Source organism: Lygodium microphyllum, chromosome 17, assembly GCF_053477565.2.
Source record: "Lygodium microphyllum isolate KBCC chromosome 17, Lygodium_microphyllum_v1.1.10, whole genome shotgun sequence".
NCBI classification, from domain to species: Eukaryota; Viridiplantae; Streptophyta; class Polypodiopsida; order Schizaeales; family Lygodiaceae; genus Lygodium; species Lygodium microphyllum.
Window position 1 is genome coordinate 163,975 of NC_141151.1, and position 144,179 is coordinate 308,153.

Consider the following 144,179-nt stretch of genomic DNA (forward strand, 5'->3'; position numbering starts at 1 on the left):
CTCTGCAGTAGAAAGGGTATAGATGCTATAATCCTTCTACTCGTAAGTTTACAGTGAGCAGAGATGTTGTTTTTGATGAGATGAGTAGCTAGTATAAACCAGTAAATGTGATTGATGATGTAGATGCACAAAATGGTAATGCTGCACAGAATTCACAGCAGGCTGTCACAAAATATTAGTGGACCTAGAGGGTCCTCTAGCAGTGGTTCACATTCTTCGCCATGGATAGGCAGATTGAGATCAGGAGAATCTTCTCAAAGTAATGCAGATAGTGGTATGCAGTTTTCACAAAAAGGAAAAGAGAAGGCAAATCAGCCCATATTTGATGTGAATGCAGGTCACTCTTATGTGGATGGTGAATCCAGTGGCTCAGAACAGAGCATTGATGATGAGTTGGGTATCCCCTCTATTGTTACACCTGGAGTAAGGAAGACCAGGGATGTTTTGAGAGCAACTGGGAGTGAACCTATTTTGCGGAGGTCTACGAGAGCTAGGTATCCTGTGGATAGGCTGAAATATGATGAATTTACAGCCATTCACTATGCATATATGGTCAAAGTGATACAGGAACCAGAACCCACTTCTTTTGAGCAAGCCATGGGAAAAGAAAAATGGGAGAAAGCCATGGATGAAGAAATGGATGCCTTGGAAGCAAATGCTACATGGGAATTGGTACCTTTGCCTAAAGGTAAGAATGCAATTGGCTATAAGTGGGTTTATAAGGTGAAGCACAATTCAGATGGTTCTGTGAACAGATACAAGGCAAGATTAGTAGTCAAGGGGTATGCACAAACATATGGCATTGACTATGAAGAAACATTCAGTCCGGTTGCAAGGATGGCAACCGTAAGAGCAGTCATTGCTATGGCTGCATCAAAGGGATGGTCTTTACATCAAATGGATGTAAAGAATGCCTTCTTACATGGTGATTTGCAAGAAGAGGTATATATGGAGCAGCCACCAGGTTATGTGCATGCTGTTCATCCTGAGTTTGTTTGCAGGTTGAAGAAAGCATTGTATGGCTTGAAGCAAGCACCTAGAGCATGGTCTGACAAGATAGGACTGTATCTTGTCACTATTGGCTTTCAGATTTCCAAGGCAGATTTCTCACTTTATGTGAGAAAAACAGAGAAATGTATTATGCTACTTGTCATTTATATTGATGATTTGATTATGACAGGTGACAGTGATGAAGATATCCTTCATGTGAAAATGCTATTAAAGCAAAAGTTTGAAATGAAGGATTTGGGAGAGCTACGTTATTTCCTAGGCATTGAGGTGATTAGATCACCAAGTGGGATACAGCTCTTGCAGAGGCAGTATGGATTGGACATGCTGTCCAAATATGGGATGACAGGCTGTAAGCCTATTTCAGTTCCTTTGGAGCAGAATGTGAAGCTGAGCGCAGATGCAGGTGAGCTTCTGAAAGACCCTACTATGTATAGACGCATAGTAGGAAGCTTGATTTATATGACTATTACCAGGCCAGATTTGAGCTATGCTGTTGGATTGGTAAGTCAGTTTATGCAGGCTCCAAGGAAACCGCATTTGGATGCGGCTAGACGCATACTCGGGTATGTGAAGTCCACATTGCAGTATGGACTATTTTATGAGATTGGGGTTCAGATACAGTTGCATGGATACACTAATGTTGATTGGGCTGGTAGCATTTCTGATAGACGATCTACCAGTGGATATGTGTTCTCTTTTGGGAGTGCTGCAGTCACTTGGAGCAGCAAGAAACAACCTACAGTTGCCTTGTCCAGCACAGAGGCTAAGTACAGGGGTGCAGCAATGGGTGCATGTGAGGTAGCTTGGTTGCATAAGCTACTTTATGATATGCATCAGTCTACAGATGGGCTAGTTGTCATTTATTGTGACAGCATGAGTAGTATACACTTGGCAAATAACCCAGTCTATCATGCTAGAACAAAGCACATTGAGGTGCATTATCACTATGTGCGGGAGAGGGTTTTACTAGGTCTTATTGATCTAGTTTATGTCAGCACAGAGGATCAGATAGCTGACATATTCACGAAGGCATTGGGCACAGAGAAGCTGCGCAAGTTCAGAGACCTGCTTGGTATGCAGGAATTGGGATTGAGCTCGAGGGGGAGTGTTGAGATATTGAGCTCCACTCGTGATATGCCAGGGTGACCGTTGTGCATTTATGTCACCGACGTGTCAGTTGTGCAGATGCGGTTGGTACACCGCTCATGAATAATAGCTAGATGACAGCTATCCTTATCTACTCTAGTTCGTGGCTCAGTTAGTATGCCACCTTAGTTAGTTGAGTTTGGTTTGAGACCCATATATAGGGTTATTCTATTTCTTTGTACTTGAGTTCTTTTGGCTTACACAACTAAGAAGAGGAAAACTATTTTCAGCCTCCACCTCTGTGTGTATTCCCCCATTGTGCAAGCAAGAAAGCTACAAGTGAGACTCCTTCATTCTCTCCCAAAATCTTGACACCTTCAGCACAACGACAAAGCATTGGACACCTGCGATTTAATTTTCCAATCCTTTAATACTCCAAAAGGTCTTATCTTTGTTCCATTGGGTAGCATGATAATGAAATGTGATAATTCTACAGGTGGATTGCTCCACACTTGCTAAAATACATGGGTAAGGACAATAACCCATACCTCTATATCCACAATCCCTTGTTTGGTGTGTCACCCAAGGCAATTAAAAGGAGAATGGCACGTGTCTTTGTTCCCTCCCAAAATGCATTTACTTGTAGAGTTCCCACCCCATAATTTAGACAAAGGTTGGGAATGTGTGTTAATGTCACAACCTTGTGTGACCCCTATTTCTCATTGCATAGATTCTTCTACCCTTTTCCTTAAAGCCTTCTAGAGAGTAGGGTTTTGTTTTAGTAATTATCCAAGTGGTAGAGTCACTAGAGTATAGATTATGGTAGTTAACAGGCTTGCACTTGGCCCTTTCTACTCGTTCTGTTCTACATTCTACTCTCAGTGCTTGTGATGACCAAGCTAGTCTCAAGTAGTGTGGCTTTGTTCATGAGGTGGTGTAAGTGGTGTTTCATGGTCACTTGAACTTCCAATTTCAAGGGAAATAGGCGGGCTTACACGAGAGATCCTATGGCTCTTCTTCTACGATTAGTTCATTAGCATCTTGAAGGTGTTTATGTGCCTTCTTTACCCACTTTTTGACCTTATCCACAAGCTCCAACTGCAGATACGAGATGTAGATACTCACCCACTTTGGCACTTCCCTTCTCCTTCATTCTTGAGGTAGATGCTTCAACCTCTGCATCAAGTGCCTGCCTACCTCATATCAACGTTGTGGCACTACTAATTTTGAGTATGAGTTTTGCTTCAATCCATTTCTTCCTTTTTTCCTATTTTTCTTGCCTAATGATGAGGTGTCTAGATTACTAGACCTTGGCACTGATATGCTAGCTTGCTTTGCTTGGGCTCTGGTCATCATATTAAGTGGAATAGGTGTGGCCTTGTCACACATCTCAACATCAAAAATTCCTAGAGGTATAGATGGCACAATTACTAAACTAGTGGGAGGCTTGCACCTTAGGCAATAGGTGTACATGTGTGTAACACCACACTTTAGACATCCCAAGTCCGCCTTATCCTTGTTCACCAGATCCTTCTCTAGACATTTGGATGAAATATGCCCTGCGTGGTTGCATGTCCAACAAGTGAGATGCTCTTGAGATTGGTTGCTTCCCATACTACGAGCTTGCCCTCTACCCAAGGCCATGACAAGAACTAGCCTAAAGTTCATCAAGACAGGATACCCCTCTTCATCATATGTGACATAGGGGTTCATGTACAATTCTTATTCGATTGGTTCCTCAACGAAGTGTGCTTGTGCGTCACTTGGTGCGAGCATGACTATGGGTCCAAGTGGCCTTGGTATCCTTGTGAGGTTGATGTTAGAGCCCTAGCGGCTATGGGCCATTGTTCATTAGGTGTAGGAAGTGCAAGTGGTTCCCCTCTTCCATTGTCAAACTACCTATTTGATGGGTAATATGGTAATGGATAAGGTTAAGGATACAGAAACCTTTGTGGTAGGTGACAATGCATGGCCTTGTGGCCCATTCTTCCACTATTTATGCAGGTGTGTGGTCAAGGACCCATACACTCTAATGGAAGATCATGGCTGCCACAGTGGATGCATTATACATACAGTCTCATGGGTTGCAAGGCATCCTAAGAATTGCCTTTGTTTGAGATATCTATACTCTTCCCTTGGAAAACCCTAGCCAACATGTTTCATTGCAAACCTAAGTTGGTTGCTAGTGTCTTGTAGAGTATTTCATCCTTTATCTCATTAATGAATATAGTGGAGACTGTCTTCTAAGTGGATCGTTCCACTATTAGAAATCTTTTATAGAGATTCGCACATGAGTGATGTAGTCACGAATTTCTTCTTTGTGTTTTTTTCTAACATTCATCAACTTGATAGTTAAATTATCCGTGTATCCTGCTCTAGAGAATCTCTTAATGAAGAGGTCATTTAGATATCAAAATCATTGCATTCAGCACCATCAAAATTGGTAAACCAAGTACACCCTTTGTTTCCCAGGCACATCCCAAAGGCTTGTGTGCAGTAAGTTGCATCCTGGAGGTTGTTGGCCTCACAGACCTTCTCGAATTGTTCCACAAAACTATATGGATCATCTCTTGCCTTGTATTTCTCAACTTGTTTTGTGACTATTAAGATTTTAATCTGGCTTCTAGTATTGGAAACAATTCCTAATCTAGTTAGGATTGAGGCAGCTTGTGCAGTGCTATTCCACTCATTGATTGAATCGTCTAGTGGTTGCTTGTTGGTTAGGAATTGGGATGGAGTGAGGTCTGCTTCGAGCACTCATTTTATGTTAGTATCAACTCACGATCCCATGCACCTTGTGAATGCCAAGATGCATTACATTTAGTTAAGCTTGACCTCTTTCCTTTGCCTATTGACTCGTTGTGCATGTATGAATCTCACAACCTGCTGCAACATGTCCTTCCCTAGCCTTCTTTCCTTTTCTATCTCAGTGATGATTTCATGTGCTAGTCTACCCACATGCACTACCAATGCCTTGTGCTCATAGAATGCCAGAAGCTATTGGATTTTAGCTGGAAACTCTCAAGGGTCAATCTCTGGGTTGCCAGTGTTTGATGTTGATGCTAATGTGGTTACTTTTTGTTATTGTGCAACTAAGGTTTTGATGATACTAATGAGATTCGGTAGAACAATGGATTCTCCCATGAAAGGCACTTCACCTAGATGCTTGTCCCGCAAGGATTCACTCAAGTTATGTACTTCACGGGTTTGTTTTGGTGCCCATCCCCTTTGGGTTAGTATTGTTGTGGTTCAATTCTCCTATGATCTTTGAGTTTTGTTTTCTCATTTGGTTTCTGGTGATTGGTTGATTCTTTTGCCATTTTTGGATGACTTAACACATATACATGCTTCTTATCACAACAATGCCTTTCTTGTCAAATGTAATTAATCATGGATAATGCAAACATGCTTTCAATTCTTTTACCAAACAAAGTGAATGAATTCAATGTGGTTTTTTATCCACTCATGGATGCTTAATCAAACTTTTCAATAAATTTTTGTGCAATTGCATCTTTATTCAAAACTTAGCAACACAAGAACTACAACACAACACTTCAAATCTAATGTTGACTTTCCAATTTAAACTCCTTGAGTCTTTCATCTATTGTGAGGTTATGGTTTCTTGGGGTTTGGATGCTAGTTTCATGTCCTCGATGATTGTCCTTGTGATTTGTTTCCCTTGGCTATTAGTCCTAATTCTCACAATTGCTTAACAATGATTGAGTATCTTTTTGGCTAAGTGGAGTTTCAAGAATTTCCAATTGGAGCATGATCTACTCTCCTAGCTTACAATTGTGGGTTTCAACCAAACTCTACAACCCCTCTTGTCTTGGAAGTTTCAATTGGAAAACAACTCCCATAATGTCCCAAAAGCAACTAGTTAAAGTGTGGCGATATGGTTGAAGATAGTTTCATGATGTAGATGTTACTAGGGTCTTGTGATGTATGGCGACTCACAAGCCTTTAAATGGTGTTATCTGTGGTGCTCTAGTTAGCTATGATTCAAGAGTTCTTCTAGGTGTTTAGTGGTCCAATGTGAGGTAACTTTCTATGACTTAGGCTAGTGCCATGTATGGAGTGCGTGCGAGAAGTGAGCTTTTGGAGTAAGCTTTCAAGCGAGTTTTTTTTGGCAACCTCCTATCTTATTCCACACAGTCCACTTGGTCCTCTTTTTCTTTTGGGCATATATCAAGCGCCATTGCTGCTCCTCCATTTCCACCACCACCACTAGTACTACCACCACCACAACTTACTCTCGCCCTCCCCATAAGAACCACAATCAATTCTCCTCTCTCTCTCTCTCTCTCTCTCTCTCTCTCTCTCTCTCTCTCTCTCTCTTGGAGACCCACAACATGCATCTCCCTCTTCTCCTCCCCCTCAATAACACCCTCTCTCTCTTTCTCCTTTTTACCCCCAACTCTCTCATCTCTCTCTCTCTCTCTCAACACATTAGTAGTTCTCTCTCCATAATTGCTTTGCATCACTACATTAAGCTTATGTGATTATTTTTATAATATTACCACAATGTTAGTGGTTGAATTACACGTACACAAGCAATATCACACTCACGTATACATTACATTCCCCCTCTCTCAATTATTTGCATATATGTTACAATTACATCATTATATATTCGTACTTCAATTGTACACACATGAGCAAAACCAAGTACACTTACACTTACCCCTCTCTCTCTCTCTCTCTCTCTCTCTCTCTCTCTCTCTCTCTCTCTTTCTCTCTCTCTCTCTCTCTCTCTCTCTCTCTCTTATTTGATTAGGCTTACATATGGATTGAAGTTATGTATCCATTTACAATAGATCCTTGCAAGGAATTGCTTCACAATCTTTGTAAAATATAGCTATGTATTGCTTCATTACTTGTAGTTGTTATTTATTCCAATAATTTTTCATTTTAAACTCTAAACTTCAATAATTAAACATTTTATATATTGATCTATTTCACATTATACTGCATGAACTTACTACAAGAACTACAAAAAATATACTAAATTCGAAAATCCATTTGTAAGTTAGTGAACTATTGTGCGCAAATGAACATATTTATTGCAAATATTAAATATCAAACTAACTCCATTGCTGGAGGGTGAAATGGGTGTTCTCTAACAAACTCCTAGACTCCCTCATGAAAACCTGCTAGCTTAGTTAAACATGGAAGTATGTATATCCAAGAAGATGGTATCCATAGGACTTTCCTAAGTCAAATAGGGAAGCATGTGTTTGAAGATGATGGTATCCATGGGATTTTCTTGAGATGTAAATGAACATATAAAGGAGGTAAGTAGGTTACATTGCATCTTCTTCTACTATCATCCACAAATAGTATCATTACTAGGCTAAAGTGCGGCCAATCAATATCATCAAAACATTAGAAATTGTGGTTGTACCTTGACTCATTTTCTAAGAATGAGTTGCGTGAAAAAATACATTGGTGGTATCACTTTCCTACAATTAGCCATAGTCTCTTTAGAAGAAGACATAAAAGTGTGACATATTCTAAAGAATACATATGGAATTACTTATAAGGAATCTTGATCCTTATGTCTCTTGCAATTTTTTTTCCTCAAGTATTTTTGATATAATGCCTTCTCATTAGAGGGGATTTCACCTTTAGGTAGTTATGGAAGATAGGATATCTCCGATGCACCTCCTCATTCATCTCCTGCTCAATATGGTGATCCTTATATATGAGATACTCCTTCGTTAAGTCTAATTAATCCCTACATTTCCCATGGCAAAGTTTGCAATACCCCCTTCTCCAAAATCCCATACATGAACTTGCCATTCACAGTTCTATTACATATAGAGACATCGATAAGATACCATTGCAAATATACTTCTATAGAAGGATACCGAGTTCTGTCTATAGAAAAGTCTTCACACTGCTAACTTGCAAGACTTCTCCTATGTGAACTAGAAGAACAAATCTTAAACAATTGAATGTTGCAGTAGTTTCCTCATTAAAAACGAGAGAGAGAGAGAGAGAGAGAGAGAGAGAGAGAGAGAGAGAGAGAGAGAGAGAGGTTATGACTTTATTCTCATCTCTCTAAGGGGACGTGAAATTTTTTTTCACTAGATAGGGGTTGCAAGCAACCCTTTCTCAGTGACACACTACACACACACACACACACACAAATAGAGCTTTGAACCACAACTCCCCTCCATCATCTCTCTAGGAGGACGTGAAATTTTTTATCGCCAAATAGGGGTTGTCAATAACTTCTTCTCGGTGAAAAAAATTCACAAGTTGCCTTCATCTCTCTAAAAGGACTTATGAAATCTTTTTTTGGCTAGGAAGGGGTTGTTGACAACTCCTTGTTCACTGAAATTTTTCTAGAGAAGGCTTGTGGAAAACCTTATTTCGGCAAAGGGTTGCTGGCAACCCCTTGTTTGGTGAAAAATTTTCAAAAGTCACCTCAAAGAAATGATGGAGGAGACTTGTGAATTTTTTTTTCATCTCAACAAGGGGTTGCTAGCAACCCTCTTCTTGATGAGTTGCTAGCAACCCCCTAGAAAAACATTCAAATTAAGTCATAATCTCTCTCTCTCTCTCTCTCTCTCTCTCTCTCTCTCTCTCTACCTCTCGATATATTTTTATTTAATAATTAATTATAAATTTATTAATAATTAAGTTATTAACAAAGCAATAAATTAAGCAGGGGATATGGATGTGTGTGTGTACGTGTTTGTGCATATCCCGTATCTTTATTTCTCACTATGTGTATCTCTAGCAACATTGTGTGTGTATCTCTCTCTCTCTCTCTCTCTCTCTCTCTCTCTCTCTCTCTCTCTCTCTCTCTCTCTCTCTCTCTCTCTCTCTCGTCATTAGGACTCAAAGAGTCAAGAGAGATGATGATGTGTGTGTGTGTGTGTGTGTGTGTGTAATTTTTTTATGAGAAAGAAGAGGAGAGGAAAGTTTTAAAATAATGTTTGATGAGAGAGAACATATAAAAAATAGTTAATAGCTAAAAATATCTTGCTATATTATATTATATGTATATTTATAATATGTTTTAATGTGAGACATAATAGATTGAGACTTTGTGAATGAACTATATTGAAGTGTTTGGACCTTATGAACAAAAAGACATCATCTCTTTTGGAAAAAAATAAAATCCTAACATAGAAACTAACAATTAACATAACATATAATGGCTATTATCTTTTGCATTGGGAAAAATAAAGACCTTATCAAAGATTTAAAAAAGTTCTATACTATTGAAGTTATAATCAAAATGTGACTTTTTTGTCTAATTCTGGTTAGACCAAAAACTTTTAAATAGAGGAAATCCATCTCAAATTGGAGAGAGAGAGAGAGAGAGAGAGAGAGAGAGAGTGTGTGTGTGTGTGTGTGTGTGTGCGTGTGTGTGTGTGTGTGTTCATGTAATTTGACAAAGGTCCAAAGTTATTAATGTAAGAGAAGCCCAAAGGTAGTATTTTATTATTTTTTGAGAGAGTCGCTAGAATTGCTTTAAGACGCACACACAGTGTGTATGTATCTATGTGTTGATAAAGATCCAAAGCTATTATTGTGTAGGAAAGGCCCAAATGTAGTAATATAAGAGATAGTTGCTAGAATTTTTTAAAGCCACACTCACACACACATAAGCACACATATACGCATACAAATAAATATATATAGACGACGTGTATGCCTATGTTTTGATAAAGATTCAAAGCTATTGATATAGGAGAAGTCCAAATGAAGTATTTTGGTATTATAGGAGAGAGTTGTAAAGCTACTATATGTAAGAAAGGCCCAAAGATAGATGGTAGTATTGAGACACACACACGTGTGTGTGTGTGTGTGTGTGTGTAAAGATCCAAGGCTATCAATGTAGAAGAGGATCAAGGCCCCCCTCTTTGGCTTCAAAATTTTCTAGCACTCTCTCCTATAATACTACAATACTACTTTTGGGCCTCTTCTACATTGATTTGAAAAAGATACCTCTCCATCCAAACTACTTTTTGCAAGTGGGCGGGGAGAGTTCACCTATTTAGCAAGTAAACAACTAGTGAGTAAAGGAATGCGAACGCCTAACCCTTAAATAACTGTTTTGATTGGTTAAACCTTACAAAGTGGACATCTGTCATTTGGTGTGTAACCACCCTTAGTGTTCCTAGAGTTAAGCTCATGTATATCAAGAGCCAATTACTTCCTTAGGTTGTCATTCTTGTAGGTATTGGTTGTGGATTCACTTTAGGAAGTCAATGATTTTTAAAAAGACACCTCTCTCTTGTCTCTCATCAATAACTCATTTTATCTCCTCTCTCTCTCTCTCTCTCTCTCTCTCTCTCATCCGAAAGTTATTTTTATCTCTCTCTTCTTCCTCTCTTCTCTATTGAGTCCTAATTCCCTTCCGATTGAAATTCCTTACATTCAAAGTATCTAGAATATAATTTTGATTTTAAAGACTAGGCAAATCATTGATGAATTGCTTAGTGAAGTGGATTAGAGTTTGTATGAGCAATAATATTTAAAGCTATGTCTTTAGTTTTGTAATATACACTAGACAAACTTGCCTTGATTGTTATCTCTGGTGTATGTGTGTGTGAATGTGTGCACACGTGAGTGAGTGTGTGTCTCTCATTATTAAAAACTTATATATATATATATATATATATATATTACAACAATATGATGTCAAGTTAGCAAAGACATGCACAAAGAGAGATCAAAATGATGGTCTCATAAACACACATTAAGCATATTGATTGAGCATTGATTTTATACTTGTTTTTACCAATCAATATCCCTTCAAGCCACCACAATAAATAATCCAAATATATGCAAGCTTTAATAACGAGTTTTTATTTTTTAACCAAAATTTAATGAGGTTGCTAGAGCTATGTATAAAGAAAAATGTTTAGTAAGTGTTTGGAATGGATGTAAATGTAGACATGTTTATACACCAACCCATGCTTACCAATGAGAATTTACATCTCATATTTGGAAAAAGAACAACTTTCCCAATGTTGCCCATAGTGTGACCAACAAAGCAAAGACTTTGCTAATTCTTAGAGCAAATGCATTTTATTTTGTTGAGAAAATATATACATATCTTGCTTGGTTAGTTATGATAAAATTTATGATAATCTTTTACTATCATTGTCTATTAGTTTGTGGAAAGTAGTACACTTGAGGTCAATTAATACAAAATCTAGATTTGGATTGCTTACATAAATTATTTTGGAGAGAGAGAGAGAGAATTACTTACAAGTAAAAAGTGAACTATTTATTGCAACACACGTCATAATCCAATATAACACAAGTTCTATAAAACCTAGAGTACTCACACAATTTTTTTTGTATTGCAAATGAGAGAGAGAGAGAGAGAGAGAGAGAGAGAGAGAGAGAGAGAGAGAGAGAGAGAGAGAGAGAGAGAGAACTATTTGTTGAAACACCTTTTATAATACAATATAATACAAATTCTATCAATCTAGAGTGCTAGCATGAATTATTTCTAGGTTGGAGAGAGAGAGAGAGAGAGAGAGAGAGAGAGAGAGAGAGAGAGTGTGTGTGTGTGTGTGTGTGTGTGAAGGTAGTGATGGTGGTGGTAGTGGTTGTGGTAGAGCTAGCAACAGTAGTGGCGGCAATGAAGGTGGTGGTGGTGAAAGTGGAAGTGGAGGTGGTACATCTAAGGGTGGAATAAGTGAACTATGTGGAACAAGAATAGAGGGGTTGCTAAAAAAAAAAGCTCACTCAAAAAATTCTCTACTTACCATTCCCCCATGTACCTAATGATACCATGCATTCTGAGTGTCAAACGTAAGTATTGTTCTAAGAATTAGTTGGCTATGTTGCGGTTCTCCTAGTTGAATGTCTATAGGGGTGTTTTTGGCCTTTATGGCCTCATGTGAAGATCCAAGCCTTATTGATAGCAAAAGACAAGGATAGGAGACAAACATGGAAAGAAAGCACATTTAAGAACTCTCAACACAAGGAATCAAGTACACACTCTTTGTACTTGTGTACCGATTGAAGAGCAAAGGCTAATCCATGTAGGGGAGCAAAGGCCAATCCACATTCCTACGCCTTTCTCACTCTCCCTTATGATGCGAGACTTCGACTATGAGCTCTTTCTCTTTTTCACCCTTGCAATTCTTGTGAATACCCCATGTGCCCAAAACACAATAGCAAAAGCCAAACACTAAAGCAAAGAGTGAAAAGTGGAGATACTAGAAAAGTGAGAACAAAAAATCACCCATACAAAAAAAAGGAAATTGCATCACGTGTCTAAAAATTGTCCTTAAGTCTCCTACTTTAAATTTTTTGTCAAGAACCAGAGTATTATGAATTTTTATATATTTTAAAAATTATATAAGATCTGCTTCTACCTTCTTAGAAATTTCATGAAAAATCCAACACACAATCACAAATAAGATACCAACACTCGCAAGCGAATCAATTGCCTCTCAATTTGTTCCATCTATGCTAATTGATGCAGTGTTTAGGAGTGTGAGCTTCTATTCCATCATACGACATAGAGAGTATGCACCTCATTGCTCGATTTCGTCGGTCTTGGCAACATAACCAAAATGTCATCGCTCTCACAAGCTAGACTGTTGGGCTTGCAGACCGCTTATTGTTCCAAGCATTTCGAGCAATGTGGCTATGCCTATCTCTCACGTATCCATTGCAACTCTCCAAACAAGTGTAGTGAACTCACTAATTTACCTTCACATTGTAGTTTATCTATGAAAGGCTTGATGGTTCCATGATCCTTGCAATGCACCACAAGTGAGATCCACCTCCTTTGGCTTGATTGCCACACAAACTTTGCAAGGAAGAAGAAGTAGGAGAAGAAGAAGATGAAGAAGGAGAGGAAGCAAGAGCTTCTCTGTAAATGGTCCCTCACTCTATCTCACACTCTCCCTCTTCACCACAAGAATGAGTTTATCCATTCACTTTCTAGTTTTTGTACATGGCCTCAAAAATTGGGCACCCTCCTTTTGTATTTGCCTAGACCGGCCTTCTCTCACTAACATAGACCATTTACACTCTTTTACCAATTTACCGACTAGTTTGGCAAAGAGTAATTGATACAATTTGCATGGGAGCAAACTTGATGCTCTTGTGCATTGCTTTTCTTGCACCTCTTGTAATTCTCCAACTCTTTTTTTTCTTTTGCCTTCTCCTACACATTCCTTGGTTGCATCTTCACAGAAGATGGGGTTAACATAGACTATACTAAGGCAATGAATCATGAAAATAGAGGTTAGTGGTAGGTTTGATAATATATTTGGGATGTACAAAATATGCATGTTATGCATTGGTGGCAAACCATCTATCAGCAAGATAAGTGTTATTTGATGTCCAAGTTGTCATAAGCACTTGGGATGCTCATGGGCACATGATTAGAGAATTTGCATGCCATATCCATGATAAAATCTCTAGACACATTGAGAATGAAGTTAAGGGAGTTAACATTAGATTTCCAAACTTGGCACATTGTGCAATACATAAACAATGTCTTAAACTTTGAATGGTGATATGTTGCAGTCTTTAATATCATATTTTGTACTATCATAAACATTGTACGTCGACAAGTTTAGCAAGGGTGCATGGTGTGTGAGCATTGCATAAAACTTGCAATCTCATTGGCTACATGCATCCAAAAGACAAAAAAGAGGAATATCATGTCCATTTGGTCTTTTCATCTCCAACTAAGAAAAGTGGTTTTGGGGAAAAAATAGAAAGCAAGGAAAAAGTAGAAGAGAACCACCACACGTACTAGGTCACAATGAGCTTTATGAAATTGCTTTACCCTTTTAGACTATACAAATAGAAAGGAAATCTAAAGGTTACAAAGGATAGTAGACGATGTAACAACATAAATGAAAGGTAGGTGGTTCCCATTGCTTATTGCATGCGTGCACACACACACACACACACGGGAGAGAGAGAGAGAGAGAGAGAGAGAGAGAGAGAGAGAGAGAGAGAGAGAGAGAGAGAGAGAGAGAGAGAGAGAGAGAGAGAGGTGGCCTAGTTAGTGGGTGGTTGGTGGTTCAACCTTTCTCTAGATTGTTGGTTAGCCTAGAGGGTCACAAAAAAAAAGCACCCACTTTTGGCCTAAAGCATAGTCTTATACATCTTTAGATGATTATTTGCATGATAGTTCACCCATAGTTCTAGGGTTTGGCCATGTAAAGGGATTGTGGGGCCACTCCATTGATGTGGCCACTTGCTTGATCGATCATTTGGCTCACATGGATGTCACATAGTGCACGTGGACTTTTTGACCACTAGAGTGTGGCTCTTCCAATGTTGCTCCCCTTGTAGGTGCCTGGTCCATCCATCATAGCAATGCACAGCTTTGCTCCTTCCACACCTCCTCCTTTATCCCCTTTCTACTACCGTTGCAGGTCATAACTCTTCATGACTTACATTGCAAGATCACTTTCAAGGATTCAAGCCATAGTATGTTCATTGAGTCTTTTTGACTTTCATTGCAGGGTGGTCCTATTACCATTCAAGCCAGTGGACGTAAGTGTTGTTTACATGGTTGCTGCCTTAGGAGACCAAGCCCTTAAAGTTAACTCATGGCAGAGAGAGAGAGAGAGAGAGAGAGAGAGCGCAATGTTCATCAATAAGGGCTGGCCCTGCCCTATAGACTAGGTACCTACAAGAAGTGGGAAAGTATACTCCAAGCAGAGCCCTCCACCCAAGTTTGGGGCTTTCGTTCTTCTCTCTGCAACAAATTTTATTTATGGATTTATTAAGAAGAAGAAAAGAACCTTCTCTGTTCTTCCGTCGGAGCCTCATTCAGGGTCGATGATTCTACAGGATTTCTCATCAGAAACCACTAGGGGGAAGCTTCTCAATTCTCCTGTTCGAAGAGCAGCCGTTGAGACGAAGAGAGATTGGTCACGGAGACCAGCAGCAGACGGGAACGCAGGCGCAGAGGAAGGAACCTGAAGAAGTGCTGCAGGCTCTCCACAATCTCCATTTTCTATGGTATGTTTCCTTCTCCTGTTACATAAGCAAAGTCGCACTTATTGGGCTTTTCCCCTTTCGATTTCCGCATTACGAAGATGTCCTACCGTTCTTTTGGTTGTGAACCATGCCATTTCCATAAGCCAAATCTCTGGTCATTCTAGTACCCCTCTGAGCTCAAAATCGAGTCTTTGATCGCTTTGATGTCTCTGCTTTTGGCTGCCGTTTCCGTGTGCTACATTTACCATTCTCTGTGCATTGTTGTTGAGTTCCATGTATATGTGCTCTGCCTCTGCGGAACTGAATATGATTTCATGTAGCTTTCATCTGTTTCAGCAAACTCGGCTTTTTCATATCAAATTTTGCCAACACAGTTCTAGCCAGTGACTTATATACGTGCCCGCTGCTGCTTTGTTGTTCATCTTTATTTCGATTGTTTGGCTCTTCAACAAGTTTTCTTATCAGTAGCTAACGCAGTCATGTCTAGCTCTATCAAGTATGCATCTATATTTAAGTGCTTATGACCATATAAAAAAACAAGTCTTTTTCATATGATATGTGCTGTTTGTCCGCCTTTCATTTGCTTTTTGCATTTGTCCAATGTAAGGGCTTCAAAATGTTTCTCTTTTTATCTGTTGTTCTGGCACTATGTTGCCTGTCATAGTGTCCTAGTGGTAATTTAAGAGGGGCTAATGTGACAAACTTTGCTGTCTATCGACATTTAAAGCTTCTTTAATTTGGTAATAATGCACATTGATGCTGACTTCTCTACCAGATTCAAATTTCTTAAGCACAATTTTTTTCTTCTCATGCATGAAAGTCAGGGCTGTGGTTGGTTGTGCGGTTCAAGTTTGTTCAACAGTCAAGAGGCAGAAAGACACTCTAGTCCAAACACAGCAAATATATGTGAAAGAGTGATATATTTTGGAAACATAGTTAAAAATTTCATGAATTAGTGTGTAAGAGCAACTTTGAGGTGCTGAAATATCCATTTATCTCAATCCACACAGGTTGTCCTACAATGCTGTCGACAAGCTCCTGTCTCAGAAGCTGTAACCACGTCAAACTCTACCCATGCCAGGCTCACAAGCTTCAGGACAATTTACTGCTTACGATGGAGATGATCCAAGAACCTTAGGAGACAACAGAAGTGTTACTAGTAGCTGCAGCAAAGCTGTTCGTTATGTTTCAAGGGATGAGATCAAAGCAATGTCTCCATCACGAAGAGATGGGATCGACTCAGCAACAGAGAACGACCTTCGTAGATCATTTTGCAGGTTCTTGAGGGAGCTTGGAATTAAGCTGAGAATGTAAGATACATGAGTTCCTACAGTGGTCTTTGATATCTCTTTTTCTGAATGCTATTTTTTGAAGAGCAGATCACCTGAACTGTCTGCTAGGAGCCATGTGATGTATCGAGGTATTACTAAATTGCTGTCTGGCCCTTGAAAGTATAAAGTTTCTAAGTGAACTGTATCTGTAGCTCATGTGATATTGATTTCTTGGTGAGATGAGTCAAAGTTATACAGCCCTGCTTTTTTGGGATGGCGGCACATGTGCATTTTGAAGCTATAGAGTTGCCCAATATATAAAGAAAGTCAAAAGGGGCGTGGTCAAGCCCAGTCAGTTTGTATTGCTAGGACTAGCTTATCTGGGTTCTTGGCAAAATGCATGGGCAAGTTGAAGGAGATCATGCAAAGAGATGGAAATATAGTACATCGTCTGCAATAAAGGAGACATGAAAATGTTAGCAGTGTACACCTTATGCATGTTGTGCACTTTCAGTAGGGCTTATGCACGCAGCAAGGTTGGCACATTTTGGTATTGGGCAGCTTCATTCATTGGCTGACCTGCCCATTGTAGAGTGTTTGTTGAACGTGGTCGTAGATTGTGGTACTAGAACGTGGCAGTAGAAAGTCGTAGTAGAACGCGGCAATAAAACGCAGCAGTATGACACCAAGTGGAGATGGTGGATGGTAATCATGAATTGCAATGTTCTTTGAAAGGGGTACGATCAGCAGGGGCGAGGAGAGAGAAGGGTGTTGGATTGACAAAGAGAGTGGTGAATGAATGAAAGAGGGGTGAGAGTGTGGAATGAATGAAGAGGCAGCCTATTTATAGTCCTTAGTTGTCTAGGGTATTGCACCACTAAGTGGGCGTCCACTGTAAAAGTGACTTGAATGAGGATACCAGCCCTTTCTGGGGTTGTGAGTGTGAAAGCCTAATTGAAGTGTGAAAACTGAAGAAGTGGTTTCTCAACACCCCCTCTTAGGCCCAAAAATGGATAAAGAAAGAGGAGCAAAGAGAGATACAAAGAAGATGTAGGGGATCTCAGAGATCCAAAATTTCCACTTGAAAGGTAACATGTAGTAAGGAATTGTAGATTGGATGAATTGTAGAACTTGACTCCACCTCGGGAGAGAAGCCACTAGCTTCATAACTCCATGCTGGAAAGAATTTGAAGGCCTTGTCACCAAGTCGTGGTTGAACCCCCAAGGCCCCGATCTAGGTGATACTTGAAGATCTTGATTCTTGGGTATCAATAGGAGAAATGGCTATGCGAAGACGGCCATCCCCAAAGAGCAAATGGTGTGGAAGAACTTCATGATGAGTAGATGTCCCCTCCGAGGGTAGAGATTCATGGGCTCCATCTAAAGCCGAAAGTAGAAGCCTACTTTGAGAGCAAAGAGAGTACATCCCCCTATGTGATAGAGAGAATCTAAAAACTTGTGGATCACGAACTCTGAATCATTTGATGACGAAGGAAGTGCTATTGATTGTGCCAAAGAAGGTATTTGGGGTGGTGAAGATGTCGAAGAACTCCTAGAGGTGGCCTTTCAAACTTGAGTAGTTGAGGGTGGGAAAAAGTGAGACCTATGCTGAGCCAAGGGTGGGCAACAGTTTGTATCTCTCAATGGAGTGGACAGCAGAACCAAAGTTATGGAAGGAGTTAAATAGCCATTGTCTCTTAAAGGAGTGGACTGTGGAGGGGATGTTATTCAACAATCACTGTCTCTTGGTGGAGTGGACTGCAGAACTATGGGTTATCGAGGTGGCATTCTTGAAATCCTAGAAGTAGAAACAACCTCCATAGCACATTGCAGCGGCTGTGAGGATGCTATGGCGCTTGACGATCCTCCTTTTGCTTGATAGGACTGTGTATCAGATGCGTCTTATTACCATGAGCATAAAAATATGAAAGTGGTGTTGTGCCCTGGAGCGAGAATCAAGACACTACTTTCTTGTAGAGCAATATATATGTGTGTGTGTGTGTGTGTACATACAGATATATACGTATGTATGTATGTATGTATATGTATATGTGTGTGTGTGTGTGTGTGTGTATATATGTATGTATGTATGTATGTATGTATGTATGTATGTATGTATGTGTGTGTGTGTGTGTATACACATATATACATACATATATATATATGTATATATACATATATGTACATATATACATATATGTAGATACATGTATATATATGTATATATGTATATATGTAGATACATGTATATATATGTATATATGTATATATGTATGTATATACATATATATATGTATATACATGTATATATATGTATATATGTATGTATATACATATATATACATATATACAATATGTATACATACATACATACATACATACATATATATATGTATGTATAAAGCTGAAATACATACACCTATCCAACTCCCATCATCTATCGGCAATGAGCAAACCGCTTTGCGAGAAGACCCTTCGTGAGAAGATTTGTAGGATTATCATTTGTATACACTTTGACAAGCTCAATGCTCTTGCTGTCAAGTGCATCTCTAATGAAGTGATACTTTACCTATATGTGCTTTGTCTTTGCATAAAAGACGGGATTCCGTGCTAGCATGATAGCACACTGACTATTACAATGGAGAACAGGTAACCTTCTAGTGCCAAGCTCTCTCACCAGACGTGAAAGCCATAAAGCCTCCTTGTATGCTTCAGTGGCAGCTACATACTCTGCCTTTGTAGTAGACAATGCAACACACTTTTGTATTCTGGAGATCCAACAGATTGCTCCTCCTGTGAAGGTAAACACATGTCAGAGTGCAGCGATGCGGAAGCGTAGGACAAAGAGAGAGAGAGAGAGAGAGAGAGAGAGAGAGAGAGAGAGAGAGAGAGTGTGTAAACGTAGAAAATCTGCGGTGTAGTATGCTGTATAAGAGTGTAGAAATACATAGGGGCAGAGGAAATATCTGTATGTCTCTGACTTGATGACCTCGATCTGTGTTAGCGCGAGCACAGTTTGTCTTAGCCAACAAATCTCAAGAGCAGAATCTGAAATGAATGACTGTTGGAGTGTGCCACAAATTGGCTATAAATAGCCAAAAGGAAAAGACATAAAAATGACCAGGTCGACTGTATTAAATGCAGCCGACTGTAATAAAATAATGCCCTAATAATTGTCCGACTGCACTGCTCGACTGCAGGTTGACGTGGCACCCTATGTTGATCTGCTGTCCACCTTCTGTCCAAGAAATGACTGTCTAACACCCCCTCTCAAATCTTGGACGGGTCAAAAGACTGAGGGATTGGAAATGCTGACGAAGAAGAGCCCGGGGAAGTGCCTTCATAAACAAATCTGCAAGATTATTCTCCGTTTTGCAATACTCCACATCAATGGTCCCATCCAGAAGCTTCTCTCGAATGGAGTGATATTGGATCTCAGTGTGCTTCGTCCGGGCATGGAATACAAGATTCCGTACCAAGGCAATGCAACTCTCATTGTCGCATTGCAGAAGAGTAGGACGAGTTTGGGGGCAGCCAAGCTCCTCCAACAATCTCAGAAGCCACACAACCTCACATGTGGTGGAAGACGTAGCCTGATACTCTGCCTTAGTAGAAGATAGGGCTACCGTGGGGCTACTTCTTGCTACTCCAAGAGATAACACCTGTACCCAAGGTAAAACAATAGCGTGTAGTAGACCGTCGGTGGTCCACATCTCCAGTCGAATCTGAGTCACTCCAACCTACAAGAACCAGATCTGAAGCATCTGAATCTGTGGGATAAGAAATCCCTAAGTTAGAGGTCCCCCTCAAATACCGAATCCTCATAGCAACCTGCCAATGCACCTGTTTGGGTTCAGTCATGAACCCTGCTAAAAGACCCACAGCAAAACAAAGATCAACATGAGTGTTGAAAAGCCAAATCAAGGATCCAATCAACTGATGGTAGCGTGAAGCATCTATCACGGGAGAATCTGAGTGTGAAATGGCCTTCCAATTCGGATCCATAAGAGTAGTAATGGGTCAACAAGTCTCCATCTCAAAAGTCACCAAGAGCTCGTGAATGTACCTCTGCCGAGAGATGTAAATCCCCCTCTGACACTAATAAATCTCGTGACCCAAGAAGAAATGAAGCCGCCCCAAATCCATAATCTCGAATGCCTGATGTCTTGGTCTCTCGGACCTTCTGTGCATGATCCCCTGCCAGAATCAAAGTATCAACATACAACACAAACAACACACAACCAACCTTGGAAGTGTGCACATAAAGTTGCGGATTGGCCTTAGAGTGTTGATATCCCAACTTCGACTGAAGAAACGAATAAAGATTAATATGAGTGTTGAAAAGCCAAATCAAGGATCCAATCAACTGACGGTAGTGTGAAGCATCTATCACGGGAGAATCTGAGTGTGAAATGGCCTTCCAATTCGGATCCACAGGAGTAGTAATGGGTCGATAAGTCTCCATCTCAAAAGTCACCAAGAGCTCCTGAATGTACCTCTGTCGAGAGATGTAAATCCCCCTCTGAGACTAATAAATCTTCGTGACCCAAGAAGAAATGAAGCCGCCCCAAATCCGTCATCTCGAATGCCTGATGTAAAGTTGTCTTGGTCTCTCGGACCTTCTGTGCATGATCCCTTGCCAGAATGAAATCATCAAGATACAACACAAACAACACACAACCAACCTCGGAAGTGTGCACATAAAGCTGCGGATTGGCCTTAGAGCGCCGATATCCCAACTTCGATTGAAGAAACGAGTCAATCTTCTCGTTCCATGCACGTGGAGCTTGCTTGAGGCCATACAAGGCTTTCTTCAACCTGTAAACTTTTCCATCTGAGGATCCAAAGCTAGGAGGCTACTCAACATAGATCTCCTCCTGCAAGTCACCATTCAGAAAGGTCGACTTCACATCCAACTGATAGATAGGCCATCTCTATGGCCAGCCAAGGCAAGAACAGCTCGAATAGTCGCCATACGAGCAGTGGGGGAAAATGTATCCTGGAAATCAATGCCTGGGCGTTGAGCTAAACCTTTAGCAACAAGGCGAGCCTTGTGCTTGTCCAAAGAACCTTCGCTAAGGTACTTGGTCTTGAAGACCCACTTGATACCAATCACCTTCTTGTGAGAGGGACGACGCACAAGAGACCAAGTGCCATTTCTCTCGATAGCCTCCAACTGGGCTTCCATGGCCTTCCGCCAATGATTAGAATGCAAAGCCTCCTTCACTGAAGTGGGCTCGCGATCTTGCATAACATGGGTCAGCAAACAATAATTGGAGCAAACAAGCTCCGAAAAATGTGCTTGGTTTCTCCGTGACCTCCGCAGTCCATCTTGCGGTTCCCACTCCTCAGGGATCCCCTCGATCCCTGAATCTCGGAAAGTGTCACGGGCCCAACGAGGAGGAGGATAAACCTCTCCTTGTCTCTCTCCATCTGCTGAAGACTCAAGAACATCCACCGGCGAAAGCTCCTCGGGGGTAGCCGGTGGAAGGGAAGACTCTGAATCAGAAGAAGAATCTCCATCAAGAGGCTCTGGCTCCAAAGGAATTGTCTCGGGAGCCCAACTCTCCCCTGGATCTCCAAGGACGGGGTGCTTCTCACCCCCTTCTGTGGTCGGAACTTTCACGAACCGCACATCTCAGCTCGTGTAGACATCCCGCTTAAAGGGATCAAACAAAGGATAACCTTGGGATTGGAAGCTATAGCCAACAAAAACCTGTTGTCGGGAAGCCGCCTCGAACTTATTACGCTGTGTCTTTGGAATGTGCACATAAGCGTCACACCCAAAGATCCTGAAATAAGAGGCATCAGGCTTAGTCCCGAAGTAAGCCTCAAAAGGTGTCATCCTGTCAACGGCCGAAGTGGGAGACCGATTGAGGATGTGAACTGTGGTAGCCACTGCCTCGGCCCACAGAAACTGAGGTGTTTGTCGGTGCTCCATCATGGTGCACGCCATCTCAATCACACTTCGGTTTTTTCGCTCCAAAATGCCATTCTCTTGGGGAGTGTTGGTGTTAGCAAACTCTTGGTGAATGCCCCTATCTGCACAAAAACGAGCAAACTCATTAGACATAAATTCACCTCCCTGTCCAAACGCAAGGTCTTCAGTTGCCGGTTAGAACGGTTCTCTTCAAAGAGAAGCCAATCCTTGAAGTGAGAGAAAGCCTTGGACTTCAAAGTCAAGAAATAGGCCCAAGTCATCCTGCTGTAGTCATCTATGATCAACATGAAGTACAAGCTCCCCTTTAGGGACTCGGTCCTCATCGAGCCACAAAGATCTGTAGATACAAGCTCCATGGGTGAAGTAGACTGCTTAGAAGCTTTGTTGGGAATCGCATCCCGATGCAGTTTTCCACGAATGCAGGAGACACATGGTTGATGGCTCACCGCTATGTGTGGCAATTCTTGGACAAACGACCCTCGCGACACCTTTCGAAGGTACTCGTAGTTCAGGTGGCCAAACCGCGCATGCCATAATGCGGACTGTGTTTGAGAAGTAAGAAGAAGAGAAGTAAGAGCTGAAGAAGACTTCAATTTGTAGACGCCATTCTCCTCATACCCTGTAGAGAGAAGCTTTCTTGATCCACGATCAAGGACTCGAAGAGTATCACTGTCAAATTCCACCAAGAGATCAAGAGCACAAATCTTATGGACCGAAAGTAAATGATACCCCAAACCTGGCACATGCAATACCTCAGAAGTGTGGGTACCACCATGTCCATTTGGAATAGGCTGCATCTCACCCCGCGCAGCAATAGACATAGAAGAGCTGTCTCCAATGAGAATCTGCCCATGCGAAGGTCACAAATGGGCAACACCAACACGAGGAGTCATGTGCTGGGAGACAACACTGTCCACGATCCACTCATGAGCCTGGGGAGCTGCCATCACAGCATCAGAAGTCTTTGGTGTAGAGTGCTCAATGATTGCTAAGTGTAGAAAAGCAGTTGATGAGGGTACAACCACCGCTCCAGAATCCTTCATGTCCTTCTTCTTGGTGTCCTTGTCTTTGTCGGGGTAATCCGTCTTCCAATGATGGTCTTTCCACAAATATGGCAAGTCGATTCCTTCTCCTTGTCCTTCTTGGATTTGTTGTCCTCCTTCTTCTTTTGGTCCTTTCCCTTCTTCTGAGAGGCTTGACCAACCAAAGCCTCCGATTTGGAAGCATTTTGTCCCTTCAACTGTTTCTCCTAGTCCAAGACCATAGGAACCAACTCTTCCCACCGAAGAGTTGACTCACGCCTTGATGCAATAAGAGCAGAATAAAAAGTACCAAATCGTGGCAGCAACTGGGATAGTAAAGTGATCGCTATGTCTTCAGAGGAAATAGGCTTCCCCGCATTTTGAACCTGCATCTGAAGCTGTCGAAGCTTGTTGATGTGTTCCCGAAGCGAAGAAGACTTATTCACTGACAAGGTCTGCATGTGCATCTCCAAAGAAACCCTTTTCATCAGGTCATCCGGTAGTACATCTGATCGAGCTCCTGCCATATCTCCTGAGTCACTGTCAAGTGCTCGATGTGAGCTATCATGTCTGTAGTGCAAGAGAGAAATAGAAAAGATTGAATCTTGGCATTCAGTTTGTCCCAATGAGATTGGGCCTTGGTCAACTCCGCACGAGCATTGGAAGAGAGTTTGGACTCATCCCTCACTGAGGGCTTGTTAATCTCCTCCATCACCAGTGCCGCCAAATCATAAGACTCCAAAATGGCCAACATCATCACCAGTAGATGCGGTAATTGCCACCATTAAGCTTTTGATTCGATGGAAGAGCCGGTAGGACAGGCACCTTCCTGTCCATGATCGCATGGAACTCCAAATCAGTCTTTGTAGACATGTTAACCTGAAATACCTGCACAAACGCAAAAGCAGCCTCCTCTGACTGTGAAAACGTAGCCTTCTAGGGCTGGTTCCTATGTTGCCCAAACCTTCTTTAGTCGCCGTAGGCAATGAAAAGGTAAAATCTGCAATGGAAGGCCTCAAACGCAGACTTCATCCCCTTCGAACAGCAATAACCTGTAGCAAATTCGCCGATTAGACTTCTTTCTCGCATGCCCACGCTCGCTTTAGCCTTGATCCGATGCGCAGCCCTCCCGCTCGCCCTCGAATCCAGGAAACGCAGCCTTGTGTCGCGCTGAAATCCCCTCTTTAGATAGGTTCAGCCCTCAGTTAGTCCATCTTCACTGCTCTGATACCATGTTAGAGTGCAACGATGCGGAAGCGTAGGACAAAGAGAGAGAGAGAGAGAGAGAGAGAGAGAGAGAGAGAGAGAGAGAGAGAGAGAGAGAGAGAGTGTGTGTGTGAATGCAGAAAATCTGCGGTGTAGTATGCTGTATAAGAGTGCAGAAATACATGGGGGCAGAGGAAATATCTGCGTGTATCTACGACTTGATGACCTTGATCTCCGTCAGCCCGAGCACAGTCTTGTTGGGGGTAAAGGTGCCTCCGCCTAGCCGCCCGTGTATTACTACACTGACAATATCTGCCATTGCACACTGCAGGTAGCGGGCGCCCATCACAGTCACTTATTTTTTATTCTTTTAGTGACAGTTTGAATAAAGGAAGGCTCAGCCACACATTGTGGTTTTTGGAGTTCCCACTTTTGAGTCTCTCTCTCTTGGCTCTTGCTCTTCATCCGCCATAGTTCTCACTGCCAAGCTTCTTCCTCCCGGGTTTCCACTTCCCTTTCAATTGGTATCAGAGCAAAGGCATTGGAGCTTGCCCGGCATTCTCTTCAGCTCGGATTTGAAGAGCTTCAACTCGAGTTTCAGTGGCAGTCGTGGCACCTTCATTTGCAGGTATGTTTTGATCTCCCGCCTCCTCCCGAGTTTCTGGACCTTCATTGGCTTCTTCCTAGGCTGCATTGGAGCCCCCTCGACATTGCCAAGTGCCCTCGAGGGCTGTTGAAGACCCCCTAGTCCCCAGGAACAGCCAGTGCATTTTTCGGCGCATTTTTAGGGGGACTGAGTTGATCTGCTCCCCTGCATTTCCTTGCTCCTCGGCTTTTTGGCACTCTTGGCAACCTTCCCGAGCATTGCTTGACTCCCCGGCATTAGCGCTCGACTCCTGATGATCGATTCGAGTGCTTCCCTTTCAGCCGTTTGCTGTATACACAGTCCCAGGACTGTCAAAATAGGGCAACACTTGACATTTACTGTTTAATGCTTCTTGGCATTGCCCATTTGATGCCTATTGATGCACGGTGATGCCCGGATGTTATGGGATGCTATGTCTATGCTTTGGGACTGATTTGGAGCAGATTTGAGGATTGTTTGAGCTTCATTTAACAGTAAATTACTTGCTGTAATACAGTGGGATGAAGCTTATTTACTTGGTGTATGCATTGGTTCATGGATATGGGATGCTTAGTGGAGGTTTGTATGATCATACCAATGTATTTGGAGGTTGTCAAATGCTTTTTCTTGGTTCCGGAATGCTTTTGAGCTTGTATTAAGCTCCAACTTGGTAATTCTTCACTGGCATTTGGCTTCAGTTGGCATGCTTTGGACCGATCTATGCCTATTGTCACTGCTTGACATTTAGGCCTCTTATATTTATGCTTTGGTCAGATATGGATGCCACTTGGTTTGCCCATGCTTGACAGTTACTTGGAGTTTCATCTTCAGATATATTTGAGCATTTTGGATCTACTGGACATTACATTTGTTTGTCAGTTACATGCTCTTTGCATGCTTTCAGACTTATGCTTTACGGGTTTGAGATAGCTTGGGATTTATGCTCCGGATGTATCCTACTGGGATTTGGCTTATCTGATGCTATGTATTTGATGTATTAGAGCGTTGCTTGCTCTCTTTGCATCTGACTTCACTTCTGGTGGGAGCCTCTTGGTATATTCGGATGTACACAGTCTTATTTACAGATGAGCTTGAGCTTGTGGGACAGTTACATGCATTTGCTCTCTTGAGATGCATGTAACTATCCCACAAGCTCAAGCTCATTTGTACACAGTCTTATTTACAAATGAGCCTGAGCTTGTGGGACAGTTACATGCATTTGCTCTCTTGAGAGCTTTATGTCTGCAGTTTGTCTTTAGTGGGCTGATTTGATACGCCTATTGGGCCAGGCACACCTCTTTGTCATAGGTTTGTCAGTTTTGTATGCATCTTGAATGGTCATGTATTGAGCTTCTTGCTCTATCAGTTATGCTTATACTTGGTCTCTTCTCTTACCCGAGATGCATTACATGCATGACTTCTAGACCTATGAGATGTCTATTGCTTGACAGGTTATTAGTTTGACAGTTCTTGGTACCTTCTTGCCCCTGGAAACTCACTGTTGGATGTATCTTACTACCTGACAGTTGCAGTGATATATGTATCAGTGATTGCTTTAATTTGGGACAGTTTTACGTACTGCTGTCATTTATTACAGCAAGCTGAAATCTGTACATTTTGAGCACTTCTTTGAGGGTAATCCTTACTATTTGATGTTATCTTGGTTATGTTTGGTGGACAGGTGCTTCTCTTGGTAATATCCACTCTTTCAGCCAATTTTAGTAGTGGTTTTTGTGCATTTTCTACTAATTACAGCAACCTGCAATTTTGCCTTTTTGCATTGATTTGGGACAATATGGCTGGTCATCTGAAAGACACAGCTCTCTTTAACATTGCCAAGTTGGATGGTACCAACTATGGGTATTGGAAGTCCCAAATATAGCAGGTTTTGGTGCAGAAGTTGTAGATTAAACCCTCACGTTTCAAGGGTGTTAAACTTGAAGATATGGATGATGATGTTTGGATAGAAGTTGATGAGCTATGCAAGTCTATCATTATTTTGTAACTCTCAAAAGAGGTCCATCATAATGTTGTTGAAGATGAGAATCAGAGTGCATGGGATTTATGGGAGAAGATTCAGGAGCTTTATACGCAGCAGAGTCGTGTGTCACAGATGTATTGGCTGAAGCAGTTAATGGACCTTCGTATGAAGGAGGGGACCTTTATTTCATCTCATTTCAGTTAGTTTCATGCGATCATGAAGAGTCTGTTGTCATATTGAGTTCAAAGACAACTTGTACTCGTTGTTTTTGCTTGGCACCTTGCCTGAATCACGGGATGTCTTCCGTACTGCCATATGCACGAACAAGTTTGATGGGCTGAAAATCAAAGATGTTGAGAGTGCTTTATTGACTGAGGAAATCAACAGGAGAAATAATGATACTTTCTGCTCCACATGCATTGACCATTAGAGATGACAGACATGGTAAGCATGATAATGATCATAAGGGCAAGGACTCTCAGAAATCCAGGTCCAAGTCACGTGGTCGCAGTAAGTCCCGTGGACGAAAGTCTGATCTTACTTGTCATTATTGTGGAAAAGCAGGACATATTAGGCCGCAGTGCTATAAAATGCGCGATGATAAGCGCAAAGAAAAGGGAAATGAAAAAGTGCAGAAAAAGTCTTCTGAGTGTAGTATTGTACTTGCAAAGTCTCGTGTGAAGATAGAAGAGGTTAATGTCATCTAGGCCATTGATTACATACTTGCAACTTCTTCATGCAATGACTTACAGACTTTTGAGATACATTCTATATATGCGCAGTGCTGGCTTTTGAATTCCGGTGCGTCTTTCATGTGACACCTTGTAGAGATTGGTTTTATACCTATCGTACCATGTCTGGTTCTGTGTGTCTTAATGATGATATGTCTCTTGACATTGTGGGCATTGGAGATGTTAGGTTGCAGTTTTCTTTTGGCAGCTCTTTTGTTTTGCATGATGTACGCCATGTACTTGCGTTGACTCGCAGCCCTATGTCAGCTGGACAGCTTGATGATGCAGGGTATTTTAGGTCTTTTGGAGACTCTGCATGGAAGAATACTCGTGGCAGGCTTGTACTTGCAAGACGTGCCAAGTCTGACAGCCTCTATCCCTCACTTGTATTAAGTGCTACATTGGATCATGTTTTGTCTGTGGGTTTTATTCCCCACGTATCCCTTTGGTATGCTTGTTTAGGGCATATGTCTCTTAAAGGAATGAAAATGCTCCGTACTTTGCAGTATCTTCTGCCTTTTGACTCTTCGCATTTTGATTCTCGTGATCATTGCTTGTATGGTAGGCAGACTAGAAATACGCATAAGAAGTCCGGTAAGAAACGCATGGGTGAGCCCTTGGCTCTTGTGCACTCAGATATATGTGGGCCCATGCTCTGTCAGTCACTTGGTGGGGCAAAGTACTTGTTACTTTCAAAGATGATTACTTACGTAAGGTTTGGGCTTATTCCATAAAGAGAAAATCTGATGTCTTAGACACATTTCAGCGTTGGCTTGCATTGGTAGAGAACCAGTTTGAGAAAAGCTAAAATGCCTAAGGTCAGATAATGGAGGTGAGTATGTATTACGTGCTTTTGAGCAGTTTTGTGATGAGCGGGATATTAAGCATTAGTTGATCGCCCCTTACATCCCACCCCCGAATGGTATGGCTGAACGCATAAATAGGACCATTCAAAAAAGAGTCCGTAGCATGCTTAGCCAGGCTGGCTTACCGCAGCACTTTTGGGCTGAGGTAGTTACTATTGCAGTGCATCTCATTAACAAGTCGCCTAGCAGTGGCATTGACTTTCAGGTTGCAGAGGAGGTATAGGCAGGTAAGCCCTCCTCTTATGATCATTTGTGTGTCTTTGGATGTGAGGCATTGTGCCATGTGTCCAAGGACAAAGGCGATAAGCTGGATCCTAAAAGTGTCAAATGGATTTTCATTGGCTATGGAAATGCAGGAGAGATGGGTTATCGTCTATGGGATCCGCAGACGCGGAAAGTGATCCGCAGCCATGATGTCATCTTTTATGAGGACAAAATGCATATGCAGCCTGGGAAAGTGGTTGAGGTACGCAGAATTATCTTTCAGGAGGAGCCACTTGCTCCCGCTCCACGGCCAGCTAGACAGTGCCCAACATCACCTGATGCTCATGGCCCAGATGCTAGATATGTTGATGTTAGACAAGATGTCGGTCAGGTAGCAGAGCCTGGATTGAGGCGTTCTACTAGAGATAGACGACCTCCTGACCGTTTTGCGCTCTCTATGGATTATGTACTGGTTACAGATGCAAGAAAGCCTCTCACTTATGACGAGGCTATGCGTAGGGGTGATTGTCACTCTTTGGAGAGGGCTATGCAGTTTGAGCTTGACTCATTGCATAAGAATCAGACTTGGGATTTGGTTTCCTTGCCTCAGGGTAAGAAGGCTTTGCTATGCAAGTGGGTGTACAAGCTGAAAAGTACCCCTAGACACCCCAAGCCGGCATATAAGGCTCGATTGGTTGCTAAGGGTTTTAAGCAGGGGCATGGTGTTGACTTTGATGAAGTTTTTTCTCCTGTGGTCAAGATGACCACCCTACGCTTAATCTTGGCCTTGGTTGTACAGGTTGATCTGGACTTGTACCAGATGGATGTCAATACAGCTTTTCTACATGGGGACTTACATGATGAGATTTACATAGAGCAACCTAAGGGCTTTGCAGACCCTGGCAGGGAACACCTAGTGTGCAAGCTAAAGAAGAGTCTATATGGCTTGAAGCAGGCACCTAGGGAATGGTACCATAAGTTTGATGCATTCATACAATCAGAGAGCTACAGCTGCAGTGCTATGGATCCATGCTTGTACACGAAGAAAGCTCGTGACGGTTCTTTACTGATTTTGTACTCTATGTGGATGATATGTTTTTAGCTGGGACAGCTCATGAGAAGCTAGATGCTCTTAAGGCTCAGTTGAAGAAGAGCTTTGAGATGAAAGATCTGGGACATGCCTCTCATATACTTGGTATGCGCATTACCCGCGATTGATCCCAGGGACTACTCTATCTGTCACAGAGGGAGTAAAGTCCTTGAGCGCTGTTGGAACTGGAAGGATACAGCTGAGAGTTTGAGATCGATCAAGAGTGAGTGTATGAGTGTGACGGCTAGAGAGAGTGTGAGCAGAGTGAAAGTTCGAGACGATAAGGGTGTACCAACAAATGTGTTGGTACACAAAGAATAAATGTATTTATACTTAGGGTACGTAAAGGGTCCGTTCACATGTACAATGAGTGTGTACTATATACACGGAGGTCACCGAGCCTTTATATCCCAACAACCTCCCACTTAAAGGTACGATATGAATCTCTAGCTAACCAACTCCCACTAGGTGAATGCAATGCTCGTGCTGAGGTGTGCTTAGACTTTTAGTGAGAACATCTGCAGGGTTATCTTGTGTTTTAATCTTGGTCAATGTGATTTGACTATCTTCCAAAATCTGTCTGATGAAGTGATATCACACATCTATATGCTTTGTGCGCGAATGATACATGGCATTCTTAGCCAGATACACAGCACTCTGGCTATCACATCCTAAAACTGCAGTATCCATAGACATGCCGAGATCATCTGCAAGTCTGCTTAACCATATAGCTTCCTTAGAAGCTTCAATAGCTGATATGTATTCAACTTGAGTGGTACTCAGTGCAACAATGTTTTGCAACCTGGAACACCAAGAAACATCCCTACCATTAACTGTAAAGACATACCCGTTGGTGGATCTATGAGCGTCCAAGTCACCTGCCATGTCTGCATCACAATAACCCTGCAAAGGAAGTGCACCCTGCCCATAGCAAATACCTTTTCTTTGTGTACCCTTAAGGTATCGAAGAATACACTTGACAGCCTCCCAATGTGCTTTGCCAGGATTTGACATAAACTTGCTAACAACTCCCACTGCATGAGCAATGTTTGGACGAGTAGCAACCATAGCATACATAAGAGAGCCACAAGCTGATGAATAAGGAACTCCCTTCATAGCATTTGCTTCCATGTCATCTTTCGGGTTGTTGGCTTTGCTAAGCTTGAGATAAGGAGGTAAGGGTACCCCAAAAGGCTTAGCTTCAGCAATGTTAAATCTGTCCAGTATCTTTCCAATGTACTTTTCTTGAGATAAAAACAGCTATTTCTGCATTCTATCTCTACGAATCCTCATGCCCAAAATATGCTCTGCATTCCCCAAATCTTTCATGGAGAAAGCTGATTTTAGCTGATTTTTGAGAGTATCCAAGCTAGTCTTTCTTTTCTGAGCTAGTAACATATCATCCACATACAAAACAAGTATTATGGGGCTGCCATTTGTATCATTTTTCATGTACAAGCAATGATCTGCATGGCTGCATGTAAACTCATGAGATAGCATAAAAGTATCAAACTTTTTGTACCACTGCCGTGGTGCTTGCTTCAGCCCATACAGGCTGCGTTTTAGCTAACACACCATCTGCTTTTTTCCAGGAACTACGAAGCCCTCGGGCTGTTTCATGTAGATTTCCTCATCAATGTCACCATGCAAGAAAGCTGTTTTTACATCCATTTGATACAGCTCTAAATCCAAAATAGCAGTAAGAGCAAAAAGCACACGTAAAGTGGTCATCTTCACAACAGGTGAGAAGACCTCTTGGAAGTCAATCCCTTCCTTTTGTGCATAACCTTTGGCAACTAGCCTTGCCTTGTACTTGGGTTTCCCATCAATTGTCTTGACTTTGTACACCCATTTGTTTGGAAGTGGCTTCCTTCCCTTTGGTAATGACACAAGGTCCCAAGTATCATTTGCATATAGAGATTTAATCTCTTCCTGCATAGCTAGCTCCCATCTACTGTTGAACTCACATGACTCGGCCTCTTTGTATGTAAGAGGCTCACCCTCATCTGTAAGCATCACATAATGTAAGGGGGGGTCAAACCTATGTGGTTGCCTTCTTACGCGTGTAGACTTGCGTACCCAATGATCAACATTTTTAGGAATTGGGTCTACATCAGGAGGTATATTATTTTCAGCATTAATTTGTTGCTGTAAACCATTTTCAGCATGCTGTTCATGCTGTACAGCACCTTCATTTTCATTTCCAGCACCTGCATTTTCATAATCAGCAAGCCTACCTATCTTGCTGTCCATGACCTCCTTGTGCTTCTATTTGCTGTCCATCATGATCTGGCTCAAAAGTAACCGGCTGATCATCAGTTTCAGCCTGTGGTACAGCACCTTGAGGCCCATTTTCTGAAGTCATGGGTGGCTGCAAACTCTGAAATTTCACCTTTTTCAGATCTTCATTAGAGGCTAAAGAGCCTTTTAGCAAATTTGCCTCATTAAACACAACATTATGGTTGCGAATAATTTTCTTGGACTGAGGTAACCACACTCTGTAGCCAAATTCACCCTCATCACCATAGCCCATGAAAATGACTTTGGTGGATTTTGGGTCAAGTTTGTTCCTTAGCTCATCCCTAACATGTACAAAAGCATCACAGCTAAATATACGTAAATGGTCATATGAGGCCGATTTGCCAGACCAAACCTCCTCAGGGATGCCATTATTTAAGGACCTATTCGGAGAGCAGTTGTAAATGTGAACCGCAGTTTTGAGTGCCTCTCCCCAAAATGCATGAGGGAGATTGGCAGTGGACAACATGCACCGCACTCTTTCACATAAAGTCCTGTTATATCTTTCAGCCACCCTATTTGAAGAAGGACTGTAAGGGGCTGTAAGCTCCCTCTTAATACCATGTAAGTCACAAAATGACTTGAATTTAGTTGATGTGAACTCACCCCCATTATCAGTTCTTAAGCATTTCAGCTTTCTATCTATCTGAGTGGTCACAAATGCATGAAAAGTTTTAAAAACAACAAACACTTCACATTTCTTTTTCAACAAGTACACCCAAATCTTCTTGGAACAATCATCAATAAAGGAGATAAAATATGCAGCACCACCCAATGATTTCACAGGCATACTACATACATCAGAATGCACTAAGTCCAAGACATTGGACTTACGAGAGACACCAGATTAAAAGGAAATTTTTATTTACTTTCCAAATTGACACTCATTACAAAAATCATGTTTAGAGCCTTTTCCATCAACCCTCTTTAGAGAGGTAAGAACATCAAGTCCTTTTTGGCTCATATGGCCTAATCTCTTATGCCATAACTCCAAGTGGCTGCAAATTTCAGCAACTGCAAGAAACTTACCATTCAAGGCTTTACAATGCAAACAATACAATGTGCCCTTCTTGGTTCCTTTTGCAATCAGCATGGAACCCTTTTTTACTTTTCACAAATCACCACCAAACAGTTTGGTGTAGCCATGTAAGTCAAGTTGACCAACAGATAGTAAACTCTTTTTAATGCTAGGGTCATATCTGACATCTTTCAACACAAGCTCTTGACCATTGTCTAAAGACAAGTGTACGGTGCCAATCCCATCAATGCTGCAAGCATGGTTATTTCCAAGGTACACCTTTCCATAACTGCTTGCATTGAACATAGCAAAACACTCCAAGCAAGGAGTTACATGGAAAGAGGCACCAGAGTCTATAATCCAAGTCTGAGTGACACCATCATCAATTGACAAGAGTGCATCAATCACATCAGCCTTGGTAATCTGCATATCCTGCATGTGACATACAAGGGCATCATAATCAATTGCATATAATACATCAGCCTCTGTATCTGAAAGCTCCTCTATGGCCACACTAGAGGCCACACTGGCCTTTTCTTTGCCTTTGGATGTCTCCAATGTATCTCTCTTTTCTTCCTTCTTCTTTTTATCTCCTGCATTCTTCTTTCTCTCTTGTTCCTTCTTATAGTACCTGCAATCAGGTTTCTTGTGGCCATTCCGACCACAATGGTAGCAAGTAATGTCACTCTTATCCTTTTCTTTGTTCTTGCTCCTGTTTCTCTGCCGTGCATATGCATTTTTCTTTTCAGCCTTGCCTCTTACATTATAATCTGAGTTGCTGCCTTCTCCACTAGACATACATCTAATTTCTTCATTCAAGATAGAACCCCTCACCCCATCATATGAGAGATTGGGGTTATTGCTGAGTGAAACCACCAAGGTCTCTCAAGAGTTAGGTAGTGTGATAATAAAAAAGATCGCTCTCAATTTATCATCAAAATCCAAATTTGCATCTTTAAGCTAATTTAGAATTCTTGTAAATGCACTCAAGTGCTTAGTTGCAGGCTTTGACTCATCCAATCGCATATTCACTAGTGCATTAAATGCACCTGATTAATAGGTGTGGTGATCTTATAAGTAGTCTTCAGCTTCTCCCATATTGCATAACCTGTGTCTAAACCCTTAATGTTTGTCAGAATGTCATCAGTGACACCCATCTTTATGTAAGCCATAGCCTTTTTATTCACTCTGGCCCAATCTGCATCAGACATTAGTGCGGGTTTATCTTCCTGCAAAGCATCCTCACAATCCTTCAGGAACAAAATGCTCTGCATATGGTCTTTCCAAAGGTCAAAGCCATGACCATCAAACCGTTTAATCTCCATCAAACTCTTGATGTGTGAACTGGAAGAAGTTGCAGCCATTTTATCATGAACACAAGAGTAAATGCACTAATCTGAGGAAGCACAAGCTGAACCAACAAAGTACCCTGCTGTTTTTCCTCAACCAGAAATAAATCTCTGCTGTTTATACATTAACCAGCCACTGCACAGGCAAAAGATGCAGAAATTTACCAAAATTCTGCGCAAATTTCAAGTCCAAAATTGCATGAATGTCAGTCAATCTGACCCAGCTGAGTATAGCTTTGCCAATACATGAAAAGCCCCAAATTTCTGGGATCCAATGTCAGGAAATTTTATCCAAAAAATGCAAAATTTTGACAAAATTGGCAAAATCCCCAATTTAATTGAGGTCACCGCTTGTGATGTCTACAATTTTTGACTCAAAAGTCACGGATAGGCATGAATTATATCAAATCTGGGAAAAGCCCCAAATTTCTGGTTGGAATATCTATGATCTGTGCTTCTGGCGTGTGAACTCCTGTCAGTGGCAAGTGGTAATGAGGGGATTAGAGAAAAATTTTGATTTGTTTTTGAAAAAACAAAGGAACTAAGGGGGGGAGGGGTCCGTTGATCCCCGTCGCGCCAAGTCACCCTTAGATGTCGCCCACTTGTCCAGTCGCAAACCGTCACACGACCCCGTCATGTCTGACGCTTGCCCGTCGGCCGCCTATGTGTCGCCCGTCACGCGACGTCTGATGCTTGCCCGCTGGCCGCCTGCCTGTCACCTGCTACGCGACCTCTGCCCCTGCCTTTTCGCTGGTTCCGTCCGCCAGCGAGTCGTTGCACTGCACAACTGTCGCCTGCACTTCGTCACGTTGGTCTGCTGGTTTCCTACTACACGCTTGCTGCCACAAGCCCAACAGCCGTCGCCTCAATCTTGAAAAGCATGCAAAGTCTTGGCTCTGATACGAGTTGTTGGAACTGGAAGGACACAGCTGAGAGAGTTTGAGATTGAGCAAGAGTGAGCGTATGAGTGTGACTGCTGGAGAGAGTGTGAGCAGAGTGAAAGTTCGAGACGATAAGAGTGTACCAACAAATGCGTTGGTATACAAAGAATAAAATGTATTTATACTTACGGCACGTAAAGGGTGTGCTCACATGTACAGTGTGTGTGTACTATATACACGGAGGTCACCGGGCCTTTATATCCCAACATAGCGCTTCTGTATGCAGGATGTTAAGCCTATTGGCTGTCCATTACCTTCTCATGTGAAGGTTTCACAAGACGATTGTCCTCAGATAGATGAGCAGAGGGCCGAGGTGGCGAAGATTTCCTATGCATCAGCCATGGGTAGTCTTATGTATGCCATGATAGCCACCCGTCCAGATATAGCTTTTGCAGTTGGGGTTGTGGCACGTTATATGGCTACACCTGGCAAGAAACATTGGGATGTTGTAAAGGGTATCATGAGGTATCTGAAGGGCACACGGATATGTGCCATTGCTATGGCAGCCAGGATACAGGAGTCGTGGGGTACACTGACTCTGATCATGCACAACATGCAGATAGTAGGAAGTCCATTTTTGGCTACGTGTTTCCTTATGCTGGAGGGGCTATCTCTTGGATGTCTAGGGCGCAGAAGTATACGGCTCTTTCTACTACAGAGGCCAAGTATATTGCAGCCACAAAGGCTTGCAAGGAGGCTATCTGGTTAGGCCGTTTGATTGCAGACCTTGGTATGACAGATGTTATGCCTACACTGCATTCGGATTCTATGAGTGCCATTCAGTTGGCCAAGAATCCGGTCTTCCATGCGAAGACGAAACATATTGAGGTGAGGTATCGAAAAGCCTCACTACCAAGCGCTTTGTCTTCCTCACGAGATTGATGGGCATTGGATGAGATGACATCTTTTTCCTCATCTTGTTGTACATGTGTACATGTTGTACTGTTTTTTCTTTCTCACTCATTGGGGCAGATTTGCCTTTAAGTGGGAGGCTGTTGGGGGTAAAGGCGTCTTCGTCTAGCCGCCCGTGTATTACTACACTGACAATACCCGCCACTGCACATTGCAAGTGGCGGGCGTCCGTCACAGTCACTTATTCTTTATTCTTTTAGTGATAGTTTGAATATAGGAAGGCCCAGCCACACATTGTGGTTGTTTGAGTTTCCACTTTTGAGTCTCTCTCTCTCTAGGCTCTTGCTCTCTATCCGCCATAGCTCTCACTGCCAAGCTTCTTCCTCTTGGGTTCCACTTCCCTTACAAGTTTGTCTTAGCCAACAGATCTCAAGATCAGAATCTGAAATGAATGACTGTTGGAGTGTGCCACAAACTGGCTATAAAGAGCCAAAAAGAAAAGGCATAAAAATGACTAGGTCGACTGCATTATATGCAGTTAATTGTAATAAAATAATGCCCAAATAATTGTCAGACTGCACTGTCCGACTGCAGGTTGACGTGGCGCCTGTTGACGTGGCACCCTGCACTGATCTGCTATCCATCATCTGTCCAGGAAATGACTGTCTAACAACACATACCTTGAAGTGGACTTTCTGCAGTCCGCACGACTAGCATAGTTTGCATCCGTAAAGCCAACGACAGATGCCTTTTGCTTTCCAAAGCAGATGCACAAATTCTTTGTGCCTTTGAGGTATCTCATAATACCTTTCACTGTTTCCCAATGCTTTTTACCAGGGTTTGCCATGTATCTGCTAACCACTCCCACTACAAAGGCAATGTCAGGACGTGTAGCAACCATAGCATTCATCAAACTGCCAACGGCTGAAGCATATGGTATCTTGGCCATTTCAGCCTTCTCATCATCCGATATAGGGCTGTCCTCTACACTGAGTTTCACATATGGAGGCAATGGAACCCCAATTGTTTTCCCCCCCTCCATATTGAAACGTTGCAAAACCTTGGAGATATACTCCTGCTGAGATAGATAGAGTAATCCTTTTGATCTATCTCTGAGTATTTGCATGCCAAGAATGTGTTTGAATCACCAAGATCCTTCATGTCAAAGCTGCCATGAAGACTTTGCTTTAGTGAGTCCAAGGCATGAGTATCTCTGCCACCAATCAGCATGTCATCAACATACAGAACCAAGATAATTAGGCTGCCATCTGCTGCCTTCTTGGTGTACAAGCAGTGATCCACTTGACTTCTATGAAATCCTTGAGACTGCATAAATGTATCAAACTTATGATACCATTCTCTTGGTGCTTGTTTCAGCCCATATAAACTCCTTTTGAGTTTACATACCATCTTCTCTTTCCCTTGTGCCACAAACCCTTCAGGCTGCTGCATATATATGTCTTCATGCAGATCACCATGTAAGAATGATGTCTTTACATCCATCTATATGAGCTCCATATCTTCAGCTACAACAAAGCCCAAAATGGTTCTCAATGTAGTCATCTTGACTACAGGAGAGAAGATCTCATCAAAGTCAACTTTGTGTTCCTGACTGTACCACTTTCCAACCGATCTTGCTTTGTACTTTGGCGAGGAACCAGAAGTGACCTTCATCTTGTAAACCCATTTGCGGGCTGCCCTTTAGGCAACTGCACCAAGTCCCAAGTGCCAGTTTTCTCAAGAGATTCCATCTTTGACAACATGGCTTTATACCATTTCTTGCTGTCTTGTCTGTCCATTGTTTCCTTGAAGCAAGATGGTTCACCACAGTTTGTCAACATGACATAATCAGCCACATTGTTTGCACCAGGAACAAATCTATCAGGCTGTCTAGTAGCCCTAGACGATCTCCTAACCCAATGATCATTATTTGCTGGTGGTTCCTGCAAATTTCCATTCTCAGCTTGCTGTCCTGGCATTTCAGCCTGCAAATCAGCATTAATAGCTTGTTGTCGTGGCTGTTCCTGCTCATCCAGTGGCTCATCATTATGGGCAATAGCTGGCTGATCATTTCCAGCATTACTTTCTGCATTTGCAGGTTCATTTACAGCAAGTATTTGCTGCTGTACAACGGGCATATTTTGCTGTCCAAAAGGTATTTCTTCTCGGAATACAGCCCTACGGACCTCATCAGTCTTTTCAGGCTGTTTATGCATGCGGTCTTCTCGAAAGATAACATCATTGCTGCGTACTACTTTCTTTTTTTGGAGATCCCATAATTTGTACTCCATTTCACCTTCATCACCATATCCCAAGAAAATACATTTATAGGACTTTGGCTTAAGTTTGCTACGTTTTTCCTTACATATGTGCACAAATGCTTCACAGCCAAACCCTTTCAAGTGTGACGAAGGTGGCTTGCCCGACTACGCTTCTTGGGGAAACCAAACCCCCCCCCCCCCCCCCCCCCCCAAAAAAAAAAAGAAGACCTGTTTGGTGACCGATTAATCAATTGTACGGCTGTCATAACAACCTTTGCCCAAAAACCATGGGGTAATGCAACATGAGACAGTATCGTACGGACCTTATCCTGTATGGATCGATTCATATGCTTTGCAACTCCATTTTGGGGTGGATTATGAGGGGCAATGAGGTCCCCCTTTATCCCTTTGCTGTCACAAAACTCCTGAAAGGTCTTGGATACATATTCCCCATCATTGTCAGAGCGAAGATACTTAAGTGTCTTATCAGTTTGATTTTCAATCGATACCAATAAATTTTTAAACTTGTCAAGTACTTCATCCTTACTACGAATAGGGTAAACCCTTACCTTCCGTGTACTATCATCGACAAAGGTGACAAAGTATTTCTTTCCCCCTAAAGATAACCCTGGCATTTGACATACATTGGAATGTACTAACTCTAGACGAGAAGATTTCAGCGAAAGAGACTTCTTATGAGACGTCTGTGCATGTTTACCATAAACACAATGATCACAATGCTCAAAATAAGCATAACAAAGACAAGGTAAGTAACCCAAACGAGAAAGCACTTTCATTCTAGTTTGACTCATGTGTTTCCAACCAGCCATGCCACAAAGAAACACTTGACTGCTTGGTCACGGTAACAACATGATCACTCACACTAGATACATGGAGGGGATACAAGGTATCACTTTTACAACCTTTGGCAATCACTCTAGATCCCTTACAGATCTTCCATTTCCCATCACCAAAGGTGGTATGAAATCCATCGTCATCTAGCTGCCCTGTGCTAATCAAGCTCTTCTTGAGCTGAGATACATGCCGTACATACTGAAGTGTGAAGACAGAACCATGCTGAAATTGCAACTGCACACTGCCAATACTTGCAATGTCACATGCATAGTTGTCCCCAAGATGGACAATACCATATCGACCCCTTGTATAGTCAGAGAACCACTCACGATGAGGGGTGACATGAAAGGAAGCACCTGAATCTAAAATCCAAGTATGTATGTCATCATCCGTATCTACAGGTAAAGCATGTATACTAAAGTGTGAAGAGACCAAGAGTACGTCATTCTCACTGTCACTGTCATGAGTGACCACATTCACCTCTTCAATTTTGACAGTGTTCTTCTTAGGCCGACTCTCTTTCTTCTCTTCCTTGGTATCATCTGTCTTATTGCCGTTTCCTTTCTCTTTCTTCCATTTGTAGCAATCATGTTTAAAGTGACCCTTCTTGCCACAATGATGGCATTCAACATCCTTGCCACGTGATTTACTGCGTTCCTTGCTATCAGATTTGCCTTTCTGTTGTGAACTTCCCCTAGTATGCAAAGCACTGGAAGACTTACTGGATGCTTTGTTTTGCAGATTCATTTCTTCCATGAGTAGAGCACTCTTTACATTAGTATACAAAAGAATCGCATTAGAATTGCTCATAGCAGTCCTGAATGTATCCCAACTCTTTGGCAGAGTGTAAAGCAAGAGTGTAGTCTTAAATTCCTCATCAATCATGAACTTCAAGCAACCAACTAGCTGAAAATGGAGTTAAACTCACTCAAGTGATTAGACATTGCTGTACCCTCTTTTATACGTAAATCCATAAGCTTTTTCAGCCAATAAACTTTGCTTGCGGCACTCTTCTGTGCATACAGTTCGTCCAGTGGAGTCCAAATAGCATAGGCAGAATCCAAACCTTCAATGTTAAATAGCAAGGTATTAGAAATCGATAGCTCAATGGTTGAGCATGTTGCCTAATTAAAAAGGCATTGCATTGTCTTATACTAGTAGCATTATGGCTACTGCAATAGGTACTGACTGACAATAAAGGGAATATTTCCTGGCTGATTAGTGGAGGCTCATATGGTAGGTCGGTCACACCGACCTAACCGCCTTCGCGGGCTATAAAAGCGAAACCCCTTCACAGCCATCCATCATCTATCTTTCACCCAGTCAGAGTTGTTCCAGCTAGCCTTAAGCTCTTCACCTATCTTCTGTCTAGATCGCCATCTAAGCTTTACTGTGGAAGCGCATGGGTGGACAAAGCCATTTCTGTATCAGTTGTTTGGAGCTAAAGAAATTTTCTAATTCTCCTATTATCTGTTGTGTACTCTTTATTTGAGGAGTTTTGTGCATTATTGCTGGAGGAGGAGTTGAGGCCGAAAGCCCGAGAAGGAAGCAACAATGGAGATGCTGCATTCTTTGCCAATGCAAAAGGCAAAGGTGGTTCCTTCACAAAAAATGATGGTGATAAGAAGAAGAAGGGCGGTAAGAAAAAGTTTCAAGGAGAGTACTTCTACTGCAAGAAGAAAGGACATGCAATCGTAGATTGTTGTGTCAAGAAGGCAGATGAAAAGAATGGTACCCTTAAAAGTAAAGGGAAAGAGACGGCCAATATGGTTGAAGCTGATTTGGAGTTATTCATGGCGACCATTGAGGAGGTGTGCTCCTCGGCCAATAAGAATCTACCACTGACTCATGGGTGTTGGATAGTGGGGCCTCCTGTCACATGACCAACAAGAAAGGTCTATACAGTTCTATGCAGCCTCTACAATAATCCATCACTGTGACGGTTGAAAATGATGCAAAATGCTCTGCTGCAGGCTTAGGTACTATTTCATTTGTTGGTGCAAACGGTGATGTCAAAAAGCTTTCAAATGTGTTGTATGTTCCCGAAATTAGGAGAAATCTGTTATCAAACTGATCTTGGTCATGAAGTGAGGTTCAAGAAGACAGGTGCATAAATTCTTGACAATGATGGTAAAGTTGTTGGCAAAGGAAAAAGAAGGAACAACTTATATGAGCTAAGTGCTTTTACAACCACCGTTGGAGTGGACACAAGTAAGCTTTGGCATGAAAGGTTTGGACACATTGGATTTTCAGTGTTGAAGGAGACAAGCAAGGTATGGTTGCTTACCTACCTGCAATGACTGAATTGAAGGAACCATGTGGAGCTTGTATGATGGGCAAGCAACAGAGAAAGGCATTTCCATAAGAAAGCAACAATAGAGCACATACTTCTCTAGAGTTGGTGCATGCTGACTTGTGCAAAAAGATGCCTATACAGGCCTTGGGGGGATTTTCTTATTTTATGCTGATTGTCAACAACTACAGTAGAAAGATATGTGGGTATAATTTCTTCGTGATAAGGCTCAGGCTTTTGGTAAGTTTAAAGAATGGCTAAAACTTGTTGAGAATGAAACAATAAAAAGTGTGAAGAAATTTAGAACAGATGGTGGTGGTAAGTTCAACTCAAAGGAGTTTGAAGACTTTGCAAGAGCAAAGGGATCAAGCGTCAATTGACGATGTCTTATACATCTTAGCAAAACGGTGTTGTGGAACATAGGAATCGCACCATTGTGGAGATGGCAAGATGCATGCTAAAGGGCAAGGGATTGCCTAACCATTTTTGGGTTGAAGCTGTTAATACTGCAGTCTACATTTTAAATCGGAGCTACACAAAGGCTCCCAAGGGAAAAACACCTCATGAGGCTTACACTGGTAAGAAACCATCTGTCTCACACTTCATAATTTTTGGATGCGAATGTTATGTACATATTCCAGATGAGAGAAGAAACAAGTTACAACCAAAAAGCAGAAAATGTATCTTCTTGGGGTATAGTGATGAGCAGAAGGCTTACAAATTATATGACCAAGAGGTAAAGAAGATCATTGCGAGTGTTCAAGGAGCAGCTACATACAGTGGAGGAGGAGAATGCAAGTTCTTTCACTTTATCATCAAGTGAAGAAGTAGTCCACTATGAACTTGTCCCGAGAGCTGTTCCTATCATTAAGGAGGAGGAAGCATCATCTTCAGATGATGAGGAAAAAGTTCACCAACCTGACATCACCCCATCAGAAAAGCCATTGCCGCATTGGGTGAAGCAGCTTTATGACCACAATAATTCTATGCCCACATTTGTTGAGGAGAAGGCAGACAGACCAAAGAGGTCTTAGAGAATAGAGGAGCAAAGGAGGGCTTTTGCTCACATAGTCAATATAGCCTTGATGGTTGAGATTATGAGAGAGGTAAAGGAGCCAATTGATTTAGAAGAAGCACTTGCAGATCCAGCATGGAATGCAGCTATACAAACTGAGTATGATAGCATAATGAAGAATGACACTTGGGAGCTAGTGGATTGGCTAGCAAAGCGAAAGGTTATTGACACCAAGTGGATCTGGAAGGTAAAGTATAAGGCTGGTGGTACTTTAGAAAAGTACAAAGCTAGATTAGTTACACAGGGTTTTTCACAGGTTGAAGGGTTTGATTTTCAAGAGTCATTTGCCCCAGTTGCCAGAATGACCACTATTCGCACAATACTTGCAGTGGCCATCCACAAGCAGTGGCTAGTTTACCAAATGGATGTTAAGTCAGCGTTCTTAAATGGTGACCTCAAGGAGGAGGTTTATGTGGCTCAGTCACCAGGGTTTGAGGCCCCCCATTCTGAGAACAAAGTGTGTAAGTTGAAGAAGGCATTGTATGGACTGAAACAAGCCCCCAGAGCATGGTACTAGCGGATAGATAAGTTCCTTTTAAGCTTAAACTTCAAAAGGCGTGCCTCAGATGCTAACTTGTATGTTTACAGGGATGGTGAAAAGTCTGTAGTGATTATCCTATATATGGACGACCTTATTATTACAGGTGACTATGAAGATATGATCAACCAAACTCGAAAGGCTTTGAGTTCTGAGTTTGAAATGACAGACTTGGGCTTGCTGCACTATTGTTTGGGAATTGAAGTCTAGCAAGAGTCAGAAAAGATCTTCATCTCTCAGAAGAAGGATGCATGGGAGATCTTGAAGGCATTTGGCATGACCGAGTGCAAGGAGATAGCTACACCTATGGAGGTGAACGCAAAGTTATCCCTTGAGGATACATCATCACTGGCAAACATTGGGAGGTACAGGAGGATGATCGGCAGTTTGATCTACTTGTGTAACACCAGACCAGATATCATTTTTGCTGTTGGTGTTTTGAGCAGGTTCTCAAACAATTCTCATGAGTCATTGGAAGGCTGGGATGCTTGAAGGAAACTCTTGCTTAGATACTTGAAGGAAACTCTTGACTATTGTATTATATACAATTTCGTAAATTCTCTTGTGGGGAATTGTGACTGAGATTGGGTAGGAGACAATGATTCCAAGAAGTCAGTTTCTGGTTATTATTTCTCTTTGGGTTCAGGAATCTCTCTTGGATTAGTAAGAAGTAACCAATAGTGGCATTGTCTTCTATCGAAGCAGAGTACAAGGCAACTTGTTTTGTTGCATGTGAAGCAGTATGGTTGAGAAGGATCCTATGGCATATGGGAGTGCAGGATGAAGAAGCAACTGTGCTGAGATGTGACAATCAGAGTTGCATCGCTATTGCCAAAAATCTAGTGTTTCATGCGCGCACCAAATATATAGAGATTCAGTATCACTATGTACGTGATTTGATGGAGGATGGGATAGTGGAACTGGTCTACTATCCAACAGAGGAGAATGAAGCGGATATCTTCACCAAGGCACTTATGAAGGATCTGCTTCAAGTTCATCTTCAGAGACTCGGCATTGGGCCAAGGAGATAGTTCACCTATGGGTGGACATTGAGGGGGGGTGTTAGATATGCTCAATGCCCCACTCTCATAAGGTGCGACCAATGATCCATGGTGCTCAAAGTTGTAAGGCTCCCACTATGAGGAGAAGCCAAATGTGAGCTCGGATATTGGTTGAGTCTTGAATTGTATATCAGATGAGGTCTATGTGACCGTATGGCAAAAAGGTGATCATTGTGGGTCTAATCTTTGGGTTGGACTGAGTAGTTGAGCTGGTAGCAACTCGAGGCACATTGCATTGAGTTGCGGGGTTAGGGAGTTAAAAGGGGCCCCTATTTTGGGGTCTAGGTGGCCCGACGGTAAAGGGAATATTCCTTGGAATATTTCTTAGCCAACTAGTGGAGACTCATATGATAGGTCGGTCACACCGACCTAACCGCCTTCGCGGGCTATAAAAGCTAAACCCCTTCACAGCCATCCATCATCCATTTTTCACCCAGTCAGAGTTGTTTCAGCTAGCCTGAAGCTCTTCACCTATCTTTGTCTAGATCGCCATCTAAGCTTCACTGTGGAAGCACACGGGTGGACAGAGCCATCTCTGTATTAGTTGTTTGAAGCTAAAGAAATTTTCTAATTCTCCTTTTATTTGTTGTGTACTCTCTATCTCTATCTCTTTCTCAGATTCTGTTTGCTGCGCCGTGTAATTTTTACATATGCACCCATGGGCACAAAATTTGACCCAGCCCTAAAATTTTTGTGCTCAAAGCATCAACCATACATTTGTATTATCTCTACTGTGCATAGAATAGGCCAATTTTGCCAAAATAGAGCAATTTCAGCAAAACCCCCAAAATTTTCCAAGTGCTAGATGCCCAAATTGCATGGAATTAAACCCGCATGTACATAAAATGACCAAATGGCGTACAAATTTCGCCCAAACAGCAAAAGCTCCAAATTGCACGGGGTCCAATGTGCACCGATGTCGAGAAATTGGGTAAATTTCAGCCCAATTCTTGCATGTACATGAAAAGCCCCAAATGTCGGATGCAAAATGTCACAAATTCTTGCAATTTTTGAGACAAATAGTCTTGTTTTGCATCACAATCCCCAAGTCCGGGAAAAGCCCCAAGTTTTCAGGTATAAATATGCACAAATCTGAACTCTGTGCTTATGCCCGCGAAACCCCGTCAGGCCAAAGGGAAATTCAAGAAGAATTTTGAAGAAAAACGAATTTGTGACCTTACAGAAAATGTCGTGACGAGGTCCGTTGACGTGCCAGTCATGTCGCGTGACTTGGAGTCTTGCCGGCTGCTCGTCAGACTTGTGTGACTTGGAACCCCCTGTCAACTGCCCATTTTATTGATCTTGTTGGCGCTTGCTTGGTCATGGTTGACCTCTCCTGCGTGTGTCGTCAGGTCGCTTGCCCATCGACTTGGCCTTTGTTAGTCCTGTCGCCTGCAATGCTTGCAGCTTGGTTGCGTGTCGCCTAGGCCTGGTCGCCTGCAGCAAGGTCGCATGTAGTTGCCTAGTCGTTGCGACTGTGCATTAGGCCTGGTCACCTTGGGAAGTGTGCACTCCTTGGCCGCTCTGATACTAGTTTGTTGTAGCTTGGAGCGAGGACCGAGTTAGGCACTACTTTCTTGCATAGCAGAGAGACAGAGAGAGTGTAGAGTAGAGAGGAGAGTGAGCACGACTTGTGGGTACAATCACGAGTGTACCTCTTTAGGTTTTTAGATAGATATATATATGAAAGTACAAATGTGCTAAGGGTGTGTTCACACCCGTGTACATATAAAAGGCAGGATGGCCCTTTATTCCCAACAAGTGGGTGCAAAAACACAAAAGAACACGATGATGATGCATTGAATCATGCTATGAGAAGAAAAGCTAATGCAATAGAGTCAAAGCTCAGGAGCTAATTGCTCTATCTTGTTTGAATCAAGCGGTAACACGTGGGGAATTTGCACAGTGAAGGGAGCGAAACATAGTCCTTGGGGAAGCAAGGATGAAGAAGATGATCACTAGCTATCGAGGGAGTGAAGCACAATCCTCGGTCTTTAGGAAGAGAACTAGGGTACAAAACATAGTAGTATAACACGGTAGTAGAGGCAGTAGTATAACATGGTAGTAGAATGCCGTAGTAAAATACCACAATAAAAGGCAATAGTAGATTGCTGTAGTAAAATGTGGCAGTAGATTGCCGCAGTATAGTAAGACACAGTAGTAGAATGCCAAGTGGAGATGGTTGATGGTAACTACGATTTGCAATGCCCTTCGATAGGGTTATGAGCAGCAGTGGCGAGGAGAGAGAAGGGTGTGACGAAGAGAGAGTGGTGGATGAATGAAAGAGGGGTGAGAGTGTGGAATGAATTAAGAGGGGTCCTATTTATAGGCTTTAGTTGTCTAGGGTGGTGCACCACTGAGTGGGCGCCCATTAAAAAAGTGACCTGAATGAGGACACTAGCCCTTCTTGGGGTTGTCAGTGTGAAACTCTAACTAAAGTGTGAAAACTAGAGAAGTGGTTTCTCAATAGAACTAGGGTGGGCTGATGGGCGGGATCTAGGGTGAGGCAAGCAGGGGTAGTTAGGGGGATGTGCATGTGTGTACGAGAGAGAGAGAGAGAGAGAGAGAGAGAGAGAGAGAGAGAGAGAGCACTTCATTTACGAAAAAAAAAGAGAGAGCACTTCATGTTGTGGAAGAAGGATTTTTGCATGTAGAAATATCTTGGATTTCTTGGAGTCATGCTTTTACCCCTAAAAGTATGGGTGGTGGAGCTATTCTTGATGTGAAGACTCACATGATGGCCCTTCCTTGGTCATTCTTTCAAGCTATGTGCATTGACTATCACGTGTGGGTCTTTATTGTTCAGTTCATAGTTGCTAGGAAACACGTTTCCTATAGGTAGGAAACATTAGAAATCTCCAAGAGTTTTTGAAACATAGAAAAGGGTTGAATTGAAATTTTGGTCCTTGAAGATTATACTTGGCCCAGTTTTGCATGTGGGATCAAATTGTTCTTTTTTGCCTAGTCAAAGCTGGCCTATAGAAAATGGATTCAAAGATTGAACACGTTTAATAATAACTTTCATGATTCATGCGACATGCCACATTGTCCTTAGGCTTATTTTGAAGTCCCATAGAGGCATGGATTGTAATTTGTTATTGATTGATTGTAGTTTGTATGTTTAAGCACTTTTCAATCTATGGCATTATGCTTCTTTTATATTTGTGAAATTTGCATGATGAATTGTGAAATATGGAATGTTGTGTAGGCAACTTGTTGGTCTACTAAAACTTAGAGTTTGAATACAATGCTGAATTCTGTGCAATATGTGTTTTGTTGTGGCCCATGGGATTTAAAAGTACAGTTGTATGTTTAGAAATTTTTTATAAATTTCATCTCGAATGAAACCCCTTTCTTATGTTTTAGGAAACTTGTATCAAATCTTGGAGACCCATTTCATATCTTGCGTTTTCTGAAACCTGTGGCAACTATGGTTTAGTTTTTCTTGGAAGATTGGGGCCTCATCCATGGTAATACTAGCATCCCAGCTTCATGGTGGCACATTCTTAGTTTGATGCCCAATTTTTGACACCTACCTCCTCTTTGGTGAATCACTTGGTTTGTTCTTGGTGCTTGGTTCTTTGAAAGGTGCGTTGGCATCTTGTGGAAGATTGCTCAATGACTAATTCTTTCCAGCTAGAGCTCTTGGCTATGTCACTACTGCTCTCACAGGATGGGAAGCAAGAGGATGGCCTCAAATTTAACCGTATGGCGCATGTGGGTTTGACCTCTATTGCTGATGCCACCCTTGTTAGCCATGGGGGGTTCATGTCCTTACGCACAACCAAGAGACTTTATCGGATTCCTCTTGGATATCGTGAGTTGTGGGGTTAGCTAGATAGGATGTTGCAACCTGTGCAACCCTTTTGTGTACCTTTTCTTGATCGTCCCTGGTAGGACTGGGATCTTCTTGGTTGTTTGAACCTTCAAAAGGCTTCAGCTAACTAGGTTTATCATCTCATGACTAAGGATCATCATTGGCTGGTCGATAAAGCCATTACAGGGTATGCATAAATCTAAGGTTTGGTGGAAGATGACTATGATGGAGGGTTGGCTAAATAAGACACTCTTTAAAGTTTAAATGCAAGGTCTTTCTTTGGCGAGTGATCATTGATGGCTGCCTCTTGTCTCAGTGCTTTCAAAGCATTGAATATCGAATGGCAGTTGCTTCTTTTGCACGACCATTGTGGAGTCCTTATGTCATTGATTTATCTTCTACCCTTTAGCCAGGAAAATGTGTACTTTCTTGTCAGATGTTTGGAGAACTTTGGCTGGTCCGTTGCTGCGCCCCTTTGACTGGGTTTTTACTTCGCCAAAATACCCACCCCACTGTAGCAACATATGAAGCTTATGTTCCATTTTCTCAGATTTTGGGATTGTTGGCATAATTGGGTTACTCGGAATGCTTTTGTCTTTGACTCAGCTACATGTGTTAAGGACATATTACCAGAATCAAGGGTCTCCTGCATTAGCAATTAGATCTTATTCAGTATGAGGATCTTCTTCCTCAGGAGAATTTGGTACCTTGGCATATGGCAGTCTCCTATTCAATTGCCGTGTCTTTGTATCTTTTTGGACATGATGGCCTAGCCATCTTGCACCTTGTAATCTTGTACTTTTTTCGTAATTAATACATTTACCTGTTACGAGAGAGAGAGAGAGAGAGAGAGAGAGAGAGAGAGAGAGAGAGAGGATTGAATGCACTGCTGGTCATCATATCTAATGGTACTTACATGGTAAACCATGAAATGCGTTTCACTAGGGTTGAAATGTGAAACATGTTTCAATGTGCCCTGTTTTGCCTCTCTCTTTCATTCCAATAGAAAATAGCAATTCCTAAACAAATTTGCTAAGCATATGTACTTTAAATCTGTTTTTCTGCCATTTGATGTGGCGTTTCAGCTCACAAATGGACCAACAGCTAATGCTGATGGGTCTCATTTTTTTTAGAGAGAGAGAGAGAGAGAGAGAGAGAGAGAGAGAGAGAGAGAGACCCCCTTGTTTGACTTATTCACACTTACCTAGATATTTTCTTCGTGGTGGCATTGTCTTCTTATTTTATGAAGACTCCTACTCATGCTCGTTGGAGAGCCGCTTTGTGCATTTTGTGCTATTTACAGGGGACTTGATCCTATGGGATCATGTATGGAGAGGGGCCACTCTTTCTAGATGGAGTGACTTAGATTGGGTAGGTGATGTAAAGAAATGCTGTGACACAGAAACACAAATAACAATTGTACGACAAAGCACAGACTGATAAAAGAACTCAGTTAGGGTTAGGGTAACTCAGAGATAATGAACACAAAAAATAATTAAAGTGATATAACTGTTGAATATACAATGCTCATGCAGCAAACACACTATGCAATGAATGAATATTGAACCTTGAATTTCTATGTCTCAAGGATCAGGACAGGGGCAATGAGCTGGAGACTGTGTCATACTCCGAATGGATCTCGAATTACAGCAAGGCAGTCTCCGAATGTCGAACACCAGCAAATGCAGCAGTGAGAAAGTTGGATCTGATGCAGATAGCAGTGAGGAGAGAGAAAGATTGAAAATACAGGTAGGACAGCTTGTAGAAGAGAGAAAGACGGAAAACTGCGAAATGCAGATAGAACAACCTGTAGGAGCTGGCGACTGTTGGAGGAGAGGGAAAACTGCCAATCAACAGGCAGGACAGCTGGGCGATAGCTTGTAGGAAGCAAATGCAGGTCTGTGATGACGTGGCAGGTTGTACGGCAGCAGGTCTGCACAGAAACAACAGTTGCTAACTGGGATCAATTCCAAACTGCATGAAGAGAGATGGAAATTAGGTGCCAATTGATGGAGAACAGCAATGGACAGCTTTGGCTGAGATGTCCTCTGCGAACGGGGTGTGGGCAACAAGCTGAAACACCTGAAATCTGCAAAAACGAGATTGTGTTTTGAATGGAGGGTAGCATACGTATTTATAGAAAGTTTAGGCCCTCCCAAAGTGCTTATGGGACACAAACTCTCTAGGATTGCGTTTCTTTTAAATAAACTAGGTTTCTTCATTAATTAAGCAAGTTTTGAGGTTGTTTAAGTAAAGCTAATGCATTTTTAGCTCAACACTCTCCTGTTAGGTCCCAACAACAGTGCCATGAGAAATATCTTTTACCCCAAAGCGTCCCACCCCAAAACAGCCATAGCAATGGACAAAGGGTATGCGTTGGCTTCCCAGTGGTCTACTAAGACTACGGAGGCGATGCATATCTTACCAAGGGAGCCCAAGTGATTACCCTAGAGAGGATAGGGCATTGGACAAAGGGTGCACGTCGGCTGCCCAATGGCCTACAAAGCCCTACAAAGGTGAATGGAATCACCTATGGACTTTTTTTTGTCTTTTTTTTTTTTGAATTTGATAGATTTAGCATTAAGTGTGGGTTTAAATTAGTTTTCGTCCTATTGAGTATCCGTGTCCCAAAAGGAGAATGATAAAGGATGGTCAGACCCAAGACCTTCACAAAACAAGCATACTATCCCTACCATTATTGGATGTCGGTGAAGAAGAAAAATGGTTGTAGGTATAGCAAATATGTGAAGTAAGCAAGACAAGCAAAGCAAGGAAGCAAGCTAAGGAAAAACTGCCTTAGAGATTGCCATGGGTAATGCCACGAATATGGTCGATCTAGAGTTGACAACTCCAAAAGACCAAAAAGAGATAAATACGCACAGATGTATGTTTACATGAACAGAATGCCAATGCATGGGGTAATGCAAAGGGTGATGCAAGATGTCATGCTCACGCAAGATGCAATGCAACGGTGTTACTTGGACAGCGCCCTTGCAGGGAAATTGTTCATTTGCCCAAGCACTCTTTTACAATTATATCATCCTGACAATGCAGATGATGTTACAAATGTCCATAATACAATAAACAAATGAATGTCTAAAAATTGTAAGTATGATCACTGTCACTATCAAGAGTATAAGTCCCCTCCCTTAAACTGGAAGGGAAATCAAGAGGGAAGCATCCTCTTCTTGTCAAGCTGAAGTAGGGAAGGGTGTACCCAAACTAAATTTGGGTAATAGGTAGTGAAGAACTGGTCGTTTGACCACTTTGGTCAAAATATCTGTAAAATTGTCGGATGTGGGCACAAACTCTAGGTGGATAGTGCCTAGCTCAACCTGCTCTCTGGAAAAATGAAAGTGGTCTCCCACATGCCGCGTCCGTGGTGCAATGATCGGATTGCCCGCAAGGGCAATGGCACTCTGGTTGTCGCAGTAGACAACGGTGGGAGAGTTGCATGGGAAATGAAGTGTTGCCAGTAAACTCCTCAGGTAGATGGCCTCGGTGGTGCCATCAAAGAGAGCTCGGTACTCAGTCTCGGTCGTGGAAGCCACCACCGTCTCCTGCTTACGGCTTGATTAAGAAATGGGAGCCGTGTCCAAGGTAAAGAGATAGCTGCCATGGAAACGCCGGGTGTCAGGATCTCCTGTCTAATTAGAATCGGTGTACCCTTGCAAACATAAACGAAAACCACATGTTAGGCCATAAAAAGTTGTACACCGTAAATAACGCAATATGCGAAGACATGCAATCCAATGCTACATCCTAGGTGTTGTGAAATACTGACTGAGTAAGCTAAATCTGGCCTAGTATGAATTAACCAAAGAAGTTTTCCTACAATAGAGCGATAGGTATGTGCATCGAAGGGTTGTCCTAGGGTATCCTTCGACAAGTGGACAGTAGGATCAAGAGGCGTGGTCACTGACCGTGTTTGATCCAAAGTGTGCTGATCCACGAGCTGAAGTGTGTACTTTTGCTGTGACACAAAAATGCATCCCCCAGAATGAACTACCTCCATCCCCAAAAAACAAGGCAACAAACCAAGGTTTGTTATCTCAAAAGTAGCATTGAGCTTTACCTTGATATCTGCTAGGGCAACAAAATTTGAGCCTGTGATGAGTAAGTCGTCAACATATAGCAGGATATAGCTGACCCCCTCTATAGTAGATCGAACATATAAGTTCGGGTCATAAGGGGTAGAATGGTATCCATGGGTCCGTAAGAACTCATCTATCCTATGGAACCAAGATCGCGGTGCTTGCTTCAACCCATAAAGAGCTCTCTGCAAAAAGCGGAATACCTTATCCCTCGGGTTTCCTGAAGGAAAGCCCGGTGGTTGCTCCACATAGACATTCTTCTCCAAAAAACCATTCAGGAAGGTACTCTTGACATTGATATATCGGCCAACCGTGGTGAGTGGCTAGTGCGAGAAGCAACTGAAAAGATGTCAACTGCGCAGTAGGAGCAAAGGTCTCTTCATAATCAATGCCATGCTTCTATCCAAACCCTTGCACAACAAGGCGAGGCTTGTACTTATCTAAAGTCCCATCAGCTTTTAGCTTGGTCCTAAAATTCCACTTTGTCTCGACGACTTTCTTGTGGCTTGGACGATCCACCAATGTCCAAGTCTCATTTCGGTCAATACTCTCTAGCTTCTTCTCCATGGCCTCTCGCCATTGAGGGTGCTGAAGAGCCTCCTGCCATGTATTCGGCTCAAAATGCGGTATGTATTCGGTTGTAAACAGTGACGCAAATGAAGCTTGAGGAGCAAACCGGGTAGATCTTCTAGGTCCCTTCGGAGTGAAGTCTGATGGTAGGATCCCCGAATCTTGCATGGTCTGTTGGTACCAATGAGGTAACGAGTCTTGCGGAGAGGGTCTAGGAGATGAAGAATCTGCAGGAATGTTAGGAGCGGGAAGTAGACCAGGCTCAGTAGGTATGATCTTTGATGATGTGGAAGGAGGAATAGAATCAGAATCCGGTGCAAAGAATTGCACGACATCTGTCTCGTAAAAAACGACGTCCCTCCTAATGATCACCTTGTTTGTCCGAGGATCAAACAAATGATAGGCTTTCACTTTAGAGGAGTATGTGACAAAAGTAAAGAGATCAGCTCGAGGAGTGAGCTTTCCTATCTTATCATTAGGCGTGAGCGTGTAGGCACTACACTGAAGACTTTGAAGTGGAAAATGACAGGCTGAGAGCCAAAAAATGCCTTATACAGGGTCTTCTGAAGAAGAGTCGCAGTCGGGCTCCGGTTGAGGATGTACACCGAAGTGTTAACAGCCTCGACCCAAAGGTGCTCAAGAAGTTGTGCTGCGAACAACATAGACCGTGCCATTTCCATGATTGTCCGGTTCCTACGCTCTACGACTCCATTTTGAGGGGGGGAGTTAGTAGAGGTGAATTGGTGAGGGATGCCATGCTTCAGTAGAAACTCAGAAAACTCGTGGGAGATAAACTCACCATTCCTATCACTCCCCATGCAACCAACACGACGACTAGTCTGGTTATGAACTAGTAGCACCTAAGTAGAAAAATAGGTAAAAGCATCAGACTTATGCTTGAGGAAGTATACCGACATGTATCTAGAATGATCATCCACAATCTAAAGAAGTACAATGCGCCATTTAAGGCGACAGTGGATGTCGGCCCACAAAGATCAACATGAATCAACCAAAGAGGCTTCTCAGCACGATGTGTGGATTGCTGAGGGAATGGGGTACGGCCTTGCTTTTCGAGCTGATAAGCTTTTCAGACATTGCCAGCTAGTTTTAGGTGAGGAAGGCCCTCAACCAGTTGATGGCGGGATAACTCATAAAGAGAGTCATAACCAATATGCCCTAAGCAAAAGTGCCAAAGACACTCATTGTTGGTAGGCTCCCGAGATGTGGCTAATGCTTGGAAGCTATGGAACACAGAGCTCTCAGCTATCGACTCAGTCAAAAAGTGAGTCATGTGGTAAAGGCCATTACGCTGTGCCTCACCGCGAGCAATCACTAAACCAGTTTGAGAGTCAAGGATTTGGACTGCTGTCGTTGTAAAGAAAACTGTTCGCCCCAATTGGCAAAGCTGTTGAACATATAACAAGTTCATCCAAGTTGGGGGACATGGTATACATTGTCCAGCAAAGCCAGATCCGAACCCTTGTCAGTGGCAAAAGCATATGTATTTATAGAAAGTTTGGGCCTTTCCAAGTGGGTTTGTGCTTATGGGACACAGAAACTCTCTAGGATCACGTTCCTTTTAAATAAACTAGGTTTTTTCATTAATTAAGCAAGTTTTGAGGCTATTTAAGTAAAGCTAATGCATTTATAGCTCAATAGGTGATGTGGATTTGAAACGCACTATAGGTTATTCTTTCTCTCTTGGATTGGGAGCTATGTCATGAAGCAGTAAGAAGCAACCAAGTGTGACACTTTCTTCTACAAAGGTTTGAGGATCGCGCTCTTTGTTCTACAACTATGAAGGTAGTTTAGCGCTATTGGATGTCGGCGGAGATTGACTTTTCACATTGTCATATGAAAGGCAAAAAATGATGTTTTGGGGCTGTTTAATGAGCTTTAAAGAAGCCAAAAAAGAAAACTTAGGAGGAAAGTTTAGGTAGCTTAAGAAGTAGAGCTGTCGATCTCTGTCCCTCTTGAATCATCTGAATGTTTGTTCGATATTTGGGATCATCCCAACATGTAGGGAGCTCTATGGTTACAAACAAGGCTTGTTCACCCCAAGGACTATAGTCATGCAGTATGTAACCAAATTCATGTTTAGGACCTTGTCTTTTTCATAGTTTACTTGGTGCCTTTTCGCATACCTGAAGGTGGATGTAATGGTAAATCTTCCTTTATGATACTATTGAGGTGTTTAGGGTATGTTAATAGAGTTTCCATTCTCCCTTATCTTGGGATCATCTTAAACATTCTGTCATGGGGATCATCCCAACATGTAGCGTGACATTAATGTGACATTAAAAGTGACATTTAATGTCATGTTAAGGTCATAAATATGGAATGTGACATTAAAGTGACATTTAATGTAAAATTAAGGTAAATCTAGGGGAACATGCACGAGAATGACCGTCCGGGCTCTTGGGCGCCCGAATGGGGTTAAGGGGAGCCTAGAGAGTAAGAGAGTCCAAGAATAGTAGGACTCACCAATAGTGGACGGCTAGCAGAGGAAACGGGTAGAGAGGGGCCAGCACTTATCTAGGCGTGGTTGGGAGGAGAAGAATCACACGTGCTGAGGGTTTTCATCGTTTTCTCTCTGTCTTTCCCGAAGTCATCTTTCATTGGTATCAGAGCCGTGAGGATTCCTGGAGATCTTCAACGAAAGGGTAGCGTCGGACAAATGCTCCACGATCTGTTCAGTCGACAGTCGACGGACAAGTGCTCCACGATCTGTTTAGTCGACAGTCGACGGACCCGTTAAGTCGTGGTCAAACGTCAAGTGTCCGCTATTCATTTAGTCGACAACAGTCGACGGACCCGTAACGACCCGTAAGCCACTGGTCAGACGTGACATGACATGTCACAAAAACTTAACGTGCCGTGTAATTGTGGTCACGAAACATATCGAAAGGGCAGCCATTCGTTTTTACGCCTGTTTAAAAAAAAAAACGCGTAAGCTGATCGTGGGCCATCGAATCTTGCCCACGCTTGTCTGTGAATGCTCCTCCATGAACACACCAACAAGACACGCATTCTTCTCCTTTTCACGGGCTGAAGTTGAAGTTCTTTTCTGATATGTGTTGGATCAGTCGACTGCGTGTTCGGACTTATTTTTTTCAGCCTCGACTCTATTTATACTACAAGTACAGGTTTAGCAGAAAGTAAATTCAGGAAAAGGACATTGATGGTCTGCGTGATTATTAAAGAAGGGAGCTGAATACTAGTCGTTCTGCAAAGAAGCTCCATTTTCGGCGTGACTGACTTTGTCCGGGAAGATAAAATTTGTTCCTTACTCTTCAGATTTCTTTCCAAACCAGCAACCACTGCCTGCCATTAAAATCAGGGAAGTACTTTACTTTGTATGCAAATTTCTTATCTTTGCTTTCAAATTCCAGTGTATTAATGGCAGAAAAAGGGAAATAAAGGGTAATGGAAAGCTCTAGTTCTGGGGACCAACCTATGGTAGATCCCCATGAACCAGAAATACAAGAAGAACAATGGGAAGAATTTTTTGCTACACGAGAGCAATTTGATGATCTTACTGCTCGTGTGCAAACTCAGGGGGTTCAAATGGAATTTTTAACTCAAACACTCACTGAAATAAAATCTCAATTAACTTTATTGTTGGAAAGAGATAAAAATAAGATAGAAATCTCGGATGTTCCATCTTCATCGAAAGATTTAGATGTGACTATGCGAGATCCTAAGGAATCCCAACCTTACCATAAATTGAGGGATAATCCAGTTCTAAAGGATATGAAACCATCTCAATTTTACGGGGAGGAAAAAGATAGGAATAAAGACACAATCTTTAATTTCCTCCAAAAATGGGAAGATTTACATAAATTAAAAAATACCCCACCACATCTCCAAGCACTGGAGGCTAGTTTAACTTTGGGGCCCAAAGCATATAAGTGGTGGCGAACTTTAAAGGAGGCAAATAAAATACCTGAAACTTGGGCTCAATTTGAATCTGTCTTTTTGAAAGAATTTCTTCTTGAAAATGAAATGGAAAGAAATTGGGAAGATTGGGATTATGTTAGACAAAAGGGATGACCCCTACTGATATATCTGGAGAAATATCGTGAGATAATCCTCAAATTGGAAGGAATAGATGAATTCCAAAAAACAAGAGGATTCATTAGGGGACTAGATAAAGCTTGTAAAAAGGAAGTAAAACGGAGTTTACCTAAGACGCTGGAAGAGGCAATTAAATTTGCATTAATTCATGAAGATAGTATGCGTCCAGGTACACTCACTAGTCTCACTGATACGGAGCCCAAGTCTAAGGAATTGGAAACCTCAAAATTTGTGGGCAAATTTAAAAGGAAAATGCCATTTTTAAAGGGTAAAAAACCACCTTTTGAAAAGAAACCATATATGAGGCCAAAGTTAAGTCCTGATGACTTTGATAAGGCCAAAAAAGAAAAGTTGTGTTTCAATTGCCTATCCCCTAACCATGCTGCTTGGAATTGCCCTCAAAAGAAAAAGGGGGAAGACAAAGGAAAGGATAAGGACAAGGGCAAGGGAAAAGAAAAACAAATCCATGTAGTGCAGACCTTAGAATTAAAGGGGCATGAAAAGTACAAATCTTTAGAGGTCTTGCACATGGATGTACAACATAAGTGTTGTATGTCAACTTCTATGTGGCAGCCTACTTTTGGGCCACATGATTTACTTAGAGTACATGGATTGATAGCTGGAAAGAGGGTTAGAGTCATGATTGATGACTCTGCCACACATAATTTTATAAATTATGCGCTTGTCAAAAAATTGAAACTTCCCAAACAAAAGAGTGGGCATCAATATGCTGTTCGTATGATGCAAGGCCAAGACAATAAAATATGGGATACAATGGTATCCAATTTGAAAATTGAAATTCAAGGATATAAAGATAAACTTGATTTCCAAATAATGAACATGGAAAGAGCTGATATTGCTCTAGGGAGGGAGTGGCTATGGGGATTGGAACCATCCTTAAAACGTAGTTACCATCATAATACACTGGAATTTGAAAGGGATGGTAGGACTTTTGTTATTCAAGGTGAACATGAAGTATCGGATAATCCTTTGCTGTGTTCTACTGAAGTTCAGAAGCTGATAAAGAAGGAAGTTTGTGAGGTATATATGCTATGGTCTCTTCCTGTACAGAATACTATTACTTTCTGTAATATAAAGCAACAATTTTCTTATGTTTGTGAGTTGAATGTTAATAATGAATTGAGTAGTTTGTTAGATGATTTTAAAGATGTGTTTCCTTCTGATTTACCAAGTGGCCTTCCACCAGATAGGGGTGATATAAATCACCCAATTGATATAAATAAGGATACACACCCAATTTCAAAACCACCGTATAGGTTAAGTGAAACACAGTATCAAGAAGTTGAAAGACAAATTAAGGATTACTTGGATAAAGGGTTTATTCAACCCAGTAATTCACCTTGGGCTACACCAATTTTATTGGTAAAGAAAAAAGATGGTTCTATGCGACTTTGTGTTGACTATAGAGCACTTAATAAAATAACGGTGAAGAATAAATTTCCTATGCCCAGAATGGAAGATCTTTTTGATCAATTGCAAGGGGCAAAATTCTTCACAAAGATAGATTTAAGATCAGGTTATCACCAAGTAAGAATTAAGGCACAAGATGTTTCTAAGACAGCATTTCGTACTAGATACGGTCATTATGATTTTTTGGTGATGCCTTTTGGCCTCACTAATGCACCAGCTACCTTTATGAAGCTGATGAATAGTGTTTTACGGCCCTATCTAGGACATTTTGTAGTAGTCTTCTTGGATGATATCTTGATCTTTAGTAAATCAAGAGAAGAACATTTGGAACACTTACAATTAGTATTCCAACAGTTAAGAACAGATTCCCTTTATGCGAAGAAAACTAAATGTGAATTCTTTGCACAAGAGGTCAAATATTTGGGGCATATTATCTCGAAAGAAAGAATCAACATGGATCCAGAAAAAGTAAGGGTAATTATTGAATGGCCACCTCCAAGGAACCTGGAAGAGCTGCAGATCTTCCTAGGTTTATCTGGATTTTATCGTAGATTCATTCGAGATTATGCCAAAATAGCTGTTCCAATGACAGACCAACTTAAAGGGAAAGGGAAAAGTTTTAATTGGGGAACAGATCAAAATGAAAGTTTTCAAAAACTTAAGGTAGCTATTACTACAGCTCCAATATTATTAATAGTGGATCCCAATAAACCATTTGTGGTTGAAGCTGATGCCAGTGATAAGGCGATAGACGCGGTCTTATTACAAGAAGGTCGACCAGTTGCTTTTGAAAGCAAGAAATTAGATCGTGCAAAACAGAACTATTCTGTTTATGAGAGGGAGCTGTATGCAATAGTACATGCAATGAAGAAATGGAGGCACTATTTGTATGGTGTCAAACTTTTGATTTTATCGGATCATGAAAGCATTAAGTGGCTTAATGATCAACCGGATTTACACGGGCGTAAAGCCAGATGGGCTGAACTCCTCCAAGAGTTCGACTATGAGATAAGATATAGAAAAGGAAAGTATAATATTGTAGCTGATGCACTTAGCAGAATGCCCATCATTAATGAATTGAGTTTTACTCAGTTCACTTCCAATTTGCTCGAATCTTTAAAAGGGAAATGCCAGGTTGATCTGGCATATTGCAACATATGGGAAGCAATAAAAAATGGGGATCCAAATGAAAGTGCTTCTACTAAGGAAGGAATATCTGGGGATGTTCAACAAGGAAATGGAGCATCAGGGGTTGCTCAAACTGGATTCAAGTGGGAGAATTTTACCATTGATAATGGTTATTTACTCTACAAGGGTAGGGTATGTGTCCCGAAAGATACAGAAATAAGGCGCCAGATACTCTTTGAGTGTCATGATACCCCTAGTGCAGGACATCCACGAGTTAATAAGACTTAATAGTCTTATTAAAAGGCAGTTCTATTGGCTTGGAATGAATAAGGACGTCCTTGACTATGTGGTCAAATGTAATAAATGCCAGGTTAATAAAGCTGAAAGATTAAAAATGGGGGACTTTTCCATCCATTAGAAATTCCTTCGAGAAAATGAGAGAGTATCTCCATGGACTTTATTGTTGCTTTATCTAGAACACAGAGGGGGCACGACTCTGTGTGGGTGATTGTGGATAGGTTAATCAAAATGGCTAGGTTCATTCCAAATTCAACTGATGTTAAAACACCAGAATTGGCTAGATTGTTCGTAGAGAACATATACCGATTGTATGGCCTTCCGGAAAATATAGTTTCTGATCGGGATAGAAAATTTGATAGCCATTTTTGGCGTACGGTATTTAGGAAATTGGATACTAAACTTAGCATGAGTACGGCGGATCATCCGCAAACAGATGGGCAAACTGAAAGGGTTAACCAAATTCTTGAAGATATGCTTAGGGCATATGTAAGTAAAAGGCAAACTAATTGGGAAGAGTATTTGCCGATAGCAGAGTTTGCATATAAAAGTGCCAAGCACTCTTCCACTGGATATAGTCCATTTATGTTGATGTATGGGTTTCAGCCCAGAGCTCCTTTTGCAGTAGGACTGCATAAGGAAAAGGTTCAGGCAGCTAAAGACTTTTTGGAGGATATGAATAGTATGTTAAAATTTGCTCAAGAAAATATTAAAAAAGCTCAAAATCTAGCTAGAGCATATGCAGATCCTCACCAAAGAGACATCTCCTTTGAAGAAGGAGAATTGGTCTATCTTAAGGTGCCTGAACAAACTAAAACTATGAAAAAGGGACAATGTTCAAAGCTTTCACCAAGGTATTGTGGTCCTTTCATAATACTTAAAAGGGTGGGAGAATTGGCTTACAAGCTCCAACTACCTGCTGGCAGTAAAATACATCCAGTTTTTCATGTCAGTAAATTAAGGAAGAAGCTGGGTGATTTGGATAATCTAATCTTAAATGATGATATTGAGGAGCTATTGAATGACCAATCTAATCCACAGGAACCAGAAAAAATATTAAATGTTCGTAATAGACGAACAAGGAATACTATTTATTAGGAATGTTTGGTTAAGTGGAAAGATTGTTCAGAAGAAAGCTCAACATGGGAGCGAGTAAGTACTTTAAAGAAAAGGTTTCCCGATTTACAGTTAGACCTTCCAAGTATCGTTTTTGAGGACGAAACCGATTCTTAAGGGGAAGGAAATGTGACATTAAAAGTGACATGTAATGTCACGTTAAGGTCATAAATATGGAATGTGACATTAAAGTGACATTTAATGTGACATTAAGGTAAATCTAGGGGAACATGCACGAGAATGACCGTCCGGGCTCTTTGGCGCCCGAACGGGGTTAAGGGGAGCCTAGAGAGTAAGAGAGTCCAAGAATAGTAGGACTCACCAATAGTGGACGGCTGGCAGAGGAAACGGTTAGAGAGGGGCCAGCACTTATCTAGGCGTGGTTGGGAGGAGAAGAATCACTCGTGCTGAGGGTTTTCATCGTTTTCTCTCTGTCTTTCCCGAAGTCATCTTTCATGTAGGTAGGTCTATAATGACAAACAATGATTACTCACAGTAAGGAGTACAGTCGTGCAGAATATCAGCCAAATCCCTTCTCGTTTTTCATCTGGAAATTGGTTCAACTAACCTGTATGGTTTCCGGAGGTGACAGGTTTTATCTGTTTGTGTGTTTGTTTCTAGATTAACTGAAAACTAGTAGTTTTTCAATTGTCTTTATATTACCGGTCTGAATTTTAAGATGGGGATTGACTGAATTTGACAAGGTTTTGTTTGCAGGCCCAGTGTTGCAATCGCCACATCCACTGTATTTTGTCATCGGTTTTACCTTCATCAATCACACCATAAAAATGATCGATTTGTAAGTAATGCATTTAAATAGAATGGTTATCTTAAAATGGATTGCTACATGTGTGTTGCTGTTTTGCTGATTGCTCTTGTAGTTTTCAGACAATTGCAACAGCATGTATGTTCTTGGCCGGCAAAGTAGAGGAACATCGGAGGCCTCTTGAAGACGTGGTTGCTTTGGCATATTGTTTGCGGAACAGGAATAATCCTGTAGCAGCTCAGGAGATGAGAGATAAGGTAAGTGTGACATTGGGTTGCATTTCCAACTCTACTGGCAAACACTCTGTTCTTTTTCCCATAAATATTGTTTTGCAGGATTTGTGCGAGAAGCAAAAAGAGCTTGTGCTAGTTGCGGAACAGATTGTTCTTGTCACATTGGATTTCAACCTCCAAGTTTGGCATCCCTACAGTTTTATCACTGCAGCACCATACCATAAGACCACACCAGAGACACTCTGGCGTGTTGCATTCATTATGGTGAATGATTCGTAAGTTGTTACTTAAATCCCTCAGAAGTTCTTTCCATGATTTGCCGTTTGCATTTGAAACAATCATGGAACCAAGGAGACACAAACCTTCATGTTTGTGAGCTGCTTGCAGATTGTTCACAACATTATGCTTACAGTTTGAGCCTCAGCATATAGCTGCTAGTGCAGTATTTCTCGCAGCAAAGCTCTTGAAGTATAAGATTCCCCATAGAGGGTGGTGGAAGGAGTTCAATGTGACATTGCGCCAATTGGAAGGTTGACTATTTACTCCTTCACACAGCGAGTCACATTCCTTTTTTCTCAGGCATGTCATAGGTGACATGGTGAAGGTCACACAGTAGTAATCCCTTTTTGTGGGTGGTTTTGTAAATTGCAGCAATCAGCATCCAGATTTTAGAGCTCTATGAGGAAAGATTGCCTCCTTCTGTTGTACAATCCAGCTCTTCCAGCTCATCTATAGATGAAAAGTTGAGGGGTGGGCTTGATGCTGTTACTGGTACTCCTGATCCATCAAGGGGAAGAGACACTTCCACTTATCAGTGGGATGATGCTTCGGCTACATTCAAGGGCAGTCTTAATTACAAATTGTCGAAGGATGGCCATTCCATTCCTCGTCACTTGGAAGGACGGCCTTCAGCCTCAACATTGGTGTTAATGAAATCAGGAACTAAAGACTCCATAAAGTCTGTGCCAAAGAGTTCTCAGCCCAAACCCTTTGATTCTGAGGTCATGGCAAAGAGGAGAAAACTGGATGAAGGTGGCTTGCCTCCAGGACCTGCCAATTCGCAGTTTCCTGTTAGGCATAAAATAGGTGGTGTGTCACAGAAGGAAAAGTAAGTGTAGGTACTTCTGCAATGGGTTTTTCATGGAGGGATGAACGGAACCCCAGATGTCTCATTGTTGCGATAGTGCTGTATAATATCCAATCTATAGCAGAAGTGAAGCAGGCTTGTTCTACTAATGCCTTGCAGGCTTGTTTTACTAATGCCTTGTGAGCTACTTTGCTATGATTCACATGGACTCTAGTAAGGCACCAGCAGTCCGGCCTTGAAAGATAACTGGGTTCACTGCAATTCCAGGTGTAATTTTATAACATGCCTGCACACTTCGTTTTCCACAAGAAAGTCCTAGAGATAAATATGCCAGTGTAAATGGTTGGTATCATTGAAGACTGTTGATTGTTGAAAAAGGGTCTTAGTAGAAATCGGCATCCTCAACTTTCAGAAAGATTTAGCTATGCGTAAATAGGTCAAGCCCCACACTTAAATGTTTAAATTGCTAATTGTTATCTATGGAAATTTGAGCCAACTTGTACTATTGACACCCTGGCCCCCCTTCCCCCTCCCCCCCCACAAAAAAAAAAAACACACAAAATTGAAATGTCGTGTTCCATTATCAAAACTGAGAGTATTGGTTCATTGAGAGTTGACTAAGCATCAATGTTGCCGAGAGAGATTTGTCAAGGCTAATGGCAAGCACTATGAAGCCTATTGTGCCCTTGATCCATGAGAAATGCAGTCATCTTGTTGGATATGGAGGAAAATAGCCTAAAGATGCCTGCTGGCCATAACAGAAGCTAAAAGCTTGTGGAAAGAATCATTACCATGGCTCTTGCTAGATGGAAGCAATCATCAAGTAGTTATCTTCTTCATAATGGTCATTACCATGGCTCTGAATGGTTTAACAAGTTGTGAACTGCTGAACCAGGCCTTTAATGTAGCACAAGTTGCACTGCAGTGCTGCTATCCTCCATGCCTGTATTCAGCTTTAATGGATGCAATAGAAGCCTCCAATGCACTAAAGCTTCTTGAATGGACAATATGGAAGCTTGACAAGGCTACTTGAAGGGTGTCCATGTTGGCTAGGTGTACATGTTGGCTAGTAAGGAGGACAATCCAGATCTGACTTGTGATCAATTTTTAGCCCCTTCTTGATCAGTCAAACCAATGCAAAATGCCCTGAATCTGGCAACAGCTCACTTGTTTGGCTACCATAAGTAGGGATTACTTAAGCCCCTTTTAGTAAGCCATTACTCCATTTACATATTTACCTTATGACTTACCCTAAGCCCCTATTTGTTCTTAAGTCTTCAAAATGCCCCTCAAAATTGGTCACGATAAACTAAAATGGCACCGAGGGTGCCATTTCTTCCAAGATCTTGTCAATGACCTCCAAAACGATTAGAGTTTGTTGTAGTAGAGATTGCCTAGTCACGGTTACAGCGAATAACCATAGAAATATCAGATTCTCAACTATTGTAATCAATCTTAGATGCACAAGACCACACAAAGCATGAAAATGATTTTCCGTTTGGATCAAAGACTTGCTCTAATACCAATGTAAGAAAGGCAGCTTCTCATGAACAAGAAATACACAAAATATACCAAGAAATAATGGAATCACCATGACCAAGGTAACCATACTCAATAATCATGCTATTGTATAAAAGGATTATCATGGTGAAAGTTAAAGGGCAACAAGATACATGTCTCTCGTAATGGTGGAGCAAGGTACCCACCCTTTAGTAATGGTGGAAAGTCCAAAATAAGGAATAAATGGTAAAAAGACTCCGAGGCATGTCACATCTTAGCCTTTGGTACTCTATATTCTAGGTTCTAGTTTTATCACAAGGTTAAATTTTTTTCCATTGTATAGAGATGGATATAATATCGATGATCCTTTTGATGATGATGACCCTTTCGTGCATACCTTGAAAAAGGAGGCAAATATGCCATTATATGAGGGCTTAGGAATATTGAACCTAAAGGCTTCTTTGTTGTTGTTAAAATTGTAGTCTTTATGGATGGAGTGATATGAGTGTTCTAGTCTTATCTTGGTATTCAATTAAAAGTTTGTAGCATACCTCCTAAAATTGTATGGATGAGGGTCATAAAGTTGTACATTGAGTTTAGTATAGGCTATTAAAGAATCATTTTTACTAGCAACAAATGTAATACTTGACACTCGTGATGATGCAATAATGATCTTACAATCATTGGGTGTTGAGTAACAACATTCAGTTTGCCCTCGTGATTGCATTCTCTTTAGAAATGAATATGCAGAGTTGATTGTATGTCCAAAATGTGTTGTAGAACAATCACATTGACTTACACTGTGAGATAGTGTTGTCAAAGTGCTTTATCATTTTCCTTTTTTGCCATGGATCTAGCACATGTTTAGGTCAAAGAACTTGGTGACCCTTATGACTTGGCACTTGAAAAATTAGTCCTTAAATGGTGTGTTGTGTTTCCTTGTGGGTTGTAAAGTTTGGAAGTATACTGAGGAGCAATGACTTGACTTTGAGGAGTCATGACACGTGAAATTGGGCCTTGAATGGACGGGGTCAACCCTTTTGTTAAATGGGCAACCAAATGTGATGTTTGGCCCATGGTTGTGGTTAACTATAATATCTCTCCATGGCTTGTAACCAAGAAGGGCCATCTCATTCTTAGTTTGTTGATTCCCAATCGATATAAGGTAATAGTATAGATGTCTATCATGAAGACAATCAACTAAGTGGTTTGAAGTCTCATGACTGGCACAAGATGTGTTGAGTATGTATTTATATGTAAATTTGGAGCTAATTGCATTCATGGCTTGTCATTCCTTCAACTTTTTTTAAGTTTCTTTTGTTTTATGTTTCTAGTTTATTTTACAATTGGGATCACAAGGTTGCTAATTACAGAGGCCCACTTTGTGATATACAAGCTTGGCCAACTTGTGCATTGGATATTGCAAAAGGAAATCCATACAACCTCCATGAATGTAGCAAATAAAACTCCATTGTTGTTGTGCTATTAGAAAAGTACATTCTTACTTGCATTCTCACCATTCAAGTGCAAAAGAAAAGGCGTGAGGGTTGTATGGTGAAAGGGTGGTTAATCCAAGAGTCACTTGTTTTTATAACATAATATCAAGACGGTGATATGCAATCCCTATGGCATCTAAAGGAGGATCCTTGGATTATTAGAGAGAGGACCGAAGGCCAAGGGTAGGAAAAGAGGATGGATAACTCCTTGCCAAAAAAGTTTTGTATGCTACATCATCCAATCATGGAGAAGTGGTCGAATTTGTACAAGACATTGCCCATAGTCATGATCCCTAGGTGGTTCTATAAGGAGTTAAAAAGAACTACATAGGAGGGGGTCAATGTAAGCATGAAGAAATGGGAGTTCACTAGAGATTGTATACTTGAGGTATACAATTGGTGGGGTAACTTTGTTACACATGCTTGCATGATTGTCATACATTTTCTCATGGTCCATCTTCGCTTATCTTTTTTAATACGAGTCATATTTGTGATCTTATGGATGACACTTTTAGGTGGAGAGTGTAGACAAAAAATGACACACCTTTGATTGTAGTGTAATGGCAAAGTTTGGATAAGAGAGGCATCGTAGGGCTATGGATACAAACATTGTGGTAAGATGAAATGGATTACTTTGGGAGATCTAAGAGGTTCTAAGGTCAATTATTATCCTTTCAACATATTCATGTTGGATGTCTAGTGATAAAAGTGGTGGTGGAGGGCCCAAGTGCAACTATTTGAAGGGGCCTTTGGGATTTGTAGAGGTGGACTCCATGAAATTTTGGATGGACATATGCGACATCTTTGTGATTTGTAAGCATTGCGAGCAAGTATGCCAATCTCATTTCCATCCTATATTTATGCAACTTTATTAGTAAACCATTTTGTATGTAGGTTATTTTTAATCCAAATCGGTCAATCGAGTGGCGACACTTCATTCATGGTGCAAGTTGCTCTATGCTCTCATAGATTGTATGAAGAGCACAACCTCGTGGAAGCTAGCAATGATTTTGCTTGAATGGTTGGATCAAACTTTGATATAGAAGAAGAGGTGGAAGCTCCCAATGAACTTGAGCAAGAGTTTGCTGACAATCTAAGCACTCATTATAACGAGGATGAGAAAGTGCAACTTGGTTGTATGGACGAGGACGAGTGCCTCGATGAGGAGGAATTGGAGCTTTCTCTAGGAGGAAAGGTGCATATAGATTTGGATATTTTCAATGATTTACGTCAAGATGGAGTAGATGATAATCTTTAAAGCTAGCCCTAAACCTTTGTACATGATAGAATTCCAAAGAAGCTATGTACTTGAAGACAATTTGCATATTTGAATATAGTGAGACAAATTATGAGAGCCAATTTTATAAACCTCAAACTGTTGTAATAATATATTTGAATCATTAGTGATGAGAGGAGAGAGGAAGAGAGGGAAATATGAAGAGGGAGAGAGAGGAAGCAATAAATAATAAAACATACTAATTTGTTTATCACAAATAGCTACTACACTCCTCAGCATGGCACGATGTTACATAAATGAGAAGATACAATACTTCATGGCTAGTATGGACCTTGATTCCATGCAACGACTACTTAAGATGGCGTATGAGTCATTGTTGCGGTCTACGTCATACATAGAGTTACAACAATGGTGGGCGCATGGTATTGTGCGTAGTCGACACACATAATTTTCGTCCTCAGCTTCTATCAGCTATCGTGGCTATAACCCTAGTAGAGGTGACCATGTTGCCTCGTCATCTCATCGACACTTAGCCCATTGTGCCCCTTTCCCCTTGACCTCACAGGTTGGAGTGCTTCCATGTGACCATTTACTTCCCACATCAACTGGCCCATCACATCCAACTTGAACCACTATTTCTCATCCTTGTTCACCTACACTAGGGTGTCGACACCATATCTAGGGGACGAGGACCTTAAAGGTTTCACTACTATTATTGAGTTGATTTGAAGATTTTACATCTACCACATTTGAGCTCTCCTTCTCCCATCCCTGACTAGACCCTGGCCAACCCATTGATTGCATCCTTGTCTCTCCTCAGTTTGATGATTAGGATAGCATTGATTTGGGGTTAACCTCTCTTGCTGAGAGACAGAGTCCATCTACGGATGGTGATGAATCCCTCACTGTGAGACTACCACCCTTAGCAAGTTGAGCATCCCTAAGACCCCTCTTAGCATGTCATGCATGATCATTGAGCAAAAGTCAATTGGTCATGAAAGACGAATGAGAAAAAGTCATTGCGTGGTTGCATGAGTTCATAGTGTATACCACCATACTATCATTGAGAAGTGGACAAAGTAGAATGCAATCCACAAGGATTATATCATACATAGATTGCATACTGAGTTCCCACAGCCATTTGTCTTACTGACCAATTTTCTAGTGCTTACATACTCATACACATTTGCAGACACCTAGCCCATCTTCGCTCAAAGGCATGTGATGCTTATCGTGATGGGTTATAGTGGCCTTAGCAGCTTGATAAGAGGCAATGGAAGAAGATCAAATGAGCTAAGGGAAAACCTTGATGAGTGAAACCAACAAAAGGAGGTAACATACACTCAAATTGTAGTAGGCTCGTCAACACATCTTGGGAGTGGGGGCGGTTGGTGGGCCTTCTTCGAGATAGACTTTGTAAGTTTTATGCCATTTTATTTTCTATCTATTTCATCTAACATTCAAGACTATGTGGGTCCATTAGAGCTCAAATAGCTCTATCATCATTGAAGGCTTCTTTGTTGTTATATCCTGTGGACAACAAGCTTATATGTTGAAGGCTTATGCATTACATGCCTGTAAGTATGTTTGGGATGTTATATGGATGCATTTATGCTTGGCATTGATTATTATGCCCATATATGCTTATCTTGAGCTTTAAGCCTTGTTTTGAGATTTGGTGGATATATACTTGTAGTGGCTATTTGATTCCATAGTTTCCCATTTACAAATTTGAAGGATTATCGCAAGTATATGCTCTTGTATGTATTGAGTTATGTCTTTGGACACCCAAATGTTATGAGACACATGTATGTTGAGAATGTAAGCTTGGTATTTGTGTGTGTGTGTGTGTGTGTGTGTGACAACACCCCAAAGGTGCAAGGTGAGTGGATAAGTATGGAATGTAGAAAAGTCAAGATAAAGATACCACTTAAGATAGCCACTTGTATGAGTGAAAGTACAAAATGATATCTATTAAAGAAGCTTTGCATTGTAGCATTGTGTGTTTTTGAGGACTATGGACAGGCCATCAATATCAAGTGAATGAGCTTTGTATTATGGAAGCTGAAAATGGAGCTATTCAACAAATTGTTGTCAAAGCTATTGTCATGGAGTCAAAGAACATGAAGTTGTCCTGCAGTCAAGAAAGTATAAGTGTTGTCTCAGAGTTTGATTTCTCAATTGGTAAAAGAATGCTATGTATGGTGGGATTATGAATCCCATGGCTCTTGCAAGGGTGAGTATAAAGGTGCAAATGCTTGTTGCCATAAAATGGCAAATGGTGATGATTGTTTTAGTGCAACTTGGGTTAGAGAATGTCAAAATGCTCATAAAAAGTGAGCATGGGTAATGAAAGATGAAGGGTGCTAAAGAATGCTTTGCTCAACTTCAGGCTCTCAATAGAAGGGAAAATTGGATGAATGGTAGATTGTGGATTGCTACAATCGTGGCACTAATAGTGCACTAGTAGATGATGGTGACTGATGGTGGATTGGTTGTAAGTATAACCAAGATGGAAGCATTGAATAACAACTCTTGAAAGGAGTGGTAGCTCGTATAACATAAAAATAATTATGCAAAGGACTTCAAATAAAGCAAGGTGCCATATGTGTGCATGGAAGAAGAGAAAATAGCCAGCATACTATGATAATATTGTGAGAAAAGAGGAAGATGCTCCCAAGAAAGGCCTCTACTATGGTGTTACTCATCACCGGATGTAACTCTTTTGAAGAGCTCCAAACATAGCTTGTCATAAGAAGAATAAGGAATTAAAATATAAGAAGAAGAAAAGGAGAAGGATAAGGAGATGAAAAATGATGGATAACCCTCAAATCTAGTAATTTTAAATTAAGTTTGCCTGTAAAGTTTGGTCTATTCAAGATAGTGGGAGTCTCTTGCTTATGCATGTATGCTCAATTGGTTTAAGTATACATTGTTTTGCAAACATTGATGATTGTGGGCTGATTTACCTTTGGTTTGTATGCCCAATACTTCCTCCTATCAATGGGTTTGTTAGTCTTGGTGGATACATGTTAGTCTCTTGTTTGGGATTGCATCTATGTTCTTGACATCTTTGGCTCTTTGACAATTTTTGGTACCATGGTGGTTTATATCTATTTGCACTACTAGTTGCATTACATATCTTGATTTTCTACTTGGAAATTCCAAGCAAAGGGAGCTTTGCATTTTGGTCTCTTACCTACAATTATATACTCATTTATTGCAATTTTATAAATAGCCATGTGCTAAAATTCAATTTTAAGTAGTTTCTTTGAGAGTAGACACTTGTATTGTGCACTCTAGTGCTTGCTTATGAAGAGCGTTGTATTGGTTCAACGTTTCTCCTAATGTATGCCTTTTGCCTTAGTTTTGGGGTTGATTTACTATTATTACAACAATCCATATTTTTCCTTAGTTGACAGACATAATGGTAGGTATTTCAAATACTTCCAATGACAGTGCTATCTTTAACATACAAAATTTTGATGGTAATAACTTCTAGTATTGGAAGACCCAGATTTGTATTGATGTAAAAGAAACAAGTTAGGCCATTGAAAATGAGGGATGTAAAGCTAGAAAAATAGAGTAGAGATGATGGGAAAGAGCTTGAAAGTCCACCATTATCTTATTTTGTATAAGCAGGTGTACTTCAATGCTACTGTGACAAAAGGTGGTGCTTATGATTTATGAAAAATGATATGTGATCTTTATGACAAGTAGAGTCTTGATTCACAATTATATTGGTTGAAGAAGCTTATGGACCTTCACATAAAGGAGGGCACTCCTATGTCCACTCATTTGAATGAGTTCCACTTCATTTTTAGCAAGCTTATCTTGCATGGTATTCTGTTTGAGAATAATATATAATGTCTTTGTTCTTGCTTGTTACACTACCTGAGCCTTGGGATACATTCTATATTTCTATGAGTGCTAATCCTCCTGAAGATGGCTTTAAATGACTGAGATGTAGAGAGCACATTGTGTTACAAATGCGGGATCTAGAGCATGACATAACCGGAAGCTATGGAGGATGGAAGGAGAAGTGTAGACTCATGATGGAATGGACACTGTTTGTTACACAAGTGAATTAGGTTCCAAGATTGAGACTTGGACTCATAAACACAATCTTGTGTATGTGGACAATGACATTGACACTTTACTGAAATGAAAAGAGTACTATCATTGCATTAAGAAAGGAAGCAAGTACAATGCTTTATAGGAAAGTAGGAAACTGCAGTAGGCACCATTGTGCATATGGGATAAGTTAGCCTGCATGTCCTTGACCCTGAGACTCCATACAAAGAGGCTGTTTGAGTGTGATTGCTGATTCTCAACACCCCTCCTCAATCACAACTAGGAAAGGCACAAAGTGTGTAGAGGCTGTAATGAGAACCACCTGCAAAGTGTGGGTATACCACAGACATGGCAAAACACCAGAGGCTGTCGCAGAAAAAGCTAAGTGTGGGTACCATAAACATGGTGGACATCCAGAGGCTGTAACAGGGGCCTCACAAAGTGTACAGGGACTGTAATGCCAAGTTACATAAGGAGTTTACATAGCTTATGGCAGGAAGCATTAGGGCAAGGAAAAATACAAGGCTATTAAAACAGTCTATCAGAATTATGAGAGTACAAGGACTGATGAGTCTTGTCCTTCCGATCCTGGTGATCTTCATCTTCTTCTTCCTTTGCTTCATTTTCTTCTTCTTCTTTGACTGCGACTAGATAGGCCTTTTGGGATCTCTTTCTTGCGTGGCAGAACTTCTCGGTGTGTCCGGTCCTTTTGCAGAAGTCACAAAAGAGCTGATCTTTCTTGCCTTTGTACCTGTTGCCAACATATAATGCATGCTCATCTCTAGAGGTACTTGGTTCTTCTTTAGTTTTTAGCTTCTTTTCTTCTTCTAACAGTGATGCCTGGATATCAACAAGTTCAGGATTTGGCATGTTGATTAAAGTTGTTGATACGTTATTATATTCAGGAGGCAAGCTCTTATGTAGAACACCGATGCAAACATCTTCATCCATTTTAATGTTGATTCCTGCAAGTTGGGTTAGGAGTCCTTCCATGTAATTAAGATGTGTGGCAAGTGATGTGCTGGACTTCATTTCAAGCCTGAAGAATTCAATTAGGAGACCATACTTTGATGATTTAGATTGTGCACCGAACAGGGTGTCAAGTCTTTTCCATGTATCCTGTGAGGTCTCACAGTTATCCACGCGATGGATATAACTGTCATCTAGCTCCAATTTGATAATGGCCTGGGCTCTGTCATCATTCTTTTGCCAAGTAGTTGCAAGGTCAGCGTCCCGCGGTTTCTTCTCTTTGCCATTTGTGATGGCCCAGAGACCCTTCTTCATCAGGATGAGCTTGATGCGGGTTTGCCAAGTGTGGAATCCGACTCCTTTGAATCGAGCATTTGGCGAGTCTTTGCCCATGTTAGATTTACGGGAACAGTAGCAAATCAACTTCAGACTTTATTAGATTTGAGCAACAGAAGAATTGATGGAGAGACACAAGTGCTAAAAAGCACTAACTGAGTGTCAATGAATACCAAATCTGCAAAAGTCTTTTACTCCAAGTGATCTTCCCCTTCTTGATTTGATGCTGATGTCTTCAGATCTGAGTGATAGTACTTTAACGAACTTCAGAGAGTATTGCTCAGTGATTAAAATCACTGTTGATAACTTCAGTGAGAGAAACAGTGAAAAATGTCAAGATTTTGAAGCTTTTGGCTATGGTGGAATTAGGGTTTCTGAGACAGGGGCCTGGTTTTTTGCTTATTACAGGAGCTACAGTGCATCATTTTCAAAACTTTTTACATATCTAGGAAGCTTATGTCATGGGCTACCAAAGCCCCATGGAGATTGTGTAGATCGTGGTCAGTATGCAGCGCGCAGGTGCCGCGAACAGAATCGGCGCAGATCTGGACAGTGAGGTCGAATTTCTGCAATGGTGGAGCCAGGGAGCATCAATGTCATTGATTATTGTGCCAAGATGAAGCGCCTTGAGCAGAGGAACAAATCTCCAGAAGAAATCGTGGGCTGAAATGGCCTGGTTGAAGAGTTATGGAAGCTCCAAGCAAGGTAGGTCCTGTCTGGCTATGGCAGACACAGAACAAAGATTGGGGATTTTCACAATGCTGAGCTCCAGATGGTCCAATGTCCTGGATTGATGTGATACAGGGAAGCTTTATGAGTTGGGGAATACTTTTCCAGAAGGAAGCTCCAAGAGATTTGACCTGTGGAGTGAGATATAAGCAGTTCAATCTGACAGGGTGCTGCTGGCTATGGCTGCCATGGAAGCTTCAGTGAGAGTAGAGTTGAGAAAAGAAGTCATACACTAACACTGAGCTGGATGGAGGTTCAGAAGAATCAAGAGAGGCTGGAGAAGCAATGCCATGCCCAACTGGGCTCTGATACCATGTTACAAATGCGGGATCTAGAGCATGACATAACCGGAAGCTATGGAGGATGGAAGGAGAAGTGTAGACTCATGATGGAATGGACACTGTTTGTTACACAAGTGAATTAGGTTCCAAGATTGAGACTTGGACTCATAAACACAATCTTGTGTATGTGGACAATGACATTGACACTTTACTGAAATGAAAAGAGTACTATCATTGCATTAAGAAAGGAAGCAAGTACAATGCTTTATAGGAAAGTAGGAAACTGCAGTAGGCACCATTGTGCATATGGGATAAGTTAGCCTGCATGTCCTTGACCCTGAGACTCCATACAAAGAGGCTGTTTGAGTGTGATTGCTGATTCTCAACACATTGCTTACAGAGGACATGAATAGGAAGAACATTGATGAACATTGATGCAGTCTATACTTCTCATTCATTTACAGTTAGAGGTAGATATGATGGTAAAGGGAATAATCACCATGGTAGAGACTCACAACCCAACAAGGGCAAGTCTAAGTGTCATGGGTAGTCACACAATAAGTCCCGTGGTCCTAAGTGCTTTCTTACTTGTCATTATTATAGGCAATAGGGTCACATAAGGCCACAATGTAATAAAATGCACAAGGATAGGCGTGAAAAAGATAAAAGGAAAGTGTAAGATAATGCCAAGTTTTTTGACGATTGCAGCATTGTTAAGTCCATTATTAAGATTGAAGAGATAAATTGTGTAGCCTTCACCCATTCATTACATCGCACCATAGACTGACGAATGTGCTTATGAGGATGGGGTTATTAGTCAAGTTTGTCTTATCAATCCATGCCTACTCTGGTTATTGGTTAGCCCCCTGGTCTTGTTACAAGTTTCTTGTCATTTGTATTGGTCTAGTCAATGTCACAATTGCAATATGATTGATTTTTTATTTTATTTGTGTGCTTGACTACGAGGTTTCAGGATGCGTGTGTGTATGCATATCACGAAGCTATCAGTAGTACGTGTGAATAGGTCATGTTGAAATTTTTACGTAGGATGTGCTTTGCTTGGGGGTTGTCTGGTCTAGTCTTGTTCATGTCTTAGTCTTTTCCCCGATTATCTCTTGGTAGTGGTTTCTATGTTTTCTTTGCAAGAATTTCTTTTCTTATTTTATTGGTTTGTGTGTGTGTGTGTGTGGTATATCCTATGTAGTCTAAATGGCACCTCCCCCACTGATCGTGGTTAAGTATATCCCACTACTAGTTCACGATTATTCTCTCTTGCCGGAGGTTGACTATATCCATTGTGTGGGTCTATGTGATTTTGTGGCTCTTAATTTTCTGCCAGTGGATGTGAAACTTTGCTATTCTTTTCTAGCTTCTATAAGCACCATTGAGAATTGGTGTACGAATGTGATTTTCATATCTTCTTTGCTAGCCTCAACATGGCATTATCTCTACTCCACTTTGCTCCACTTGTCCCTAGTGGTGCTAGTCTGTTATCCAATGAGTAGATTGTGGAGGCCTTACAAAAGGAAACCCCTACACCATTGATGCCAAGCAAGGTCATTAATAGTACATGTATATTGGTGGTTATGATTTCTTCCCCCTTATGGAAGTCGCTCTACCAGTCCTTGCAAGATCGTTTTGTGTTTGGCAAACCAATGCTCAAATGCCTGTGAAAATATTATTCATTGTTTCTATTCAAATTCTCACTAGAGCTAAGTTTAATTAGGCAATGTTCATGTTCACCAATATGGACAAGCATTTCTAGAAGGTCTAGAAAGGCCAATTGATTAATGTGTCTTATGGAGTTTTTCTTCATAAAATGATTACCTTTGCACCTCCCTAGGTGGAGTCCTTGTTCTAATCCTATGCTATTCATGGCCAACCTCCATCTTTAATTTATTCTCCTCCGCCCCTACAAGAGAATTATGATGATGAAGACGAGCCTCCTACCAAGATGATCTACATGAAGCACTCTCGTATATAGACTCCTTCCTATCTTGCTCCTATTCTTGATCCTTCTCTTGTATAGGCTACTGTGGCTGTTGTTTCTACCAATTTCGTTCCTTCATTGCTTTCTTGTACTAACTTGTCTACAACACAAAGGGAGGGGTAACTCGATCCTCAAAATCCATCATCCTTACAAATAGTGTTGTCTGGACCAATGCTCTGAAAAATGGTCTTCAGTATCCATGCTACTTTAGAAACAATAACGACTTCTTCTCTCCAAGCGGTATATACAGGACTCTACACCTCGTAAGATAAGGTGGATTCTTGGACTAGTCAACTAAGTAAAGCTTTGGAGGACTTGGCCTCAAAAAGCACTGCCTTGAGTGACATTCATAAATAGATGACCAAGGATACAACTCTGTTGGACTCCCATAAAGAGGATATTTGTCTATTGATAGATAAGCTAGTTGCTACGAAGGATGTTCAAGCCTCACTTACATAAGAGCATGATTCTATCCTATCTAAGATGGTTCTTTTAGCTTCTAAACTTGGTAATTGTGAGGGTGAGTTATAGCATTCTAAGGAAACTATTACATCACAACAAAAGACAATTGAGGAGTTACAATGCAAAGTGTTTAAACTTTCTGTCTCTCCCCCTACTCTTGCGGTTTCTTTTGTTACATCTTCCATAGAGGAGTTGGAAAACCTAAAGCAGCAAGTCAAATTGTGTGATGCTCTTTTTGCTAAGGTGGAATGTCTTCAATAGTGCATTGACTGTTTACATGCAGATTCTCTTCGCTATGCTGATCTTGTATTGTATCCCCCTATCTTTTGGATCAAATATCATTAGTAGAGGTTCACCTTGTATATGTCATTGGGTGCTGTTGACTTGGAACCACTAAACGATGGATGGCATAATCTTTGGTTAGCTAATTTATTTAAATTAGTTTTTGATCGTGCCATCGATGATCTAGTTTGCCATGAGGCACACTCACTATTGTTCATGTATCTCACATGAGATTTGCATATCCTTGATAAGGAGAATATGAACCTTTATGTGGGGGATTTATTCTACATGCATGCCTACATATTCATTTTATGGAGCTTAGTATTTTAGATGGTTTGCAGACACATGTCCAGATGACTTTGTGGTGTAAATATTATAATTGGAATCCACCTTTGGAGGAGGATGTGATGGTCCAATGTCAATGGTGGAGTACATTTTATAAATTTGATATCCAACCTTTGTAATCAAAATTTCTTTCCTATATTGTTGAAAATTCCTAATTCACTAATGTCTTCTTTTAGGTATTTCATTATTGATATTTTTTAAATCCATCCAATCCTGTTGATCTTCTTTTCTATTGGAAGTTTTCCCAATGCCTCCCTATTTATATTTCCCTTCTTAATACTAATCTTGATATGATCCCTATGCTCACCTTCAACCCTGTAATATATCCTCTTATCCTTGCCTTTATCCATTGCTCTCAACTTGTCGTTATTCCTACTCCTCTTGATCCTCCTATTGCTCAATATGTCCAATCCACTTTTTTCGTAGAATCTCTTCACATATTTTTTGTTTTCTTTCTCTCCCTTTTTGGCATCCCTATCACTTAACATTTCCACTTTTTATGATTTATCCTATTCTCCTCTCCATTGCTTGACTATTATTCCATTATCCTAGCCTATTGATTTTATAAATCTTCCTCCCCCATCAATCATGGATACTAGTGGGTTTGATAATGATATACTATGTTGTTGTGGTAGTGGACCTTACATGATCCATTGACAAGACTAGTTTTTAATTGGCATGTAAACTCACGATCATGGGAGATTTTGTCCACATGTTTAGCTGAGTTTTCTAACAAAGGAGACTTGAAAAGTACCTACACTGATTGTGAATCAAGGGATAGAGCCTCAACCATGGGACTCAAGATGATTGACCATGACATTGATAGGCATGTGATTGAACATATCATTGTTGACTGCCTAAAGAAACACATATGCTACTTTTTGATAGAGTAGTCAGAATAGATTACGATCAAACTTGGTTAGAGTAGTACTTGAAAGTACTAGATTATTAGCAAAAGTAGGACTTAGTCAAGCAAACCCAGGGACCGTATCTGAAATTAGGATTGCTTCTAAGTTATAACTGGTAGGTAAAATGCCCTCATCTAGCAAAGGATACACTTTTATCTCTAGGTCAAAAGTCAACTCAGATAATGATCTAGAAATACATTCATTGCCTAAGATGTGATGCATGTGATTGAACATATCATTGTTAACTGCCTAAAGAAACACATATGCTACTTTTTGATAGAGTAGTCAGAATAGATTACGATCAAACTTGGTTAGAGTAGTACTTGAAAGTACTAGATTATTAGCAAAAGTAGGACTTAGTCAAGCAAACCCAGGGATCGTATCTGAAATTAGGATTGCTTCTAAGTTCTAACTGGTAGGTAAAATGCCCTCATCTAGCAAAGGATACACTTTTAACTCTAGGTCAAAAGTCAACTCAGATAATGATCTAGAAATACATTCATTGCCTAAGATGTGATGCATTAAGGGGGATCTTTTGATCCACCTACAATGTAAAAGGTTGAAGGAGTAGAGAGAGACTACAAGAAGTACTAATGTGAAGAAACATAAGAAACCTCAAGATCTCTGGAAATGTTTTACCAAATTCAAAAAAGACAATGAGATATTGTTGTTGTCGGGGGCTAAATGAGAAGGACAAACCAGTGAGCCTATTGAGGGCCCATCCAAATTCAAAGAGATCAACTTAACCATTGAGGGCAACAAGCCTAGACATGTTTTCGTTGCCAATGACCTTACTGAAGATGAGGAGACTAATCTTTTCTATCTCTTGCAAGAATTCAAGGATGTGTTTGCCTAGGCACTCAAGGAACTTAAGGGAATAGACCCTAGCAATAATATTTCCATGGTGCTTGTTGCAGTGCCAATTAAGCAACATCCTTATGTAATGAATCCAAAACACACTAATGCAGTTAAGGAGGAAATCAACAAGCCCTTCAAGGCTAGATTTAACTACAAAAAAATTGTCATTGTATTGAAAAAATAATAATTAGAGTGTACATAAATTACAAAAAAGTCAATGCAGCAACAAAAAGAGGCAACTATTCGTTGCCTTATACCAAGCACATGTTGGAAAGATTCACAAAAACAGGAAGGAAGCCTACAACTTGCTTGATTGATTTTTAGGATACAACCAAGCGCAAGTTCATCATCCAAATAATAGGCACAAAACAACTTTTGCCGCTGAATGGGGTGCATTTGCATATATTGTAATGTCAGTCGGCCTAACCAATGTGCCTCCACTTTTTAATGATCTGTGCACATAATTTTCAAAGACATGCTTTGTAAATGGTTGGAAGTGTTTGTAGATGACCTCTGCATGCGCACCAATCGGGAAAACCATCTTGAGAAGCTTTGGATATCTTTCATTGAACCTCTTAAAGTGTCAATTCTAGGTAAAACATGGATGCATTCTAGGGCCAGCTCATGGACACTTAGATGAAATATTCTACTATTGAGAGAGGATGACCAGAGATGGTGTCATTTTCGGTATCCTTTACTAGCAACACTCTTTACTTTGTTCATGGACCACCAAATGCTATTGTATCGTATTAATAAGCCATATGCTACCAGTCGCATAGCCTGACGGTTGCTACTTCTTCTTGAATTTGACTTCTTGGTCATAACATGAAAAGGAAAGAAACATTACATGGCTGATCATTTGTCCCAGATACCCTACAGAGAGCCAATAGAAAAAGACATTGTTGATGACCTATTGGATGCACATTTGTTCAAAATATCTAGATCTCTTTAAAGTTGACCTTACATCCCATTGGGTTGATGACATTGTTGAGATGTTGAAAAATGAAATACTTGATCGACCAATACAAAAAGCTTGATCGACTCATAATAAAAGCAAAAATTTTCAGGTGATCACCAGACAATCATATTGGCTAGGCCAAGGCGGCCTTTTGAGGCGTTGTGTCTGCAAACATGAGATGTATGAAGTTTTGGTTGAAGAACACACATGAATTCTAGGGGGCCACTTTGATGGAGACTCCACGCCTCAGAAAATCTTGCATTCTCAATTGTGGTGCACACTCTATTCTGCAATGTTGGAAGGTTCATCAAGCATTGTGTGGAATACCAATGCACAAAAGTTCTAGTCATGAAGGAAAAGATGGAGCTAACACTAGTAATTGCATGATAATCATTTGAAAAGAAGGGGATAGATTTTTTAGGGCCTAAAAGTCCTGTAGCTCAATATTCTTAGGCTAGGTATATTATTGCCGCTATTGATTGCCTGACCAAATGGGTTGAGGCTAGGGGCACGAGGAAGAATGATGCAAGAACATTAGCAAAGTTCTTATGGGAGTAGGTGATCTCATGATTTGGTTGTTCCATTGAGATTGTGAGTAATCAAGGCGCACACTTCATTGATGAGGTGATTTCACAATTGCTATCCACATTCATGATCATACATCGAAAATCCTCCCCATACTATCCACAAGCAAATGGTCAAGGTGAAGTTACAAATAAAATCTTGATTAATGTCAACCAAAACTGGTTTCACTTCACAAAGCGATTGGGACAACAAGTTGATGGCAACATTGTGGGCTTGTTGCATAGTCTACAAGACTATGATTGACAGAACCCGCTTTGAATTAACTTATGGTACTGATGCAATTATGCTAGTAGTTGAAATCTTTGTTCCTAGCTTGAGAGTGGTTGTGCAAGGGCAGTGGGAAGGACACAAAGCTTGGACCAACCATATAACAAAATTAGAATGATTGTTTGAAAATTGATCATTGTGGCGACACATGCTCTTATATGCAAAAAAGCGTGACGAAAGGTCTGGTTGGACAAACATGTCAAGCAACGTGATTTTGAGAAGAGCAACCTTGTGTTGTTCTACTCCATCAAATGTCATAAGTAGAAAATAAAATCTTGAGGTCTAGGCTCTTTTTGAGTGTGTGGGATTAGTAGAACTAGTAATGTTGAGCTTGAAACATTGAGAGACAAAGGCATAGGCTTCTTTAATGGGAGTCAAATCAATAAATATTATCCACCTACACATCCATTGCATAAAGCCCAAATGGCACTACTACCTATTACCATATGAGTGATTAGAATCATTGAACTCGACCTTGCAGATATTGAATTTGTTAAAGTACATGTATAAATGAAAAAACATATATACATCTTGCCAAGTAACCTTAACCTAATATACTTAAAATTACATACAAAAAAAATTAAATGTCAAGGAAATATAGTTAGTTCCAAGAGAGATTGCCTCTCATAAGGTTGGAAACCTAGGGAAAAATTTATCTTTTGGTGGTGGGCTGATTTGATCTTCTAGAGATATGATTGCTTGACCTTGGCTTGTTGTAGGCATTGAATTGAGGGTGTTCTTGGGTTCAAATAACTTAAAATCTCACTAGAAGATGTTGTTAGACTTTGGATATGGCAAGACAAGGAGAAAAATCCGCATAAGAAAAGACAACCGTCTCACACCCCATTTTCTAAAAAGGAACATGTGGACTACAAGTTAAAACACAGAAGCTCGGGGATCACCACTTGTGGTACAAACAAATCCACAACTTAAAAGAGGTGACAACCAAAAATCTAGATGCTAATGGATTAGTGGACTAGTGTGGATTGAATGAGGACATGAAATTTTTTGAGGGGGAAATAAATCACGAGCAGTGCACAAAATTTCTCATGACCTATGATCTTGGTAGGTATAGTGGGTTAGTCATAGAGTAAGCAACAACAATGGTGGATAAAAACAAGTGGAAGTTGCTCTTACTTCAGAAATGGTGCACAAAGCCTTGGGTCTATTGAATAAGAAGGAGAAAGGAGTTATCAGAGATGTCTATGCAATGCTAGGGATGGATAAATAGAAGGTTTTTATTAATGACAACGTCTGCCTTTAAGAAATCCCAGATCCCTTAGTTAAAATTCAAGTGAAACTGATACATGCATCGTTCTCTTGAAATAGATACAACTCTCTGATGAGCAGGATCCAAGTAGCAATGCTAGAAAGTTGTGGTTGCTCAGGAAATGGAAAACAAAAATCTCAATGCCTTCATTATAAAAACCATTCGTGATGCAACAAAGGCACCTAGGTCTAGAGCACAAGAGTCCGAGAAATCAGGACCCATGTCACTAGTGTCGGGGGTAAAGGCACCTATGCCTACATTGCCCCGTATTGAATACACACACCATGACTATACACTTGTACACTACAAGTGACGGAAATCCATCATTCTCACTCTATTATTTATTATGTATTCTTTTAGTGACTATTGAATAAGGAAAGGTCACACATTGTGACTATTGGAATTCCCATATACGGTGTCTCTTTCTCTTGCTCACTTGCTCCATCCACCATAGCTCTTGCTTTGCTCTTGATTTTGCTTATGTGCTTTGACTCGGATTCTACCTTTTACTATTATTAGAGCAGACATTCAAGAAGCTTCTTCATCCTTTTCTTTAGCATGAATTCAAAGCTTCATCTTAAAGTTTCGTGGCAGCTATTGTTTCTTCCTCTCAAGGTATGCATTGAGTCTTCCCTTCTCTTAGCTTGTTTCAACTTACTCTTGACTTGTCGAGGAGATTCCCAAGGCTTATTGGGTTGAAAAGAAGCCATTCTATCGATTTTGAGTGGATATAGAGCATGTTGCAGTAGTCATGGATAACTATGGTAGCTTAAGAGCACTTTCATATTTTGGCCATAACTTTTGTATATGATATTGAATTGAGGTGTTCTATAGCTAGAAATGAAGAGTACAACAAAAACTATAGATTTTAGTACTCATAGATTTGATTCTATGTAGTTTTTAGTTCTCTATTTTACACAAAATAGAAAAGTTTTAGTTTGAGCAATAAAGAATAAGTTCCATAATGTATATTTGATGCTTCAAGGATGCTAGTTTGGTGCATGCATGGTATGGTTATGCTTTGGAATGATATTTAGATTTTTTAGATCTTGATTAGCTTAATTTTACACAGGTTTATTTCTGTCATAAGAGCTTAGATAGCACGCATATAACAATGAGCTTCATGCTTTGAATGCCTATTGTGCCTACATGGTGTTTTAGACTGCTACATGTCTACGATGATGTCTAGCATTGATGTATGAGCTTGGATATGTTTATGAAATAATTTGAAACTTGGATATTATTTTCATTTGATGTACTTGGGCTTTGATCAATTTCTTTGAGCTTCCATGCTTACTCATGGGTATTGAAGCTTCATGGGACACTTATACTCTTAGGTGTACTTGTGCTGCACTTGAGCTTCCTGGACGTTTTGATGTATATGTCAAGCTTTTCTTGATCACATCGCATTCCAAATTTGTTTTTAGTAGAAGACACTTGTACTTGCTTGGTAGAGCTTGGTTCTTTGAGATAGTGGGACTCTTGGTTCATGTATATGCTATCTTGTATGCTATTGGATGTAGTTGCCTTCGCTTATGGGCTGATTTGATTCTGTATGCTTCTACCTTTGTCAATAGTATTTTGTCAATGATATATATATATATATGATTATGAGATGCATGATTTATTGATACTTTGAATTTGTGATAGTCTTTGGTACGGATGGCCTATGCTTAGTCACTACTAGTTACATTCTTTGTATCTCGATTGCTATTTGGATATCCTTGGTAGTGGGAGCTTGCTTTCTTGACTATTTTCCCATAGTTGGATTGGCATATACTACTATTTTTATTTCAACATTGATGTAATGATAATTTTTAACATTGTTTTGGAGAGAAAACATTATTTTTTGGCAATCTATCCCTTATATTTGTTGGACATCTCTATACTTTGGTATTCTCTCTTGTTTTGCTCTTATTTTGATCGAGTTTTGGGGGCTGAATTGCAATAATATACAATTGTCCATTCTCTTTGATTTTACATTGGTATACTATTATTATTGTTGGTTCTTTGAATGATAGTGCTATTTTCAGTATTGAAAAGCTTGATGGAACAAATTTCACCTATTGGAAAACATAGATATGACAGACACTGGTTCAAAAGAAGTAGGTTAGACTGTTGAAAACCAAGAGTGTAAAGCCTAAAGGCATGGATCAGGATTATTGGGATGAGTTGGATGAGCTATGTAAGTCTACCCTTATACTGTCATTGTCTAAATAGGCTTATTACAATGTTGTTGCACCTTAAGATAACGCCTCGCAGTTATGGAAAAATATATGCAATCTTTATGACAAGCAAAGTCTTGCATCATAGATGTATTGGTTGAAATAGCCCATGGACCTTCACATGAAGGAAGAGACTAGTGTAACCACACATTTGAAATAATTTCATTTGATTTTCAACTAGTAGACTTTGCATGGCATTGAGTTCAAGGATCATCTATCTCCCTTGTTCTTGCTTTTTTTACTTTTTGAGTCACGGGACATTTTTTGTACTGCCATGTATGCTAATATGCCTAACGATGGCTTGAAACTCTAGGATGTTGAGGGTACTCTACTTAAGAGGAGATAAAGAGAAATACTGTGGACGTAGCTCGTACTTCTTATGCATTGACTATTAGGGGTAGACATGATGTTAAGAGTAGTAATTACCGCTATGGTAGAGACTCACATAGGTCTCAGTCTCATGGGCAGTCTTGCAATAAGTCCCTTGGTCATAAGTCCTCTCTGAGATATCAGTATTGTGGGAAATAAGGACATATTTAGCCTCATTGTCATAAGATGCATGATAATAAGCACAAAGAGAAAGGAAGGGGCAAAGTGTAGAAAAAGTTTGATGATCACATCATTGTCCCTTATAGTAAGTCCAATGTAAGGATTGAAGAGATCAATGTAGTGCAGCCAAAGTTAGCTGAATACATCTTAGCAACTTTCTCTCTTGATACTTCTCAGTTTGATCGATGCTTCATCTACATGTTCTCAGCATTAGTTGCTTGATTCCGAGGCTTCCTTTCATATTACCCCACACACATTGGTTTTAGTGCTATTTAGCACGATAGGTTCTGTTAGACTAGGAAAATGACTTGTCATGGAATATTATTGGTATTCAAGATGTACAACTACAATTTCCTTCAGGTAGCTCCTTTACTTTGCATAATATACATAATATATTAGCTTTGACCAAAAGCCACTTGGATAGTTGGATGATGTAGGCTATTATGTATCTTTTGGTGATTCTACATGGAATATTACAGTGGAAATCTTGTCTTTGCTTGGGGTGCTAAGGTTGGCAGTCTCTATCCTTTATTTATATCTAGGTATCTTGACCATATTTTGATTTTGGTTGACATACCACATGTATCTTTATTGCATTGTCACTTTGGACATATATCTTTAAAGGGAATGAAAATATTGACTTGTTTTTAGTATCTTCCACCTCTTGATTACACAATTTTTTATTCTTGTGGCCATTGTCTTTATGATAGGCAAATATGCAGTTCTCATAAAAATTCTGGTAATACATGATGGGTGAGCCTCTAGCTCTCATGCATTCTGATGTATGTGGTCATACCTTGTTATTCATTACATGGTGCAAAGTACTTTATTACATTCATTAATGATTATTTGCATAAGCTATGGGTATGTCCTATTAAGCGAAAATAGGATGTCCTATCTACCTTTTAGTGTTGGCCTAGTCTTGTTGAGAACTAGTCTAGGTATAGGTTGAAATGCCTAAGGAGTGACAATAGGGGTGAGTATGATTCTAAAGCATTTGAGAATTTTTGTGATGAGAGGGGTATTAAGGCATCAATTGACTGCTCTATACACCCCACCCCAAAATGATGTTGCAGTGTGCATGAATAGGGCCATTCATGAAAGAGTTTGTAGTATGCTTAGGAAGTAGGCTTATCAAAACATTTTTAGATTGAGGCAGTTATTACTGCCATACATTTGATAAAAAAAATCACAATGCATTACTATTGGTCATTAGGTTGTAGAAGAGATATGGTTTAGAAAACCTCCCTTAGATGCGCATCTTAGAGTCTTTGGATGTGAGGCTTTCTACCATATTCCCAAAGACAAATGCAATAAGCTAGATCCTAAGTCAATGAAATATGTATTTCTTAGTTATGGGGATCCTAAGTTAGTCAAATATATCTTTTTTGGTTATGGGGATGCACATGAGATGGGCTATCACCTATAGGATCCATAGGCTAGAAGGTTATCCATAGCCATGTTGTTGTTTTCCATGAGGAGAAGATGCACAAGTAGCCTGAGCAAACAGTTAAGGTATGTAGGGTGATCTTTTAGGAGGAACCTTATATTACCATACAACAAGTTAGAAAACCTACAATTGATGTTGTGGTGGCCCATGATCATGATGTTGAATATGCATATACATGCCCCACAATCCATTTTGAGACGGTCCATTAGAGATAGATGTCAGCTTAATTGGTTTTTGTTTGCCATGGACTATATTATGGTGGTAGATTCTGGTGAATCCCTTACTTATGAGGAGGCCATGCATAGAGGTGATAGTCACTCTTAGAAGAGGGCCATGCATTGCCCATAGTGAAAAACATGAATTGCCATGCAAGTGAATGTACAAGTGGAAGAGTATCCCTATATGCCCCAAGCCAGTATATCATGCTAGATTGGTTGCTAATGGCTCTAACTAGGAGTATGGTGTTGACTTTGATGAAGTCTTTTATCCTTAATAAGATAACTATCCTATGATTGGGTTTGACCTTGGTTGCACATGTAGATATAGACCTTTATCAGATGGATGTGAAAATGACTTTTCTGCATGGGAACTTGCATGAGAATATCTATATGCAACAACCTAATGGCTTTATGGAAAAGGGTATGGCCTTAAGCAAGCACTTAGGGAATGGTGTCGTAAGTTTGATACTTTCATGCATTTGTGTTTATACATGAAGAAGGCTTGTGATGGAAGTCTTATTATCTTGGTGCTTTATATCGATGATATGTTGATTGCTGGGAGAGGTCATGATGAGCTAGATACTTTGAAGACTCAACTCAAGAAGAGCTTTGAGATGAAGGAAATGGGATATCAAGACTCATATATTCTTGGAATGCACATCATATGCAATCGCTCTAAGGGGCTTCTTTACCTATCAACAAGTGTACATACAAAAGGTGCTTGAGCGATTCCATATGCAAGATGTTAAGCTTATTGGCTGTTCTTTACCTTTCCATGTGAAGGTTACTTAGACCAATTATTACCAATTAGATGAGCAGAAGGACAATATGGACAAGATCTTTTATACATCTCCTGTAGTGGGCAGTTTGATGTATGCCATGATAGCCACTTATCTTGAAATAGCAATTGTAGTGGGAGTTGCCTCAAACCAAAATTTCTTTGCTATTCTCTTCATTTTGATATCTATTTTCAATACTCTGTACTCTCAAAGCCCATTACACTTGTCATTTCCCTACCATTGCTTACTTCTTCCCAGCATTGGCATTGCTTTCATCCATTCTTTGCCTCGAAAGATTCCCCTCTCTTAGCCCCTAGAGAGTAAGGATGTTGTCAGCTCGTTGGTCCATAGACTATGTCTTGACGCCTACCTTGTCACACCATGGTAAACAACCCTTATGCACCTTGATTCAAAGTCTATCCTACTTCAGTTGCACAAAGGCCCCCATCTTCACATCAATGGCCATGAATATAAGCTTACCCCTTAGTGTGTGTAGGAGCAGCTTCACCTCCCTATGGACAACGTAGTAAAGGCCCCCATCTTCCTTCCAAACATAGAGATGGAGGCACTCTTTGACTCAGTGTATAAAGGTGAGTATCACCTTAGCTCCAATGTTGATTGCCACAAATCGAAGCTAGAGGTACTCATTCTTTCTTGAAGCTTTGTATTTGTAGGCCAAGGCCTTCAAGATCTCATGCATGGTCACCTCCATGTTCTTCCTACCCCACACCTCAAACATCTCATGGGTGCAGGTGTTTTTCTGGAGCACCTTAGCATTAGTCCAAGCACGTGGCCCAATGCTCCTTCGACACAAAATCCTTGCAAGTCATTTGTGGCGAGCACTTCACCTTCCTATTTCCTCCTTCCACCACAGTGGATCCTGCTTGCTCCCTTTTTAGCACTACTAATACCAAACACACCTCCCCTTCATCCTTAGAGACCTTAGCATAGATTATCACAAATGGATAGCCCAACTTTGTATAGGAGGAGGCAGCCTACACTTTTGTGCAACATTCCCAAAAAATAGCTACAGAATGCATGCTTTCCACCTAAGAGACTATTGAAGCCACCCCCCACACCACGTCAAAACAAGGCCCCTCAAGCTCTGCCAATGAGAGTAAGCTAGACTTCAAGTCTCGCATTGCTTTTCTCAATCAGTTTGCCTATGCTCAAAAGTACTCTAGAGATGAGGAATTGTATACCATCATGGCCACTTCACTAAAATTGGTGGTGTGACTGCCATTCATGTAGTCTCCATGGCCACCATGCCCCCACATCTCACGTTTTCCCAACAAAGCATCATTTTGTCATATTTTTTACCCTATGTTGCTTGAAATATGTGGGAAGTCTCCAATGCCACCAGCTGCTACTGTTACAACAAGTTAGGTCACTGCAGATCAAAGTGCAACAGGTGCGTAAAAATAACTAGGCCCTTTGGGACCAGGTTTAGGAGGAGCTTCAAGAGTAGCAAAAATGTCTCTAGGATTGTCACAAAGCCTAGTTAGATTTAGTAAACTCCCTCTAGGACTAGTTCCAGTGATGAGCGATAATGGATCAACATTCCTATATGGAAGACCAGTTGCAGTCGATGAACATCTAGAAAATGGACATTTCCTTAATTTGTATATGTTGTTGCAAGGCTTACAGACCACCTTCTAAATAGAATTGTATGAGGCTTGGGAAGATGCAATCCAAAAATTTTGATCTATCCTCTTAGACCCTTGCTCCTAGCTACCACCTTTGTTACATCCCAAAGATGATCAAGATGCCAATGCCCAATCCCACTCTCATCCTAGCTCACCCTAATGAGTCCTACCCTAGATGTTGCTAACATTGATGCCACCCGGCCCTCTTCTTCCACCCTTGCAATCTCTCCCTCCACTAGTGGCTTGTTGGCCATATCACTTCAATAGTAAGTTGTAACCTCCACTCCAACCCTTGTCCCTCAAGGTGTTCCTGAATGCTTTGATGAAAAGGATTGGACTAAACTGGATGAGTTATGTAAATCTACAATCATTTTTTCACTCTCTAAGAAAGTCTACTATAATGTTGTCTCTGATGGGTAGATTACTTAGTAATTATGGGATAAGATTCGTAATGTCTATGATAAGCATAGCCATGCCTCTCAAATGTATTGGTTGAAGAAACTCATGGACCCTTGTATGAAGGAGGGGACCTCCATGTCCACCCACTTGAATGAGCTTCATTCTATTTTCAACCACTTGTCTTTGTAGGGAATCGGATTTAAGGACATCTTCCTCCCTTTCTTGCTGGTTACATTGCTTGAGTCATGGGATACATTCCATATTGCTATATGTGAAAATATGCTAGACTGATGGGATAAAATTACAAGATGTAGAGGGTGCATTCTTGAATGAAGAGGTTAATAGAAAGAATATTGATGCTTCCCACACCTCTCATGCTTTGACAGTCAGAGCCAATAATGTTAGGAGCATTAATGACCACTGTGGGAGAGACTCTTAGAAGTTTTGTTCTCAGTCACGTGGATAGTCTTGCAATAAGTCCTGTGGCCATATGTCTGCATCGCTTTGTCACTATTGTGGGAAGCAAGGTCATATTTGGCCACAATGCCATAAAATTTGTGATGACAAGCACAAAGAAAAGGGAAATGATAAAGTGCAAGAAAGAATGATGATCACAACATTGTCCCTAGCAAGTCCACATCAAGATTAAAGAGATTAATATCATGCAGACTGATTCTGATGATGGCTATATACTTGTAGTTTCCTTTCTTGATGTTTTGAAGTTGAGTAATACCTCCTCTACCTATGCTTAGTGTTGATTGCTTGATTTAGGGGCTTCATTTCATGTCACTCCTCATCAAGAGTGGTTCCATACATGCTACAACATGATAGGATCTTTCAGATTGGGTAATGACTTGGTATTCTATATTGTTGGTATTATTGGATATAGTGTCCTTTAGGCAGTATGTTTACTTTGCATGATGTACACCATGTTCTACCTTTGACTAAAAGCCTAATTTTAGCTGGACAGTGGATGATGCAGGTTATGTTGTCTCTTTTGATGATTTCTCATGGAAGCTTACCCACTCTGTGGGAATCTTGTTCTAACACGAGGTGCAAAGTTTGGTACTCTTTATCCCTTACTTGTATTTGGGTCTATTGACCATGTTTTGGCAGTGGCTGCAATACCACATGTATCATTATGGCATTGTTGCCTTGGGCACATGCCCTTAAAGGGAATGAAAATGCTTACCTGTTTATAGTATCTTCTGCTCCTTGACTATAAGTTTTTTTATTCTTGTGATCATTATCTTTATGGTAGGACAGACTCATAATTCACATAAGAAGTTTGGCATTACGTGCATGGGTGAGCCTTTAGCTCTTGTTCATTCTAATGTTTCTGGACCTATGTCCTACAAGTCTTTAGGTGGCATGAAGTATTTTGTTACTTTCATTGATGATTACTCGTGTATAAGGTCTGGGCATATGCTATAAAGCACAAATCGAAAGTCTTAGCTATATTTCAACATTGTCTTGCTTTTGTTGAGAACCAGTCTGGGTATAGGTTGAAATGCCTACATTCTGACAATGGGGGAGAGTATGTCTCTAAAGCGATTGAGTGGTTTTGTGATGAGAGGGGTATCAAGCATCAGTTAACCACCTCGTACACCCCATCTCGGAATGGTATGGCTAAGTGTATGAATAGGATGATTGAGAAGTGAGTTTGTAGTATGCTTAACAAGGTAGGCTTATATCACAATACTTTTGGGTTGAGGCAATTACTACTACCATACATTTGATTAATCAATCCCCATGTACTAGTCTTGACTATCACATTACAAAGGAGATATGGTTTGGAAGACCTCCATCATATGCTCATTTGTGTGGCTTGGTTGTAAGGCTTTCTGCCATGTTCCCAAGGACGAGCGTAATAAGCTAGATCCTAAGTCTGTGAAATGCATCTTTCTTGGTTATGGGGATGTAGGAGAGATTGGCTATTGCCTTTGGAATCCACAGGCTCAGAAGGTCATTTGCAACCATGATGTTGTTTTCCACGAGGAGAAAATGCATAAGCAGTCTGAGTAGGTCATTGAGGTACGTAGGGTGATATTTTAAGAGGGGCCTTCTATTATTGTACAACTAGCTTGGTTACTAAGGATTTTAAGTAGGAGCATGTTGTTTTCCATGAGGAGAAAATGGATAAGCAGTCTGAGTAGGTCATTGAGGTACGTAGGGTGATATTTTAAGAGGGGCCTCCTATTATTGTACAACTAGCTTGGTTACTAAGGATTTTAAGTAGGAGCATGGTATGATTTAGATGAATTATTCTCTCCTGTCATCAAGATGACTATCCTATGCTTGGTTTTGGCTTTGGTTGCATAGCTAGATCTAAACTACTATCAGATGGATGTTTAAGATGGCTTTCTTTCGTGGGGACTTGCATGATGAGATTTATATATAGTAGCCTAAGGGCTTTGAGAAAAAAGGTAGGGAACACCTAGTATGCAAGTTGAGAAAGAGCCTTTATGGCCTTAAGCAAACACCTAGGGAATGGTACCAAAAATTTGATGGTTTCATGAATTTCTAGGGATATATCTATAGTGATATGGATCTGTATTTGTACACAAAGAAGGTTGTTATGGGAAGCCTTATGATTTTGGTACTTTATGTTGATGATATGTTGTTTGTTAAGGTATTTATTTCTTGGATGTCCAATAAGTAGAAATACATAGCCATCTCTACTATAGAGACAAAGTATATTGCACAACCACCACTGAGGCTTGTAAGGAGGCTCTCTGGTTAGGCCGTTTGGTCTCAGACCTTGGTATTACTAATCTTGTCCCTACATTGCATTCAAATTTTATGAGTGACATTCAGTTGGCCAAGAATCCGCCGATCCTTCATGTAAAGATAAATCACATTGAGGTGCACTATCACTTCATTAGGGAGGTGGTAGAGGACAAGTTTGTTGAGCTTGTCAAAATCTCAATTGATGAGAATCTTATAGATTTGCTAACTAAAAGTCTCTCAACAAAATGTTTGCCTTTTTTAGGAAGATGATGGGCATAAGATGAGATGACGTCTATTCCTCATCTTGTTGTACTTTATATACATTTGAAATTTGTCACTTTTTTCTTGTTCTCTCCTCATCACTAAGGGCATATTCACCTTTAAAGTGTCCGAGCTAATTGACAACATGAAATAGCATTCATGGGATGACAACTAAAAGAGGCCATCAATTATGATGATAATGATATAGTAATACAAGGAAAAAAATTAGCCAGAGATTATGACAGAAGATCTTCATGACAGCATGGGTACCACAACCTATAAAAGGATCAAGAAAGAAGTGTTGTGGCCTTCTCCTCATCTAGTCATCTTTGCTGGACTCTTCCTTGATTACCCCTTACTTGTCCCTCTCCTCTTGACTTCACATTTGTCTTTCTTCCTCTTTACTTCCTCCTTTGACTTGCTGTTTAGGTCATGACCTTTCCTAAACCTAATGGTCTCCATATAATCCTTTAATATAGTGTAACGATGTGAGGTCAGCTGAATTAGTCTACACCATTGTCATATATTTCTTCTAAGTAGATAACTTCTAAGTTGTACTTTGTGTTTCGATGTCTATTATTAGACCTTGTACACACTTGATGGAATATATGAGAACTCTTTTCTTGATTAACTATTTGTCTCAATATTGCAAAATGGTAGTCAACTTCGTTGGTATGCTTTATTGTTAAGTCTACGATGCTAGCATACCCCTATGTCGGGTCTGGGTATAATAAGGCTTTATTGTCCCACGCAGCTGGTGCAACCAATTTACATTTGGCGACCACATTCAGAACTTGGACTTGATTACACCATTGTTGGGATTTTGGTTGAGATTTTTCACCCTTCTCATCTTTACTCTATTCTTATGCAAGTCCTTGATCCTAATAATCTCATTTAAGATATCATTAATATAAAATCGATCAAGGATCAAAATTTTAACTATTATATCTATAGATCCTTTCATTCTAAATTCCCTTGATGGGAAGCCTTCATAATTGCTTTTGTAGTCGGGCTTTCTACATTTGGCATTTCCTTCCATGGTCTTCTCTCATTAAACACATAGTTTTACATGCTCTCCTCTTCTATTGCTCAATATTCATTAGTTGAACAATAAGGTTGTCCCCATAGAAAACTTTGGCAAAACCCTAATGAAGAGGTCTTTAAGGGTTGCAAAATAATACTTCTTAATAGGATGGAGGCCAATAAAACGCGTGCATCCTTTCTCATCCATGCAAATCCCAAAATCTTATGCTTGTCTTGAGTCTCCAAGGAGGTTATTCGCATCAGATACTTGCCCAAATTGTTCAATGAAACTATAAGGATCATCCTCGATCTAGTACTTACCAAATTTCTTAGATATAAGGGGGAATTTGGCTTGGTCTCTTTCTATAAATTTATTTTCCATTCTAGAAGCAAGGTTTGGGTCATGTGTATTCCAACTATGAGCAGATAGGTCTAGTCAAAAAGTCTATGTTGAATGAGGTTTGTAATGGAGTCATGAGACATCCCTATAACCATTGTGTTCAAGAGAAAATGTCAAATTCCATTAAGTTCTACTTGCATCATAACCAATTGCTTTTCTTTTATACATTTGTTTGGCCTAGTTGGTTAGGCAAGTGCATGCATTATGATAGGACTTTAGATCGAATCCCATAATTGAGTGTCTTTGAGGTGCCTGCAACTTTAGGCGAGGATCAATAGGGCGATCTTATATTTGCAAAAAGGCATCACAACCAATTGTTGTTGAGTGCCCAATGTGTGATCTAGGGGCTTAATAAGGGTAGTGATACCCTAATCCTTGAGCTTCCCAAGCTCTTTCTCCATTTCATCATTTATGAGTTTTGTCATATCAAAGCGGGCAGCCTTATTGTACCTATCCATGGAATTTTGAACCTCCTTGGGAAGACCAGTTGAGTATATGAAGTCATCCATGGTGCTAGTATTGAGTGTGGATGCTTCTTAGTTAACCAAAGAAATAACATGATTAATGAGGTCTAGGACTAGAATATGCTCAATTATAGGATCACAATTGGTCATTTAGAGCTAGGGTTTCTTTCCTTTTTTGAGGTCATGATCTCTCTATCACTTCATGAGCACATGTACTTGCACTTTCCTTAGGCTCTTATATAGCCATGCACATGAGGTACCATGTATAAGTGAGAAAGGTCATTCATCTTGCTTTGGACATTTCATGCATTAGGGCAGATATGAAAGATGTATGACAAAGGTGCAATATGTACAACTAGGATGAAAGATAGGGATTATAAGCTATCAAACTAATCCCTTATCAGCACATAATGGCCACAATTTTTTAAAAGGAAAATAGGCATTCATTATTAAAGCGTCATGTAGCAAATACATATTGAATTTTGGCCAAATATACACATTTATTACATATGAAAGCAATGCAATGCAAATTTTAATATTGAAATATGCGTAAAGCACCCATGAGTATAGTGAAAGGGGGTTAGAAGGTAATAGATTATCCAATCATGGGGCTATCATGTCATGGATGTGGCATGGTGTGCCCAACTTATCATGAATGAGTTTGGATGTCTAGCCTAATCACCCAATGGTTGACTAAGAGGGGCCATATACCATAGATGGCTTAGGTACATTGGCATATTAGAAGGATTCTTTAAGTTAAAAAGGTCATAGTATACACTTATCTAGACATAGCTCGAACATGCCACAGATAGTAGTTTGTGGTAACCATGGAGCCTCATGAAAGAGGGACATTCATCATGCCCCGACTCTTGTGGTGGTGCATGTGGAGCTAAGTATGGAAATGATGTGTTAAAGATGGACATTTTGGGTACTAGTGACACTACCTAGACATGGCATAAAATTGTTATTATCATGAGTTGATTAAGAGGTCACATGTGCAACGTTAGGTACGACAAGGATGCAATGATGACAACCATATGGGGTGTGCAATTTTTAAACATTGTGAGTAGGAGAAGAATTAATACATAGCCCACATACACTATAAAAAAATTACTCTGTGTGTGTGTGTGTGTATGTGTGTGTGTGTGTGTGTGTGTTGGTATTACTTTATATCATTGTGTGGGGATGTGCATGTAAGTTTATTTTGGTTTAAGTATTGGCATATGTGGGTGTGAAATTGTATATTTTAAGTTTATCTTTGTGTGTGTTGTATTGTGTACATGTGCATTGGAGTTAGATTTAGGGAAGGCAAGTTATGCTTTTAAATTAGGGATTTGGTTTGGGAGATAGGATTAGGTTTTTAGGTTGGGGATTAGGTTTGGGCTTGGTTTTGGTATCAGGTTTAGAAGGAATGGTTAGGATTTCATGCTATAGTTTAGGTTTTAGGGATTAGGACTTAGAATTAGTGTGTTTGGAGTTGGGGGGGAGAGGGGGAGTAAGGGTTTTTGGGATGGGAGAAAGGGTTAAGGTTTTCATGGAAGGGTATCACACATGCATGCGCACATGCGCCTCCACACACAGACACACACAGATACACACATACAACCTCTCTTTTGCCCTATGTTGTTCATGCCATTATACTGGTACCATAGCCAAGTGCCTAACCCCATCACATGAGGTGGATAGAGACAAAGACATATGTTTATGTGCACATGCATATGCACATAAGGTGGATAGAGACAAAGATGTAAGTGTATGTGCACGCGCATGGATGCGTGCACTCATATATGTGAGTGTCACACAAGTCTTGTGGTTTTACTTTGTATCATTATGTTGGGATGTTTATGGCAAGTTTGTTTTGGTTTTAGATTGGTTGCAAACCAAATGAACACACAACCTCTCTTCATTACGTCATTCATACGATTACATTGGTGCCATAGCCAAGTGCCTCACCCCATCATATGAGGGGGATAGATATAGAGAATATGCATGTGTGTGTGTGTATATGCACACTGATATATGTGAGTGTCACTTAAGTGACACTCACATATATAAAGAATATGCATGTGTGTGTGTATATATGCACACTGATATATGTGAGTGTCACTTAAGTCGTGGTCTTATTGTGTATCATTATGTGGGGTTGTCCATGCAATTTTTTTTTGGTTTTTGTGGGAACTTCTTTCCCGACCACCAAGATCCACAGATCACTTTTATCTTTTCAAGCCAAATGCAATGGCTAGCTCTCACATAGCCATGTGCACTCTCACACCTATGAGTGAAATGAGCTTACTTTCATGCCCAATTGAGTTGCCTCCCCTCAATCCCTCTGGTAGCTCCACGATCCACGATGCAAGCTCAAGGGAGCTCGATCCTCCTCAAGATCCAAGCTCCATTTTTGCGCACGAGACAAGAGAAGAGAAAGGAAGAGAAGAAGAAGAGACGAGAAGATGGATAGCTTCTCCACCATGGCCCTTCACCCTCACACACTCACTCCCTCTCTCCCTCACACTCTCTCAAGCACAAGCACAAGCACAAACAACAATAAGAAGATGAAGAATAAGAGAGCTAGTTTTGGCCACACATAAGAATGAGCTTATTCATTATTTTTTTGCCTTTTTATGCATGCTCTACTCCTCTTTGGGCACCCATCCATTTTTTACATACTCGGCCATTTTAGCCTAGGTCCTCTTTTCCTATTTTCTTTCTATTTACATGGTTCCTTCACCTATGCCTATCTATATTTGCAAGTTGCACAGGAGGGAGCTAGCGCTCTTTTACAAGGATTTTAAATGTGCCTTTCCCCTTTGCACTTTCCTTAGACTTTTATGTTTGCTTCTTGCACTTTTGGCTCTTTTTCTCTTGTTTTTTCCATTGGACCACACCTTTTTTCGCTCTATCCTTTGTGTCTTTTTAAATTTTTTTTCTTTCTTTGTGTTTTCTTTGCACCAAGGTTAACATTACCCCCCTCCTAGTGGAGTGCTAGTCCCATGGTACTTGTTGGTGAGGGCTTGGGTGGTTGAAGGTTGGCCGTGTGGGTTGATGATGGGGCTTTGGGGAGATTGGCTATGGAGAAGAAGCATAACAAAATGGATGAGAGGTTGTGGATGCTAAGGATAGATTGAGTGGGAAATAGGGCCTTCGATGTCATGTCTTAAAATTTATTTTTTTTTTGCTTTCTTTGTGTTTTCTTTGCATCAGGGTTAACATTGCCCCCCTCCTAGTGGAGTGCCAATCCCACGGCACTTGTTGGTGAGGGCTTGGGTAGTTGAAGGTTGGCCGCTATGTGGGTTGATGATGGGGCTTTGGGGAGATTGGCTATGGAGAAGAAGTATAACAAAATGGATGAGAGGTTGTGGATGTTAAGGATAGATTGAGTGGGTAATAGGGCCTTCAATGTCAGTGGTTGATCACGGGTTATTGAATGTACATGAAAATGAAAAGAAAGTGCACTACATGGAGGTGTGTCTACCTCACTATACAGTGCATGGTGTCTGCGTGCCAGTGGAACTGGTTGGGTCAAGCCCATAATGTTGTTCCATACTTGAGGACCCAATTCATATACAAGGGGAGGTGCTGTGGGTGTGACCTAGGGAGACAAGTCTAACTATAGGTGAGTGTGAGCTTCCTAGGTGTGTTCTATCCTTGATGTGCCCTAAGTATATGTGAAGTGGAGAAAGGGGCTAGGGATATAATTGTCCCTAGGTGTAATGTTGGTGGCACTTTGATAATACATGAGAATCCCATTTCGTTCTTTTCATGTGCTTCATCTTTGTCCATTCTTTTTCTTTTTCCTTTTTCTTTTTCTCTTTTCTTTTCTTTTCTCTTTTTTTTTGTTTTTCTTTTGACATTTAATACATGGGGAGAGAATACACCAGATGTCATCCCTATGCTCTTTAGGGGCTTCACTATGAGGGTGCCTAAGGGACTTGTTAAGGAAGGGTCTACACTATAGGTAGCCCTTTATGCTAACGTGCATGTTCAGAGGAGTCATTGATAGGAAGGGTAGCTACACCTAGTGAAGCAACTATCATTCATATCTCCTAGGATAGCCATGCAAAAGGAAGACCGGAGTGGTGATGTTAACCCTAGTGCAAAGAAAGCAAAAAAAAAAAAGACATAGGGCAAAGTGAAAAAGACAGCCCGATTGAAGAAATAGGAGGAAAAAAGGCCAAAAGTGCAAGGATAACCTTAAAAGTTCAAGGCAAGCGCAAAAGAGAAAAGGCACATTTTAAATATAAAAGTGCTCTCTAAATCCTTGTAAAAGAGCACTAGGCTCCCTCTTGTGCAATTTGTAAAATTAGACAGGCATGGGTAAAGGCATAATGCAAATAGGAAGGGAATAGAAAAGGAGGACCTAGGCTAAAATGGTCGGGTATGTAAAAAAGGGATGGGTGTCCAAAGGGGATTAGGGTTTTGTATAAAAGGCAAAAAGTGAATGAAAAAGCTCATTCTTGTGTGTGGCCAAAACTAACTCTCTTCTTTTCTTCTTCTTCTTCTTATTCTTGCTTGCTTGAGCTTGTGCTTGAGAGAGGGAGTGAGTGTGTGAGGGTGGGTGAGGGACTGTGGTAAAGAAGCTCTCCATCTTCACCTCTCTTTTTCTTCTTCTCTTCACTTCTCTTATCTCGTGCATTGTGGCAATGGAGCATGGAGCTTGGAGCTTAAGGATTGAGCTTGCTTGATCTTGCACCTTGGATCATGGAGCTACCAGAGTGCTTGAGGGAGGAGACAACTCGATTGAGCATGGAGGTAAGATCACTACACTCGTAGGTGTGAGAGCATGTATGGCTATGTGAGAGGTAACCATTACACTTGGCTTGAAACACTTGAAGCAATAAGCAGTCCATGGGTCTTAGCTATCGAGCGAGAAGCTCCCACATTTTGGTTCTATTGTCAAGACCAATGGATTCAAGCTTTGAGTGCTTGCGCGCTTCGAATCAAGCATTGAAGTAGGGTTTGCCTCGAACCGGTGCTTGAGATAGGTAGGAAGCAAGGGATTTGAAGAGGTATTTGATCTCCTTTGCAAGTAAGTTTTTCATTTAGGTAAGTAGGGGAGATTACTATAAGCGGTTGCTTGTGATTTGGATGCATTTAGTAAGGAAAAATCAGGAAAAACAAAGAAACAAACAATAGGGTTATGGTTGTATACAGAGTAGAACAAGAAGAAAAAGGGGCTTCAATGCATTGAGAGAGGAAAGTGAGAAGAAGGGGAGTGAAAGAATGAAGAACAAGGGATTTAAGAGGCAAAGAGAGCAGCAGCTCGTTTCTGCATTCAGAGTTGAGAGAGAAAGGGAGCTAAACAGGTTGTTTGTAGGGTAGTAGTCAAGGAGGAGTGCTTTCATTCGTGCGATCGGACATATTCTCGGGCTATCGATGAGTTGGTTTGATAGCTAACTTCTTGTTGTTTGATCTTGGACCTTGCTACAGACTAGGATAAGGCATTGGAAGCATTGCTACAGATTCAAAATCGGACCGTTCAATTGCCGTGAACTCGTATGATTTTCAAAATTGGATATAATCACATCAACCGATTGGACAAACCCTAATCATTTCAAAATTGGATGTTGAGGGTTGAAATGACTTAATTTTTTGACTAATTTTTGTCATTTTTTATAGATTGAATGATTGATTTTTAATGGATTTTGTATGATGATTAGTTGTTTTGCAAGTATTTGGGAGCGTTTTGAATGTGGCTGATTAGGTTTGAAAATCTCATGATGTTTTATAGTGGATATATGATGTTCTGACATGTTCTGTTGATGTCTTATTAGTGTCTGATTGGTTTTGATTGAGTTTGTTGAGCTTCTATTTTGCTTTGGTTTTCTTTTGTATGAGAGGTTGGAATAATTATTGATGGATTTTGAGAGTTTTTGGAAGCTTATTGATTGATTCTTGATGGTTTTGAATCATTTAAGTTGATCTAAAGGCTTTCTGATGTCTTTATGTTAACCCTTTGTTGAGTGTTTATAAAGCCTTTGTCTTTGTTATGTTATGTTATGTATGCCTCTATAAGTGTTATGTGGGATGAATGTGTAGCTTGGGAAAGTTTTCCAACCTTGGAAAGAGATGAATACAAGTTGAAAATAGCTCAAAGAAGTGGAAAAAGGAACTGTTGAAGACTTAAGTAAAGACTGAAGTGATAGTGACACTGTTGAGCTGTGAAGGAACACTGTAGTGGCTCTGGTGACCTTTCATTGCAGACATACCTCTTGGAAGGAGTATCCAAGACAAAAGATGGCTTATGAATGATTATTCTTAATTATTCCATTGTGATATCGAGGGAGACATGTATGAGAGAGAGAGAGAGAGAGAGAGAGAGAGAGAGAGAGAGAGAGAGAGAGAGAGAGAGAGAGAGAGAGAGAGAGCCAAATTTATGCAAAACAATGTATCTACTATGAGTGAGAAATTGTGAAAGAAAGCTATGGAACCTTTGAAGAAGAATGCTATGTGATGATTTCCATTCAAAGTGGTGTATTAACTTGTGTCTTTGTGGTATCTTGATGAATATTATGAAGAATATGAAGAGCACAATAAATTTTGTTCAAGTTAAAGCAGTGGGAGAAATGTTTCTATGAAGCTGCATGAAGATTTCTTATTCCTGGTGTTCTTTTCCTTGTTATGGTCACATAAAATATAAAGAATATGCTTGTTGATGATATACTATAGATTTTCTTGTATTTGATTCTCTATTTTCTCTTAGGGCTCCATGTTTTTGGTGTGTAAGTGGGGAAAAATGCCCCATCAACAAGCATCAGAAGAGGCTAAAAATGAAAGAAATGGCATTGTTGAGAGGAGAAGAATTTAATGGATGCTTGCAAAGTTTCTTCTACCATTGAAGAATATGAGATTCTCATTTTAAAAGCCACTTTCTACAAGAAATTCACCCCACAATGTCGGAAACATATTACCATCTTGATGCAGGCTCTATGTGGTGGACTATTCCCTCTCCTTGAGCAACATAGATGTGCATCTTGGTGGTAAATTGTCTAGGACAAAACTGAAGTGCAGAAACAGAAAGAATGACCATCCATGGGAGATTGAGGAGTTTCCAGACATCATCAAGTGGGAAATTATGAAGAAGTGGTGCGCAGATCGAACGCTGTATGCTCGCGTAGTGAATGCCGGAAGGTCCCCAAGAACAATGAACTCTACTTTTTGCACAAGTTACAAGGTAAAAAGCATGAACGACAAGAGCAAGAGACCAATTGGGTGCAATCTCCCCCCATGCCTTGTGTGAGTGCTCCACAAAAGCATGTATTTTATGTATATTTCATCTTCATGCTCAATAATAGCCCAATTTACAAAAATATAGCAAGCTTTTAGCTTTTGAGTTTGCTTTAACACAAAAATAGGAATAAAGCTAATGGACGGTGCCCAAAAAGTCTGGCACGCCCAATACAATGTCCAAATAGAAATAACATAACCGTGCGCCCATGCGCATACAAAATAATAATAAATAATCGATGCCTCAATAAATATGCATGACAAAATATAGGCGTGGTGCCTATCAAAATATAATCCATAAATCGAATACTCGCTATCCTCCGCCACTGCTGCTATCTCTACACATCAACTGAAGCATTCACAATCGTTAGTAAAATAATACAATTAAACCGACAAAAGTGAATACCTAGTAGTCTTCAGCTATATAAATAAATCAACTGGTTAGAAATAAATCCTAACCTTAATTTATTACGAGTGCGCACTCTAAACTCATAAACGTTTATTAATTTAATATGCATTTTGCGGAATCACCCCCTATGGAATCACCCATGTACACACTAAATTAATGAAACGCCCGAAAAGGACAGGTGTCCCCATCAACTTCTCGCACAAAGAATCCACTTTGTGTATGAGCCCCGGTCATCAAAGTTTACGGAATCCACCGTAAAACCTTACGGAATCCACCGTGGCACGGAATCCTCCGTGGAATATGCCTCCTAGCATCATACCCTCGGGGTGGGATAGCAATTGACCTCAATTGCTATTAGCTCAATGTGGAGCTAACAGAGTGGGGAAAGCATTTAAGTCTCTAGCGTGCATCCATTGTGCTTCCTCTACAGGATGGTTCTTAAATTTAACTAGATATCTAGAATACCTTTGGCTAGTTCTAGTAGTCATAAAGTCAGTGTCTATAATAGCTTCTGGTTCAAGTATTTCAGTCTCTTCCTCTAATAAAGGTGGGTTTTCATAAACAGGGTGTACAGGTAATTGGCCTCTAAATGGTCTCAATAAACTAATGTGAAATGTGTTGTGAATTTTCCAATGAGGTGGTAATTCTAACTTGAATGCATTGTCATTAATTTTATGAATGATCCTAAATGGTCCATAGAATCTGGGGGCTAATTTCACAACTGGATGTCTATCTACACTTTGTAGTCTATGTTTTTCTATTCTCAGCCAAACATTATCATCAACTTTAAAATTCATTGCTTGTCTTTTCTTGTTGGCTTGTTTGGTATATGATTGCTGGGCTTTGGCAATCATATCTTTAACCTCATCAAAAATAGTGTTATGCATACTAGCAATATCATCAGCACTTTGAATTCTATTTGACAAAGATGCAACAGGTGTAGATAATCTATATCCATAAATGACTTCAAACGGTGCTTTCTTTGTAGATGTATGTGGTGTATTGTTATATGCAAACTGTAATAAATGCAAATGTGTGTCCCATGTTTGAGGTTTAGAAATAGTATATGTACGTAAAAGATCTAGAATTGTGCTATTAGTGGCTTCTGTTTATCCATTAGTTTCTGGATGAAATGCAGATGAGAAATCAATCTTTGTGCCTAGGTTAGCAAACAGAGTAATCCAAAAGTTGTTACAAAATCTAGAGTCACGATCTGAAATAATAACTTTTGGCAATCCATGGTTAGTAAAAACAGTTTTCAAAAACAATTGTGCTGCCTGTGATGCTGTTAAAGTTTTCTTACATGGAATGAAATATGCTTGTTTACTAAATCTATCTATAACTGTCCAAATCATATCATGGTTAGATTTAGTATTAGGTAAACCAGTAATGAAATCCATAGAAATTTGTTCCCAAGGTCTAGATGGAATAGACAAAGGCATAAGTAATCCATACTATTTACCATGATATGTCTTAACTCTTTGACAAATCAAACATTCAGAAACAAAGTTAGATACATCAGCATCCATATGCGGCCAATAAAAATCTTCAATTAATGTACGTAAGGTAGATATGATACCCCTATGACCTTGATATGGGAGACAATGAATTTCATTCAAAACAAAAGATCGGAATGGAATTGTAACACACAATCTCTTTTCATAAAACATAAATCCATCATTATATGACAATGAATCAATAGGAATCAAATTATTTTGAACTAATTTATTCCAATCAGCATGAAAAGTAATATCCTGATGATATGTATCTTTCATAGCAATCAAAGAATCAAAAGATATAATAGAAATATTATGAATGGCAAGTCTTCTACTCAATGTATCAGCCACTACATTTTCTTTTCCAGGTTGGTATTGAATGATAGGATGAAAACTTTGAATAAAGGAGGCCCATTTGATATGTCGGTCAGAGATTTGAGGTTGGCTAAGTAAATGTCTAATACTTTGTTGATCGGTCTTAATCATAAATTCTGAACCCATTAAGTAGTGTTTCCACTGTCTTAATGCTTGTACAACTGCTAATAGTTCTTTGTCATATGTGGAATATTTCAGCTCAGAAGGTTTCAGCTTACAACTAGAATAGGCTATGGGATGGTTGTCTTGCATAAGTACAGCTCCTATTCCTGATCCACTAGCATCGGTCACTACTAGAAAGAATGGTCTATTAAAGTCAGGCAACTATAGAACAGGGGCATGGGTTAATGCATGTTTCAGTAAGTCAAAGGATTTCTGTTGATTTTCGGACCAATGATAAACAATTCCTTTCTTCAGAAGTTTGGTTAATGGTAATGCAAGTAATGAAAAATTACGTACAAACTTCCTATAGAAACTAGCAAGACCAAGGAATGAGCGTAACTCATGCACGTTTTTAGGTACAGGCCAATACAATATTGCATCAATTTTCTTAGGATCAACTTTAATTCCATCAGATGATACAATATGATCTAAATACTCAATTTCTGTTTTAAAGAATTCACTCTTTTCAGGATTTGCATACAGTTGATTTTCTTTCAATAACTGAAAAACCAATGACAAATGCTCATAATGTTCTTTCTCATTTTGACTAAACACCAAAATATCATCAAAGAAGACAATTACACAATACTAATATTTCAAAAATATATGGTTCATCATTCTACTAAACGTAGCAGGTGCATTAGTCAATCCAAATGGCATCACTAAAAATTCGTAATGACCAAACTGTGTTCTAAATGCAGTCTTGAATATGTTAGACTTATCTAGTCTCACCTGATGATAACCAGACTTAAGGTCTATTTTACTAATTATAGTAAATCCTTGCAGTTTGTCCATAAGGTCATCAACTCTAAGAATGGGATACCTATTCTTTACAGTGATCTTATTTAAAGCTCAATAGTCAATGCACATACGATAGGTATTATTCTTTTTCTTGACTAATAGAACAGGTGCTCCAAATGGAGAACTGCTAGGTCGAATCAATCCTCTATTTAGTAATTCCTCAACTTGACTCTGGATTTCTTTTTTCTCTATCTGGTTATGCCTATATGGTGCTTTGCAAGGTGGTTGTGTGCCAGGGATCAAATCTATCTTATGGTCTTCTGGATGTGAAGGAGGTAAACCAGGTGGTAGGTCTTCTGCAAAACAGTCCTTAAAATGTGCAAGAAATTCTTTATGCCTAGGGTGCATATGACTATCTTTTACTTGCAATTCATTCACCCAAATGAGATAGGATTTACTACTCTTGCGTAATGCACGTTTAGCTTGAGTATGCAAAAGCAGTGGAAAAACATTAGATGCATGCATACCATATAATGTGATAGATTTTCCTTGAAAATTAATATTCATTGAGTGTGTGGAATAGTCTATATCTGGGTTATGCTGGTGACGCCAAGGCATACCTAAAATAATGTCACTCGACTGTAATGGAACAACTAGGAAATTTCTTCTTTCAGTGTATTGACCAATTTGAATCTCTAAATCTTGCACTTCCTGTGTACCATTATACCTAGTGCCTAAGAATGCAGCTTTGATGCGATAATGCATAGGTACAGTCTGTAACTTCAATTCTTTTACTAATTTTGCTGAAATAAAACCATGAGTACTACCGTCATCATGCAAAATAATCTTTTCCTTTCCATGCACCAAACATTTCATAGTCAATAAAGAATGCAGAGTAGGCATACCTGGTAAAGTATTGAAAGTAGTAGTGTTGTCGTCTTCATCTTCAGTGAAGTCAGGCATATCTTCGTGTTCGTCTTCGTCCATTGCTCCAAGGTAGTTGATATGGGCAGGTGGCTTCTTTGAATGACAATTTGCTGCTAGATGTCCAGGCTGGTGGCATTTATAGCATACTATTGGCTTGGCTTTGGTTACATTGTTTGTAATGGTGGAAAGTCTAGGTACATTAGGGTTTGGCTGTGGAATAGGCTTAGGGTTTTGATTGAGATTGGATGGTAATGTAGGTGGTTTTGCCCAATTTTTGCGAAAAGATGATGAAAAGAAATGACCTGGATTAAATATTCTAAAATTGGAATTGAATTGTTTAGATCCATAATTACCATTGTCTTGGAATTGCTGTGGACGTCTGTCTCTACCTCGTAGCTTATCTTCAGTGTCGTGAGCTAGTGAAATGACGTCTTCAAGAGTAGCAGGCTTGAACATGTTAACTTTAGCGTAGTAATGCCCAAGGAGTCCAGACATATACTTGCGCTTGTGTGTCGCTTCAGGTACGTCTTCAAGCATGCGTAACTGGAGTAATGCATTCCAAAAATGCTTTGTATACTGAGATATAGGCTCACGATCCCGTTGTTGGAGAAGATCCCATTGCTTAATAGCTTTCTCATGAAATTGTGGTGGAAGGAAATTCTGCATGAACTTCTTCTTGAAATTCTCCCAAGTATCAGGACATTCTATGCTCTTGCGTACTACAGTCCACCAAAGAGATGCTCTGTCTACTAAATGATTAGTGACACACTTGATTTTATCTTTTTCTGTATAGGTTGCTTCATGGAAATAGTCGTCAAACTGACTAATGAATGCTAGAACAGTTTTTCCTTCTCATATGCCATTGAAAGTATGGAATTTGAAACTTCTTTTACTTATCTTTGATTCCTTGCGGATAGTTTGAGCTTCGAGAGTTGCATCGATGGTACGTCGAATAAGATCTTTAGCTTGAGGTTCTTCTTTGTCGGTAGATGCTCTTTGTAAATTTGCCAGTTGAGCTTGCAATGCTTACCTAGCCCTTCGTTCTTCTTCCAATTGTATCATGATTAAGTCCAGCTTTTGCTCCATTGTAGGCTTAGGTAAGTTGCCTTTAACCATAAGATCATCCATATGTGGTTCCGTCATCCTGCAAAACTCAAAAGACCTTTCTCACTCAAAATCAAGTTAGCGGGATGAGCGTAGCTCAAGTTCAGGAATACAAGGCTTATGTGTTTTGGGGTATAGCTTTCACAATCTTCGAAAAATCTGCGATTTATCCTTCTTCGTATGCTGAAAATGCTTCAGCAAACCTGCGTATGGGTAGAGTACCTTCCAATGAACAACTTTGCAGTTCGGAGTTTCTGCGCAAGAACAGTCCTTCTAGGAGTTTTGAGCACAAGTCAGTTCTGACTCCAGTTGACTAGTCTGACTTGCAGAGTTGCAGACTTATGTGACTTGCAGAGTTGCAGGCTTGCAGAACTTAGTCGCTTTACAGAACTTGCAGAACTTGACCTGAAGATACTTGCTGAACTTGATTAATTGGGTGTGACATGGAGTTTGTGACTTGCAGGATTGTAGAACTTAGGTGACTAAGCTTAATTGTTTAAGCTTAAAGCTTAATGAATATGAAACGGCGCAGATCGTGGGGGGGGGCGTTTTTTTATGACGCCGCGAAAAATTCGGAGGTCCTCAGAGACCTCACGTTGAGAATTGGAAGCTTAAAGCTTCTTAAAGCTTTCTAAGCTTTAGAGCTTAAAGCTTGAAAAGTATGAAATTGATGACTTATCTCTGTTTATCCACGATTTGATGAAGGAGATTTGGAAGTGGTCCTCCGTTCGCTGTAGCCTGGTCCTTCGTGATCCAATGACGGAAACAGGGATTCTTGATCGCTAGAAGTCTGCCTGTATCGACGGTTCACGACGAGATTGACCGTAGAGCCCGATCGTTCTAGGAGCTCCGCCCTTCGCACGAGATGGGTAGTGATTGGAAGCTCTTGATCTCAGCTCCGCTCTGATACCACTAGTGCGCAGATCGGATGCTGTATGCTCGCGTAGTGAATGCCGGAAGGTCCCCAAGAACAATGAACTCTACTTTTTGCACAAGTTACAAGGTAAAAAGCATGAATGACAAGAGCAAGAGACCAATTGGGTGCAATCTCCCCCCATGCCTTGTGTGAGCGCTCCATAAAGCATGTATTTTATGTATATTTCATCTTCATGCTCAATAATAGCCCAATTTACAAAAATATAGCAAGCTTTTAGCTTTTGAGTTTGCTTTAACACAAAAATAGGAATAAAGCTAATGGATGGTGCCCAAAGAGTCTAGCACGCCCAATACAATGTCCAAATAGAAATAACATAACCGTGCGCCCATGCGCATACAAAATAATAATAAATAATCGATGCCTCAATAAATAGGCATGACAAAATATAGGCGTGGCACCTATCAAAATATAATCCATAAATCGAATACTCGCTATCCTCCAATGCTTTCCTCTGCCACTGCTGCTATCTCTACACATCAACTGAAGCATTTACAATCGTTAGTAAAATAATACAATTAAACCGACAAAAGTGAATACCTAGCAGTCTTCAGCTACATAAATAAATCAACTGGTTAGAAATAAATCCTAACCTTAATTTATTACGAGTGCGCACTCTAAACTCATAAACGTTTATTAATTTAATATGCATTTTGCGGAATCACCCGCTATGGAATCACCCATGTACACACTAAATTAATGAAACGCCCGAAAAGGATAGGTGTCCCCATCAACTTCTCGCACAAAGAATCCACTTTTTGTATGAGCCCTGGTCATCAAAGTTTACGGAATCCACCGTAAAACCTCACGGAATCCACCGTGGCACGGAATCCTCCGTGGAATATGCCTCCTGGCATCAAGAAGCTTCAATAGTCGTGGTTAGTGGAAGTTCACGAGAATAAGAAGGAAGCGAGTTGGAATCTATTCCTAGATGCTCAATAGCAAGATACATGGGATGCATGGTGAATTGACAACCTTTTGTTTGTCCAATTAGCAACCCACTGGAAGCTAGTAGAGAGAGTGTTCTTTACAACATACACTGTGGAAACCAACATAAGCTGGCATTACTATGATGATGACACCACAACAATGCTCAGAAGAATGAGTTTTGATACCTTCAGAACCTAATATCTTTCCATATGTAGTGGAATGAAAGCTAAATTGAGAGACGTTGAAAAGAAAAAAGTAGAAAAAATGTTGGCAAGAGAGTCCTCCAGAGACTGAAGCCCCTTTGATTTGTTCTGTGAGGTACATACCCATTGGGTGGAGCTAACTCCCTAATGAATGACGTGATCAAGAGGCAAGCACTAGAATGAGTCTAGAGGTATGTAAGAAGAGAGAAGGAAAAAATCAAAGCTAAGAACAAGTTAGCAATAGAAGCCTCCTTTGACGACCTAGTGGAACTCTTTATAGAAGTTCCCATGGCGACTAAAGGTCCCCTTCCTAGTCATATCCATACTGGAAATATTGATGACAGGCCAGTGAATGTAGTCGCGTTGCTCATATTTAAGGGAGAGTACAATGAAGATCCTAATATTCATGTAGCTGAGTTCATGGTAGCTTTTGTGGCCAATAATGCTAGAATCCCTAAGCATTGGTTGGCGATATTCCCTACCACTTTCAAAGGCGCGGCGTTTCAATGATATGAGAGACAAGCAACAGGAACTTTTGGCACATGGGATGACCTGAAGTTGGCCTTTCTCACTTAATTCAGGCGTGAAGGTTTTGAAGAGTGGAAGCAAGAGGAGTTCATAAAATTAAGTCAGTCCTCTGGTGAATGGGTCGAAGCATATGTCTCTAGAATGGAATCCATATTGAAGAGATGGACCGACCATCACTTGGATGAAGGCATCCAGAAAGGAGTTTTTCTTAGAGGCCTACAACTAGAAGTTCATAAGTTTGTAGAATTGAGAAGACCAATCAATTTGCAAGTTGCAGAGGAAGGCGCAAGACTCTATGATGAAGTCGAAGCAAAGCTATCGATAACCTCAAGAAGAGGAGTCCTACCTCCTCCTATGCCAAGAATGGTATACCCACCAAATGTAGTCCCAGGGATAGTTCTCTACCCCTATCCTCAAATGCAAACAGTGCCATAGTATAATACACCAAATCCACAGCCGTAGATGGTAGTATCTCAAATGATGGTTCAGTCACAACAACAATGGCCTTACATAGCTCCCCCAATGGAAACTCAACAACAATAGTGGAACCCTACCAACAAATAGAACCAACAACCCCCAATCCTAATAGGAGCTCTAGATCAAAACCAAAACACAGAGGACTCTCTTTATCAACCCAACTAGTATATGCACTGATTACAGAGGCTTTTCAAAACCCTACTGCAAGTAACCAGGAGGTGAAAATTTGAAGGACTACCTATTCAATTCAGTCGCAAGCATCAAGAAGGAGTTGATGGATGTGATTACAGAACAGTTGCAGAGACCCACAATGAAGGTGAATACTGCTAATATATCTACTCTTGTAGGAGGTGGAAGAGATGTGCTGCGATCTAATATATAGTGCGGTAAGTGCCATCAAGCAGGACATTTAGCCATTGAATGTACCCAAAAACCAACCATCCATGGAGTCTTTTTTTTAGATTGTTTAAGGAAGAACCATACAGAGGATATTTGTTCTCTGAAGGAAATGCATGAGAGAAGAGAGAAAGACGAAGAAGTAAGATTCAACTTGTTGGAATCTAAGATGACAACTTAGGACATCTAACCAAAGCTTAGAGAGTTCAGTCCTAATTTCGACCCAAGGAGGTTTCCCTCTTAGAGTTAGGGAGGGCGATAGTCTAGCAGTGGCTAGAGATCAGAGGCGGAGTATTATAGATGTGGAGAAAAGGGACATATCTCACTGAATTGTCCAAACCCTAGAAGGTCCATGGACTACAAACCCTTATTCAGTCGATGTAAAGGAGAAGGCCCTATGCAAAAGACCTAGTCCTAGTCCACGATTCCTATTGTAAAAGCTACCCCTCTTAAGATCCAACAAAAGACCTAAGAATCTACTTCCAATTTGGTGGAATTGGAAGTTGCTGCAATAATGCGTACTAAGAAGAGAGAACCCATAGTTCCAAAAGAGAACATTCACTTTGCTAAATCGATGAAGTTCAACCTTCCCAAGGAGAAACCGAATAGTACAGAGTAGAACAATGTAGTACAAAGCACAGCAGTGCCATAGAGCACTATAGAGATAGTTGCAGAGGTAGGACCAGATGTCTAGGAGATGGAGAATACCAAAGTATCTCCAAAAGTAGAAGAAGTGTAGATGTTGCCACTCCTAGAAGAAAAAGGGAAGATAAAAATGGGCATTGCTCCATTTTCTAGCCAATTGGAGAAGCCCCTGGATCCTATCAAAGAATATGACTTGGTCAAAGACTTAGATACCTTCAAATCAAACCTAATATTCCGACAATTGCAGATGTTGTCTCGTAGCTATCGAAAGAAATTCAAAAGCATACTGACAAGAAGAAGAGGCATAAGATTGCTCCCTCAATAGCAATGAATTCCAACAAAGCCCGAGAGCCTGTGAAAGAAGTGGATGCGACTAATGCCTTCCTAGATCCTGGTACCCCAGTGATTGGTGTGTGGATTAAAGGATGCTTTATAGTAGATGTATTGATTGATGGAGGTTTATCAATCAACACCATGACTTATGTGACAATGAAGGATTTAGGCTTGCAAGGTATGCACCCTACACACATAGTGGCTTTATCAGACTGGCAGACCAAAGCAGAATTAAGCCTTTGGGCATTCTCCCATATGTGAAGACAACCCTGGCAGAAAGAGATTATTGACTAACCTATCTGGTGGTAAAACCAAATTCCTATGGGACCTCATACCCTCTATTGCTGGGAAGATCATGGCTTTTTAAAGCGAGGGCATGGACGGATTGGTTCGAAGGAACCCTAACCCTAGGCAGAGAACCCAACAAAGTGGTGCTAAAGTTGTATGGATTGCAAAAAGGTAATGGATCCACTTCCATTGAAGTCTTAACATAATCTTCCAATGAAGTAATAGATGGCACATTGGGAGATGAAGAAGCCGTCAAATAGATCTTTCCCAAGAAAATAGAGGTATAGTTCCTAACAGTGGGCACTATAAACCAACTCCCAAAAGAAGAAAAGTCTTTGTCGATGGGCAATTCCTAAACTCGTAATGACTTCTAAAGTCACCACTAATAGTGAGATAGAAGCATGGATGTATTGTTCTCCTTGTTACATGGCCCTAGAGCAGAGCCAAAGACAAAGATAGAGATAGAAGCAAAGCCAACAGAGAAGCAGAGGCAGAGAACATAACAAAGAGTTTGTTCTTTTCTTACAGAGCCCCCACAGAGGCAGAAATACAGTCTGAAGAGGACAAAGATGATAGTGTAGAAGAACACTATACAAGCGAGTTAGAAGAATCTATCCTACTTGCAAAAGGTACAGATGAGGAAGAAGTTCTAGTGGTTATAGAAGCAGAAAGCCCCCATACTGTTAGACAGAATAACTCTAGTACCCTGTGACTGATCAATGCTTAAGTGCACATGAACTATGCTACAAATAAACACCCTGATAGGTTTAGACATGTATTTCTATTGTGTTTATGGATGCATGTTTTAGTGTTAGAATCATGTAGAGCTTCTTGATGTCACATTTATATCTGCATATAAAATATTATTTACAAAGATGTTAAATAAATTGTTTATACAATATATTAGAACATGTTTAACATAGCATTTATATTTGCTAATACAAACACCCCCCTTTACGTAGGCATAGGGTAGCACGATTTAAGATTCCTAAACAACAAATAATACCATGGATCTAAATCATTCAAACAACAAACAAGTTTCAAACAACCAAAAAAATATGCAAACCATAGATTCTCAAGACATTGGAAGCGAAGCCTCGATCCGAGAAGTTCGCCATTGGTAACTTATGGAGACACATAAGTGCAAGGGAGGGGGTATCTTTCAAAAAGTGCATAAGCATATACATTAGGGTAGGCCTCCATTAATTTTTCCTCTCCAACCATAAAAGTGGAGTTTGGGGGGGGGGGGGGGGGGGAGGGAGAAAGAGATAGGGAAAAGCTAATTTATTTGTTAAATTTTTGAAACACTATATTTTTGGTGTTCAAGATAATACACCATCGTGGAATACTACTTTTGGAGTGACATGACAATGTATCACCTTTAAAGTGTGATGTGTAATTATTCTATTAGAAATATTTTAGTATTTTAAGAATAATTAATATCAAAAACTAAATCGAATACAAAATCCTATATCTACAAAAGAGCACATGTAATAATTTTTTTTAATACATTGTATAAGTGTAAAAAGGGGGGTCATATGATTCTTACATGAGCTGTAGATAGGGAGTTTTCTAGGACTCTTCACTTGCACCATGTGACATGTTTCTTTCACAAAGAGTGAACTCCCCAGGGCTTGGATGTTTTGAGAAGAGGTCTTTTCACATCCTTGGGTATGAGCTCCGACACCTAGTAGCACCTTGCATTCTCTCTCTCTCTCTCTCTCTCTCTCTCTCTCTCTCTCTCTCTCTCTCTCTCTCTCTCTCTCTCTCTCTCTCTCTCTCTCTCTCTCTCTCTCTCTCTCTCTCTCTCTCTCTCTCTCTCTCTGTGCCTATTTACTTTTTGTTTGTCCCAAAAGTTTTTCATTTATTAGCTTTTTGGAATGCTTACTTTGGTATGGTGTTTTAAATCACTGCATGTTCAAAAGTATTTGAAGTAAGATGTTAAATCTTTTGTTTTGAATACATTTGATGATGTGTTTAAAGAGGCAACTCTTGTTTTCTTTGTTCTATGAGTGTAAGCGGTATAGTTACTGCATTTTTTAACATGCTCGCTTAATCGTATCTTAATTTCATGTCTCTACTTACATTCTATTTTAGTTCATGTTAAATCCCCCAGTAATCCATAGATGCAATTGTATCATTAAACCTTGCTTCCCTTCCACCTAGCATGATGCAATCAATGCCACACATTTGCACATGCAACAAATCAAGACCATGGGACAAATAAGTAGAAATAAGAATCATCATATACAATAATCAATTCTCTTATTTAAAGCAACTAAATAAAGAAATAATCATAACATTTCATGAGGTAGAAAAGCAAATACCCACAATCTATAGTAGAAAATAAACAACATGAGTAATCAGTCACATGCTAGTGTTGCCTCATGTAGTAGATCTATACTAAGTGAACCAATAAGTAACAAAGTGATAATAAAAAATGAATATATGTATCACCTCATGTACCAAATCAACACAGCAAATATGAAAGTAAGTGATTTGCAGATTACAAATACTACCTAATATAGCGAATCAATGTTTGAGATAGAATTTAATGTGCTTGTAGGTGGTATATCGAGATTAGATCATCAATAAGTTGAAGAAAGGGACATTTTATGAATCCAACGTGATTCTTTAATAGAGTGTTTTTTTATATTTTAACGAGTTATGATGGTATTCATGATTGGTACTATAGATAATAGATTTATCATGGTCAACAATCATCTCACAGGGACAAAAACCTCAGAGTCCTCAATCGATGGAGGATCATCAACTAGTGGAGTAATAAGAAGATTGTCTTTAAAGATTTTAATAAACTAATGTTAAAATAATAATATATTTTCCAATGAGATAAAATACCTAAACAAGAAGCATTGTTATTAATCATATGAACAATTTGCAAATGTTAGTTTTGGAATGTTGTTCAATAGATTCTAATCTGTAGCTCCCAATTCAGAGCCAAGCTAAATCATTTTCTTTAAATGAGTTAGATTTTCACTTTTTGTTTGCTTAATTAATATATAGTAATTGAGATTTTCTAATCTTTCAATGAATTCATGTAAAATGTTCACATGATTATTGGCTAAGAATAAATTGTTGTTGTTATAAGTATATCTATAGATATGATCAACATAGAAGTTGGTAATTTCTAGCTGTAAATTACCTCAAAGGATGCATGTTTGGTAGCGAAATGAGGTATATCATTGTAAGAAAATTATAGGGCAAGTTGATGCTTATCCTAGTTTATGGGACAATCAATAGTGTAAGATCTTAGTAGATTAAACAATGCACTCAAACACATACTTGGAAATAGCATGCTTCAATACAATGAATGCTAGTAAGCATGTTCTTTACATATAGCTATTGTGAACTAAATTCCTCGATGACCTATGCGTGATGGTGCATACATTTTGTTCATAGTAATGGCTTTGTAAGGTGCAATTACACACATTTTCTTTTGATAATACAAAAATCCAAAAACATTAGTATTATGATTTTAAAAATAGTGGTATTAATGTTGTAAAAGTTTATCCATCCATTGACCAAAATCATTATCAAAGAATATGTAGAAAAAATCAAATCAAATCTTTAAACTTCAACAATACATATATGAGTCAAGTAAATGTACTTAATCTTATCAAATCCAAGTTTGTGATGTATTGAAACATGGTCATGAGGGTGGCCACTAACTATGTTTGCAACTACATTAACATGTCCATGTTGATATTGGATCATAGGATGAAATTTTTGTGCAAACAAAGCCCATTCAATATCCTATCCAAAAATTAAGGACTAAGAAAGGAAGTATTTAATAACCTTTTGGTTAGTCTTGAATGACAAGAACTTCGAATCCCATGAGGTAATGTTTCCATATGTCTAAGGCATGTGCAATGGTTAGTAACTCTTTATCATATGTATTGTCATTTTATTCTAAGGGTTTCAATTTTTGGCTCCATAAGCAATACATTGGTCATTTTTCAAAAGCACTACACCTATTCTTGATCCACTAGAATTGGTCACAACTAGAAACAATAGGTGCATAAGCATTACACCTATTCTTGATTCATTAGCATTGGTCACAACTAGAAAGAAGGGATGATCAAAGTTAGGTAATTGGAATATATGAGCATGTGTCAAGTAGTACTTTAATGTATCAAATGATTTTTGTTGGCTTGCCTCTCATTGGAAAACAACATTTTTATGCAGTAAATGTGTTAATGGAAGAGCCATCAATAAAAGGATTCGTACAAATTTGCAATAAAGACAATCTAAACCAAGAAATGAACATAGTTCATGGGATATTTTCGGGTGTAGGTCATTCATTAACTATGTGTGGATCAACCCTTTTTCCTTCTACAAAAACAATGTGACCAATATACTCTATTCAATTTTTAAAGAAAGCACATAGAGAAAGGTTAGCATAAACATGGTTAGGATTCAGCATGCCACAAACAATTTTTAGATGCTCCTTATATTCACTTTCTGATTTAATTGAAATACTAGTATATCATCAAAGAATGCAATGATAAAATGTTGATAATCAAGTACAATTTTGTTCATGAGTCTAGCAAAAGTCACTTACATTTATAAAACCAAAAGGCATTACAATAAACTGATAATGACCTCATTGCATCTTGAAAAAGGTTTTAATTATATCATCAGAATCCATCCTATAACTTGGTGATATCTTCTAATTTCAAATAAATGCTATTGAAAATTTTGGCTCCCTTTAATTTGTCCAATGAATCACTAACATGTAAAATAGGATATATATATTCTTCATTATGATTTTATTGAGAGCCCTATACACATGTAGTAAGTTTTGTTTTTTTAACTACTAGGAGAATTGGTGATCCAAAGGGTGAAGAACTATGTCTATAAAAGCCTTTATCTAGAAGCTCACTGACTTGTCTTGAGATTTATTTTTGGTAGAGTGACCTATGCCTTGAGTAGAGGAGAAACTGTAGAAAATAATCATTATTTTGTGATCTAAGCCTCCTCTAGAAAAAGGAAGCACTTTGATAGTTAATCATGTGCAAAGAATTGTCTATATGTATCCAAGAAGTGTCTTTTTAGAGGATTAAGAGTGGAAGACTAGGGTTCTTTAGCTTTAGTTGCATAAATTATACAACCTTTACTTTGTTTTCTAAGTGCATGGTTAGCTTGTGTATGAGTAATCAAAGGAAATATTTCAAGTTGGAAATTACTTTGCAAAGTAATAGGCTAACCATGAGATTCAAAAGTAATTGTATGTGTATGGTGATGTAAATGGACCACTAAGAAATTACCAACTAAGAAATCACACTTTTCTTCATATAAATCCATAGCTATTTCCAAGCCTTCTTACTATTCTTTAGGTCTTCTTGGTACACATATTAACACAATTAGGAAGCATGCACATGACCTAGCTTTCCAAATTCTATGCATTGTGGGCATAGGAGATGACTTTGTGCATTACAGAAGGCTAAAGAGTATTGAGTTTTGCTTGAATACCTAGTTGCAAAGTATCTTTCTATTTCCTTTATAAGGTATCATTAGGAACTTCTTCTAGCATGTGCAAAAGAAGTAGGCGCATGCAAAACCTTTCAATGCATAGATGCTCGCCCGATTGCACCTAGCCTATAAATGCAATTGTGATGGAAGAAATGATTCTTTTACCTTTTATTGAAAGTTGTCCCAAGTAGTAAGTTGATTTGCACTTGCAAAGAACTTTGCACCAAAGAGAAGCCTTATCAATGGTGAGGTAGTTAGTGGCGCACTTAATCTTATCCTTCTTAGTGAAGGATTCTTCAACAAAATAATCATCAAATTGACTAAGCCATGACAAAATGATTTTTTCATATTTTTGGAAATCAAGTTTTGTAAATTGAAATGACTAATGGCTAATTCTTTTCTCCTTTTATGCTTGTTGTGCATAGAAAAAACCAACAAAGGATGTGTCCGATGTAGTCATCTTCGTCTTGCAAGATTTAAGATTATTGTTGTCCACATGCATGAGACTTCTACTAAATTGTGTTGGAGCAACTCTACTATTAAATAGTAATTTCAAATAAGGGAGAATGGACACCATCATTGTTGGCCTTTGTGCTTGGATACGAACTTGTAATAAAACCTTCTAAATTTTTGGAAATTGGGTGCAACATTACGAAATCCATTTGGGATTTGAAGGTGTTGTGTTGAAGGGAAATCCACTTTGTAGTAATTATTGTAAGAGCTTAGCAAGTTGTACTTTCTACATGAGAACAATGTAGTCTTTCTTCTACAAGAAGAATGTAAATTAAGGTTATAATTTTCAACCTTAATAGTTGTAGTGTTAACCCTTTCAACTTGTAAGAATGTCCTCCCCACTAAAGTGGGAAGAAATGCTAGGCTACTAGGATGTGACCTTAGAAGGTAGACCTTTGAAAGGATAATTAAGAGCCCCCCTCTCCTTCTTTTCCTCAATTGGATATGGAAATTTATCAATAAATTTTATTAAAAGAGATTAATAATTGGCTAACTAGCTATCAATTATGGGAGATGATGCAATTTTTGGGTGGTGGCTAGATCATTAGCCAGTGTAGGATTGGTGCAATTTAGGGTTGTTGGGTGAACTATCAACACAGTTTTGAGGGGTGTGGATATCAAAACCAATGCCAAATTGCATGGCAAAAATCAAGCATATTATCATGTGTCAAGTTGCATGGACACTATGCCTTGGTTAGGCTCAATTAAGGTGGCATCACTACTTCGCCATGTTTGGCTCCTTGAATTAGACTTCATTCTCTAAAACATTTAAGGCTTGTTAGCTTAATAACCATAACCATGGGATTTTATAGTAATGCTCCTCTCCTTAATAGTTGTGATGATTGTCATAAAGAAGTGTGATGAACTCTTCCCCTCCTCCTTTAACAAGGACTGAAACCAAGTGGATGAAGATACATGAATCGATGATGGCACTTATACTAGTATGTATCCTTTTATCACTTGAAACTGAGCCTTTGTAAGGCTTACATTTTAATCCTTTGATGTTAGTATAATTGTCTTCCCTCTTTCTTGAGAAGACAAGAGGATAGCCTAGGAATCAATGGAGGTAGAATGCGGTATATTCTTAGACTTGAGATTAGGCTCATACATGTGGAGAAACCATGGGTAAGAGTGATAGCTCCACCAATCACACCACTACTCTAATATTAATGTTGGAGAAATTACCCCAAAAATCGATAAATTAAGCATAACATTGATTGTTCACAAAAAGAATAGAGAGAAAAACGCAAAAAGAGAGCATGACATAAATTGGGAAACATCTTCCCCCATGCATTGAGAGGGCTCCTCAATGCATGCATTTATTGATTTCATAAATCTTCTTCCCAAAATAGGATGATACATCCACACTTTTGTTGCTCCTTTCCATGAACATATCCTCTTTTTCTAATACCTAGGCGATATGTAAAACTTTGGTCAATATCTTTGGGGCTTAAATAAATGTGGCCAATCTCATGACTATAAAGTAGACGCATAGAAACCTTAAATAAATGTGCCTAGCCTCATAACTATAAAATAGAAGCATACAAGATATAAAATGTCTTGCGCACTAAGTGCATAAACAATCCATCTCAAAAATATAAAAACTATGATTTGTGCTTGTGTAGCATTGCTTGGTAAAATATAAAAGTCATAAATACCTCCAATTATCTAGTCTAATAATCTACCCACCAAAAGCACAAAATACATCAAATCCCCTTATATCCACCTAGCATGATGTAGCCGATGATGCCACATGTTCACACATGCAACAAGTCACGAACATGCAACAAATCATAAAGAATAAGAATCTATATAAAATGTAATCATCAAATCACTTATTTAAATCAACTAAATAACTTGATAATCATAACAAATTGTAATAGAGTTTGCGCAAAAGAAGGACTTGCCACATAAGAGTTTGTGTGATTGTTCACAATTTAGATGTCTAAGGGGTGCTCAAGAGAGGAGGAGTGGCTATCTATGACTAAGATGGTTGAGGTATAGTTGATGGAGTCCATGTGGCCATTTGCAACCCAAATGCTCGAGGTGTGGTGAAGGGAGTTTGTGTGTGTTGCCAAATGAGATGGTTGCGAGGTGTAGTCGAGGGATCCTTGTGACTATTTGTGATTGAGATGATCAAGATGTGGTTGATATAGTCCCTATGGCTATGTACGATTGAGGTGGCTGAGGTGTGGTCGATAGAGCACCTCTAGTAGTCCATGATCTAAATTGTCAAGGGGTGGATATATAGTCAAACACCTCCTCAACAATAGGGGTGTCCATAGAAAGCAGATGTCTATGCCATCATTTCTTTGTGATTGGAATTTTTGTGAAGATGATCCTACCAACAACTACAAAAACACACAATAGACTACATGGAGATCAACAATGCAACTATACATAACCTAAGCATAATGTAACCTAGTATAGCATAGTATAGTCTATTCTTGTAAGTCCACATCTTAGTATAGCCTCTAAGCATAATATAGCTTAGTATAGCATAGTATAGTCTAGCCTTGTAAGTCCACATCCTTATAGCCTAGCCTAGGCCTAAGCTAAAGCTAAGCCTTGGATAGTTTTTTGTTAGTTTAAGCATGAGCCTAGCCTAGCATAACCTAGCCTAAAGTACAAATGAACCATAAAGGGAATTATGTCTTACTCAACACAACATATATCTTGACTCTCTTACAGTTGTGGGTTTGGTCCACTCCCACGTTGTCTTGGCGTACACATTGTCAAATCATAAAACTAAGCAGCACACATATGTCATGACTCTCTTACAATTGTGGCTTTGGTCCATTCCCATGTTGACTTGGTGTACACATATTCAAATCACAAAAATCCTCTAAGTCTATTAAAACCCATAAATTAACACACCCTATCCAATCTTCAGCTTCATGAACATGTGTCTTAGCAATCATGAAGATAGTTGCAATGTAGTTATGTTATTCCTCATGGAGGATGCAGTTAAGTGAATCATAATTGGGCATAATCATTAGGCTTCAAAATCAACGTGAATTTAACACATGTGACAAAAAAAACTATGCAATTCTTTGTGTATGAAAAAGTATAATTCTCAATATATACAACATTGCATTCTAAACCTATAGTCAACACTTTTGTACATGCTTCTAATTTTTCTACAACTCCATAATTATCACCATTTGTATATTTATGGCTATTCTATAGAAGAAATATGTTTATAGATGTACTTGTAGTTGCAATTATAAACCATAACAAACTAAAAATGACATCTTCTTTGATTGACAAAAAGAAAATATATTGATATTACAAATTGTTTCAGATGAATACAAGTGTGGAAGAGGGAAGAAGGGGGGAAGAGAGCACACCTTGTTAATTTCTTAAAGAAAAAGGGCTCCCCTCAATTGAACAATGGCCTCTTTTTCTCCTCATTTTCATGCGAGCACTCCTTGCTTGTGGATTGCTAAATGTAACAGCTTGTCTCTTCTTAATGTTTACGTGTTTTGCTGAAGTTGTTAAACCTGAACATAATCTGTGGATGAAGCAATTCAAGTTAAATGCATTACTCAAAGCAAGTTTTGATCTTTATGTAACTGGATAGAAAAATCCTATGTGCTTTGTTGGGCTCATTTGTATACTAGTATATGGATCTTGTGCGTAGGATTTCGTCAAAGATGTTGCCAAGACATAATAGATTGGGAACCTCAAGTGACCAAGACATCTCTTGGAGGATTGAATTATACTTGCTTCCACAAGTGCATCATTCAATGTTTGTATTCTTTTTTTTGGATTGCATTGGGATGCTTGAGAGTGTCCTATTTGTGGAGAGCAAGATATAGAGTCGATGTCTTATGCATAGATGTGCATTGCAAGGTTTATGCAACATTTTATCATCATTCCTCACATCTAGCACATGTTTAAGTATGGATTGATTGGAGAGTTCACATCATGGCATGCCTCTCACTGATTCACTAATGGTAAGCGTGTTGATACACTAGCATTTTGGGATCAAGAGCTCATACAAGGATATGGCCAGCGGAATTGGTGAAATATAATATCCCACCCTCCATGGCAACAAAGAAAGGGCATGCTATGCTATATCTTTTGATTCTAGGAAACCATAAAGTTGGGAATATGGATGTGTATCTCCATCATATATTGAGGAGTTGGGGATACTTTGAAGAGGTATTGAGATGCATAACATATGTTGATCTCCATCATCATAGAACTTTGCATTGAAAGCCATATGTTTATTCAATAATTTTTGGATAATTATTTGTATAAAGTGTTTGTATATAAGTATTCAAAAACTTCTTATGTACATGTGATTAATGAAAACCTTGAAGGATTTCATAAGGCAAAATAGGATACTTATCTAATTACTTTTGCCTTGACTACATGCACAATGTTCAATGTTACGTGGTGTGAGGGCAAGCATTTTCTAACTCAATGAATTCCTAAGAAGAGGAACACCCACAATTGTGGAGTCATTGCTAACTTTTGAGAGAGTCAACAAAACATAAAATATCAATGTGGCATAATATAGATACAATTAAGCTTGATTTTCAAAGCTTCTTTGTTATGGTTTGATGTCAAGTGGTTTAAAGATCTGGCGAAAGAGGCCCTAATGCAACAATCAAATGCTATGAAAATGGATTTATAACCATTAACTCTACAAAGTTATGGCAAAGGAAGATGTTATCATGGCAATGTGAGCATATGTACATATTTGATAGCCACACATATAAATACCACTCTTTCTTTTTTTCACTTTAGAGTATTACAATTAACATGTTTCTACTTATGCTTCAATAAATTTTCTTTTAAACCAATAATGAAAAATAACAAATGGTAGCACATGATCCTTATCTCTCCATATTTTAAACGGATATATGATACATTCCAACCATGGCACATATGGATGATGATTAATATGGTAGTGGAGGTGATGATGATCATAGTACAAGAGAGGTAGAGGATGGTGAAGAAAACAAAGATCATGATAATGCCATCACACTTGAGGATGGTTGTGCTTCCATTGTTGTTGATGATCATGATGAGCATAGCAACAATACTACTAGTGGGATCCATCACTTATGTCTAAATATTGGTATGAAAATTGAATCAATAATTTAACAGTGTTGATCTAATTTAGGATGAGATTTAATCCTAGATCATTGTTAGCTGTTGGGTTGACACTACATTTACCCTTAAAATGGTGTATTACCTTAGAAGCAGCCTTTATATGTCTTATGAAGTTCATTGTCTCATGAACTGCAGTTTTGGGGCACTTGCAAAAACGTGACCTGATGATGTATTTTGTGTATTCTTCTTATCTATCTAATCACTTATGAAGTATTTGCCTGATGTATGATGGATTTACCTAAATATATTGAGGATCTAGCAGTTGGAGCAATCATCCATGGTGTACTTGTCTCATTTGCATCTTGTTTCATATGTTGTGCTTCTCATTTTCTGATATGTAGAGCTGAATATAGTATGTCTATGCTTTCATATGATTAGTTTTGAGTTTTTGTGATTTCTGGGTGTAAGATTAGGTATTTGCCTCATGAAGCATTATCTGTGCTATTATGTATTTTGCATAGATAGGGCAGCAACAATCATCATTGTATTATTGTAATCATGGTAATACGTCTACATTATCGTGACTCTTATATTTACCATGTCCTTTATATCAACTTACTTTGTGAATATATGCATGAATTAAGTATAAATGCAGCTAATATGATGTTTGTTTACAACTTGATGTATGAATCTATTTGCAAGTTTTATTGCAAGCAACTTGATTTTTCCTTGACAAGTTTTCTTTTTAGACATGGAGTAATGGAAGAGGAGCCTTAAAAATGACTTGCAACAAAAAATCAAGTACATCCAATTTAGACTGGTCCGAGTGGCCAATATTCTGATTCTCGTTTGTCCGATTCGGGTCCATCCTATTCCCCAATGGTCTAATTTTAAGTCTGATTTGCATGAGTCCAATTATTTGAGTGCCTAATCATTCGAATTAGATGGGTCACGTGTCCGATCATCGGACGGGTTGGGTAGTATCTGAGTGATTCAATTTCTCAAAATTGGACCATCGGATTATGATGTGTTTGATTGTCCGAATGGACAAAATCATATGTCCGATTGTCCGATTCTAAGAATCAGACCCTGTGGAAAGTGTCCCATTCTGGTGGCATGCAGACAATGATGACAAAAGCTAGTGCAATTGCACAAAAAGGGTCCCATTTAAAGTCAGATCAATAAGTACGTGTGATATACTTGTTAATCTAGCTATAGATGCACTTGTAAAAGCTCATTTAGTGACCTCCTCATGCTTCCATTTTATCATAGTGCTACTTAGAGAAAAAATATGTTAGAGTAAGTTATTTTTCCAACTTCTCCACAATGCTCATGAGTCATGGTGGTTTTCCTAAAATGCTAACCAAAACTCATCTATTTTCCATGTGAGAAGATTTGAGAGTGTCTAATGTTTAATTAATGTCATTGAATACCCTTGTTTGAGTGTGTATTTATGAATTCATAGTCTAAGGATCAACCCTAGGCATATGACAACATATATCTAAGAACCATGTAACTATCATAGATTCTTTAAGACAACAATCTTGTCCCAATTGGCTACAACTTGTTTCCAACATAGCTTTCCCATACAAACTCTAAGTATGGTCATTTAGATACTCAAATCAAAGCAAACAGACTTGTCAACAAAGCAATGTGGGCAGGATTACAAAATCCTCTCATAATAGTTGTAAATGCCACTTTTTGAAAAATGCATCACTTTTTTATAATTTTAGGCTTGGACGACTTGTAGCACTCAAGATAAGTCCGTACATGTGTTTAGATCCACCCAAATTTCTCATTAAGTTATTGAAACTTAATAATGGAAACTTAAGACTCTTTCAATGGACTAGTTTTGATCCTAAAGGAATGTGTTAATATCATGAGTAAGTATTCATAAGAATATATCTGAAATACTTATAAAGATGTCTTTCCCTTGCTTTTCCTTCACTAGACGTGTAGCCACACGACATTCACCCCCTCCAAACCTACACATCCTCTAGCATGTGCCACATATGTAGCCTACCTAGGTCAAAATTCCTAATACTCATCTCCCAAAAAATCATGCATATCAACATACAGATACCTCCACAATCAAAAACCAAGATAAACACCTTGCATTAGTCATGAACATCATAGCTCCCTCCAAGATTGTGAACCTTGATACTTGACATCCATAAAACCATGTAGCTAACCCAAATACTCCCTCTTGGATCATAGGGCATTGACAGCTCATGAAACCCAAACCCCATGTAGCCATCTATATCCTAGTCCAAGAAATTCATAGATCCATTAGAATCAAATGGTAGCAATGCTTGCAATTCAACCCGAATCATACAATAACATTGAGGCTTCCCACATCTCTTTTGCAATCATCTTAAATTATTTTTGTGCATAAAATATATCCACATTTGCCCCAATCTCATGCATAAAAAATCATACATCCACATTTTCCTTGTCATCATGCATATAGCGCATACGATCCCACTATCAAGTATCCATAAAGAAACAAATTGCATGCTAGATATCTCTGTTTTTTATGCTAGGGATACACCTTGAAAAACATTTTCTTTGACTTTCACAAATTGAATAACATTTGCATCCTTCACAACTGCATTCTCAATCAAAGCAATATCTACATTCTCCGTCAAGGTATCATCTGCACTCTTATTAAAAGCATCATCAGCATGCACTATCATTGTCTAATTTGCATTCATTGCACTATATCGTTTGCATTTTCTAACAAAGCATATATATCCAGTGTCTCTATATCTTCTGCATTCATTGTCATTATATCATATGTGTTTAGGAGAAATGTATTCACCTGACCTTTAGGCAAAGCATCTATAAAAAATGCATTTGTAGCATCAAGCAACTCATGCATTTCTTGTAATAGTTCTACTAAATCTAATTCTCGAGACCTTTTAGATGTTTACTCTATATGGTCATTTTGCTCTAGATTCCACATAAAATACTCAGTTTTAAGAGCTTGCTCAAAATTTACCCAGATTGCATTATGTTTTAGTTGTATATCTTGAAATGCTCCTTGATTTCCCTCACTACAATCCAATCAAAATACTTCATCCTATGATTTTTGGTAATAACATACAATTCCATTTGCATGTAATAGGCTTTGAGATATTTAAATACTTCTTGCCCATCAACTTGGCCCAATTCATTGACGACAGCTTGAAGCATTTTTATTGCGAGTTTATTTCCCACTGAATGATACATCTGCATCACATCTACATCCAGTTGGAACTCCATGTTTGAACCCCCACTGGCTTACAATAGCTACCTTACATAATCTAAGGGACATGTAGCATCTCCCATCCTGCAATCAAGAAATTTTGCAAGTGCATTGAGAAGATTTGAGGTCTCTAGCTGTGAGAGTTGAGGAAGAAAAAAAAGAGAAGATGAAGGTAAACACACTTAAAATTTATTATATTTTCATTGTTTCAGGTTAAATATCTCATCATGCAACCAGAACCATATATCTAATACCCGATTCTCAGTTTATATTTTTCATGATGCAACTTGAACCATATATCTAATCCCGATTCTCAGATTACCCAAAGCTTGTTCAATTCATGTTTGATCGGTCCTCTTCATGCACACATCGGCACATGTCAATCAATCTTCTCCTTGTTTACTTTAATACTTTTCTTGATTTCATTTTTTTAAAACACAAGCCATGTGACTAGCTACAGCTTGTTCTCACCATAACTTTGTTATATGAACTCCAAATAGGGTCATCCAAGTACTAAAATGAAATGAATGATCTTGGTTGAGAAGTGAATGTGGATAGAATTATGAAAATCCTTCGAAAATAGTCATAAACCTTAGTGTTTTGTAAGCGTGACACTTTTTGATATTTTTCGACTTGGATGACTTGTACCACTATAGATAAGACCTTACATGTATTTAGATTCACCCAATGTTCTTGTTAAGTCCTTAGAGTTTAAGCTTGGATATTCGTAGTATTTTAGAGTCTAGTTCTATTCCTAGAAAATCCTATAAAGAGTCCATGATATGCTACCAACTAAAACATCTCATGAAGACATGCAATTAGTGTTCCATATGCAAACTAGTGAAACACTAGTGCATATAGATCTTTCTATTACTTTCATTCTCTGAACTTACAATCGCACGACATCATTTAATTAGACACATGCTTTATTAATGAGAGCTATTTATCCAATTAGCCCCCTTACCCTCTTTCTTCAACAATATTCTTATCAGTGGCATTCAACTATCAGTAGTTTCCAAAAATTGGCACCGTAGCCTCTATTCGACCTCCCTTGCAAGCCTCCTCCACACAAGTGCAAACAATATTAACTCATTGCATCATTTGAGATAAACTTTTGTAGAGGCATGAAGCTTAATTTGTACATTAATTTTTTGGGCTATTTCAGGAAAACGTGTGCTTTCAAGTTTGTTCTTACTTTACATGTAAACTTTAGCTTTTTTTCTTGCAGTTCCCTAATGGCTAGTGCTGTTTTTGGATCATTTTATTACATTGTGGTGACACCTATACCAAGTCACATTTAGTTCTAGCTTGGTCAAACATAGTTATTATTGTTAGTGTTGTTTTCTCTACACTCTACAATTCGCAACACAAGTATAACACATATAACCATCATTCCATGTTGGAAAAGACATTTCTTTTATGATTCAAGGAGTTTGTGTCATCGTATCCTTCTATTTAGAGATGCCTTTCAAAGATCATGATGCCTACAAGCAATGGTGTATTTAATACACTTAGTTAAAGTTAAGGTGATGCATAATGCAATATGTATAGCTGTGAGGGTTCATCACCTAGAAATGTATGTGGCATTCAAGAGGCATTCTAAAAGCTCATTTTGTTGGTATGATACCTCAAACTAAAAGACTCATCTTTCTTTAAAAAATAATGGTATCTCTTTTCAAAATGTGAATTAAGATCCCGTTAATATGAATCTCCATGTTTTTCTCCAAAAGATGAATCAAGGAGGCCCTCTTGGTGAACTCACCTACTACACCTATGTATTTTGAGTGTGAAACCCCAATTTGTCAAATGGTTGTGGGATGTTACCACAAGTATTACAAAGCACTCTGATTCACATACAGGACTATTACCTCTAATTGGTGTATGTCCTAAAATTGGAAAAGTTATAGCTGCAACTATTTTAGGTGTGGTGACTAATGGTATTTTAGGTCTATTGACCATTTGAAATTATTTTAGATGAATTGTCCACACAAGATTAGACTAATGGGCTACAAATGATACACTAATTTATTAACATTCATGAACATTCCACATAAAATTGCATTTATTATGCTTGTTTATTATGCATTTATTACCCTTGTTACCTAATTATGCTTTTATTAACATGCCTCAAAATTACATTCACCAAATCAATGCATGAAATTACACTCCACATAAAATTAGTAGAAACTAAATGCCATGCATTGCTGCCATCATAAGATGGCTCTATCCCAAGATATACACATCTATGGATAAAATCATGAAGGCCATTTTTCCCAGCATAACATAGTCCAATTACATTTACCAAAAGTTATGGGTGAGCCAAAAGCAATAAGAAATGTTAGATCTATAATACATGGATACTACTGATGCAAGTGGTGATTATTATATAGCAATTGAAAGAATTATGTGATAACATCCTTGTAATTTAATTATATATTTATTACAAAATGATGTAGCCAAATAGTGATTCTCCTCGTCAAAAGGACACTACTCTCAAATAAAGTGAAAAAAAACAACTCTTGTCTGCCATTTTCGGCTAGAAAAGATATCCTTAAGAAATGTGGTATTGCATTGTCACTTAGCCCAACTTTATCTTGTATTATACATGAAAACGTTCATAACTTCTAACATTTGAGGGATTTCTTCATAGATCTACTATTCAAGAAAGATCATGTGTGAAACAATGCTCCACATATAGCACATCTACCATGGGAAGTTTTGGAATAGATATTTCTAGAATAAAACATTGCTCATGATAAATATTCATCTCCCATGCAACTTGCCATAGAACAATACAAATCTAATTAGGGAATTCACACATCCATTACTAGAATATGAACGGTGCTTATTTCGGATTCCTATGGAAAGTTTGTGGCATTGCCTTAAGAGTGACTGAAGTTATTGCTTTCTTAACTTCACAATGTTTTCATAAATTGTCCTAGCGAGTAGTATGAAGAAAACAAAAACTTGGGATACCTTTGATCAACTGAGAAATATATAGCAGCTGCTAATTCAAATCCCTAGGGAATGAAACTAATATGTAAGTAAGTAGACATATGTTATTGGTTAAGAGGCCAATGCTTCTAAAGCCACTACCAAAAGGTTTAAACATAATACACATACTTGGGGTATGTCAACAAATGAAGCCAACTTGTGACAACTGTGCTAACAGCTGCAGTAAGGCAAGAAAATTATGCATCACAATCAATGGTACTTCTTGTGAAAGCTTCTAATGGGAACAAATCAATCCACCATGTCTTGTTCTTCTATTTTATCCTGTGCAAGCGAAGCTATGCCGAGTGATCTTATAACAAAGGTTTCTTCTTTAGATCTAAGAAAAGAGGGAATATACAATGAAGTGATTGCACACAAGTGCAAACGATATTAACTCATTGCATCATTTGAGATATACTTTTGTAGAGGCATGAAGCCTAATTTGTACATTAATTTTTTGGGATATTTCACAAAAACATGTGCTTTCAAGTTTGTTCTTACTCTACATGTAAACTTTAGCTTTTTTTCTTGCAGTTCCCTAATGACTAGTGTTGTTTTTGGATCATTTTACTACATTGTGGTGACACCTATACCAAGTCACATTTAGTTTCTAGCTTCGTCAAACATAGTTATTATTGTTAGTATTGTTTTCTCTACACTCTACAATTCCCAACACAAGTATAACACATACAACCATCATTCCATGTTGGAAAAGGCATTTCTTTTATGCTTCAAGGAATTTTTATCATTGTATCCTTCTATTTAGAGATGCCTTTCAAAGATCATGATGCCTACAAGCAATGGTGTATTTAATACACTTAGTTAAAGTTAAGGTTGATGCATAATGCAATATGTGTAGCTTTGAGGGTTCATCACCTAGAAATGTATGTGGCGTTCAAGAGGCATTCTAAAAGCTCATTTTGTTGGTATGATACCGCAAACTAAAAGACTCATCTTTCTTTCAAAAATAATGGTATCTCTTTTCAAAATGTGAATTAAGATCCCGTTAATATGAATCTCCATGTTTTTCTCCAAAAGATGAATCAAGGAGGCCCTCTTGGTGAACTCACCTACTACACCTATGTATTTTGAGTGTGAAACCCCATTTTGTCAAATGGTTGTGGGATGTTACCACAAGTATTACAAAGCACTCTGATTCACATACATGCCTATTACCTCTAATTGGTGTAGGTCCTAAAATTAGAAAAGTTATAGCTGCAACTATTTTAGGTGTGGTGACTAATGCTATTTTAGGTGTATTGACCATTTGAAATTATTTTAGATGAATTGTCCACACAAGATTAGACTAATGGACTACAAATGATACACCAATTTATTGCCCATTCAAGAATAGACTAATGCAAAGGATACATCACCTTATGCGTTATTGGATCTCTTTATAAAATGAGCAATTTTACCTCAATGTGATGAATCATGAGCGGTCTGCCTACATTCACCATTGGAGGATGAGTGTTGAGAGTGGAAAAAGACTGAATTTTTGACTGATTTTTGTTGTTTTTGAGGTCTGAATGGTTGATTTTTGATGGATTTAGAATGATGTATGGTTGTTAATGGAAGTATTTGAGAGTGTTTTGGATGATATTGATTTTGTTTTGAAAGTTCTTGATGATTCTTAGTAGAAATATGAGGCTCTGTGATGTTTTAATAGGTTTTGTTGAGGTTCTAATTGGTTCTGATGCCTTCTGTATAGCCTATATAAGAGATTGAGAGAGAAAACTATGAAGACATTGAAGATGAATACTATGTGATTGATTTCCATTCAAAGATGGTGTATTATTTTATGTTCCTTGTTCTATTGATGGATTCTATGAAGATGTTGAAGATTATGGTTGATTCTATCAAATTCGTGGGAGATATCTACTATGATGCTGCATGAAGATTTACTATTTTCTTTGTTTTGGTCATCAAAAGAATAAAATAAAAGCTTTTTGATGTTACAAGATAGATTTTCTTGAAGTAGAATCCCCTTTTCCTTGGTGTTCCTCTTGGGGCTCCATGTTTTTGGTGCGCAGCTGGGGAAACTTGCCGTCAACAAGCATCAGAAGAGGCTCAAAATGAAGGAAGTGGCATTGCCAATAAGAGGAGAATTCAATTGATGTTTGCAAAGTTCCTTCTTCCATTGAAGAGTTGGAGATTCTTATTGCCAAAGCCACTTTCCACAATAAGTTCATCCCACAATGGCGGAAACATGTTACCATCATGATGCAAGCTCTATGCGGTGGACTATTTCCTCTTCTTGTTGAAGCAACAAAAACTTGCATCTTGGTGGAAATTTGTTTGGAAACAACTTGAAGAGCAAAAGCAGAGAGAATGACTATCCATGGAAGATTTGGTATTCATTGAGAAGTTTCTAGACATCATCAAGTGGGAGATCGTGAAGAAGCTTCAAGAGTCATGGTCTGTGGAAGTTCACGAAAACAAGAAGGAAAAGAGTTGAAATTTGTTCGTGGATGCTCAACAACAAGATACGTGGGATGCTTGGTGCATTGACAATCTTCTGTTTGTCCAATTAGCAACCCACTGGAAGTTGGTAGACAGAGTGTTTTTCACAACATACATTGTTGAAACCATCAGAAGAGCTGGCATTATTATAATGATGGCACAACAATGATCCTAAGAATAATGAGTTTTGATACTTTCAAAACAAAATATCTTCCCCTCTATAGTGGTTTGAAAGCCGAATTCAGAGATGTTGAAAAGAAGAAAGTAGAGGAGATGTTGGCCAGAGAATCCCCCAGAGACTGAAGCCCCTCTCTGATTCTATTCTGTTGAGTATTGAACAACTGGTTGGAGCCAAGCCCCTGATGAATGATGCAATCAAGAGGCAAGCGTTAGAACGAGTCCAGAGGTACGTGAGAAGAGAGAAGACAAAAATCAAAGCTGAGAACAAGCTCAAAGCAGAAGCCTCCTTTGACACCCTAAAAGCACTCTTTACAGAAGTCCCCATAGCAACTCAAAGGTCCCCTTCCTAGTCAGATTCATCCTGGAAATATTGATGACAGGCTAGCAAATGTAGTCCCATTGCTAGTTTTTAAGGGAGAGTACAATGAAGATCCTGATCTTCATGTAGCAGAATTTATGATAGCATGTGTAGCTAACAATACCAGAACCCCTGAGCATTGGTTAGCAATATTCCCCGCCACTTTCAAAGGTGCGACATTTCAGTGGTATGAGAGACAAGCAACAGGAACTTTTGGCACATGGAATGACCTAAAGTTGGCCTTCCTCACTAAATTCAGGCAGCATGAAGGCTTTGAAGAGCGGATGTGAGAGAAGTTCATGAACCTAAGTCAGTCCTCTGGAGAAAGAGTAGAAGCTTATGTCTCACAAATGGAATCCATCCTAAAGAGATGGACTAACCATCATTTGGACAAAGGAATCCAGAAAGGAGTGTTTCTCAGAGGCCTACAACCAGAAGTTTGCAAGTTCTTGGAACTGAGAAGACCAGTCAATCTACAAGCTGCAATGGAAGGTGCAAGATTGTATGATGAAGTTGAAGCAAGGTTGTCAATGACTCCAGGAAGAGGAGTCTTACCTCCTCCCATGCCAGGAATGGTATACCCAACAAATGCAATCCCAGGGACAGTTTCTTACCCATATCCCTAGATGAAAACAATGCCGCAGTATAATGCACATAATCCACTATGGTCGCCACAGACGACAGTGCCTCAAATGATGGTTCAACCACAACAACAGTGGCCTCAAACAATTCCTCCAATGGTGACTCAACAACAGTGGAACCCTACCAACTGGAATCAACAATCCCAAGTCTCAGTAGGAGCTCTGAATCAGAACCAGAACAGAGGACCTTCTGGATCAATCCAACCAATGTATGCAGTAATTACAGAAGCTTTCCAAAATCCTACTACAAGTACTTCAGGAGGTGAAAATCTGAAGGCTACTTATCCAATTGAGTTGCAAGTATCAAGAAAGAGCTTATGGATGTGATTATAGAGTAGCTACATATGCTGAAGGTGAATACCACCAATATATCCACCCTTACGGGAGCTGGGAGAGATGTGATGCGCTCTAATACATGGTGCGAAAAGTGTCATCAAGCGGGACATTTAGCCATTGAATGTACCCGAAAACCAACCATTCTTGGAGCCTTCTGTTCCTACTGTTTGCGGAAGAACCATACAGAGATATTTGCTCTTTGGAAAGAGATACACGAACGAAGACAGAAGGATGAAAATGCAAGATTCAACTTGCTAGAATCCAAAATGACAACACAGGATATTGGATCAAAGCCTAGGAAATTTGGTCTTAATTTCGGTCCAAGGAGGTTTCCCTCTCAAAGTTACAGAGAACGATAGTCTGGTGGTGGTCAAAGATCAGAGGTGGAATGTTATAGGTGTGGAGAAAAGGGTCATATCTCCCTGAATTGTCCAAACCCTAAACAATCTGTGGATTACAAGCCCTTATACAGCCGATGCAAAGGAGAAGACCACACTGCAAAGGACTCTCCAAGTCCAGCCCTTGTAAAGGCCAATGGCACTGATAACCAACAGAAGGTACAAGATCCTACCTCCAATTTGGTAGAGTTGGAAGTTGTCGCTGTAACGCGCGCAAAGAAAAAGGAACCAGTTGTCCAAGAAGAGAACAACTCCCTTGCCAAGACTATGAAGTTGAACCTGCCAACAGAGGAACAGAGCAATACAAGACAGAACAATGCAGTATACAGCACTGTAGTGCCACAGAGAGTCACAGAGATAGTCCCAGAAATAGGACCAGAGGTCCAGGAGATAGATGATGCAGAAGCACCTCCAGAAACAGAAGAAGTGCTGATGTTGTTCATCAAACAGCTACCTCCATGGGTGCTGCTGCATGGTCCCTGCCATGCTGGCTGAACGCTGGAGAAAGCCGTGGTACCTCTCCTGCAGCCGATTCCAACCCTTCTGTAGTAGTGACGGTTTCTTCGACCATACACGAAACCGGCCAAGTGTTCCTAACCCTACTTTTCTATTTGCAAATGTATGTGATGTCTTAAGTGTGGGGACACTAGCATCCAGTCAGTTGATAAGTATGTGGCCGTGTTGATCAATCTACTCTGTCCGTTAAGGTTTTAAGTGTGGGGATACGTCCCTATGCGTCTGATGTGCATAACCCCTTGCATATGCCTCGACTTGATCATGCATGTATGCCATGACCTCTTTTTTCCGTCATGGGGTTCCTTTCCCACCCACTTGTCTAACTTTACCCCACCCTTTGGGCCGTTCCTTCCCTATTTCCCTTTATCCCTTGTTTTGACGTTTTGCATGTGCACACATCCTACATTCATTGGAATCCAAATCCAACCTTACGGCCCTATTCGTCTCTTCAAATTTTCCATTTTTTCTTTTTACTAGCCTTGTTCCGACCGATGGTTCTTGAGTTATTAATTTTTGAAGCATTTCTTGTAAATTGGACGGTTTTTTATGTGAACGCACCTTTATTGCTTCCGAACAATAATCTGACATGACAGCCTTGTTCTCCATCTTTCTCTTGACATTTTTTCCTTTTGCTCCCTGTCCTTCTGATGCACCATTCATCCGATATTAATTTTTGTGCATTTTCGGGCTCTTTTCATGAATATTTTTAACATTTTTCCATGTGAACCTGCCCTACTCTTTTCAGAATTTCATTTTGACTGGATCACCTTGTTCGGCCACCCTTGCTCCACAATTTTTTCTTTTTTCTCTGCCTTGTTTCACCATCTGGATTTTTTTTAATTAATTTTCATTGGTGTTTTTTAGCACCATTATCTTGTTTCTTCCATGTGAATGCCTTCTAACCCCATCCCACCTCAGATTTGATGTGATAGCCCTGACGATTATATTTTTCTCGACATTTTTTCTTTTTACTGTCCTTTATTCCGGTGCCCGGATCATTCCATATTAATTTTCAAATCCCTTTTCGGGTACGATTTTTGGATTTTTTCCCTGTGAACGCATCCTCTCTCGATCGAAACCATGTGTTAACATGATAGGTTTGCCGGGCACATTATTTGGCACATTTTGCCTTCTTTCTGCCTTGCGTTTCGAAGAGCATATTTTTCCATATTAATCCTCATATGTATTTTTAGAGCCGTTTTTCGTGTTTTTCCATGTGAACACTCTGATTTTGCCCCGGAACCTGTGTTGCAATTTTATATCATCTTTCCCTCGTCTCCCGACACATTTTTCCTTTGTAAGGTCTCTAGATCTGATGTATGGTTTGGGTTTTATTAATTTTTCTTCCTCTTGACGTGTGGCCACGTCTCTCGTGTTGCGCGTGACAGTGCATGTTTTTGGTTTTCAGCACCTCCGGCCACCCTCGTGGCCTCTGTGCCTCATGTATCGTCGTCCCCGCCCTGTCTGATCCCCTCGATGCAATTTTTTTTTCTTCTCTCCCGTCCCGCGCATGCGCGCGGGACATGGGTGTATTCCCTTTTTACTGTCTTTCAAAACAAAAACAAAAACAACCCCACACAAACAACACCCAAAAAAAACAAACAAACAAAACAAATCAAATCAACAAAACGAACACATAATAATCTTTTTTTTAAAACACACACACACTAAAAAAACAAATTAAAACAACACAAAAAAAAACAACCGAAAAAAACCAAAAAAAAAAACATTACTAACCAAATCAAAATTTAAGAAAATAAAAAAACAAACAAACAAACAATTTAAAAAACACAAAAATAAAGCAAAAAAACAAAACCACACACAACCCACAATTGATACTCTAATAAATCAAACATTTTAAAAATAAAAAATATACCCCAAAAAACACAAAATAGAAAATCAAAACACACCTAAATTATTTAAAAATTTACTAATAACAATCTCACCTAAACACTAATCAACATTACCTAAACCAAATGTGATCCCAGTAACATTGCCTTGATATTTAGTTATTTATTTTTTTCAAATACTAAGGTGTTTTATTTTTCCAGTCAGTGGTTTTTGCTTTTTTGTTGGATTCCTTGCATTTGGGACTACTCAGTGCACCCTCAGTCTCTTGCATACATACCCCTACCATGTATCTTTTTTTCGTGCTTTATTTATTTTTGGTCATCCCTTAAACACAATTAATTGTTAAAATGAACTTTATTCACCTACTTTTCCACGCACGCTCATGCCAAACACATATTTTTCTAATAACTTAAAATCAATCCACTGTTCACTTTACATGCGCTATGTGCGCTTCAGAGGCACTTTAATTTTTAAATAAAAACGAACCAGTCGTCACAAAAATGCACTCGTTGAAACAGAAGAGTGCTTCAAACACATTAAATTTTTAATCAATGAATATGCATTTAGAGACTTAAGTTTATGGATCGCAGTCCGAGTTTCGTTAAAAGTATCGTTTCACATTAATAAATTGGAACTAACAATTTAAAAATGAACCGTTGTTTTCTTATTAAGGTTTACAACCTAATAAAATTTCAACCATTGTTAATAATTTCTTAAAATGAACCCTTCACTAAAATCATTCCCCTCATTGCACTTTTTTTCCTTTTTAATAAATACACTTCGTGGGATGGGTACTTATAGTCCTTTAAGAAGCTGACATTGTTTATCAAAGTTCTGGTTATGTCCTGATTAGGTTTTTGAGGTATTATGGTTTGATTGTGTGATATGATTACGGGTGCGGTTTGTAATTTTCTTTTCTTTTTTTTTTTGTCCGATACGAAATCTTGGGTGCCAGCTTGTTGCATAGTATGAAGCTTTCGGTCGCATATGTGTAGGGGTCATGCCGAATTTTTTTCTAAGATGTGGGTTGTTTGGGGTGGTCAATTGGTTAGTTACGTCTGTGTGTGCTTATTTTGATCAATTTCTTTTTTATAGCTATTTTCTTATTTTGCAGGCATTCTCTGTGATTGTTTGTGTTTGTGGTGTGTGTATATTCCATCTAAATGGCACCTCAAGCTCCTCCTCATATTCAGTATGTCCCATTGATCAGTAGGGATTATTCTTCCCTACTGACCTTTGAGCCTGCCGCGAAAGCTAGCCTTGCAACTTTTGTGGCTGCTTCACTCCCTTTGATGCCAGATGATCCAGCTCTATTTGATGAGTTTCTTGCATCATACAGTAAGAAATCGGGCTTGGTTCGTGGTACTTCAATGGTTTTGACACCTAGAGGGTTAGGGAAGGCTTTGTCTCTTCCCTACAAAGGAGAACCCTTTGTTACAGTCAGATAGTTATTCTCAAATGAGGGGATTCTCAAGCTATTACAAAAGCAGACTAAAGAGGTCCTCGATGTCAAGAAGGTGATTAACACTTCAAGAGCGTCTTTTTCAATGATCATTGATCCTCTCTAGAAGCTAGTCTGCCAATTTCTCCAAGATAGGTTTATGCCTGCCAAGACACCATCCCACTATTTGTCAAGGAGCTCTTCACAACTTTCAATGGTGTTAAAAGGGGTTGCCATAAACTGGAGTACTTACCTTCTTACAAAGATGGACCAATATTTTGTCAAAGTGACTAGAGGGAATGTTACCAACGTAACCTATGGTTCATATTTATATGCTTTCTTGACATATTCAGGCCTTAAGAAGGGTGTGCTTCCTCCTCCTCCATCTAATCAAGTTCCTCCCCCTCCATCTTTAGAGGATTCAGAACCCATTGACATAGAGGATCTTGATTTCCCTCCTCCATTGGTCATTCAGTGGAAGTGCTTGAAGCGTGTGGCAGAGAAAATTCCCCCAGTCATTCCTTCAGTAACAGTTCCTACTACCTCTAGAAGTGACCTCCTTACCTATCTTACATGCAACACCTTATTCAGGGTACATCGAGAGGGTTCTTTGGAAATATCAGTTCATTCACTGAATAGTTTAGTGTCACGGGATGCCATTCCTTATCTTTGTAATGACATCGAGAGTTCTATTGAACTCTCAGTGACCGCTTGTGTTCAATAGATATATGCTTCTTTCTATGAAGAATTGATGTAATCCAAAGACCAGATACATAAGGCAACCACAGAGTTAGCCTCTGCTAAAGACATTCTTGCTTATCTGTTTAAGCAGATGGAGGAGCAGACCCAAATGATTGAGACCGAGAAAGAAGAAATATCTTCTTTGAAAATTCAGTTAGCAGAGGCTCAGTCAGAGGTCACCAGAGTTTCGGAAGAGAAAGAGAAAATGTCCAAAGAAGCTTAAGAATTTAAGACTCTTTTAGATACGAAATTGTCAGCTTTGCAGACTACTCACAATACATTGGAATCCCAAGCTTCCTAGATTAAGCAGTTGAAGGACCAACTGGCGCAGTCACGGTCCATTCCTCCAAGCCCCAATGTCCCCATGATTCCTTCTATATCTCAACAGGACTTGGCAGTTCTCCAGAGACAGGCCACATTATGTCCGTTGTTTCAAGATAAAGTGGAAAGATTACAGTCCATGATGGATTTATTATGGTCTACATTTGAGCACTTTCAGGAGTATGTTCCTCCTGACCATTCCTTTTCTGTCCACTATCAGCTGGTAGAAGTTGGCCTTCTATATTAAGCTCTCAACGATGGATCTCCCTATGTCTAGTTCATATCTCAACTTGCAAGTTCAAGGTTGGTTATTGTTCCAACCATGATGAAGTACTTGTATAATGTGACTTTTGTTTAGCAATAAATTTGATGTATCCTTTAATTGTAGACCCTTATGAGTGCTCTCTCTCTCTCTCTCTCTCTCTCTCTCTCTCTCTCTCTCTCTCTCTCTCTCTCTCTCTCTCTCTCTCTCTCTCTCTCTCTCTCTCTCTCTCTCTCTCTCTCTCAAATATGAATTGATCAAACTTGTTACAAACCTTATGAGGACATTCAAAGAACATGACAAACTAATAGCTTAAGGTGATGCATCCACACCATCATGAAATATCATGGTAAAAATCAATGTCAATATTTGAAAATGTATTAAAGCGTTAATTGTGGTAGTGACAATTAAGTATGATAAAAAGAACAAGAGACCTCTAATAACCAATCATCCAAAATTGTGTCTTAAATAAAAACAATGGCAATGAGATTTATGGCACATGTTTGTATTGGATACAACTATATGAAGAGCAAACTCTTTCTTTAAATCAAATTCTTAGCTTAAAACAATAACCATTGAAAAGTTGCATTTTGATAGAAATACATGTATGCCTTTTAAAAATCCATGGATATATGAGCTTTTTCACATGAATGTTCATTGTGCTCTCATTGCCCATTGTTCTCTCTCATTTGTTATGTCCATTTACTAAGTATATCATTCAATGAATACGTGCTTGATGATTAGGCTTTGAAATATAACTAAAACCCTATGTCTCAAGGAAATTCCCCAAATATCCCTCATTCCAAAAATTTCCAAAATACCCTATGTAATTTTGTTAAACAGTCTAAAGTTGGCCCAATTCATGCTTGTCTCAAATAATCATCTGCCCTTTTGCCTTAAACAACAAAAAGACCACAAATGAGCTCAAGGATGATGGCATTGCCTCCACATTGATAGGATTGATAAGATGTGGCACAAACAAAAGGATTATAATGTCACATTTTTATATATACATATGGCTTCCGTTTATGGAAGGATACTATCTTAATTCTCTTAGCAGTATAAAAATTGTATCCATACGTGGTCAAATTAATGAAATCTTGCACCAAAGTCTTTTGTTGAAATCGAGTCAGACTTGACTCTAAGGCTAAGTTATTGAAAATGAACATAAGGCTACAAAAGGATGGTTGCTTTTCCTTTGCTCATCGTTATTGTTACTCATCATCACTAACACTACCGAGTTATATATTTCACCTATGTCATATGGAAGTTCATGAGATGATCCCTTCTATTCAAGCTTTGAGATTTATTGAAACTTTAGCTTGTAGCATAGTCAATCTATTTAGGGCCACATTGAAGTCCTTTAGTCCATGGAAATATAACAAACAATTGATAAATCCATACAAACTTTACCCTTGCCTATAAAAAGGCAAAGGCTAGATGTTATAATTTGGCTTTACTTGACAATCATTATAAGTAAGAATGGCATGTGCCATTCACCAATGCACAAAAAAGTCTCTTCATTATAGTAGGGAAGTTACAAGGGATAGAATTAATAGTCACATGCAAACCCATTTTGTTTAAATGTGTTTACTTGCGATCTTGTTCTTACACAACTCATAATGAATCAATTGTAAGAACATAGTCTCACTTTTGATCCTTTGTTAGCATTTAGAGCAAGATGTGTTTTTGCCTATCCTTTGCTCTATTTGTGGTGGTATGAGAGATCATGGGAGTGGAGAGAAGGTGGATACATGTGAACCAACCTTACCAAATTATAAACCATAACCCTCACCATGGCCTGCCTATTATACTATACACACTCTCATCTTCCATGTGTACAAGCTTTTGAAGCATCACTTCTAGTGGCTAATGTGATTCATAGTGAAGCACAAGATAAGCGGGCCAATATAGTGGCATGTAACTTCTTTACCTTCAATCTTAGCAATGAGGTAAATGGGTGAGAAATTTTCAGCTTGCAAGCCATTCACCCATCATAGGTGGCTCTCAAGAAAAAATCAAAGAAAATAAATGTGCCTCTAGTGAATATGGAAGCCTACTAATGGATTCCAATTCATTCCAAAAATGCCCACTCGCAGTCAATGAATACTACACACTCTCGCAACCCTTGTTACCTAATTATGCTTTTATTAACATGCCTCAAAATTATATTCACCAAGTCAATGCATGAAATTACACTCCACATAAAACTAGTAGAAACTAAATGCCATGCATCACTGCCATCATAAGATGGCTCTATCCCAAGATATACACACTTATGGATAAAATCATGAAGGCCATTTTTCCTAGCATAACATAGCCCAATTACATTTACCAAAAGTTATGGGTGAGCCAAAAGCAATAAGAAATGTTAGATCTATAATACATGGATACTACTGATGCAAGTGGTGATTATTATATAATTGAAAGAATTATGTGATAACATCCTTGTAATTTAATTATATATTTATTACAAAATGACGTAGCCAAATAGTGATTCTCCTCATCAAAAGGACACTGCTCTCAAATAAAGTGAAAAAAAAAGACTCGTCTGCCATCTTCGGCTAGAAAAGATATCCTTAAGAAAGGTGGTATTGCATTGTCAATTAGCCCAACTTTATCTTGTATTATACATGAAAGCGTTCATAACTTCTAACATTTGAGGGATTTCTTCATAGATCTACTATTCAAGAAAGATCATGTGAAACAATGCTCCACATATAGCACATCTACCATGGGAAGTTTTGGAATAGATATTTCTGGAATAAAACATTGCTCATGATAAATATTCATCTCACATGCAACTTGCCATAGAACAATACAAATCTCATTAGGGAATTCACATATCCATTACTAGAATATGAACGGTGCTTATTTTGGATTCCTATGGAAAGTTTGTGGCATTGCCTTAAGAGTGACTGAAGTTATTGCTTTCTTAACTTCACAATGTTTTTCATAAATTGTCCTAGCGAGTAGTATGAAGAAAACAAAAACTTGGGATACCTTTGATCAACTGAGAAATGTATAGCTGCTGATTCAAATCCCTGGGGGATGAAACTAATATGTAAGCAAGTAGCCATGTTATTGGTTAAGAGGCCAATGCTTCTAAAGCCACTACCAAAAAGTTTAAATGTAATACACATACTTGGGATGTGTCAACAAATGAAGCCAACTTGTGACATCTGTGCTAACAGCTGCAGTAAGGCAAGGAAATTATGCATCACAATCAATGGTACTTCTTGTGAAAGCTTCTACTGGGAACAAATCAATCCACCATGTCTTGTTCTTCTGTTTTATCCTGTGCAAGTGAAGCTATGCCGAGTGATCTTATAACAAAGGTTTCTTCTTTAGATCTAAGAAAAGAGCGAACATACAATGAAGTGATTCCACGCGGCTTTTATACCTGCAAGGTAGGCAAAGGAGAAGTTGAATGAAGCTCATGCTCCAACACCACCTCCAACTAGAAAGACTGCTGAAATTTAATGTCAAATTCCTTACACAGGAATCCCGAGAAAAGAGCAACATTCATCCACAAATGAGGTCAGTTCCATCTCTGATGGTGTTGTGTCAGTGGTTGATTGTAATTCAATGATTGCATTCTCTGTTGTTGTTGGTAATGCCTGCAAAAACATTGCCAAGCCAACAACAAATACAGCGAGTTCGTAAGTTTTTCTTCTTTTAAGAGAGGAGAATTAATTTCCAGTAGCTATCTCTTTTTAATGTGGATTTCCTTCTGTCTATATCGACAGCAACAACTTTATACCCCGTTGATCTAATATGCCTACGATGTTAGGAGAATGTCGTGCATTGCTTGAAACACTTTGTGACCTCTGATGCATATATTAGTATCTGCATCTGCAGCTGCCCATCACCTGTAGCCAAGAAGGGAACCTGCGGCCCAGCACTCTGGAAAAGACCACAAGAAATTCTCATATCTAATCCAACCCAAGTCATGTCTAGAGACAGAGATGGACCCTATACTAAGACATGCCACTCCAGAGGAATCTTCCTAAGTGTCTGCTCTCATCACACCTCTTCTGCAAAAGCTCCAACCAAAGTAACCTCTAGAGAAGGACCCTATCACTGAGGCATGCCACTCCAGAGGAATCTTGCTAATAAGTGTCTGCTCTCATCACACCGACTCTGAGATTGCCAGTCTCTCATCCCGCGTATCAAAGTTGCATACATAAGCTTTCTGAACACCATATACAGCGATCATTCAGCTTTTTGTTCTACGTCAAGCTCACTTTTGATGTCCAAGTTCAAACACTTCTCTTGTACCGCACAGATCTTTCTCTATGTATATTGCCCATTCAGGAGCTCCCAATAGATATACCGATTTGCTATACATGTTCATGTTCGTGTTCAGCAACACAAAAATTGACTAGTTTTTGTTTCAACTTCACACTGAGAAGCACGTTCAAGCTATAAACATATTCACCTGTATCAATGTTTCCATATCAGGCATTGGTTTTGAGAACGTAACAGTTGATGGGAGTTTCAGTCGATGGAGGCTCTTCATACTTTCAATCCATGCATCCACCTTTTTAGGATTTTGTTCTGGATTTTCAACTGTTGCAACCTATAGCATTAACATATAGGTTGGTACTACTTTATCTTTTATCTTTGATAAGTTTCTGAAGATCTTGTTTCCTGTGTGGCATCTAGTAGGTGCTGAAACACTAGTCCTACCAAAAGGTTACAAGCTGACCTCAACACTCTGACTAGATTGCATTGTTGATGCTCGAAGCTGCAGAGTTATTACAGCAGGATCACTTTGATTGGATCCACTCTCATCCAAGACCTGCACCATGTTTGTTTGTGTGACAGACCCATTAGATACAGACAATGCAGATATTTTAAATAGAAACACGCTTACTAGCACCCTAATCTACTCACCTTGAGACCTAAGTAGTCTGGTAGACCATCTGGACGGGGCACTTTTATAAATTCATCCACTGCACCTACTGCCGGTATGTAGTCTGGAACAAAAGGACGCAAAATTGTTCTTAATTCAGTTTCCCGTGGCTTGTAACATCTGATGAACTCGAACAAGTTTTTTCTTTCCTCTGTTCCCTACTATCCCCAAACAAAAGATAAACAGGATTTAATCATGTAGTGAGCATTCATAGAGCGCTATCATATTAGCATATAACGAACGAAAGCGAAAAACTGATCATTTCCTAAGCCCTCAGATGCAAGTGAAAGGACTTGGCATAGGTGAGAGCAATTAGTTCAGTCATCCAACCAACAGTTTATTTCAACAATAGAAGTTAATCAAACTACCTAATATCATGCAACATAGCATGGCAGTCACGTAGACCAGAAACCCATGTGTTTCCTTGAAGACATTGTCGGCTTGTTGCAACAGCTTCATCTTTACAATTTTCTCACTTGTCAAAGCTATTGTACATAACTGGTGGCAGCATTTGTTTAGGGGTTGACTTACTTGGCCCATGGTCAGAAGGATAACTAGAATCAGATAAGAGGGCAGATAATAATTATCCGGTCGCCAAATCCAAAAGCAAAGGTTGAGAGAGTTGGAGAGATGTCTCCAGAGTTGCCAACTAGCAAGGAGGGACCATTCAAGAACATTTACAAGTTCGTGACACCAATTATCTTCAGTTGGAGCAATCAGCTGGATATCTGGTTTTTCATGTCAGCAGCTTGATTGAGTACTGTACTCCCAATTTATTGTCAAAACCTTCCAATTGCCTTGTCAAAACCTGATCAGGAGAATCAGACAAGGTGGTGCTGCACAAGTATGATAAAGATAATGTGTACAAAAAAGTCAGAAATATCAAGTGAATTCCCGTTTGTGACTGCGAGTGTTTCTTCAACTATCAACAGGGAATATACCATTTCTCTGAGCCAGGTTTTCTGAGCAAGGATAAAATGGAGTGAAACCCACCAAAACATGGTGTGTGATCCAACATTCCTTTGAAAGACTTGTGACAGTCAAACTGGGCACATAATTCAAGTGCATGAAACTGAGCATGTATTTTCATTTGGACTTGTATGGTTTTGAACAGAAGGATGATCTTCTATAAAGAGATACTACATTCATCGAACCTACACCCTGTTGTCAATGACGAATCACACTCATCCCCAATGTAGATGTCGCCCATTGGGAGGCACCCGGAAGATTCCTTGCACTCCTTGCATCAACATTCAGACACTTGTGTATGGCATTCACATTATAAAAACATCACCAAGTCATGCAATATTTCAGTCTTTTTACCTTGGATGACATCTTGGAAGAGACTCCTCGCACAGTGGGACATCCACTGTGGTACTCAGATATAACTTAAAGGTGCTCGCTTTGTTCCATGCCTTCTTTGACGCAAAT

The 144,179-nt window shown here is 39.6% G+C and overlaps 2 protein-coding genes across 5 annotated transcripts in view; one reads left to right on the forward strand and one right to left on the reverse strand.

The window, feature by feature from the left end:
* Window positions 1-14,703: 14,703 nt before the first annotated feature.
* LOC148021484 (putative cyclin-T1-1) lies at window positions 14,704-63,457 on the forward strand. The gene is made up of 7 exons (XM_087696875.1): window positions 14,704-15,072; window positions 16,062-16,361; window positions 61,777-61,858; window positions 61,948-62,082; window positions 62,161-62,333; window positions 62,446-62,588; window positions 62,710-63,457. The coding sequence occupies exons 2-7, from the start codon at window positions 16,126-16,128 to the stop codon at window positions 63,168-63,170; spliced, it is 1,230 nt and encodes a 409-aa protein (XP_087553001.1). The 5' UTR covers window positions 14,704-15,072; window positions 16,062-16,125; the 3' UTR covers window positions 63,171-63,457.
* A 76,992-nt stretch (window positions 63,458-140,449) lies between these two features.
* LOC148021485 (uncharacterized) overlaps window positions 140,450-144,179 on the reverse strand; it is an 18,157-nt gene continuing 14,427 nt past the window's right edge. For all 4 annotated transcript variants that reach the window (XM_087696878.1, XM_087696876.1, XM_087696879.1 and 1 more), the window contains 5 exons: window positions 142,730-142,906; window positions 142,542-142,634; window positions 142,272-142,412; window positions 141,329-141,450; window positions 140,450-141,233 (listed from right to left, as the gene is read on the reverse strand). In XM_087696878.1, the coding sequence (XP_087553004.1) occupies window positions 141,158-141,233; window positions 141,329-141,450; window positions 142,272-142,412; window positions 142,542-142,634; window positions 142,730-142,906 (609 nt within the window). In that variant the 3' untranslated portion in view covers window positions 140,450-141,157. The remainder of the gene's footprint in view (window positions 141,234-141,328; window positions 141,451-142,271; window positions 142,413-142,541; window positions 142,635-142,729; window positions 142,907-144,179) is intronic.

Bases quoted from the DNA above. Each gene is read 5' to 3' on its own strand.
- LOC148021484 (XM_087696875.1), top strand. From the start codon at position 16,126: ATGCCAGGCTCACAAGCTTCAGGACAATTTACTGCTTACGATGGAGAT. The intron at 16,362-61,776 runs GTAAGATACATG...TTTTGTTTGCAG, and splicing joins CTTGGAATTAAGCTGAGAAT to GCCCAGTGTTGCAATCGCCA. The intron at 61,859-61,947 runs GTAAGTAATGCA...TGTAGTTTTCAG, and splicing joins ACCATAAAAATGATCGATTT to ACAATTGCAACAGCATGTAT.